The 109958-nt window shown below is 40.4% G+C and overlaps 7 protein-coding genes across 17 annotated transcripts; 4 read left to right on the plus strand and 3 right to left on the minus strand.

Annotated features, from left to right (window-relative positions):
- Positions 1 to 2780: 2780 nt before the first annotated feature.
- Positions 2781 to 5229, plus strand: gja2 (gap junction protein, alpha 2). The gene has a single exon (XM_018692004.2). It carries the CDS (start codon positions 2813 to 2815, stop codon positions 3881 to 3883), a length of 1071 nt encoding a protein of 356 aa, XP_018547520.1. The 5' UTR covers positions 2781 to 2812; the 3' UTR covers positions 3884 to 5229.
- A 3313-nt stretch (positions 5230 to 8542) lies between these two features.
- On the minus strand, positions 8543 to 24364 carry tbc1d8b (TBC1 domain family member 8B). 3 transcript variants are annotated; one of them, XM_018692000.2, is made up of 21 exons: positions 24106 to 24364; positions 21475 to 21585; positions 21152 to 21270; positions 20008 to 20233; positions 19260 to 19500; positions 18633 to 18840; positions 18348 to 18515; positions 18087 to 18248; positions 17695 to 17845; positions 17306 to 17520; positions 16715 to 16832; positions 16307 to 16592; positions 16071 to 16200; positions 15891 to 15989; positions 15737 to 15805; positions 15398 to 15638; positions 15244 to 15309; positions 12416 to 12508; positions 12233 to 12280; positions 12029 to 12126; positions 8543 to 11931 (listed from the first exon to the last, which is right to left on the minus strand). In XM_018692000.2, the coding sequence occupies exons 1-21, from the start codon at positions 24230 to 24232 to the stop codon at positions 11500 to 11502; spliced, it is 3408 nt and encodes a 1135-aa protein (XP_018547516.1). In that variant the 5' UTR covers positions 24233 to 24364; the 3' UTR covers positions 8543 to 11499. The 3 variants fall into 3 exon arrangements, with proteins under 3 accessions (XP_018547516.1, XP_018547517.1, XP_018547518.1); XM_018692001.2 differs by lacking the exon at positions 12416 to 12508; XM_018692002.2 differs by lacking the exons at positions 8543 to 11931; positions 12029 to 12126; positions 12233 to 12280; positions 12416 to 12508 and adding an exon at positions 12515 to 15002.
- A 2255-nt stretch (positions 24365 to 26619) lies between these two features.
- Positions 26620 to 42031, plus strand: radx (RPA1 related single stranded DNA binding protein). Of its 6 annotated transcripts, XR_001962695.2 has the most exons (18): positions 26752 to 27729; positions 28553 to 28695; positions 28777 to 28984; positions 30354 to 30462; positions 30695 to 30795; positions 30906 to 31025; positions 31127 to 31222; positions 31319 to 31486; positions 31950 to 32107; positions 32189 to 32331; positions 32461 to 32508; positions 32587 to 32705; positions 32805 to 33041; positions 33706 to 33888; positions 34033 to 34172; positions 39759 to 39903; positions 40055 to 40171; positions 41905 to 42031. XR_001962695.2 is itself a non-coding variant. In XM_018691701.2 (16 exons), exons 2-16 carry the CDS (start codon positions 27120 to 27122, stop codon positions 34167 to 34169), a joined length of 2580 nt encoding a protein of 859 aa, XP_018547217.1. In that variant the 5' UTR covers positions 26620 to 26738; positions 27093 to 27119; the 3' UTR covers positions 34170 to 34331. The 6 variants fall into 6 exon arrangements, 4 of the variants coding, with proteins under 4 accessions (XP_018547217.1, XP_050934819.1, XP_018547214.1 ...); XR_007815323.1 differs by having other exon boundaries at positions 39759 to 40171; XM_018691701.2 differs by lacking the exons at positions 39759 to 39903; positions 40055 to 40171; positions 41905 to 42031 and adding an exon at positions 26620 to 26738 and having other exon boundaries at positions 27093 to 27729; positions 34033 to 34331.
- Positions 34793 to 77124, minus strand: npas2 (neuronal PAS domain protein 2). Of its 2 annotated transcripts, none has more exons than XM_018691693.2 (22): positions 76786 to 77124; positions 54173 to 54371; positions 52145 to 52201; positions 51137 to 51291; positions 50899 to 50990; positions 50493 to 50582; positions 49948 to 50068; positions 48564 to 48677; positions 48222 to 48340; positions 46840 to 46922; positions 46632 to 46738; positions 46294 to 46441; positions 46025 to 46109; positions 45791 to 45917; positions 44007 to 44104; positions 43777 to 43863; positions 43104 to 43340; positions 42339 to 42539; positions 41846 to 42030; positions 41575 to 41667; positions 41255 to 41465; positions 34793 to 39426 (listed from the first exon to the last, which is right to left on the minus strand). In XM_018691693.2, the coding sequence occupies exons 2-22, from the start codon at positions 54226 to 54228 to the stop codon at positions 39196 to 39198; spliced, it is 2697 nt and encodes an 898-aa protein (XP_018547209.1). In that variant the 5' UTR covers positions 54229 to 54371; positions 76786 to 77124; the 3' UTR covers positions 34793 to 39195. The 2 variants fall into 2 exon arrangements, with proteins under 2 accessions (XP_018547209.1, XP_018547208.1); XM_018691692.2 differs by lacking the exon at positions 76786 to 77124 and adding an exon at positions 61390 to 61868.
- Positions 77125 to 80419: 3295 nt separating this feature from the next.
- brwd3 (bromodomain and WD repeat domain containing 3) lies at positions 80420 to 95735 on the plus strand. Of its 2 annotated transcripts, none has more exons than XM_051078861.1 (40): positions 80420 to 80636; positions 80813 to 80871; positions 80979 to 81008; positions 81200 to 81259; positions 82133 to 82283; positions 82454 to 82552; positions 82687 to 82847; positions 83091 to 83312; positions 83497 to 83597; positions 83686 to 83756; positions 84005 to 84105; positions 84207 to 84247; positions 84338 to 84442; positions 84533 to 84683; positions 84781 to 84915; positions 84999 to 85127; positions 85237 to 85462; positions 85557 to 85697; positions 85848 to 86028; positions 86113 to 86206; positions 86298 to 86468; positions 86628 to 86701; positions 86793 to 86976; positions 87124 to 87234; positions 87316 to 87423; positions 87830 to 87954; positions 88048 to 88130; positions 88231 to 88342; positions 88545 to 88606; positions 89712 to 89867; positions 89964 to 90084; positions 90203 to 90328; positions 90455 to 90530; positions 90674 to 90724; positions 90840 to 90983; positions 91112 to 91264; positions 91470 to 91639; positions 91872 to 91960; positions 92444 to 92578; positions 92684 to 95735. In XM_051078861.1, the coding sequence occupies exons 1-40, from the start codon at positions 80603 to 80605 to the stop codon at positions 93514 to 93516; spliced, it is 5376 nt and encodes a 1791-aa protein (XP_050934818.1). In that variant the 5' UTR covers positions 80420 to 80602; the 3' UTR covers positions 93517 to 95735. The 2 variants fall into 2 exon arrangements, with proteins under 2 accessions (XP_050934818.1, XP_018547207.1); XM_018691691.2 differs by having other exon boundaries at positions 80421 to 80636; positions 86781 to 86976.
- A 1351-nt stretch (positions 95736 to 97086) lies between these two features.
- Positions 97087 to 105270, minus strand: LOC108893702 (uncharacterized). Of its 2 annotated transcripts, none has more exons than XM_018691962.2 (2): positions 104739 to 105270; positions 97087 to 101621 (listed from the first exon to the last, which is right to left on the minus strand). In XM_018691962.2, exon 2 carries the CDS (start codon positions 101613 to 101615, stop codon positions 99300 to 99302), a length of 2316 nt encoding a protein of 771 aa, XP_018547478.1. In that variant the 5' UTR covers positions 101616 to 101621; positions 104739 to 105270; the 3' UTR covers positions 97087 to 99299. The 2 variants fall into 2 exon arrangements, with proteins under 2 accessions (XP_018547478.1, XP_050934399.1); XM_051078442.1 differs by lacking the exon at positions 104739 to 105270 and adding an exon at positions 103911 to 104286.
- A 160-nt stretch (positions 105271 to 105430) lies between these two features.
- LOC108893704 (charged multivesicular body protein 1b) lies at positions 105431 to 109757 on the plus strand. The gene is made up of 8 exons (XM_018691967.2): positions 105431 to 105596; positions 107477 to 107574; positions 107678 to 107824; positions 107923 to 107991; positions 108076 to 108183; positions 108293 to 108336; positions 108516 to 108588; positions 108800 to 109757. The coding sequence occupies exons 1-8, from the start codon at positions 105581 to 105583 to the stop codon at positions 108842 to 108844; spliced, it is 600 nt and encodes a 199-aa protein (XP_018547483.1). The 5' UTR covers positions 105431 to 105580; the 3' UTR covers positions 108845 to 109757.
- Positions 109758 to 109958: the final 201 nt, after the last annotated feature.

Here is a 109958-nt window from a genome sequence, read left to right on the forward strand (position 1 = left end):
TGAAACTTCATCACACACATTCAGTGGCACCGTCACCATCTTTAGACGTGAGATCCCCTGAGCCACGTCGCCACCTGTGAGGAAACGTCACAGGCTTATTGAGTTCTACCTCTGAAGGCCAGAGTGCAGAGTTTTGGGGTTATCAATAGCCTTGCCATGTAAGGGGTCAGTGTGTGGGTGACAATGGTTGACCCAGGGGACAGCTGGACGTACCACAACTGAGCAAGAGGGCATTTCTCTTTATATGGAACGTGTCAACACACAACACCACATCTATAGACCTCAGACTGATGAGAGGCATACTGGCAGCGCTGCACCAAAAACAAATTTCTCCAATCTGTTATTCCTGTCTCTCATCAGTGTTGGTGGTGACTCTGTGTGTGTGTGTGTGTGTGTGTGTGTGTGTGTGTGTGTGTGTGTGTGTGTGTGTGTGTTCAGTTTCATTATGAAGCATTTTAGTCCAGCCTTCACATGTTTTTGTTTTTTTAGGTTTGAACAGTTATCTTTGGTCGGTGGGTTTAGATCTTTTTTATGTAAACAATTTATTTTAATAGTAATAGTAATATATGATACACACTGAGTCATAAATACTCACTCAAAATCATCTTTAAGTAAAAATACATACAAGTATTGGCAGCAAAAAGGTACTGAAGGTATCAAAAGTAAAATGACCAATTATTCAAAATGGCCCCAGCCAGTGTTAACATTTCTGCAGTATATATAACAATGGAGCATTATACTGATTTATTCATTGATTTGATTTATTAATTTTACATGTAAGCAGCATTTTAATTGGGGGAGGGTAGAGCCAAGCTGACTTTGGGCGAGAGGCAGGGTACACCCTGGACAGGTCATCAGTCTGTCACAGGGCTGACATATAGAGACAAAGAACCATTCATGCCCACATTCACTCCTACGAGCAATTTGGAGTCACCAATTAACCTAACCTACATGTCTCTGAACTGTGGGAGGAGGCCAGAGGACCTGGAGAGAAGCCACACAGGGAGAACATGCAAACTCCACACAGAAAAGGCTTGGACTAGTGACTATAGCTGTGCTGTAAATGTAGTGAATTTTCTGAAAGTAAGAGTAGAAGTATAAAGTATTATAGAATGAAAATAGCCAAGTACAAATGTCTCAAAACTGTACTTGAGTGCAAATATTAAGTGAATTTACTTCTGTGTAATCATAAAGTTCTATAGAGTAGAGTGGGGTACTTGTATAAAGCAGCAGAAATTGTCAATACTCAAGTAAAGTACAGAACATATATCTCCAAATCATACTTCAGTACAGTTGAGTAAAAATACTTAATTACTTTCTGCCACTGTTCTGTGGTCAGCACCAGAGCAACACTGTAAATTAAGCGTGTAACTAAATGACACAGGATTAGGTTTGTACATCCTTCTCAACCACCATGCATAATATGTGTCAGTCACTCAACAAGCATTAACCCTGACTGCTGCTCTGAGGGAGGGCTCTACAGTGCCTAACACTGTCAAGGGTCACATCACCATGAGAGTGACAACAAAGCCACTCCCTTCACCATGAATTATATTTAGCTCGCACTGACATGTAAGACTAACCTGCACCCTCACTGGACCTCTCAGCTGCCACTCAGTTGAACAGAAACACCTCTTAACTGAGGGGTTTTTATACTTTTCTACAGACAGGAATGTTTTCAATCTGTGCTCATACTGAGACCAGGCAGGGATCTTAGTCTTGTTGAACGCTGGGCATTGATCAGGTCAGAGTGGAAGGGCAGCAGGCGGGATCACAGAGCCTCTAGTGAAAACTATCTCAGAGAAGTTTATCTTGGTGCTGCAGTTTCCTCGGTGGTTCAGGAGAACATGGCCTCTCTGTGAACTGAAGAGCCTCAGTCACCAAGTGACTCTGGATCTGCACTGCTGTGGGAGATGAGCATTATCAGGTAAGCGTTTCTTAATGAAAATACCCTGGCTTGTCATTCAAAATAGTTTGCAAGTTGTTATAATTTGGTTTCCTTCAAAATATTTTACATTGTATATCTCATAAATGAAATCCAGGCCCAGTTTCAGTGCAGCTACAGCAGCTACTACTGTGAGAGAAGTGTTATTGAGATCCTTTATTTCTTGGCTGACAATCCTGTATTTCAAACAGGTGCTAAGATTCACAGTGGTTCTACGTCTGATCACTTCAGGTCAATTCAGCTCAGATAACTTTATCCATCAAGGGGACAATTGGAGAGCATGAAGAGCAACTATGTTGGGGGTTAATTTTCGCTATGTCATAACCAATACTTAAATTTAAACTAGAAACCAAATTCTAGAGTAGGGGAGCACTGTTTGGGTACTGTGTCACAAGATCTATGCTGACGCTGAGCGTTACCCCAGCCTGCTCCAGGGCTTTCTCTCACACACAGTCTGTTGTGTCCCGGTCCATTTTTTTTTAGCACCCACTGGATATGGCACAACCTTTAAGAATACAAACAGGGAATTCATGATCAATCGTGATCAATCATTTCTGGGTTTTCTGAAGTACAGTAGCCTTTGGTTGTAGGGTGTGTGGAACACTATGCCACTAGCAAAAAGAAAGCCACTATTTATAATGATATGTATACAAGGAATGTCATGTGCAAACTGTTCTGACTTCATTCATTGGATTGATTTAAATGCATAAAACACCAGATATCAGGTTGTTATATAAGATTTTTTCAGAGTAACAATGACCATGTATAATGAAAATAGGTTGTAGTGACTAATTTCCATTCCCCCCCCCCCCACAGGTCAATCTCCTTGTTTTGTCAATAAAGCTGAGTCTTGATCTGTGAGCCAGTATGGGGGACTGGAACTTGTTGGGGAAGCTGCTGGAGAGTGCCCAGGAGCACTCCACAGTTGTGGGGAAAGTCTGGCTGACGGTGCTGTTCATCTTCCGCATCCTGGTGCTGGGAGCGGCCGCTGAGAAGGTGTGGGGCGATGAGCAGTCCGGCTTCACCTGTGATACCAAGCAGCCCGGTTGTCAGAACGTCTGCTATGACAAGACCTTCCCCATTTCTCACATCCGTTTCTGGGTGATGCAAATCATCTTTGTCTCCACGCCAACTCTCATTTACCTGGGCCACATCCTTCATCTGGTCCGCATGGAGGAAAAGGAGAAGCAGAAAGAGAAGGACCTCGCCATCCAGAACGAAAAGCAGCAGCAGTTACTCGGCAACAAGAGCAAGAAGGCCTCAATTAAAGACAACCAGGGCCATGTGCGTTTGCAAGGCGCGTTGCTGCGGACCTATGTCTTCAACATTATTTTCAAGACCCTGTTTGAAGTGGCCTTTATTGTTGCTCAGTACTTCCTGTACGGCTTTGAGCTCAAGCCGATGTACACCTGCGACCGCTGGCCTTGCCCTAACGTGGTGAACTGCTACATCTCCCGACCCACTGAGAAGACAGTCTTCATCCTCTTCATGCTCGCTGTGGCCTGCATCTCACTGCTGCTCAACCTGGTGGAAATGTACCATCTAGGTTTCACAAAGTGCCACCAGGGGCTCCGCTACAGACGAGCACAGGCTGCGAGTGAGGCCCCCAAGCACCTGGCTGAGGCGGTTATGCCCTTTGTGCCGAGCTACAACTACTTTGCTGCTCACCCTGCAGTGCCTGAGCCTTTCCCTACAGACTCCAAGTACAGTATGACCGAGCCAAACCCTGCTTACAGCCCCTACAACAGCAAGGTGGTTTACAAGCAGAACAGAGACAATATGGCCGTGGAGAGGAAAGGCAAATCAGAGGGAGATGACGCGCAGGAGAGGAAAACCTCCAGTCCTGTCTTTGAGATGCCCGTTGGAAATCAGCGCAGAAACAGTCAGTTGAGCAAGCACAGCAACAACAAGAGTAGGCTGGATGACCTGAAGATCTAAGGAACCTTCTGTGTTTCTATCCAAGACTCAGGAACAACATGCGTTAGCCTGTTAAAATGAATATGGAAAACTTTTAGGGACAAAACTATTGAGTGAGCACAGAACAGATTATAGCTGTGTTCAGTTTGCAAGGCAAGATTTGAGAGCACACAGGGAGCGCTTTGTAAATGAAGAACAAGTATTGAGGCCATTTTCGGGAACTTTTTGGCTCACAGGAATTTTATTGTGAAAAGTTATTTACCCACAAGCATTAATAGGAGCTATGTTCACAAATCTGTCTCTGTGTTTTCTAAAGTGTTGACTTGCAGCTTAATTAACTCTCAAATTTGTTTTACACTCGCTCAATAGTTGTGACATTAATTAACTTCCATATTTGTAGGTGATGAAGATGCAGATTACTTGAGGATTTTTCTGTTTACAAGCTATTTACTTAAACTAAAACTGTGAGATGCATGGAAGTGAAAACTAAAGTAAATACATGTTTTTACATTGTGTAAATGTGTTATAGACATGAATTTCTTACTGCTGCTTGAGTATGTCAGATGTTTGGACTCCAGCTTTTATGTACATACTGTACATGTATACATATATACATTACAGAAGAGCCACATGATGGATTTTTCAAGTTTTTTCTTTTCAAGAGCAAGTCCAATGAAAACTGGCTTTTAACAATCCAATATTAGCAATAAATATCAACATGTTTATTCAGCTTTTCTACAAAAGCAGATATCATGACATACACAAACATCCAATTATCATGCTTACTTATTTGTGACTGTAATTTGATTAAACTGATTTGCAGCAAAGGAGTGTTTTCTGAAAATTCCTCTTTTAATTCAGACATCAGATTTACTGCAGTCTTGAACCGGCTAAAAATGACTTCCAGTTCTTCCTCTAGTGATATTTTTCTCTGCTCACATGCAGTTGTTTTTTTTTTTCACAACTTAACCACTGCTGGAGGAAAGCTGATGATGGTGTGATGTAAATAAAAACTGCTGTCGTCAAAATGCATTATTCATCCAGCAGTTTCAGAGCAGAACTACTGCATGTTGGTATTCATGTAAGCCTCTTACTAGATAACTGCTGCTGAAGTATTTATCAAAGCATTAATTCAGTAAATGTAAATTTGATATGTATTTAGATTTCTAGTGTTTGGATCCTGCATGCTTTAATCAGGACAGTTTGGTTTGTCACAGCATTATGAATATCTTAATCATCATGGATGTGGACTTCACCTCCAATTCACTCCATATATCAGACATGAAAAATCTGATTATTTTGAATGCACACTGGTAACTACACCAGTATGTAATTGTTAACTATCAACATTATTAACCACTAGAGGAGAGTTGCTTACTGTAGGGTTTTTCCCAAAAAAGTTTCACTTTATGGAAAAAATGCATCTGAGCTTTTATGAAAAACTTCCTTGTTTGGGTTTAAGTAACTCTAACATAATGTCACATGAACTGAAAAACCGATGCACTGACTATACTATATACTGACTTGTGAACCACACGTACAAATATGTATTGCTCATTGTATGTTTTAAGCTCTTATAGCTCAAGATAATACGATGGGTTTTTATCATGTTTTACAAATAAATGCTTCATAGAAGGTGTAGTTCCTCACAGGCGGAAAAGCTTCCCGCATCTAGCGTCTTTCTAGTGTTCGAAAGTTGCACTCTCACCTGACTGGATGGGAGTTGGTGACTGTGACGTGAGAGAGCCACTCAACAGCCAATCAGGTCTTGTGTTGAGTGAAATAGTTAGTTAGTTCACCTTAACTCAAATTACTCAAACAGTATCAAAACCCAATTGTTACATAAAGAGAGGGTTTGTATCTGATACAAGCATTACTAAAGTATGCCTATACTCAGATGATTTGTGAAGCTGTGTTGTGATATTGTGTGGTCACCACTGTGATATAATCTGCCCAGTGTATCAATGCAGCCCTGTTATTTTTTGCCTGAAGGTGCCGTGTTAACTGCTTGGTTTCCACCAGCTGCAGCACACACACACACAGTCTGAGCGCCGTGCAGATGGATGCATTTCCAAAACACATACCATCATACACTGGTGAGAGCTATGCTTGAAAGGCTGCTTCGCTGCTGCTATAAATAACCCTTCATGCACACTTGGAGGAGCACGGTGGGTGAAATGGGGGTAGGAGGCCAAAACTTTCTTCTCCTACATTGACGACAATAACAAGTTGTTGGCAACAGTTTGGCCCAAATAAAGACAGAGAGGCATGTTGTGCATCAAGTCATGAAGCAGCACTAATATCTGGAAAATGATGCCATCTTAAAATATCCCAAGACTGGCTGGAGGGTTCAGACACAGTCATTAAACAACACAACCTGTCTATGATAGTTTAGAGTATCATCTGTTCTCTGCCCAGCAGCCAGAGAGACAACTGCAATAGTTTCTTTCTTTTAGTCAGATACTGTAACAACTTGTTGCCTGTGTGTGGTGAACTTTGTTTCTTTGTGACTTTAACTTATTTTAATTTAGCAGAGAGGTTTTAAATTTAAAGGCACCTGCATCAGTTTTAAGTTACAATAATTTGTCAAACTGTCATACTTGGTCAACCAAGGCCAGTGACATGCATGATAAAAGACCAACCCTGATGCATAATGGTGGTAGAACAGTTTGTCTGTGAGAGAAGAGAAATGTCTCAGGTCTCCACTGATTTTCATTAAAATTCTGAACCAAGATAAGACTTTCAGAGCAGCCTGATCTCTCGTGACAGGACAAGGCTGTAAACTGAACAGGTGATGGGGGGGTTAAGGTTATGAACTCAGGGGTTACAACCATATGCAACCAAATCTCTGAGCCAGAATAGTATGAGCGATACGCAGAGACCATCCGTCACCAAGTCACACTGCTGCTTGTAAATCAGACAGACAGGGTCCACACTTTAGGATGAGTCAATGAGCGGCGATTTTGCTGTTAATGATGATGAATAGTGGGTACGATACCAAGTTTCTGTCATTCCATAAAGAGGCTATTTTTGTTGCTGCTGTGTGGCCAGTGTCCATCACAGAGGCCTGTTTTTCAATAAAACCTGGCCTTTGGCATACAGTAGCAGCATAATTCATTCATCAAAAAATGAAATTCACATCACTGTAGTTTTAGTGTATAATGACCTTTCAATACCAAGCACAAAGTCTCATTTTCTCATCATGAAACTGTCCTCACAAATATATATAACATTACCACTGTAGCCTATTGTGAGCATTTTTACATCTCCACAAACTGTCAGGTGGAGGCACCATATGAGTGGGATGCCCTGAGGGCTTGAGTGGGCACAGGTCTGAACAGGAAACATGCCAGGAACTGTAGATATTTATTGTTTGTTGTTGGTGGGGCAGCTGTTGTTAAGGAGCTGAGAATTCCCAGACCCGTGGGTGACGTTTGGAGCCTTACTCATGACAAGATACAGTAGGAACAGAGTCATATCTGCCTTGTTCACCTCTTAATCAGAGATTTAAAGCAGTTATAATTTATATTTTTATCAGAAACTACAGAGAGTGATTACCTGAATCTGAAGCTCCCCTATAGGACTTTCTTTTCAGCTCATTGTTTGACTGCTCGGCCTGCAAGTTTACAGTTGTGGTTCTCTCTCACTGCTCTCTGTGTCATTTTCAGCCTCACAGGGAGCTGTTTTCAGCAATGAGCGTTTAGCAGCTAAAAAGCCAGATATTTCCCTCAGACGTTGGTAGAGATGCAAGACAGAGCTAAAAGAGAGTGAATATTGACTTACATTTAGCCAGAAACATGAATTAAAAATGAAAGCTAATGTTGCTTTATAATTTTCTCTTTAAAGTAACTTTTTATTTAGAATATTAAACTAAAGCCAAGATTCCATTATAACAAAAATAATTCAATTTACTTACTGCACAGATTGTGTTACCCTACAGTAGATATCACAGAAAGAAATAAGAAGTGTCTGATTCATGCTGGGCAGCACAGTGGTGCAGTGGTTAGCACTGTTGCCTCACAGCAAGAAGGTTTCTGATTCGAACCTCGACTCCCCAGCTTGTCTGTTTCCCCTGTGGCTCTGCCTGCGTGTGTTTCCACTGGGTACTCAGACTTCCTCCCACAGTCCAAAGACATGCAGGTTAATTGTCTGTGTGTATCGGCCCTGTGATGGACTGGCGATCTGTCCAGGGTGGACATTGTCTCTCACTCAGTGTCAGCTGGGAAAGGCTCCAGCCTCCCTGTGACCCTTAAGGATAAGCGGTATAGATGATGGATGGATGATTCATCCTGGCAGTCTTCTGCAAATATGCCTGGACATCCGGCATTCACTGCATCCAAGAGAGACAACTCTCATGTGGACAGTGGTTCTAAACTTTCCAACACTGTGAGTAAGTTTTTTGTTTGTATTAAAAAGTGTGTTCAGTCCACACTGACTGCTGCTGTTGTGCTGACTGTGTTAATTCAGTGTAGAGAAAGATGAGTCAGCAACTAGACTACATAACTACTCATACAGTATTGTATATGATAAGCTGTTCATAGATAAATATATACATAGAGGCTAAAGCTTTGACCTGTAAAACACAATTAATACATCCTGGTTAACATTTCATGAGTTGTTTAAATTCATGTTGTCATGTGTGGAGGTGCTTCAGATTCAGCTAGAATGACCCAAACCATATTACTCATAGAATCATCACTCTTTATTCTGATACATCTTTATGGAAATAAAAAAAATAATCATAATCAAGCAGGTAAATAGAAATATCTGTGCTCCACATATTTTGCAAAACAAGCTTTCAATCAAAAGCTACAGCCTATAAAAAGCTGTAGACTACACTTGCACATGAAAGGATATAAGGACTTGATTAACCATACACTAATGCAGCAGCCAGAGCATTATCCACGCCTACTGTTTACACTCTGAGGCTTAATGGCAGATCTGACAGTGTGCCAGGGGGCTGAGGGTTTCCAACTCTCTGATTTCCCTTATTCTGTTCCTACACAGTTATCTCCTTAAATTTATTTCCACACCAAGAGGAATCCACAAACTACTTTGGGCTGAAAAAAAAAAAAATCATCTTGAGTGCTGTTTGATCTCTGCTTGAGGAAATACAGTAAGGAAATATTGAGCATCAAAAGGTTTCTCTTAACCACTGTTACGTATTTTTTCCCACAAAAACCAACATATTCTTGAAAGCAAACTTGTCTCTCTTTTTTTGGAAACAGACTAAGCATGCAATTAATTCTAGCAGAAATATCACAACACACTCTTTGATAGGAGGATTTGAAAAGGATTTCTTGAAATTTGGACATGGTACAAATGCACCACGAAACTGCAGGCGAACAGTAGTACTGAAATATTCAGACCATGGTCAGAGATGAACGTTGAAATAAAGTTGCTGTTTGGAAAAGGCTGCAATGTGATCAGCTCTCCTTGAAACTCTGCTGCCTCAGCACTGTTTCATTATGGCTTTAGGTACTGAAATGAAGTCACTGATTGAGCTTTGGATTTAAGGAGTGACAACATATCAAAGATAGAAGGGGTGTATTTGGATTCTTTTTTTCTTACATTAATCATGTAAACAGTAAAAGTGATTTTTTTAAGGTCTCAGTTCCAATGAGAACTGAAATGAGAGCATACATCTCACTTCAACAATCTACTCTATGTTAGTTAACCCTATAATTACACAATGAAATATACTTCAGACTGGTCCTAAAGTCTTAAGTGAAAATAAGTACTTAATTAAGAAAATAACAACAAAATGTGCCTAGCAAATGGCAAAATAATAAAAATACAGTAAACAGAGAATTGCACTTGCACTTAAGAAGCTTCTAACCCGCCCCCCCCCACACACACACACACACAAGCAGAGATAAAGATTTATAAATTTGCAAATTTGGCCCCTGGAGATAACACGCTGCAGCTGAAGCGGTCATGACCTTTTAGAATCTAACACCTCTGAGATCTGGCTGAGATACAGGCATATATCTACAGCTCGTGAATCTCAAACGACTGTGCAAATTATTCGCTGAGGCAGAAGCAAGAAAACAAAGAAAAGAAGCAGAAAATGCACAGATGAGAGGAAAACAACAACTGAGATATTGCAAGTCAAATCTGGCTTTCTGTAGCGAGCAGTAATAGTGGCTGTTTGTTGAAGGCTAGCATAATGTGGCGAATCCTGTTAACTATGCTACACATGCTCTATATTCATGTTACAGACTAGATGTGGGCTATGTATAACTCAGTTATATACTTTATACTGTGTGTCCCAGGTCGAAAAAATATCCCTTTTTTCCCTTTTATTTTACACAAATTGCACCCTGAGATTTGATAAAACAAAATGTCCTTCAAAAGGTTTAAGTTGTGACCACAACAGTCCACTACCTCATATATTACATATTCAATACAAGCCTCATAAATACAATAATCCAACGACTATTGAGCTGACCTTTATGTACAAAATGCTGCACCTATACTAGAGCATGACATCCTACATTTACAGTGAGACCCACAGAGGCAAACATCAATCACACACACTGTGAAGATCAGACATGACATATTTCCTAGACAGTTTCAAGAGGACAAAGGTGGTCTCCCTGCAGCAGCACGGAGGAATTCAAACTAGTTTACCTTTAAATATCATAGTTTCAAGTATGATATACTTGAACTCGTGCTATAATATTGTTACTGCCTGTGCTGCTGTTGGAAGAAGGAGACAGATCAAAGTGCTGCAGCTGTACGGCATTCATTCATGTTATTGCAAATGTGTAATACCATAATTGAATCTTTTATGCTCTCAATAAAATGTATATGACATCTTCGCTCAGATCTCTCTAGATCTCTGAAATCACTTTATGGCTCCCGAGGACAACACTTAACAGCTTGTCCTTGCTCGCTACGCTGCTGTTTATTATGCGCCTGTATCAACTGGAAAGCTGGTGTTTGTCACAATAAGCAGACATTTACAGGACACACTCACCAGGAGACACTGAAGTCACGGGACACATTAGCATTTACAGGATGTTTTGCTTCACAGCAGTGACTAGTCACCTGAAAAATAAAATCTATCAGGACATCCAGCAGGAAAAATCCTCCTGTGGACTCTCAGTCACCTTGTCCAAGTCATTCATTATGGAGGTGTACTTCAGCATAGCATCACAGGCAGCGAGGAGGACAGACTCTTCTGTCATGTTTCTAAATACAGAGGACAGGAATGAATGTCTCTTACACAATATAAAAGTAGTGTTTGTGCTCCATGGCATGTAGGGAAAAATTTCTAGATGACAGATAAAATCTGAGGCTACACGAGAGAGTGAATTTCATCAATGAGGCTGAAAATGCATAATTAGATAAAAGGAGCTACAGCCTATCATATGTCTGCAACGAGGCTAATGTTGGTCAGTGGACTCCTACAGCAGTGTTTGAAATGTCTTAAAGATGTTGCACCTCATCCAAGCGACACACACTCACACACATTGCACCCCAGTCTCCTCTTCATTTATGACACCTCTGCACCAGCCCTCTTACTGTCTGCCTCACCAAAACCCACTGCCCTATTCAAGTGGAGAAAGGAAATTCATGGTGACTTCTAGGTTTGAATCAGAAGCAAAGTATCAATTCACTTATATATCCTGTCACTTATTTGACTTAAGCTTCAGCTGGGCGACCTTAGCTTGTCCCAGTTTGGCCTGAATGTCGACGGGCCTCTCAAAAAAACTGACAATGGCCGGCTCATTGAGCAGAGAAGCCAGGACCTGCTCGAACGAAAAGGACCACTCCACCTCTGCGAGGTCGGGCCCCGCATCCTGACTGTTGTGGGAGCTGGGGGTGTCAGAGCTCTCTGGGGTGCTGCTGGAAGCTTCTTCGGTCGAAGACTCCTCCGCAGCGGAGGCGCCGGTAGGCTTCGCGGACTCGGGCGGGCTGCTCGGCTCCTGCAGCCTCCGTCCCACCTCCTCCATCCTCAGGAGAAGGCTGGTCACGTGAGCTACGGCCCGGTACAGAGCCTCCTCCTCTGGATCGCCGTGAAAAATGTTGTACAGGGTCTTAGAGAACTGGATGAACTGAGTCTGACATAGGAAAGAAAATGTGTTTTAATGCATCAGATCACATTATACCAAAAACATGAAGTCTCTTCGATCACTAACACAACATGGATAAAATTACCTGATTAATCCGGGGAAGGTCTTTGATAGTTTCCTCCTTCTTAAGTATTTCATTTTGCCATTGTTTCAGGTAGGCCTGCAGATCCACCTTTCCTCTACCTGTCAATTTAACACACAAATTGTACATCATCACACAAACTAAGACAATACACTCATTTTGTTGTAGCCCGTGGAGTGTTTATAATAAATGTGGGTGTAATATTACCTCTTTCAGGGCTTTTCCTTATCACGCCATCTTCTGGAAGATCAAATGCTGCAATTTATAAGCAGCATGTGAACAATTTGTGAAGAGAACAATTACCGCAACCAAGACAGAATTATCTCAGAATTTTAGGTAGAAAAGTGAAATTTTGAGTTTTTAGGGAGAGGAAAGAGTAAAGAGGCTAACCAGTGAGTCTACTCAAGTGAGAAGAGTCTTCAGTCACTGGAACAAAGTGCTGGATTCTTTGTTCCTTTAAGTGCAAAGGACTCCCTGTAAAAGCTAGAAGATACTGTCTGTGAGTGCACTGAGAGGAAGGATGAAGAGACAGTGGTGACAGAGGATCCACAGGAGTAATGAAGATGAAATTTGTTATAGAATTTGATTGAAGAAAATGTAGATGTGCATATACACCAAGTTATCAATCTATCAGCTATCAGTTTGATTAGATACAGTCTGATGCAATCTAATGTAATCCCATCTGCCAGTGATGCAATAGATTGTATCTTTGTGAAGCTAATAATGTGAAGTGTTCTTTTTTTCCACCAACACGACCTTAGAGTTTATACTGTAGTTAGTGGTGCACTGTGTTACATTTAAAAGTGTTTCCCTTCATTCATATGCATTAGGAGGGCTGGTAAACTGGTAACTCATTGCTATGCACAGTATTATTACACATGTAGAAAGACACATTCATACATATTGTATGTGAAGAAAATTGAGTATTGATTTGAAAATAAAATGGGACACTCCCTTGGAAAGTCTTTCTGTCTGCAGCATTACAATTTCTCACTCTACTGTTACTGCCATTTGAGATGTGTTATACCTCTGCTCCAACCCCCACCACTGATTGTGTGTGTGCAGGCATGCATGTCAGTTTACATGCCTGGAAAAACAATTACCCTCATGATCCAGCAGTGTCATTACATTTGCTTAGATAGCTTCATGCTACATTAGCAGCACGGCCTGATGAGTGCCATGCACACACAAAAATAATACATAAGTCTGTTTGCCATGAGTTTATGACTGTCAATAGACTCCATCTGAGCTTCTTGTCCTCCTTCCCCTCACAACTTCCCAGTGTCAGACCGAGGGGCGGTCGGTATCCAACCATTTCTGTAACTTTCCAAAACCAAAAGAGCCGCTTCACAACATGATTGACCAGCTGTGCGGAGCTCAGAAAGGAGCCAAAGACTGAACCTCTCCCTCTGGCTCCCTTTTTTAAATTTAGTTACTATTTGTGGCACTTTTCATGTGTACAACAAGTCCAACACAGTTAACATCTTCCTGGAGAGACAGTCTTTTCTTTCCACACCTTTCCCTCTACCTTTGAGTGTAGCAATTTAAATCAGGTATACACACTTTTGTCTTCTAGTACAAGTCATCTTCTGAACTAGTCTGGAAGGAGCAAAAACTGTCCCTTCTGGAACATTAACCTTTTTAGGGCTCCATCCAACATCTCACACTGTGTGGGGTATGCAGAGCACTGCAGCCTATAGCTTTAAGTACAACAAGGCATGTTGTTGTCCCTGTAACCAATCAGTACACAGGTGATGTCAGTGAGTGCTCCCTCCTCTCTGACTGAAGCTGATAAGTGAATGCAGCTGTTGTCCTGCGTGTTTGGACTGAAAAACTTGCAGACTCTCATCTCTAAATAGCACATGATTTCATTTCCTTGATCGATGCAGTTTTTTGCCGAGTTCCAATGCCTCATCTAACACAGTCACAGACTTTGATGTGGGCTCTCACTAAGACCACGAGGGCTCAGGGCTGCCCTACTGTGAAATCGGAAAATGAAAGTGTTTGAGGGCTGTGGTTTACTGTTTCAGCCACTCCTGCACACTTTTCACAAGTCCATAACTCTGCAGACTTTGCTTGAGGGAAAAGCCCACAATGCATAGCGTGGTGATGTCAAAGCAGAAATAACAATGGAATTTCAAAGCATAGAAAAAAGGCAACATAAACTCAAAATGGAATGAGTCAGCAAGATGACATCCTCCTTCTAATTATGAACACACGTGTTGATTTATGATGGCAGGATTTTAATTTTAAAAAAATGTTGATTTGGTTAAACAGTATTCTTTTACTTATTAAGGGGAAGTAAAGAACAAATTCTCAGGGCAAACCTAGAGCCATGTAGCCACTGTAGATACAGCATGGCCTCTCAATGTAAGAAATACAATTCAGGGCACTAGAAGTCGGCATCTAACATCTTGTTTGGAGTGTGACACCCAGATGGGACCTGTCCTTGGTGCTGAAGCGCTCTCCAAGAGACATAAAACAAGCTTTGCCTGCTTGATGTTCACTGGGCCCGCGCATCGCAAACGGTTACTCAGTACTAATCTGCTGCTAAGCTGTCAGTTGTAATTTGAGCAGCTCTTCCTCATCACAGATCCTCTTCGAGGAGAGCCTAGCCCACTGCAAAATGCCCTTACAGCTCCTGACAGCCATCGTTGCCATGGTAAAGTTCTTTCACCCAACATGGACTATTCTTACCCTTGCCCTCAAGTGCGCGCAGCCGTATAATGCAGACGAGAGCCACACATTCAAGGACAGTTTCTTCCTCCAGGCAATGTACTCACTCAACTAACGCTGAGTTATGGACCGGATCATTGAAATGACAACTCATACATTACCAGGCCCTGTAGACAGCCCAGACTGATGTAACTCTATCTGACCTTGTGTTTCACTTCAGGCTGCCTCTGTGTGTCTGCTGCTGTTGTGTTATTGCTGTCATGTGACATCTTTGGGTAGAATCTGGAGACTGCAAAGAATCCTGTATGAAAATATTTGCCGCACTTGAACTTTGAACCTACGGGAGTCTATCACCACTGTTGATATACTGTGAAAGAAATGGGTCAGAGGTTGAAGCTGAGGATACACTAACACAATTCTTCTCTGTAGTTTACAAGAGACAGGTGCCATTGAGACAATGTTAATGTTAATCATTTAAAAACAAATTTAAAAGTTAAATTTAGATTTGCTGCTGCTGGTTTTATCCATTGTATGTCACTCACCTGGTGGCAAGTGCAGCTTGAAGAGGAATTTCAGCTTATTTGTGAAAGATCCACTGTACAAAGTATCTGGGGGAGAAGAAATATATAGCTGTAGAAGCAGGGATCATGAGGTTAACAGCTGCTTTAGTGGAGAGCAGAGAACAAGTGAACTTACCAAGGGCACAGCAGAACTCTTTAAAGTTGACGAGGCCATCCTGGTTCTCGTCTATCAGCCGGAAGACCCAGAGGGAGAGGGTGCTCTTGGTGGTGCAGAAAGCCCAGGGCTCCAGTAGAGAGAAGAGCACAGTGAACTGTTGGAAACCCAACTGATACTGCTCTAAGTAGGCCAGGCTGGGGTCATGATGGAGAAGAGCTGGACTCTGCATTGTCCAGTAACAGCTGAGGAAATGCTGCCTCTGAGCAAAGAAAACAGAGAAACATGACCTGTTTTTTTCTCATAGCCATTGTTATCTATGCATGATGACACTGAAGATATAGCATGTTTTTGACTCACTTTGAACAAATTATACAGCTCATCGAGGTGTGAGGCACTCAGTCGGACTTCTTGGGACACCACCCGAATCTGAAAACAGATTTTAAAATAAATTTTTAATGCTGTAGTTACAATGTAAAATCACTAGTCCCTCTAAAAATCAATGGCCACTTACAACATTTTGCTTTGTTGTATCCTCCAGCGTCTGGATAACATACAGTTTGTTTCTTTTCCGTGAGCTCTCGACTTCCTCTGCACGGAGGTTTCCATATTTCTGTAAAGAAAACCAATTAGTTGAATCAACCACCACATCGTCAACACTGACTGAAACTGACACTGAAGTATCTTGCAGTACCTCGTAGGCCTCTCGGATCAGTTCACTGATATCTACATTCAAGTGGGATGCTTTATCATTATTGCCTACTGAAGCCTGCTGCACTGTTGGAGGCAATGGGCTGTCTTTGTTTGTCACACTGTCGAAGAATCTGAAAAAAAACAAAACAAAACATCACAAGAGATAGAGAGACATTCATTTACAGAGTAATAACGTTTAAAAAATCTCAGTTGTCCTTTGTTTGCTTTCACACAGACTTGTTGAGGATGGTGACGGCTTCCGCGTCATCGTGGCAGCTGATCAGAGCCTCCATGTTGTAGTCCAGCACAGCCAGGCCAAGCTGCAGAATTGCCTTGATGCCGTCATAGAAAAAGCAGTCGACCACGTTCACGGCGCTCTCTATGGGCAGTACGCTGATGAAGAGAGTGAGAAACCAGGACAAGGACACGGACGAGAAGAAGCTTAAGTCTGTCATGTGCTCTACCAACTGGGGGAGGTTTTCTCGAATCAGATCCTCGAACACCGCCTGGTCGACCAAAGCACCTGAAGAAAGGCGGGGAACATTTTGAAAACAGAAATTAATTCCTGAAATTATAAAAAAAATTCTGTCCCCAAATCAACAGCAGAGACAATATCAGAATGGCATGCTTTGCCTCCCCTCTCACCAATAATTCGACGGTTAAAGTAATCGGGCAACATCCTCTCACAGACGGCTACTAAGAGCCAGAAAGCCTCCTCTTCTTTGGCGTAGAGCAGGAGAACTGAGGTGAGAATGTTCATGGCCTGAGCAGGAGAAAAGGACAACCATTCAGAGAGTGTTTCAGTCCTAAGTATAAATCTAACTGTGAAGAGGAGGCTGGTATAAAGATGTGCGTGTCTACAGGGATATTTTTCTGTGCTTTTTTGAAAATGTTTTCAATGATTTTAGATCATCTGTGGCCTTTTCTGAACTCTTTTTTTTCCAAAGTACTTGGCCTTTTTTAAAAATACCCTCTGCTTTTCTGGGCTGCTGCACAATGTCACAAACTGACAAATCAAAGGCAAGGATCTCACCCCCTCTGTTGCTGTTAAAACCACAAAAACAAAGGATAATCTTGTTTTCCTAATAGAAATAAAGAAAGAAAGTATGATTATGAGAGTATGACTTCCTGATAATTGTGTTCAGTGCTTCAGTGCTAACAAGCCTCTAGTGAAAGTAACAGGAATTCGTAACAGGGCATTTCTGCCTGGTAACAAGCCTAAAGAAATCAAAATACCTGGCAGTATCCGATTTTAGGGTTCCTGTAGGCATAGGCAGTGAGGACTCTGCGCAGAGCTGAGATTCCCGTGTCGCTCTGAAAGGCGGGGTGCTCTGGCAAAGAGCGGTGCAAGTCTCTTTCTATCTCATCTGTGGCCAGAGTGCTCGTGCCCAGAGACTGTTCAACCAGCTCAGTGTAATAGCCGGGGTGAGTGGCCATGTCGTTCACAGCTCCTACAGAGGAAAAACTACAGTCAGTCCAAAAAACAGATGCTACAGTGATCCCACGCCAACCATCTTTTACTTAATTATTTATGCTGAGCGAGCACTTGAGCACATAACGCTTTCAATCACTGACACCACATTTCGTTTACGGTACGTAACACCAAAGATTTATGTTTGGTGTACCTGAAAAAAGCATCCACAGCTCTCCCCTCAAGGCCTCAGGAACACCACGAACAATCAGATCTCGTGTCTTCCGGGTGAAGAACATGCTCGTGCCTCGTCCATATTCAGAGAAGTGGATGTTCCAAGACTGCTCCTTCATCTTTTCTTTAAGCTGCCAAAAACGCAGATAGCACACATCACTGTTAATGTAAAGGCTGTGCAATGCATGCATCATTTTTATTCATGTCCACCTCTGAATTGATAAGACACCCACCTGCACACCCCCATCCTGTAGTGCATAGATAGGTTCTAATGCATTACATTTACATTCCCAATCAGATTTTGTCAGGGAATGTGGTGGTTTTGCATGAAAACAGATGTATGCTTGATTTGAACAGAGCTCTGGTATTTACCATTTTGGGGTCAAGGTTTTCAACATCCTGGGGGTGGAAAACAGTCATGAGAGCCTCGGTGCTTACAGCCTTGCTGTTGTCTTTCTGTCCCACCATCAGAGTTACATCCTCTGGATTGTCCTCGAAGTGGTTGATGAGTGACTGGCATTCGCCTCGTATGGCCTTAGAGATAAAGATAAAGCATTTTTCACTGTCAGAAAAAACTGCAGCCTGCAGAGAGAACAGAGAGAAAGTAAGTAAACACATAAAACTGTGTGTTACCTCTGCTGAAGTGGAGTGCTGAGGGCTGGCACTAATGCCACACCTGCTGCGAATTGTGTTGGCAAGCCGCTGGTAGTCCCGCACCTCAGAGAAACGCAGAGCCCTCTTGCCACGCACACACACCGTCAAAGCCCTGCTGCTGGAGTCTGGCTTCTCAACACTGACCACCTGGAGGAGGGCAACGTTGTCAGAGCAGTCAGTCCCTTTTGCTTGGTACAATGTGAGACTGTGCGCTATTAGAAGCGTTTTTATCGATCCAGTAATGTTGCCTCTGTTTGACTTTACCTCTCGCATTGGAATGATGACATGGCACTGGCTGCCGTCCTGACTGGCGAAACATAGGTAGTTCTCAGACAGGCAGATCTTGCCAAGTGTGTTAAAATGGCTGAAGGGCACCCACAGGAAGCTCTCATGCACCTCTAACAGGTTTTCCTCTCTGGGAAGCCTGAAAAACGTCCGGAACTGGGCACTCTTTGCATGAGCTTCTAGGCCTCTGCGGGGGAAGTAAAGCAGAAAATAATGTCTTGAGCAGAACATCACGTTGGAGTTTCCTAAGAGCATCCTTTATATAGTCTCACAAAAACCTCTACATAACAGTCTCTGTATTGTCCTGTTGTATTATTATAACACTTAACTTAAACATTTATTTTCTAAATTACAAAGCATGATTCTAGCACTTCAACGTCAAATCAAAAGCTAAAAAATAACAAATAAAAGTAAACAAAGCACAGTAAGTTGCTTTTAAAATACCTGACACCAGTATTGTCTTCTATGACCTACCTGACACAGGTTAAAACAAACACAAATGCTATTTGACTCAAGTCAGACTGTATGTTTACTCAGGTCCTTCCAGCTGTCAGCCAGCACTAACGGGATCATGTAAAGCCGCTCAGTGCAGCAGACAGACAGTACCTCTTGGTAATTTGCAGGGGATCGGAGAGCGCTGGCTCTCTCTGGAAGGCCTCCTTGTCAAAAAGGCGCTTGATAGAGTAGTCGGCCAGCTGTTCCATGATGACGAAGGTTTCACTGAGGTGCAGCAGCATGGAGAAGTAGTGATCCTCTCCGTGAGCCAGGACGTGGATGCTCTCGGTCAGAATGACGTTAGAGGTTTTCTCCAGCCTCCAGATCTCGTCCCAGGAGATGACCAGTTTCACTACAGAGTCGCCGCGATAAATGAAAATGAAATCAGTGATCAAGACTCACAGGTGCAAGGACAGTGACCTTGAATGAATGGGTAAATTGTGTCATGCTTATTGTGCTATGCGGCTTTCTTTTTGTCCAACAAAGAAAAAATGTCTCATTAATTAAAATACCTGAATTTCACTGCAGTAACAACATAATTAAAGGTACTGTTACAAAGAACTTCTTAGATCAAAAGAAATTTAAAAACTCTTGAAATGTGACTCAATGCTGAGAGTAATTCATTAGCCACACAGTTTTTCCAAGTCTGCCTCCACTATGAGCTCCATTATAATGGCTTTTTCACAATTATGGCAGCTGTCATTACCAAGAGCTATTTCATAATGAGAAAATGTTGCTCTCAGGCCATAAAAGCCCACTATGGTGACTGTTAGGAGCTGCCACAGTCTTTGTTACCACCAGTCAACATTATCAAGACAAATGGCAGCGAATGTTAATAAATGGCACAGAAATGGCTTACCCTCAGCTCCCAGCAGGTATGAATAGAAGCACAGGAAATTAGTGCTGAGGTAGAGCCAGCCCTGGCAGGGCACTTTGCCTTTCCAGTAGCTGCATGAGTAATACGTGACCAGCTTTTCCTTCGGTGGCAGCTCAAACCACTTCTCAAACCTCAAAAGTGCTTCTCTGAACTTCTCTGGATCATCCTCCAGCACCAGGGACGTCTTCCCTTCCTCTGCAATAAGACCCTGACACGTGAAACATGGAGGGTTACTGCTGTAATCAACAACTTCATGTCAACAATGCACAAAATGGACTGTGTTTAATTTGAACAGTGTTGCTCTTGGTGACGAGCCTGTAGAGAATAAACGATCGCCCAGTTCCTCTTAGTTATACAGAGCTTTGTCACATCTATCAGCTCACTGTTTTGGTTTATGGCCCCAAAAACTGTTCAACGGTTCAGTTTCACCACTCTAATCAGAGTGTGTTTTCAGACACAGCACATAAAGCAAAAAAGCTCTGATAAATCATATTTTTGCTACATCCTTATGACCAAACAGCAGACAAACAAAGAGTGACTAGCTGGTGAATATAGTGCAGCATTTAGCAGTTGAAGAACCAGATATTTCTCTCAGCAGCTGGTAAAGGCCATCAGAGCTAAAACAAGAGTAAATATTAGAATTATTCACAGAACTCCAAATAACTCATAATGTTGCTCTGTGTCTGTATAATTTAGAAATAGTCAAGTCGATTTTTATTCATACAAAGACTGCACTCTTTCTACTAGAATATTTACAGAGACCAAACAAATTCACACCATAAGCAAGCTGTAGGCAACAGTGGCAAGGAAAACGTCCTTTTACGAGGCAGAGCCTTTGAGCAGAACAAGACTCAGGGTGGGCGGCCATCTGCAACTATCTGCCAACACAATCACCACGTTCACGATAATATGTCACTGTTGTATTAACAGTTTGTTGTGCTTCCCCCAAGTGGCCAAAAAGTCAATTAACTTCAGCCAAAGTATTAGAAGAATTTAGAGCCCGTTACCATGCAGTAGTGTATTACATTACAACTGCAGCCCTGCAGACAGATTAAGGTGTTAAATACTGAGCTGTGTGGGACATTTTGAGTCCCCATTTAAATATGGATGTTCTTATGGGTCTTACTCTAATCTTTCCCTGTACAAAGCTGGTAATGTCTTCACTGGAGTCAAAGACACAGAGCGTTGTCATGATGTTCTGCTGCAGCCAATCCCAGTGCTGAACGATCTCATCTTTGGTGACACCTGACCCAATATGAAAAATGACAGAAATTACACAGATGTAGGGCAAGACATAAAAAATGCTGAGTAATAAAGTGGAGCATGCTTTTATTTTGAAATTATATTCTGGATGTCATGTTGTTCCTGTTTTCTACACTTCACTACATTAACAGTGAGTGTTTTTTTTGCCAATGTTTGCCAGGATAAGATGAAAACACAGTGACATACCACATGCTATTGACCAGTACACTTGTGAGTCTGGTGTGTGGTGAAGAATTCGGTAGGGAGCAACTTTGGATGTGGAGTCCAACACGGTATCCAGAGTCCCAACAAGGAGGCCTGTAACACACAGTACAATGATATTTTTAACCAATCCTGCTACACAACCTTCAACCCTGTGATGCCTTTGAGAACCAGAGAAACAAGTATCCGATTTATATATGACAGTCACACAACAATCTTTCATTAAACAGGTAATTTTCTGACCAATGACCAATCACTATATTTGTTAACTGATGATTTGACAGCAGAAAATATGAATAACTTCAGCTAATTCAGCTCCTGTCTAGTGTTATTCTGAATATCATAACACATTTAAATCAGTCTTCTGTTTATACTTGGATAACAGACAGTCCCTTTACAGTCTCACTGACAGTAGAAATGAATGATCCCCCCCAGGTCCATGTTGAAGCCACACAACTAAAATTAGCAAAATCAGTTAGGTTTACAACTTCTCTCTGACATGCCCTCCATGAATTATTAACAAGGTCACAGTGAAACCTCCCTCTCATGCGCTGCATCAGCATTATACCGGCCTGTCTGCTGAACATGGATCAGCTCTCCACATGTTATATTCGCTGCCAGATAGTAAAGGCTTCAAAAGGATGAGACACTTGTTGACATAATTTATGTTCTCATCAGCGAAGAACAACATCACACAAAGGATGGGCTTAAGGAAAGATACTCAAGACATAAAAGGCTCTTGTTTTGGAGAGGGCTTCAAGTGCAGCATGCTATGTACCATCAGGTAGTATTTAACCTCCACTATCATTAAACCAGCCAGACAGGACATCGCTCTTTTTGTCTTCAGCTGGAACACCATTCATTATCCATTAATTACCTTACTGCTGTCACACTGTGGCATGTGGTTAGAAACTGTGCATCCATACAATCATTAGTGGTATTATAAGCACTGGTTTATACTGTCAGGTGACGGTGGTTTTCAAAGATCCAAGTCAGTAAAGAACGTCATACAATTAGGTTTTGTCTCAATCGGAAACTAACTGGGGCTTCAGCTGGAGTTGAGGACCTGAGGGTGCTCTTGATGTTTCATAATGTAAAAGGAGAACACCAAGAATTTACCCATTATTCCTGTTCAAAGAAAAAAATAACAATTTATAACAGTTCAGGTAGTTACTTTGAACATGCAACATCGTTTGAGTTCAGTTATTGTCTGTCAGTGGCTTTCAATAAGGAAATAACACAAACAATAAAAACAGCTGTACATAAAAAAAGACATAAAATAATATATATTTTTTATATATAATATAAAACAAATCAAATTTAGAATAATCTATATGGAGAGGGGCAAGCAAAGAATTTCTGTTTCTTCCCAGGGACTTGTCATTTCATATGTTTTGTCACATAAATTTACTCACATTTCCAAAGCAAGAAAACATGGAGGGTTATTCTGCCAGCTCTACAAGAGATCTGTTGAAGAGCTGGAATGATGAGCTAATGAATTGATAAGTTGAAAATGAATCGATGATCACCTTTAGAATTGACAAATCTTTTAAGTAATTTAATAAGGACAAATCCTAAGAATGTATTTGTTTTAGTTTGTTTTGGGTTCTCAAATGTGAGGAGCCTTGCCCTTTGTAAAATCAATGACTTTAGATTTTGGACTGTTGGTTGGACAAAACAAGCAGTTTACAGACCTGACCTCTGGGGAGTTTCTTCCTAATTTTCTCTAATTTTTTTAACATTTTCTTTGGACTTTAGACTATTCCAAAAGATCTACTAATAACTGACAGATTAATCAATAATGGAAACACGCATTTGTTGCAGTAATACACTGTTGACTCAACAGTTTCCTCTCCATGCTAACAATGTTATTTAGAGAGTGACAGCTCAACTAAGCTTCAGTGTCTACACAAAGTCAGTGACACAGTTATTGTCCAGGGAGCAGCCTCTGACAATGCAGTGACATTACAAACTCAAGTGTTTTATTTTCTAGCCTTTGGGAGAAAGCAGTGCAAATTTTCACAAACAGGCTGAACTGTCTTGGGGCAGAGCAGTGAAAGGATGTCCCCACAATGTACAATGCATGATTTTGAGTCTGCTTTTGTCTGTGACTTGAATCTAAATGTGACATATCAATGGCTCAAAGTTTTTTTAGGCCTGTGATATTCATCCTGTAACCTTACCACAGGTACAGGGTGGTACAATCAGCAGGAAACGAGATGAACTGTGTGGTGGACAGGCAGGCCGACTGACAGACTTTTCCCTTTGAGACCTACTTGTCAACAGTAACACATCAAATAAACCATACAAGCCAATACACTGACACGTCCACTTAAGCAGACCTGCAGACTGGCGAGTCAACCAGAGACACCAGCTGTTCAGTATCTAAACCGACTCATGTAGTGCAGACACTTGGTTTCTACCTGTTGCGAAGAGGTTTTTTTTTTTTTAATGAGGACGAGTGGGCTATACAGCAGCACCGCCCTATACACAGCAGACAGCACATTAGCTATGCAAACGTATGGTGAGTTAACCCGTTAATAACTTGTATTTTAAACGTGCTGTGTTAAAGCGGCAGCAGCTGCGAGGGGGTGATAAGATAACCGCTAACGTTACCTGTCAGACCGCCACCACCTTCTCCGTACCCCCGTCTCCTTTGCAGTACGAAATATTCATTATCCTTCTCAGTGACCCATAATTTAAACGCGTTTTTCAGCAGGATCTCTTCCGGTTTGAGCCACATGTTTCAAATGTCATGGAGTTTTCTATCAAATCCGCCTGACATGTCACGGTTATCGGTAACGTATCCTGACATCAAACCCGTGGACATTTGTTTGTGTCCGAATCCCTCCCTTCCCACGTCGACAAGAAATGCTGCCAAAGCTGCAAGGCATTATGGGATTGTAGTTTCTGACGAGAAGGCGGTCCAAGGAGACTCATTCTCTGGGATCAGCTGTTTCATGAATGAAATGGACAGAAAATATTGCTTAAATAATTTTTGTTACATTTGCTGTTCTTTAATTCATAAGAACATTTTCTTAAATTCAAGTAATAATTCTAGTCTACATATGGTCCACATATATATATTGTGTGTAATTTTTTAAACAATACTTTTCAAGAGTATTATTTTTTAATTCATAAAAAGAGGATATATCTATGTAAACCATGAATGTTGTGTTTTTTGTTTGCCTTTTTATTGACATATTTGGTAATTATGCTTTTATTTTGGCCAAAAAAAGTTCTTCAAGTATTTTTCCAATAAACTAAATTATAATCATATTGCCTTCCAATCTTCCAATTATAGTTGTAATGGCACCTAATTTATTAACTTAACATTTTGCCAGAAGAGTGTAATATCCAAACTGTTGTTGTTGTTGTTGTTTGAATAAATACAGTAAAAAGTTTATACTTGGTATCAGTCCAAAGATTTTTTTATTATTAGAGACACAGGGAACTAACAAGGCATACAGTATGTACACTGTAGAGAGAGTTATGGTGGAGAAGATCATTTCCTTACCAGCAGCATCTCTATATCACCAATGTCCATATCTAAATGATTATCAGTTGGCTTGGTCAAGGCTTCTTTAAAAATCAACCATCAAATCTCATTCTGGAAACTGGTTTGACTGGTGAAACTACCCTGCAGGTCCTAAATGCAATGTAAATACTAATAGCATTCTACCAAATATCAGTATGCTTTGCTCTCAGACCCCTAGAATAAATATCTGCTCACTGACACATAAATTATTTGATTAACATATGGAGTGAAAAATAAAAATGTGCCACCACCCTGTTTATATAAAATCAAGCATGCTTTTATTTAAGTGCCTATTGCAGTAAAATGACTGTTGCTTTGCAGAAGGAAATCAGAGTACACTGACAGCTGATTCACTTTGCAGGAAGTTGCAACAGTGATTTTTGAAAGAGTTCAGGAGTATAAATAACTGTAAATCCCCTTTACCACCTAATGTTAATGCTGTGAGTGGCACGGATTAATGCTAACTTCAAACAGATGCATTGTGACTTAATGAGAGAAATGCAGGAATGCAGAAAATAGCTCCAATTCATCTGCAAGAGCATTAGTAAGGCTGGCCACTGATGTTGGGTGAAAAGGCCAAGGTGTCTTACAGTTTGGTGTTTCTGCCCATCCCAAAGTTGCTGGGTGGGGCTGATGTCAGGACTCTGTGTAAGCTAGCACAGTTCTTCCTTACAAAACAAAGAAAACTGTTTTTTTTATGGATGTTGATTTGCGCAAGGCGACACTGTCATGCTGAAACAGGAAAGGGTCTTGCCCAAACTGCAGCCTCAAAGTTGAAAGTGTGATATTAACATATCATTATACGCTGTATCTCTTAACAAAAACTCCAAGGCCAAACAGGGAAAACGTCCAAACAAAACTATTTCTATTATGTGGACATATTTGTGACAATATTATGTTTAATGAGGCTAAAGAGCTCCTTCCTTAACTGTGGATGGATGCAATAACTTCATCTGGACAGCAGAGGACCTGTCTGAGCTCTTAAATCCCTCCTTGATGCTGTTGCAGTGGAGGGGTAAGGTGAACTTGTAAACCAAGCACAAACTGCATATAATACCAACACATTTCATGTGCCAGTGAGTACAAGATAAAAATTAATAAATGAAGACTACAAAATGTAAAATCAGTATGTGATGAATGTATTATTTAAAATCTCTCTTTCTCTCTTTACATCCTGATCTTTTTTGAAAGCAGGTTTGGGATGCTAAATTAAAAATGCAGCATGTTGTATTCAAATTTGAATGTATACTTTTATACTTTATACTATATATTTAAGGAAACGTATATTTTTGTTTCATTAAACTGTCTGTGAGAGGAGCTGATGTGATTGACATTATTAAAGCGTCCATTAGCGCCACCTGCTGCTGTCAGATATGTTTTGTCAATAACAATAAAATAGAATATAATTCTAATTTCTATACATCTGCAAGAGTGAAACCGACAACTAAATAAACTCATACTTCATGTTGGAAAATTATTCTGTTTCGTCATACAACTTATAATTTAATATTTATATGGCTAATATTAATAAATTATAATCATTTACAAAACAAACTACAAACTGGCACTGACCGTACAACGCAACCGTCGCTTTGATGACGTCAAACAAACCCTGCCATCCACAGCTCAGCGCGCAATTTAAAAACAAGGATTTGCTGTGTACATTACCTGGCTAGTTTTTCGGTCAGACTGAAGTATCCGGCGTGGTAACGTAAGATATAGCAATAAAGTTAATATATCAAGTGATTTTCTTTGTCTTTGCGCTGTTTTTTCCGTACAAGGCAGATAGTGACGCAATCAAACAGCACCCGTGTTGTTTGTATTGTTAGCCAGCGGTAACTGTCACTTCGTTAGCGATGTAGCCTCTTTTCCAAATATTTAAAAAAAAAAATAAGGTAGACCAGTTGTTGTAGCAATTCTGCTCTTATTCAGGTACGATAAGTGTATGTGTAGTGTAAGTTTGGACGCGTTGCTAACACAGACAGGAAGAAGTTAGTTGTTTAGCCTACAAGCTAACATGAGTTACTTTGTTGCCAGTAGTAGCGACACACTGTGTGTCTAACAGGTGACTTTGTTCAGTTAACTGTCCGTTATGGAGGATAACTCGTCTTATTCTTCGGTGGCGACTGGTCTGTGTCAAGCGTCTTTCCTCCAGAAGACACTGGAGCGGTTATCCTCTACACAGTGCCTGAAGCTGAGAGATGAGGAAGGGGCTCCCGTCGCTGTCATTGCACTTCAGAGGTACTTATCTGAGCAGACCGAGGGGCAGCAGCAGCAGCAGCAGCAGCAGCAGCTCGACAGCTACACCTACGATGTGACGGTCACCGATGGAGTCTGGCGAGCCAAGTGCTTTCTTCACCCCGATTTAAATCACCAGGTGCACACAAACACCCTAAAGACTGGAGCTGATATCCACATCACGCAGTGTTCTTATGTTTACAACGAGAGGAGACTGGGACACGGTTACATTTGCATTGAAAAGCTCAGATGTGGTGCTGAGAGGTCTGTCCTCCTGCCCCGTGTAAACGATGTCAGCTCTCTGCCTATGCTGGTCAAGCATGGCATGGAGAGAAGTGTAGTGCTGCAGAGCGATGTTCCCCTTCAGGTGAGCCGCAAACACTACCTGTCTCTGTGGAACAACGACGATCCAGAGGGAGACATCTGGACATCAGGCTCTCCCTCAGCTGAAACTGTGCTGGACGGTGAGATGCTGCACTCTGATCGTACTATCACATATACAGTTGCACGGTATTTACAGTAATGAGGTGGAATCTGCTACGTGTCTTTTTGGCTGGTTAGCTGGGCAAACCAAACATCACAATATGATTGACCCAGTACCTTGCCTGCGATTATGGGACAGTATTGCTAGGATGGCAGTTGGTTTAAGCAGAATATGTTTGCACACAATACAACACGGTGAATTAAATAAGCTGGAAATGATGCATAGCTGCAATTAACTATCATTTTCGTTATAAATTAGTCAATTTATTCGCAACAGTAGAAAACCCTCAAATTTGCAAGGCTGAAACCTTGAGAGAATGTTTTCTTAAATGACTGACAATAAGAATCCTTGTCTGTTTTCTATAAACTTTCTGACAATAGATTACTTAACTAGTTGTTTCAGCACATGTTCAAGGACTAATCAGGTAAGTGGTAATACTCTAAACCCAGCTACAGCAATCTTACATAATTAGAAAATAAATGTAACTTAATCAGGTTTTAAGGCCTGGAAAAGACAACTTTTAAGCTGCATTTCAAGACATTAGAATACCCAGAATCCTTGGCAATATGCAGTCTTGCATCATAAAGTAGTTTCATAACTTACAGTCTAAACTGTACATGGTGGGAACGCCATTGTTGATAGTATATTTGAAGGATATTTACTAAAATTGTCTCTGCCCATTCCAGTTAATGCCTCTCGTTTGCAAATATTTATTTTCCATGACAGAACTGAATCTGCATTGGCTGCCAAGTTGCAGTGAAAATCCTGATGATGTGTCATCTGCAATGTCTTCTCTCCAACAGTATCCAAGATCACTCTTCTTAGTAGTCTGGAGTCATCCTTTAGAGGCGCGTGGAAACCGCTCCCTCTCCTTGTGAAGATAATACACAAATCCAGATTAAGATATTATGGGAAGTTTGGGCTCAAGATCGATTACCCCTACCAGGTGAGTTTGAACTTGCAGAGAATCATGAGCCTCAGTAAACAGACATGGACAGGATCTCACTTTCATATTTCTCACTAATAGTATGCTATATTTCAGGCATACTTTGAAGTCGCTGATCAGAGTGGCACAATGTCCCTTGTGCTTTGGAACGAACTTTGTCCAGAGTTTTACCAGAGACTGAACGTGGGCACAGTGTTGTACCTCCAAAATTACACCCTGAAGCAGAGTTATGCAAACCGGTCACGGCCGCAAATGGACCATCACAGACTGAAGACCTTTAACTCTGTAGGTATGTACATAACCACTGATCACAGTCTTAAAATTTAAAGCTTAGTGCCATTGTTTTGTCACTGTTAACATCATCAGTTGAGCTGTATTATGGGAGCAGCAGACGGAGGCAGACACCTGCAGTAAGGGACAGTAGAAGAAAGAGAGAGTGAGAGAGAGAGAGTGAGAGAGAGAGAGAGAGAGAGAGAGAGAGAGAGGGAGGCACAGCCTGGGCATTAATGTGTTTGAGGGAAGAAACACACAGTTACAGTGATGCAGCGATATTAAGACGGTTTACAGTAATCTCGTCGGCAGGACAACATGAACAACATTTACTAACTACTAAGCTTAACTGATGCATTGAGACTGACCCAACCTGCCAAAGGAAAAATGGTAACCTGAAATAAGAATCAGAATAAAATGCTAACTGAAAGTTAAGGCATAAAAATTAGTTTTTAGTTTGGATTTAAAGGCCTCAACTGAGTCAGCCTGTCTAATATCAATAGGGAGGTTGTTCCAGAGGAAGGGGGCCCGATAGGAGAAGGCCCTGCAGCCTGCTGACTTTTTTTTTTTTTTTAACTCTGGGGACAGATAGCAGCCCGGCACTAAAACCAGAGTAATGTGGTCAAACCTTCACGACTTGGTTAGCATTCTAGCTGCAGCATTCTGAACAATTTGTAGACTTTTAGTGCTTGCACGCCGAAAACAAAACATTACAATAGTCCAGTCTAGAGGAAACAAAGGCGTGAACGAGAATTTCAGCATCTGCCATGGAAAGAAAAGACCGAATCCTAGCTGTATTACGTAGGTGAAAAAAGGCGGTCTTTGTAATGTCCTTAATGTGCTGATTGAAGGAAAGAGCAGGATCAAATGTGACACCCAGATTCTTGGCTGTTGTACTTTGAGAAACAGACACACTTGTCAAGGGATATAGTTACTTGTTCAAACTTGTGTCTGTATCGCGCCGGGCCAATAACCAGCATTTCAGTTTTGTCTGAGTTAAGAAGCAGGAAGTTTCGAGACATCCAGCTTTTCACAGAAGACAAGCAGACCTCTAGTTCCCTAACTTGTCCATACAACCCTCACATATTCAAATGATATCTCAAACAACTAACTACAGCTTTTTTTTCAGCTCTGTTGTTTATACAATTCTGATTTGCTTTTACTTCAGGTCAACAGTGAACGTTTGTGTGGCTATCCTTTGACCATTTCACCTGTTCTGGCATTTATCTTTCATTCTACAGGACTTAATATTAGGTTTAGGGTTTAATCAGCATGGAAAATAAAAGTAGATTTGCGTAGTTTCATCTTCTCTTCCACTGATTTATTTTTGGGTTTCTGAAAGGGGCTGGTGAATTACACCTTTAGCTTTCATTCTGTATTTTTCCAAGAAATCTGCCTGAACCCTCGCAACCCAGCTTCAGTCATCACTGTAGTATCACCAAAGAGTGTGCTGCCTCAGTGGGGATTGCCTGAGGTTTCCTATCAGTTCACCACCAGGTAATGAATTAGCATTATTTCATTACTCTACAGTCTTACATTTGTCTGTCCATATGTAGTACTTGAGGTGTGCTAGATATGCTTTTTATTTACTGTTTTGGTTTATACAAACACGAAAAGTATGCTGTTTACTATTATTCTGTCTATGCAGCATGTGCTCCCTGGTCCATGTATTATTATGATTGCTGTTTTGTTCTAAAAAACAGCTTCATGTTATGTATGTTTCTCACAGGTCCGAGTTGGAAAAATTAGCCAACAATTCTGCGTGTGATGTCATTGGTTTGGTAACATTTGTTGGTCGTGTTGAGAGGGTGAAGAGCAAAGGGAACAAGGGTGAGAAATGTTTATATTTTATCTATTAAATGTAAATTATTTATGAAGAGATACATTTCCTTTTTGATTATAACTCAGTTAATGGTGATTGACCATGTTCACCTTTTTAGGTCCAGAAAAATACTGGACGTATCGCTGGGTACACGCAGTTGATGGGACATCTAAGCATCCGTTTATCCTGGAGATATTTTCCTCTTCTCAACCAGAAATCTTCAGCTGTATATGCCCAAGTAAGTCAGCGGTATTAGCTCATATCTTGATATCCATGCTGTCAGACTTGTAAACATTTTCTTTTATACTGATTAACACATCATCACCATCTCCTCCACAGTGACCTACCTGGTTTGCACTCAGATGAGGGTTTGTCAAGTGGAAGGCTCATTGCCCTACCTCACAAGCAGCTGTGAGACAGAGACGTTCATCACGGGTTAGCACAGTCGTAACAATAAGTACCTGATAGTAATTACATATATGTGGTCACTGCAGTTGGAGCTGAACTGTATATTATCTGTGTCCACAACAGGCTATCACAAAGGTCAGCCATATGTGAGTGACCCCAGAGTAAAGAGCTTCATCCAGTGGACCAAAACTCTCAAGGACAACATCATCCTCCAGAGGACTGCTGTTGGCGGCCATTATTGCTACCCTCGTCCCCCAAAGACATTTACACAGTCAATGGCAGATGCCTCAGGTGAGGCAAAAACACAGACTTTCAGAGCATAGTAATATCACAATGCTTTTATTAGACTGAGCGTTCACTCCTGTAATTTCACGACATGAAAGAATGAGCTCTGCGTCAGTGCTGAACAATAATGAGATGCACTCGGTTCTCTTGTGGGTGGCAGAAATCAAATAAAATCTGGGTCAGCATTCTCCTGCAGTTCTGCCACAAGATATGGTGTACTGCTCAGATCACTCAGTTGTACTCTACACCTACTCCTACTCTGTATCTTAAAGCATAATCTTTACACATCGCATTTGAATTTTAAAGAGCTATTCTTTCAAGCCACCCAAAAGAAGACAATGTATAGAAAACAGTTTGGCCTTTGAGTACAGTACACCCTGCATTTAAAACTCATCTCAGAGTAAAGGGAATTGATTTATTTGTCCATGTCAGATTTTGTTATTTTAAAACCTTTATGCTCCATCCTCAGCTCAAGTTCCTCTGGTTGCTGCTGCTGACCTGAAGAGGGAGTTAGAGACCCTGCAATACAGGGAACATAAAAAACTGGCAATTCAGGGACAGATCACAGCTGTGCAGTACCTGAAAAACCCAAAGACCACAGGGTCACAAGGAGCAGAAGAGAAAGAGGTAAAAGACATTATTTCAGTGCCTCTTTCCAGTTAGTAGTGACCATTAAAACGTTATGACGAGACTACTGGTTTCATGCAGGTGCCAGATGTTTCTACTGATGTGCGTATACCAGACACACACAATCATCCCACAGCTGCTGAGCAGACTTCGGTTGACAGTTTAACGTCTCCCTCTGCTGAGAAAATCTCAGCAAGCAGAAGAAAAAGACAAATTCAAACAAGGTATGATTTAACTGCCAGCTCACAGATTGGTGAGCGTGATTTTGAATCACTTATTGTACTTTTATGGCTGAGTTTAAAGCCTGCATTTAATTTATTACATGAAATGTAACGTGGCAACTTGTTCTCCAGAAACACCACACAGTCCTCCTTGAATCATGGTGGCGTGCCGTCAAAAAGGTACTGAACATTCAGCCAGTTGTTTTCATCAGTAAACCATTTTAGCCACTCTGAGCTCATTTATCTCTGCTCCTACAGAAGGGCTGGACACAAACATGCAGCGGAAGGACGAGAGCAGGAGGAAAATGACAGCAACTCTGAATCAGAGCAGGCTCAGGATGTGGAACAGAGTCTACAACCACAAAATCCAAATCGAGGTGAATTACTGGAGCTACACCCTCACTGGGTCTATCACATGTCATCAAACTTTGATTTCACAGTTCCTTTCTGACGCCCGTGCGTCTGTTTTCCACCAGACTCTGATGCTTTATCTTGGGAAAGCAGCAGTTGGCTGAAACAGAGGCAGGAAGTGTCTGAGCATTTGTGTCAAGGTGGTCTGTACCAGGACAGCGTCTCTCAGAGGTTCACGTCCGACACAAAGAACGTCCTCCTGCAGTGGAGTAACCTCCAGCCAATGCGGTGGATGCCAGAGCAACCTGCTGACACCCTCCCACCTGTGGTTTGTCCAGGTTACTACCAACTAACAATATTAGGTAAAGCAGTGTTTCACTTTAAGAATTATTCTTAAAGAAAGTTCCCTTCGTTCTTCTTGTCACTTCTCTGTACAAATCAACATTTCGGCCTCTGTTGTCCGACTTGTGTCAGAACATCCTCTTGTTCCCTAAATAAAGTTCTCCCTGAATCATTCAGGGGATGTGGGCTGCTGCTTTCTCTTTCTTATGAATAGCTGTCTCAAGTGGAGAAAAATTGCTGTCATATTCATTCAGCACTGAATACCCGTAGCTAACTGACCTTTCATGCTTTTATTTTATTACCTTTACATCATCAGTGAGTCACTTTGAGGTTGGGACCTGCTGTCAGTGGAAACCAAGTTGCACAGTCAGAGGTCTGAGTCACATTTAGAAAACACCAAAATTCATATAACTCTGTATTATGAAACCTTTATTCTGTCTTTAAGTCTGTTTTCAACAAGCTGTTTAGTTCAATATGCTGTAGTCTTTGAAAATCAGCTTTTAGAATCATAATTAGCCAGCACACATTGTCAGGTAGAACCATCTTTAAACCCGGCTTTCAATAGATCTTAATACCAACATCTTAAAAAAATGACCTTTGTTTTTATGCTGTTGGATTGTTATGGCAACAACCACTATTATAATCAGTTTTTCAGTCTTTTTTTTTTTTAAATCTTCCTGACAGGCATAAACAAGCAGATAGCTGTTGACGCCGCATATTCTCCCATCGTGAGTGCTGATGAGCCCAGGGCTGTAGGTCTTCCTCAGGATCCCCATGGCAACACGATGATGTCCTGCCTTTCTTCAGGCTTCCTCTGCCCCCTGAGTGTCACAGCTACTCACAGCGATACAGCTCTTCCCGAGCCAGGTAGCCCAGCACACCGGCAGCTCAGGAAGTGGTCACTGTGACACACATTTTCCCAGCATACCTGTCAAGTCTTTTTTTTTTTCTAATACATGGCATCATATTTAGAATCAGCCCGATGTGAATGTGAATTTTCCTGTCTTCCAGAGGAGATCTTAGCGAGTGCTGGTGAGCTGGAGGACACACATGTCGTGTGCATCCTGGACCTTTGTCACCTGGGTGGAGATAAGGTGGAAGTTCTGATCAACAAGATGTACAGAGTGACTGAGGTTTCTCTCGACTAGGAGGTAGAGATATCTTATAATTATTATCAGTAGTGAACAATAATCATGTTATTAGAAAGTTATTTTGGACAGACAGAGCAAAGGAAATGCAATGCTGTTTTAGAGCAAACCTTGATTTGATACGTGTAAATTCCCTGATTAAATTGTGCTTTGATATTTGAAGAGAGTGAAATGTTTTACTGAAATGTATAGAAAATTGCTTATTTTTTTATCAGTAGAATTCAACTCTATAGTCACTGTGACTGACAGATGAAATATCAGTTATCTCTGCTTTGACCCAGAAATCTTCACTGCAGACTTGTAGTCATGAGAGAGGAAATGTATTTTTGCGTGGCTGCAATCACATCAGTCACTGTGAAAATCACATCATGTCAGAGATTACTTTCTTGGTAGCTAGAAGTTCTAATGAAACAATATATATTCCCCTGAGAAGTGTTAAAAACAACATTTCATTCAAGTACTGATGCCTTTTTCCTCCAACGTCTTGCTGCTCCGTCTTTTCCATAGACTGATATTAGCCTGGTCCTCTGAAGTGAAGATAAGTCTTTGTGCATTAAGAACACACAGTTGAGAAACACTCTCGTACATAAATAATTTAACAGTTTGCTCAGAATAACAAAACATATGTTTAAAAATATTTATTTCCAAATATTTCACAATATCCAGGTTGATTTATAAATAATTCAATATAGTATAATTAATATCAAGATATTTTAGAATGTAAACTTAATTTGTTAATTTCTTTTAAAACAATATTAACAATATTTTTAAAGCTTATTTTGATGGTAAATACAGAGAGAAAACAAGCCATACAAGTGACTGTGCAACACCAACTTGAACGCAAAAAAAGCTTCATCTCCTCTAATAAGACACTTCATTATCTGTTACAAAATTACTTTAATTTTAAAATCATGTAACATACATATGTTATCTATTAGACGTATAAAATAAACAACTATATAGTCTAAACTTTTTTTTTTTTACACATTCTATCATACAGTATATTCAATGTTTGTTTCTGCACTGAAACAACAGAAATGGCTGTGTACCAGGGTTTTTTTTTTTGTTCATGTCCTGGCAAATCTTACACAGAAAGCATTGATCTGACCACACACCTCACACTCACAGTGTCAGTCATTGTTTTACAAATCAGAAAAAAGTACAAGTTAAATGTGACTGAAATCACACTCCTTCAAAAACATCAACACTCAGTGAAAAACCCCATGAAGAAGAAAAGCATTCTGAAAGTTGAAGAGAAAAATAAAAGTGCAGCAGTTGCTGCAGTGTGAGCATTTTAACTCAACCACAAAGAAAAACTGTGCTGACTGAGCAGATGGATTATTTACAATAACTGTGAAGCAAGACACACACAAAAAAAGCTCTAAAAATCATAAATATTCTGGTTAAGAATGGCTGATTTGTCCAAAGCAAAAATAATTTAGGTTAAACTCACAACTGGAGCACAATGCATGAAGTATCACTACATGATTCACTCACAGTGGAGTTTAATGAGCAGAATTTCCCTCAACCACCTTTGCAAGGCAAGTCACATGATAAGTTATTTTGTATACAAGCCGAGATCTAAAATCTGACCAAGGTCTTTGTATGGAAAACAACCTTAAGAGAGAATTTCACTACCACTGCTAAATTATGAATTTCCCAGAAATGTCTTCAAATTTTTTTTGTCAGTAGTTGAAAAAAAATCATTAATGACGTAAAATAGAAATATAGTCATCTATGGCACCTCTGAGTCTTTTATGGGCAGTCACTTTACTGTATCTAAACTGAACATGGTGAAATGTGAAGATGCATAAAGAAAGACTGAGACTTCCTCACCTATGTAAAATAATATTTTCATGATGACAATTGCACTTTCTCTTAAAAAAAAAAAAACCTGAAACCCATTAACCAAATTTTTTTTTTTAACTTCAGTCAGTTTTTTAGAGACTCAGCTGTTTTTTTCGCTAGCAGTGCTGCACCCTAATGTGAACTCGAAAAGAGTCTGAAATTCTGCTTGACGTGAACATGAGGATTCAGATTCTTCATTTGATCTTTTTTGTTTTCATTATCATGGTGAATGTGTGACCCTTTCCTGCAGCATTTCAGTGACTCATTTTCATGTTTTGGAGAAGCTAACGCTCTGCAGCACATTCCCATGCAAAGTTCTGTGTAAATCACTGTGATCATAGTCTTCAGTGGACACACACTGTACCTTTTAAAAAAGATACTGCTTATATCAGCGGCTGAAGGAATGTTAGGACGTTTTCATTAAAAAAATACTTCCATATAATTTACATGGTACAATGGCTTAATATACACCTATATACACATCGTACATCAGTATAAATTAACATTCTTCTTTTTCAAATTGACATTGCACATAGGAAAAGTGAAAAACGGCACTGAACATACATGCTGTAAGTGTTCTGATGGTTGAGTCTTATCCAATATGAACAGCACCAGTCTTGAATGGGAGCATAACACAGTTAACTTGAATGTGTACGGCTGAGGTGGCTGAGACCAGACTGTCATACTGAGCATTACGGGCTGATTTCAAGCAAGTGTAGCACAAGTTCCACAGTGGAAACAGGAAACACTCTTCCTCTTCCCTGCTGAACTATCTGGGAACAACTACGTAATGCAGAGACAAGTTTAAAGACAGAAGACTATTGAATTTAAATGACGAAGTCAAGACTCTGGCACAGACAGTTCCTGCACAGTATACTGTTACAAGCAGTGTGTGATTGTCATCACCAAAAGAGAGACGCACGTTTTCTCCCTGGACATCGTTCAACTGCCAATCCGGCTTCACCAATACGCTCCAGACCTCCTTCTGTTACCACTGTCGTCTCAGTTCTTTTATCTTTATATTCAAACTGACTGTTTGAGATAGGAGTGTGGCCACAAGAGCTGATTAGCAGTTGGACAAGATTTCCTTCACCAAACTAACATAAAACTGTGTCTCTCCAAAAATATGATGGAATTAAAAGATTTAAGACTTAAAAAGTCACTTAAATGATTAAAACCAGCACAGTTTGAAAAGAACAGGGTGTTGTGACGTCTTGACATGCTGACAGGACTGACTCTGTAAATCACCTCCAGATAAATGAATGAACCACGTTTGATACTTGGAAAAATTTGGTGTATTTGTTATAACTGCAGCTGTATCATTTTTCACAACATAGCACAATGGAGGTAACTGTGATTTCAAGGTAAATGGAATATCAAGTAAATGTTCCTCAATGAGATCACATTCATCAGCCCTGCTGCTCATGATTGGAGCGTAAATTGTGTGATTTCTCAGATGTTCAAAATAAAACAAATGACCAGACTCGAATAAACAGGGTTAACACTGTTTGTATCCACATAGCGGCCAGAATCTCCTCCAAATCATCTTTCACAGTTTGTCAGATTTTCAAATCACCATGCTTACACTTTGTTGTGTATGGAGAACTACAGTTAGCCACATACAGATCAGAGGTGGTTCACTCTTCTTGTAAAAACATTTTGCACTAAACCATGATGGGGTCAGACATTAAGACCACTGATGACCTTTTAATGTCTGAATGAACACATAAAATCAATTAGAACTTTTGTGTATAAAACTAGTTTTGTATCCCATAGATTTTTAAATGTATATGTAATAAATAAACATAAAATGATTTCATTAGGGTTTCAGTATATAGTTAAATGAATCTTATTATGTACTATCATTAAAGAAAATAGTCAAAAAGAGTTTGGACTTACTGATGTAAAGGTTGCAAAAAGCATCCAATATATATTTGTAATATATCCAATACAAATCTAGATGTCTTTTGTTTTAATCTGATGTGGAAAATAAATTATGACCTATGAAAATATAACTTTGTATTCCAAATAGACCTGAGCTGGATTTTTAAAGCCATAATCAGACAAAACCATCAAACCGCACCGTGGACGTACCACGGTTAAAGGCACAAATTTTTTTTTTCCCCCTCAGGTAACTTGTTTATCACCTAAAGACTCGTGCTGCAGAGCTCACCAGAAGCACCGAAAATCTGGACTTCAGAGCTTAGTTTGTCCTTCTCAGTGAGAAGTGGTGTGACAACTGTGGCACCCCGTCTTCAGATTGAGGCTTTAAAAATCTAGATAGACCTTTTTAGTAATTAGAGAATATCCCACCCTGGTTTCCCAGCGTGGCACGTTACATTTGAATTCTTAACCAAACCTGATTTTAGATATGATAGTCATCTAACCACTGCATGTGCCACAACAATACAGCCCCTCTCAAGTGACTTGTCATGAACATACCTGCAAGTAAATCATTGTATTTGGGACAAAATGGGAGAGAACGTCTGACATCTGCCAACTGAAATACACTCTGATGTTGAGGTCCTATGTTCACACGTCCCTTTATGAGATGAAGAATTCTCATTGGAGCTAAAAATCTGACCAGGGGTGATGATATTGTGTCACTAAGGAGGATTGTCAAGCTATAGGTTTGAAAACTAATCTCACTGTTAAGCCATTATTAGTGAGGAAAACAGAATATTAATTCATGGGCAAAAATAAATATTCTACTCTTGGGGAGTAGGAGAGGATTGGTACCAAAGTGCAAACAGACACTTAGAATGAAACTCTCTGTGTTAGATGAAAGCATCCACATGTAAACATGTGAGAGTGGTGTCTTCTCGAGAGCTCTGATAATCCACCTGTTCCAGCAGCGTCACTGATTGACCGCTGGGTGTGATGTGGGCCGGCGATGTAGGGCCCTGGCCCCTCAGACTCTCCTCAGATCCTGATGCAGGTGACGTCAGGTCAGTGCAGCCTCTGCTTGTGGTTTTTCACTCCGCTTACGTATGGACCGGCTTCTTCTGAACGGGCAGCTTCACATCAAAGGTCAGGTCACTAAAGCGATTTTTCCGCTTTCAAGCGTTTCCGCTGCAGAACTTGACGTCAAGTTGGACTTCCAAATGCCACAGCGTGCTACCGCCTACACGGCGACAACACAGAGAGTGATCTCAGCGCTTTAGCAAAGTCCACAGCGCTACCGAGTCAACATATTTCGGAAGTCTGATACACTGCCAGTCTGGTTTTGGGAATGTTGGTATTGCCTTTGTTGCTGTTGCTGTTGTGCTTGTGGCAGTTGCTGCGGTTGCGGCTGCTGCTGCTGCTGCTGCTGCTGCTGCTGGATGTATCCCACAGTGCCTTGCTGTGGGACATTAGTGGTGTGTAAGAATGCTGGAGTAGACCCACCGTGAACAAGTCCTTGAGTCATCTGTGGACACAAAAGAGAATGTGAACGTGGTCTGGCCAGCTGACACGACCTCCTTCACTAAGTTTTATATGTGAAATCTTTCTTGAACTGTTGCTAGTCTGATCTTTAACTGACTGAGATGCATGATAGTTCTATCTCTGAATGAAGAGGTTCTCTGCAGTACCCAAACAAGGATTGTAAACTCATGCCAGACATAAGGCCTGAATCTTATGATTCTTTAACGCTGTAGTGCAGTCCCTGTATTTCGCAGTATACTGAAATTTAAAATCTGTCTGTGGCGACATTTCCATGCTGGCACACTGGTAGTGATACAGTAATAATTGGTTTGGTAGAGCTGAAGAGGAGAGCAACTACAGTAACTAGGAGTGTGGAGAAGTCCCCATCTAAGAAGTCACCTGGTCGCACCTGAGGCAAGGAGGATAACTGTCTGGAAGGAAACCACCCTCCTCAGGTGCAGCCAGTTCATCAGGATGACAGGTTATATATACCGCCCTCCTCCCTTTGTTCTTTCTTTTCAACCTTGACCATGTTGTGTGTGTCCTGTAAGTTCCCTTACCTATTTGATTTAACTTTATAGTGCATCATTTCTGTTGATTTGATGATAGTAACTTTGTTCTCTTTTTCACAGAGCATAAAACACCAAGAGTATAGCAGAACCTATGGCTGAAAAAAGTAGGAAGCGTCCAATAAAAGTTCCTGATGCTGCAGATGAAGGACTACAGTCTAAAAAAAAAAGTGATCAACAGTAAGGACAAACATGATTTAAACATGCATCGACTGTGTTTGTGTAACTACTCTCACTGCCAGAAGGTGGAGACCAAAGTTCCACACTGCGGGTTTAAAAAAGCAGAAGCCTCTCAAGGGTTAATGATATTTGGTTTGAACCCTCCCTTTGAACTTAGGAAACTTGGGAAGCTACAGATGCAGATGTATTATTGGTTAACTATATAATATTTAACTTAAACCTTAGTTCTGTTACAACGCAGAATAAAGTGAAGGTGACTGCTGGCTATTGAAAAATGGCAAGCTCTTTAGAGAAATAATGTTCACTCCTTACTAACCCTCAATATCCACTTCTTCTGTTTCATAAAACCAACATATTGGTCACACCAAGTACTGAAAAATACAAAATAAAATGAAATACAATAAAGCACCATAAAGAGACAGGATTTTTGTCCTCAGCAGATGGCAAAACACACCTTTACGATTCATGGCGGCAAACCATTCAATAAATATCAGAGGAAAGCAGTTTTGGGAAATATAAAAAAATGGAGAGAGAAATAGACTGTTCCCTGCTGCCCCAAAAATTTCAGACTACCCTCACATCAGCAAAAGGAAAAAAATACATAACCTTCCCCCTTTCCTGATAATGTTTCCGAGGATGTTTTGCTGTGCAAGGGGATTTAGGTAAGCTACTTATGAACTGTGTTTTTCCACCAGACTAACACTATTTATCTACGGCTGGAGCCAAACATGATGAATAAAGTCTGGAGAAAATAATTCATTATGACGTGATTTAATATCTGTCCAACTGAATTTTAGATTACATCACAGCTTTGTTACAAACCTGAGGTTTTAGCCTAACTGAATATAACACTGATTTCTTCATTAACAGCCTGTGGGAATGGCACCGTGGCTTGTTGCTGTGGTAACTAAAGATTCAGATGCAGTGTAATGCCTAAAATTATCATAAATCAGTAAATATAAAGCCTGAGCATCATTATGCTACAACCCCTCACTAAGCCAATAATATGCCCCTAGAAACTACACACCTGTGACACATGTGACTGGTATTGCTTCATCGCTACACAGCAGATGGTTGTCATACCTGAAAGAACTGCTGGGGCTGCTGTAGCTGCAGGGAGTGCTGAGAGGCCTGAGGCTGAGTGTGGTAGGCTGATTGGGACTGGTTTGAGATGAAACTGTTGTGTGGGAACATAATGGGGGACGTGAAGACCGGAGAGGGCACGAGGACAGCGTTGCAGTTGACCTGTTGCATGGAGAATGAGGGGGCCATGATCTGCTGCTCCAAGGTGTATCTGTAGAGAGAGGGTACAATAAAGAGCTCAGGAACAATGTGACAAACAGCCTGCAGTGTGTGTATGCCTGTGTGCGCGCATCTGTGCAGGCTAATCAAACAGTTCTCACATGGTTTGGGAGATGCCCATGTTGCACTGGGAAGGCTGCGAGGTGACACTGCTAGTGGGAACCAGCGTCTGCATCGGCTGGTTGAGAAGCATTCTGTGAGAAATAAAATCTGTTATTGGAAGAACTCAGTCTGTGCAGAGAAAAAAAAATATCTCAGGGTCTCAAAGAGAATGAGGTTTTCACCCTGATAAAATATTATCAAGATAGTAGAAGACTGTTACTAATTTTCCATGATGTCTACAATACTGTCATCAACCCCTAACCCTCTCACCGTAGTTGTCCATCTTGGCTGAACTCGTTGTCTGTGTGTCTTTGGTTTGCGTCCTGCAGAGGCCTCGTGTTGGTCTGAGAGAACATCATGGGGTTGCTGTAGAAGGGCATCGTCAGACTCGTGTTCGTCTGCACGGGCAAACTCACCAACTGTGCCTGCCCGCTCCGTGCAATCCTCTGCTGAACCTATAACAAGATGCCAAGCTAATCAGAGATACTGGACACTTGTTAATAGCGAATAAAAACATTAGAATCCACCACTTAAATTAAATAAATATTATGTTCAGATGTCGTTCCTACATGAAAATCCAGTATAATGAAGCAAAAGGAAGAACAGTTGTGTATTTTTGGTTTTGAGTAAACCAAGGTGAGTATTAAATTTAATCCATGACCTGACAATTTAGGTTTCTATATCTTTTATGTGTCTTTTTACTACAACGCAAACAAGCATTGTTTTAACCTTCCTCCCACTCAAGTAGGATGTAAGTGGTTACCTGCGTTGAGGGTGAGCTGTTCTCTCTCAGAAGTGGGTGAGGGGATGAACTGTGGGCCCCGCAGGCTGGTGGTTTAGGGTGGCCCGTAAGCTGCCTGATCACCCCCGACTGGCTCTGCTGGGCCGGCCTGCCCGGGCCCTGCTGCTGAGGCTGCTGCTGAGCCTGGCCAAAATCACTGTGGATAGGCTGCTGTAACAACATCTAACACATACACGCAAAATCAGAAAATATTAATTTATCCTTCCTTTAGTGTTTATTCTGTTTTCAAAAGTCACAGCAGTGTGTCCACATTGCCTTTATATTTAGGTGAGGTAACACCAGGAAAAAGGAAGTCAGATTAGTTCAGGTTTCATTTTTATTGGCTAACTGTCAAAATGTGTGTTTGTTTTTCAAATTACTGCTCGTCGCATGTCGCCTTCACACCCAGGAGGCACTGACATTAAACAGGGAGACAACTCGACTTTATTAAACAAACATTACACCACTCCCAGAGTCTCTTTGTGCTCGCCATGTGGGTCATGTAGTGGTTCTGGCTGAACTGGTTAGTGCTGGCCTCTTGGTGGGGCCATTCCACTATTACTGTGAGGGGTTAGGTAACATGAGCTTACTCTATGATGTTGACATTCCCAGACAGCTGATACGTACATGTCTGCGGCTACCAGTCTTTTAATGAAAATTTAATGTTTTCCTGATGCAGAAAACAACATGTGATACGTTATACTGCATGGTGTGAGAAGACTTTCTTTTTTCGTTTTTAGCTGTTACCTGGAGGTTAGCCAGGTGAAGTTTCTCCTTAATGTCGTGCAGCTCCTGTTGCTGTGTCTTAATGTCAGCCTGCAGAATGCGCGTCCTCTCCTCCAGCTGTTCCTTCAGCTGGTTCATTACACCGAACTGGGGCTGCTGCAGCGGATACATGGGCGACGACTGCTGCTGCTGCTGTTGCTGCTGCTGCTGCTGCTGCTGCTGCTGTTGCTGCTGCTGCTGCTGCTGTGTTTGCTGTTGCTGGAAAGACACGATCCAAAAAAAATAGTTGGGAACATGCATGAGAAATTGTACTACAGCTGTGTTTTTTCCAGGCAAAGTTACTGTAAATGTGGCAGACTGTATGAGGAGATAATCAGCTGGCATGAGTCATATAAAGGTTTATTCTTGTGACTGTGAAAGCACATCAAGCTTCAATTTTTCCTGTGAAATAGGTCTAAAAATTATACAAATGAGTCATTTATACTGTATATACAAATATACAAGCAATATGTGGAAAGCTACAACAACAAAGAAACTGTCTTTCTCACTTGGTGTTATGACACAATCTTATGGCTGGGCCTGGGGCCACTGTACACAAGCAACGCATATGGCAGCAACAGTCAAAACAGTAAGATACTGTACACAAACAAAGCAAAGGAAGGCAACAGGCAGGAGAGGAAGTCTAAACACTAACCATTGCGGAGTGCTTGCTGCAGGTAGGAGAAAGGGGGATGCTCATTTGGGGAACGAGGTCAAAGGAATTTTGTCTTTGTGCCAAATTCTACAAGGGGAAAATGACAGTGAAAATGAAGTTTAACAATTTAGCACAGTCTCTTCAGACATGATATTGTGTCAACTTGGTGCAGTTGTTTCTATCTAACCATTTTAACTCAAAAGGCAGAGACACACGTTGAATAAACTGACCTTTGAACTACTCGGCTGGAGTCTGGCAGACGTCTTCTCCGTCCCAATGGAAGCAGACTGCCATGACGGTGTGCAGGCCTCTGTGTAGGAGTTAGCCGCTGCAGAAGAGACACCAAGTCACCTCTTAACACACTTGAATCATAGTGGACTGAGGATATGTTCAGTAAAGGATATGATTGTAGTCTTTGTTTTTCTCTGTCAACTGACTCATTTGATGGGAAGGATGCACTTTCTGTACATCTGTCCATCGTTTTCTGGTCAGTGTTTGTGCAAAAACTTCTTATCTTTTAAAGATCTTTGTGGTTGTGAATAAAATTGCTTGCTTCAAACCCTCTAACTATGGATCTTTTCTTAACTACTGTTACAAGGGCATAACATGTCAACTGTTGATATGCTCAACTAGGTTGCTTCCAGTTATTCCTGCTCACACAGCAATTAAACTTTGCCAACAGCACTGACTGCTCTGCAGACTTTATTTGACCTGTGCTACAAAGGGGTGACTGCCTAACCCTCTGATTAGTGGCTGTTTGTACCTGCTGGCTGAGAAGTGGGTTGCAGGCAAGACTCAAAGCTGGAAAAAATGACTGAAACTCCTCTGCATTTTTTTATGGTTAAAATAAATAAATAATATATATATATATTTGTCTGTTCTCCTTCATTGTAAGGCGGTAAAGGACAGCACTATCCTTGTGATATCTGTCATAAAGATGCACTGACAGTATCCGGTCTCTTAACAAAAATCAAATAAGCAAATTAAATTTTAATTGCCATTAGTGTAGTAAAAATACTGCAATTATCATAGCTTTTGTATTTTTCTATGTACTAGACTACACTTATTTTAGAAAGCCAGTTTCATTATAATGTTTATGAGGTAAACTGATACAGATATAAATGCACAAGAGCATTCAGATATTTTCTATGTTGTATGGAAACCATGACTCATATTGTTCCATTGCTAAATGATTTGTATAATGATCAGGAAACAAACACTACACCGTATAATTCTTATCAATATTTAATTCTACAAACTCTCCTGTTTAAGAAACGGGGACTGTCAATACTCATGTGTTTCTTCCTAAACAGACTAAGCACAGAATTTGGCCCCTAACTGAGATAAAGCCAGAACAACTTATGAAATGCATCTCTTTCCTGGTTGTATAACAATACTGCTGATTCACAAGCCCTTGATTGCCACCTCATTCTGCCTCTGACTTAAACCCACAAACTATGATGCATTCAGTGAATGCTTCGTCATGTTACTTTTTTTTTACAACAAATGTGGTTTTGATGAATATGTCTCTCAAAATAATGAAAGTGTTTATTTGCGTAGGTTAAGGGAGGACAGCAGCACAGGAACTGTAATGAATCTGGCACTGTGTATTGTTCATAAATATGCAGACAGGAGTGAAGTGTTTCAGTATATTAGACGGTGGGTGGAAGAGCAGCTGAAGAAACTGGAGGCTCAGTCAAACAGGGCACACTAAAGTAAGCCTTGGAAACATTTCATCATAGATGTATCGTAACCCACACACACATATATGTGTATGTGTGTGCGTGTATATATATATATATATATATATATATATATATATAGAGAGAGAGAGAGAGAGAGAGAGAGAATTTTGTCAGATTAAAAGACAAAGGCTTATTTGAAGGATTATCTCACATTTTCTCAGCTAAATTTAAATAACAACAGCTCCTGTGGCCATGTAGGAGCAGGATTTCTGTACATATTGACCTGCTGTTCAGTGAGTTAGCATTTCTGGAGCAGAAAAATGACTCACATGCAGAGTCTGACAGTGCTGTGTGGGAGGACTTCCGGGAGCTGTGGGAGGATACCGAACGTGCGCCACTGTTTCTGTCCCGTGTAGGGTCCAGTGTGGAGCAGATGTCCAAGTACAGCTCCTGAGCCTGGAACACGGAGCAGTGTTCAACACAGCATGTCAGATATGAAGCCGGCGTAAAGACTTCTCTCATAAACATCACATACTATATGTAGAGGGCCTCGTGGCTTTTACCTTCACAGAGGAGGGTGCTATCTCAGGTGGAGACAGCTCTTCAAGGCCAAATGCTCTCCTCCTTTCAGCTCGCACTTCAGCATAACTGAATAACAGCGGATAGAAACAGTAAGTGTGATGAGGGTCGAACTATCCCAGTGTTAATCCAAACCCACTGCCAAAACAACCTACACTGTATAAACATCTCTAATCCCAGGACAATGACAAAGTGTACATATCCCTCCCTTGGCAGAAAATAGACTACCCCAAGGTACAACAGTTAGTCTTACCTGACAACAGTGTGAGTGCAGACAATGAACTCTGGTTTGGAGTTCCACTGGTGGTACGTGATGTAGTAGTGAGTCTGCAACCAAATCCACTGCTGACCTTTGGTCAGGAAGCGATAGTAACAGGATTTACCCTTACCAAACTGCATTACTGAGAAAGGAAAAAAAGACGGCGTACATCAGTGCCATGTTTGGTTGTCACAGGTCAAAGCCTTTTCTATACACTAGTATAGTAGAAGAATGCATGTAACTGTAAACTATTTGAAAGAGATGGATTCCTGGATCTAGTGGTGAAGGCTGGCAAGAAGAGAGCAACAGACACAGATGACAGAGTTACTCACACTGCTTGTGACACTGAGCTATAAGCTCCAAGTCGTCCACATGATAGTAATCATAGCCAGAAGTTCCAAGAACCTCAAAGGGTAAATAGCCTATGATCGGTGAAGCTCTGAAACAAAAAGATTATCCACATTTAAGAAACACAAATTCTTGCTAAAAACAATCTACATGGCTGATAGACAGGAGACGGACACATTACAAATCTTTTACCTGTGATCTAAAAACAGGAACTTCCATTCAAGGCTGTGTCTGGATGTGAATTCATCACAAGGATCTTCCACATTACACAAATCCTAAACAAAGCCACAGTCACAGAGTGAGAAAGTCATTATTAGGATTCACAGCAAAGCAAGGAATTACCAGTCTTACTTTTTTTTTTTTTTTTGCCTAGGTAGTTGATGCACTAGTCTAGTGTGAAACAGACAGAAATGATGCCTTACATCTTGTTCTCAGTTAATTTTGTTCACACATAACAACGAAAATGAAGACAGTTTCAATGTAATGTGTTCAAAATTTGTGGAGTTATCATCACTTTTGTAGCGTTAAGTAAATTCTTATTGCAGGGTTGGTATAATGTTTCTACTATGAAACATGTCACAATATGTACAGTATAATTTCTGCTCCAAGTCAAGCCTGACATTTTTGTTTACATGTAATCATTTTGTAATCATAAAAAGAAAAACACAACACATAACAGTTTGCATGTTCTGAATATATTTAAACTCTAACATTTAAGTATATTGTGAACAAATGCTTATGATGACTGAAACTAGTCTGTGGGAGAAACTGAAAAATATGTTTTAAAGAAACTGCAGATTAAAACCAGTGCTTGCAGAGAATTTGTCATCTGTCTGAGAATCTGAGGGAAAAAAATATTCCATGTCATATAGTCCAGACATTATTGTTCCATCTGGCAAGTCAGTGCAATCAGTGTCTTTTACATTATGGAATGAGTGGTGGGGGAGAGTTGAAGCCTGTCCAGTAGATCTGCTCTCTGAGCTCCAGCACATTTTAAGGCGGACAAGTAAGAATGAAAAGACCTGTCATGTTTCATTTATAAAAATGTCATCTTATAAAAACTGACCTGACATTACCTTTGTAAGAAAAGTTCACATTTATACCCTGACATAACTGCCCCATCAGAAGTTAATTCTGCCTGAACCACCATAGGAGATGAATGCTTTTTTTATAATTTTCCTTTTATGGAAAGGGTAGAGGGTATGTATAAAATTGTTAATGTGATCTGAATTGATCTCAGGAAGGTTAAAAACATATGACAGTGACTTTAATTGACTTCAATAACCTGACATGTGTCCAGTTTTCAAGTCAAGTCAAGTGGGATCGGATGTATCCTAATGATGTAATCAGTTGGGAGGTACACAGAGTGCCACACTGTGCCAGCGCACAACAAGAAATCTCCAGAGTACTTGACCCTGTGGAGTCAGTATGGACCAAAACGTGTCATGCCTCAAACAAAATTTTAATTATAACTCGTTTCAGTACGACATGTTGCTTGAGGGTAGTGATGCCACACACATGCAAAACAAACTGAGAAACAAAGGCATAAGTTTAAAAATCCCAGCTAGTCTTACCTTGAGAAACTGTGGAGTGACTAATCGTACAGTAGCAATGAGGCAGACCTGCTCCTCCAGCGTTGACTGCAGGCTTCTTGGTAACGTCAGTTCAAGCCCGTTACAAGAAGATGTAGGCACTGTGTGACAGATGACATGGTACATAGGGACACACAATTAGTTGTATCATTTATCTTAATCTTATCTTATATATGAAAAATAACTATTCATGCCTTTTTTCCAATTAGTTTGTTAAATTAATGCTGAATTAAGAGAATTTGTGGACTATACTGTTTACTAAATGCAGAAAAGTTACATATCTTACAGAGTTTTAGGAAGAAAGAGGAAAAAAAAGATCATTACCATTGTTATGAAACTTGAAATCTCCAACAAACTTGACATACTCGTACACAGGCGGCTCTTTTGGGTCGATGTTACCTCTGGCTAGATGACAGCAAAATTCAATATGTGCCTCACCTGAAAAACAGCAGATTTTATTTTCAAGGTTAGCCTATTCATAATACAGTATACCTGCATCTTTATAACAAATTGTCTCAACTCTGAATTAAGTGCCTCTTAACCATGTTTGTGTTTTGTTTGACAGTTGAGGGACAGAAAAGAGTACAATTAATATGAAAAACTGTGTACTCCAAAAGATCTTACAACAGAGTAAGTAATATTCTAATACAGTCATTAATATATTTCTTACTCTGTCTTTTTACAGGTACACTACTAATCTTCAGTCGTGCTCAAATGTGAACTCTCTGAAAAAGAAATTGACTAATGGAACACTTTGTCTTCAACAACATTTTTTTCCCAGCAGTTTTAGTACTGAAGTATGCATATTTTGCTAGCAGTTACAAGCATGTGATTATTCCCCAGATGCTCAAAAATCAAAATATTTTGGAACGACATGCCACATTAGTTTGTGAACCACTTGAAGATGCTTTTTATATTAATTCAGCCTGAAAAAAGGAGGTGAATCTGAAAATCCACCTTTTATGTAACACAATTCGGCATCATTTTGCCTGAAAGCCACACATTCCTTTTTGCACAAGAGAGACCAAAGATTGATGTTTCTTTTGAAATGTACCCAAGAGATGGGGATCACTCTGTGACTGTTTGCTATTTAGGCTTCTAAAGACAGACTCCCGACTCACCATCTCTCTTCCTTGGAAAAGCCCAATAGTAACGCAGGATTAAGGTCAGTGTCTTGAGCCCCAGATACTACATTGCTTTGGATTACTGTGCTAACATAACACTGATTTAGAGTCTTAACTATGATACTAAGCTAGCTCCTATTATTAGCTAAAAGGCTAATCATAGATACACGCTAATCAGCAATCCAATAAAGTACAGACCCCAGTTCAGCAACTTGCTCTATATATAAAGAGCTTCAAGTGGCATTATCAGTGTCAAAGCAGTCTTTTAGAGATGTTCTGAAACACTAAAATGCTTCTAAAAGACCTTGAAAAAACTGATATCAAGAGTCAAGTGTTATTTCTCTGATAGAAACAAAGACCTTAAAACACTGAATTCTGAGCTACAAGTGAAAAATGTTAACATCTAACATTATGTGTACGGTATTTCCCCATACACTGAACGTTTGACCTCCTGATTTGATGGGAGACAGGCTTTAACCATTCAGGTCATGCTGTGCTTCAACATAATGACCCAGACACAGTGCGGTGTTGGAGACACACAAGGGCCAGATGTGTGCAAAGAGGCCGCCCAGTAGGATACTCACTGTCAAGGAAGTCAGCAGCAATGGGGTCAGTCATCAGCATGTGGGATGATAGCAGCTTATACACCTCCCCGTGTTCCCGCTCCGGGAGGAAATTCAAGATATTTTGGTCCACCATATCTGACTGGTGCAAAAGGATACATGAATGACAGTCAGTCTTTTTAGGAGTATATGACATGCAACAGTGTTACAATAGAAATAGCATTACATATGACATAATCATTATGAACTGAATTTTAAGTGTTTTACTTTTGTTTGAGATATACTTAGTCTGGTCATGAACTTAAATGAAGTGCTCAAACTATCACTCATAAATGTGTTTTGGGAATAAAAATCAAATGAACACCAAGGTATAAAATTGTATTCTGACATGTGCTGGATGAAGTGATCATTTACAACAACAAATGTTTTTTATAACAATATGCCTGAGGCTGAACACTGCAAAAATAAATTAAAAATAAATAAATAAATAGCACAAAACAGGAAAACTACAAAAGAAATCTGTTATCGAGAGAGTAAAAGTAACTTAATTAAGCTTTCTAACTTACCGGTAAATGGCCAGTAAGTGAAGACACACTGTCAGATACGTATATGATGTTTCCATCTGTAGTTAATGCTACCAAGAAACCGTCTAGGGCCTGTAAGAAGAGGGAAAAACAATGACACTCCAAGTATGTTGAACAGCTGCACAAAGCCATAGTTAAATGCATTACAAAATTATGTCGACGTGTGTTGTTGATGTGCTGTTATTTACTTTCCATGTGCCCTATTTGCCTCAAAGTGTGTCAGTTAGGGAGTTGTTATATTTCCAACAATGTTTTTGGATAACAAACTTGAAATTAAACAGTGAAAATATAACTGTGGTGCCTCCTTGTTATTTTATTAACAATATTTGTCAGTGTCAGAGCTTAATCGACTTGGGCTGTTCTACAAAAACATCCTCCTGAGCTTTACCTCCAGCATTAGCTGAGTGAACTCCTCATTACTGAGGAACGAAGGCTTCCAGTCCTGTCTCACATCACAGGTTTCATTCTGTGCAGTGATGTCTAAAAAAGATGATGGGTAGAAGAGAAGACAAGAATTAAGTCGACTGAATGATGGAAGCTAAACATTCTGCCTAAGGAGAAGTGTATTAGTTATTATATGGGGAAATGCATAAAGGTGTGCCTGAAAGAAGAAACAATTCGAATACCTTTCTGTTTCTGCAAGAAGTCAATAGTTCTCTGCAATATGGTGGACTTGTCCATCTTACGTGGATGGCCTTGGCCCTGCAGCATGGTGCATAGCTCCTTGATGAGCACATTGAATTGGTCTCTTCTTTTCTTTTCCGATTTGTTACGGGATGCCCTTAGGATGTCAACACATGAAAACAATTATAAATCAGTGGAAATAGAGATGAAAGCCTATCAAGCTGCTATGGTTTAACATGTATTTGTCCTGTTAAGGCTGTAGCTCTACAACTAGAAGACTGAAAGACAATCATTTTCACAATAAACAGAAAGGAAGAAAGAAGTGAAAGAGCTCAGTGCTGAAAATAAGAAGAACATGAGTTTGTTCTAATATGTGGGTAAAGTAATTGTTATCAAGATAGAGCATGACAAAGAAGTAAACACAGTTGAGGTCTTTAGACCAACAATTACAGATAAATTGGGTGATTAACTCTACCGCAAAATACAAGTTCAGGCTCAAAAGCAGAACTGGATTTTCTAAATGAGCCAAGTGATTAAACACAGAATACAGCAGTTTGACTTGGTCCAATTTACACAGTACAAAACAGTTGTTTATTCACACTGTGTTTCCTTACTAATTGTTTCTCTCAGTTTATGTTCTCAGTTTCATTAATATTTGCTCTGTATTTCTGCATTAATATCACATCAAGTGTCAAATGAAAGGGGTCACTTGCAGTTGGATTTACGGCTCACATGTTTACTGTAGGTTCTCATCACTACCATTTTCAGCAGACAAGCTTTGATAGACCTGCTCTGCACAAAACAGCAGACAAAGTTAGCAACTAAGCTGAACATGGCAACTGTGTGTCACCTGATGTTACTCTGTGTCTCCATGTCAGCTTGTTTTGAATTTCCTCTGCCCCTTGTGGTCAAAAGTGAGTACTGCATACACACATGTTCATTACTGCATATTGAGTTAAATACAAGTCCAAACTGACAGACATACAAACATAAACACAAGACAAAAGTACCTTTTTGCCCTGTCTTTCTCATCTTCATCCATTAAATCTTCCACGCAGCTGCTGGTGCTAGAAACAGAAGCGCACAAGTTAAAATGTTGTTTCGGCCCATGTTATCTTTTTTACACATTATCGCCAGCAGATAATTATTATCTGAAGCCAGAACAGTGCACTGGACTTTAATGTACTACAACAGGTTCCTTAATGGCAACAGAGATAATCAGTCATAAAGCATTGGGCTATATGTAAACAGCCGCACCCAAATAAGACTTTAACCTGAATAAGGGCAATAGTAGCAAGCTACTCTGACTGATGAGCAATTTCAAGTAGTGCTACCAGGCTTCTGCTGCCCAAACCCAATACTCTGTCAGGTTCCACTGAAAGAAGAACATGTCAGATTAGCTTGGAGAGCCAAAATGTAGCTTCAGGTTTAGGTTCAAATTTAAGGCCTGTGTAGAACTCTTACTCAGGTACAAGGTTTCTGGATTTTTTTGGTGAGTTTGTCCTTATCTGAATCATGTTTGAGGGTATAATGTGCAGGCAAATCTGTGATTTTGGGGTATGTCAAGAAAAAAAGAATGGAAAAGAATAAGTATCTGTAATGAAGTATGATCATATGATAATGCAACAGTACGGTACCAATGCAAGCATTCCCTTTAACATCATATCTTCACTGATGTGGGTTACCAGTGTGGCCACAGCATACAACAAGCAGGTAATGCAACAGTCATGAATTGTAGTGGTATAAGACACAGTACTACAAATAAAACAAAGAGCAAGCAGTGGAAGTTTAAGTCAGAAATAAGAGTTGTGGTTGTAATCCAAATTCTGTGTGCAAGTATAATTCTTCATTCTCATAAATCAATATTAATATAGCCACACAGTGATGCTTTGATCACATCTGTGTGAAATTTTCTTTTGGTCACTGTGAATTGAACTGTGGTATAGCCTGAAAACTGTAGCACTGTAGCAAATTGCAGCTCAAACTCGGGGTTATGCACTGTGCATGATCTCTTCAGTTATTCAGGGTTAAAATTTACTAAATGACTTCTTGGAATGAGTTTGTACACACATGCTCTTCTGTGCAATGGTTATGTTATACGGACAGTTAAACTTCCAAATTCTTGTAAAAATATGAGTCATCTGAATCCTTCTTAGAAATCACTTTCACATCATCATTATCATTTCATTCCTTAATCCATAGTCAGCCCACATTCTCATCCATTGTTTTTTTTATCTCTTTACCATAGTCTGACTGAAAAACGTCTTTTCAGACTTTCTGACTAGCAGCTCAGCTCCATTTATTTCACAGAAAAAATAATAGATCTGTGCAACACATTGAACTATTGTTCAGCAGCTGAACAATAGTTAGGATGGTGCTCAATCATTATATGCCAACCATTGTGATATAAAATAATGGTGGAGGAAGCGAGGAAGAGGAATAACTGAGGCATTTTTAAGGAGAAAATGACAAAAACTGCATTACCTGAAGTTTTTTTTAACATCTTGTCAGCATTATCAGTTAGCCAAAAGAAGCCAGTGGGCCTGTATGTCTCTTTATATATGTATATCTAACACTTGTCATGCCTCAAATTTCCCCCAAACACTCTAACCCTAACCCTTCCCCCCAAATTTTTTTAATGATACTTGTTTAATGATTAATTATTGACCATTTACCTATGAATGTCGCTGATAATCCATAAATTAGTATCTCAGAGCAAAACTACTTAATAACCCATGTCATGAGTCATCCAGGGTATTACACACCTGTTAAAGCAAAGTTAGGGGGTGGGGGGTGGGGGTGTCCAATGCACTTTGACTGCACTTTGACTACATTTACATGCACCCACAATATATGCCAGCTCAGGTTTCTAGGTTTCTTTCACCCTTCATGTGTGTTAATGCAACATCATAAACACATGTAATTCAATTACAATAATAATTTGCACAATATGAAGTATTGGTATGAAGTGCGGAGTGAAAAATCCACCAAAATCCAGCAGACATCAAAAAATGAAGTCAACTTGAGTTGATACTCACTCCCATTCCCTGCGGGTGGATGGACAGGGGCCACCGAAGTCAGAATGGTTGTCCATACTCACTCCCTTTCCCAACCAGGCCCTTTCTGAAGTCTTATATGTCCCATCCGCGCTGACCTTGTCTGAACACACTTTTGGAAAATTCTACCGTGGACCAGCTGCCCACCACCGCCTCCAGCACACCAAAGAAATACCAAGTCCTGCAAACACAGACAAAACTGATTATAACATCATCCTGAAAATGAGAATTTTGTTGAAGATGAAAAACTGTTATAGAATCATAAACTCAGGTTAACACAATGTAAGCATGTAGAAAAATTCATCAAGATTCATCCGTTAAAAAAAAAATTAATTAAAAAAACATCTATTTTATACTCCTAGGACTCAAGGTGTTTTGCTGAATGACTATAATACAATGTAAAGTGCATTTACCATCTACCGTCTACCTAGATACAGTAGTCCATCACTAAAGAAGTGTTTTTGCACAGGAGGAGCTCCTCTGACCTAGAAAAATATCTGAAGCAGACACGTCTTTTGATAACCCAGCATTATAAAAAAAAAGAGTGTAAAATGTCCACCTTCTCCGAACTAAGACCTCAAAGACTGCAGCCTTGTTCAGCTGCAATGAAACAACATAAGACTATATTCAATTATAGTTATTAATAACATCTCTGCAATTAATCTAAGCTGCAAGGAATGTTTTTTTTTCCTTTATGTGGTTTACAGAACATGCATCATGTTAGTTACCCAAAACTGTGACAAAGAGCCTTTATTTTATTCTGAGCCACCCTCACGTAGGAAAACAACACTCACACACTTTCCTTTAACCTTGATTAAAATAGTTCATGGTTTTGCGGTTTGGAAATATTTTACATTATACATCAATTATAAGTTATAATTACAGTCGCTGGGTAATGAGAATTCAGGCAGTTGTCAGTGTTTGTCTTTATTCCACATGCACACAGAGTGATGTACACAAGTGGCCTTGGGGGAAAGTACCAGTTATTGTATTTTCCATCATTTTCAAGTGAAATGAGACCCACTATCAGAAGAGAAATACTTGGAAAAAAATTGAAATGTAAGTGTGATGCGGTGGGTGCAACCCTGAATGATTAACTGCTAAAAAGGTTATTAGTCTCTATGTATCTATTTAACAAAACCAATTCAAGGTCTGTATCCTGCATGTCCCTTGAAACTAGTTTGAGCTGGAGTACAAACAAGAGTAGTCTAATAAAGAAACAGAGGTATTTCATTATAGGAATAATTTTTCATCTTGGGTTTCAGTATTCCCTTTTAACTGTTCTTTCTCTACTCTCATATCATGTATGAACATAAAACTGCATGTAGCTGTTTAAGCACTATTTTAGTTAATCACAAAAACTACTTCAGCCACAGTAATACACAGTAAATACTGGCTGTGCAGACTTATTGGCAGAAGATACATTTCTAGTGACAAAGCAGGGCACTGCAGCTACACACATTTGTCAAGGCTGCGACAGATGAGAAGAAGAAGAAACAAGCCAGGCAACCGGCAGATTTCAGAAACTCGCTAGTCAGTTTATTATGACAAGACTGACTGATTCACCAGCACAGGATGCATAGGATTTCTCTAAATCGTACTACGATTAAACAGCAATGTCTCGCTAATAAAAACATATTCACCCTGTGACATTTCCCCATGTAACTACCGAGTATGTCTATAATGTTATTCAACAAACATTTGCGTCATCACTGACATTCACAAATTCATGCTCTCATATCAAGTGATTTAATCTGATTTACAATCCATACGTGTGTGATTTGAAAACAGTGAAGAATGCCTCTCACAAATTATACAATCTCTGTATTTACACATATACTGTAGATTAATGTCAAATGTAAAATGTGAATTCTGCTTTTACCTTTAAATCCAGGCACTATTGTTCACAGAGCTGCTATGTTCCTAAGTTCCTGTTCTTACCATTCATCTAACAGATCACAGCATCACTGGTTTCTGATTTGTTCTCCTTTTCCATGCTTTAACTGTCTACTCTCCATGCTCTCTGCTTCAAAGTGATAATCCTTCTAGTTGAAAAGAGCCCTAAATCCTGTTCAGGAGACATTATCAATCATTTTGATCTAATCTGTTTTTGGTTGCGTTATTCAAGTGTATGTATTGATTCATGTTTTCTCTGTCACACACTTAAATCTAATGTGTCATAGTGAGCTAAGAAGCTAGGGAAAATTGACAGAAGGCACAAAGCGAGGAGACATTCCTGTGGTGTTTTTTGCAAATGACATTAACCACGGGGTATAATGCATTAGTCAATAGTGCTTTCAATAAATTATTACAACCATTTTGCACAAGTGATTAACTTTGGACCAACAGCATCTAGTTACAATGCAGGAAGTTGCATGAATGAACTTAAACACAGGGGGCCCAGTTTCACATTCCATTGCCTGCTCCAAGTCAGCGATGTTGAACCATGAATACAGGCTTTAACTCCTTTTAAACAAGTGTTTTGTAATGACTAACATCACACCTTAACTGTTCTGTAGATGTTGTGTCCCAAATCTTTCTAATCTGAACTTTAGTTGCGCTAACCATGTCCTCTACAATCTACGATGTACATGCTGTCATGTGAACGGACAGTTGCACAAACAATTAAACTGAAACACACCTTTCCATCAGAGTCTTAATTAATGTAAACAAACCCATATGTCCTCCTTCTCTCCTGCATCCACACAAACACTTATGAAAAGAAAGTGGTAACAGCAGCAGGGAGAAACTTTGCATTCAGAGCACAAGATGCTCAAAGATGTTGTACAACCACAGACTGAAATTCAAGATTGTTACTGAAAATGATATTACTACTATTATTTAATTGGGCCATTATAATTTTAATGTTTCCCAAACTGACCTTGACTTTCAGTTCATGTACAGCAAATAAATAAATAAATAAATAATGATCACTGAGGGAAACATTAATGCTTAATCAGAAACATAACTTCTGCATTTACTGCAGTGCTGTCCACACTTACTGCCAAACTGTTCAAACAGAGTGTGTTTTAATGTCAGACTGAAACCTCTTTTAAAAAAAGCTCCTGAAATGTTGATACAATAACAAAATGAATGTTTTCTCTGAGGTGCACGCTAACATAATGAGGAAAGCCAAATTTCCTTTCTAAATGACATTAATCATATGAATTAATTCTGGTAATTGGATTTAAACTACTGGTAAAATGTCTATTTGGAAAATTAACTATATATAAATGCAATTTTTGCTGCATCACAAATTGCTTTATGCAGCTATTACTTATACTTCTTCACTCCACAAAGCTGTGTAAAATGAAACCTCACATGTCAGCATGCATTCTTTTAATGTATTGAGGTTAAACCACACCTAGAAAGGTTAACAGCTAAAAAACTCCAGAGTCTGGTTACACTTGTGCCCTCATTTAAAGCCTTTAACCAGCAACCTGAACTCATGGCAGAAGTCAGTGCGTCCAAGTTCAAGTTCATGACCAAACTCTGTATGTAAACAGGCTGTAAAAGAGACGGAGACTATTACTCTGACAGTACATTTCTTGCTTATTGCACATAACCTCCCAAAGTGGAAACTGAATGTCAAGGAGGAGATTGCAGTGTTTTTCTTGAAAGAATGTAGGTTTCAGTTTAAGGTTTAATGGAGAAAAAACAACCTTTGCCACCACTACACCTCACACCCTAACCTCCCTACCCTATAGCTTCTTACTGGATATAATGCTGTCCTGTACCAGCTTTCCTGTGGCAAACAGTAGTTGCTTATTTAACGTTTGCATCAAGTGCTGCATTCCTCAACATCCAACAAATTTTAAAAGTTACTGCCAGTCTTAATTTAATTTCTAACATCAATTTGCAGTCATTAAATAAGGAAAAAAGCATGGCAGCAGACCACTCGCTTGCAGACTGCTGCAAAAAAAAGGGACATCTGCAAAGCCCTTGGTCCCTCTTCACTTCTGTTTCACAGACCGCTGCTGGTCTTTGAACATTAAGAGTTACACGCACGCTTCAGTCACACTCTGTTAGGTAACTATTTTTCATCTTGTGAATGAAAATTAAAACTACCTGAGATACTACAACACTGTCATGTTATCTGACAGATCCTTTATGGATCGTTAACACCTGTGTGTAGCTCTGAATAGTTGATGACAGATAGTACCACTCATGCAAACAGGTTGTTATTGATAGCAGGAGTAACTTTACACTAAGAATGGCTTGTAACTGGCATAGGTACAGGAAGATGATGACAGCAGATATTTGTAGCTGTCAAAGAAAAAAAAACTGTTTCACGTCAGTGATTGTGGTGAGGCTGGCATGTCTGTCAGATTCAACACATAAGGACTGCATACACTTGACACAATGTATAGCTGAAGAAATTATTGTCTTTTGTGCATTAGATAAGAGTAAAAACCCAGACTTTTTACCTCATAATGCTTAGACTTGTTTTAACATACATGGCATTTACTGGGTAAATCATACAACAGTTGCAGTTTATCTTTAACCTAATGCAAGCCCAAAGACCAAATAAAATTTTATTTGTTGATCTCTATGGTGCTGGACAAGAACTGTGTAATTATAATGCCCATAATTTATTATACAACTACCAAAACAGAGTTAGAACTTGCACAATTACCTTGCATCTTGACAGACCCAGTTTATAAATAATTCAACTGGAATTTTCTCTTACTTTGGGTCTTTATTAGGGTGAGACTATAAAATTTGTCAGCTGTCAGGGATTTTACCATACCATTTACATCGTAGCAGCTATTGCTTTAATATCTCTGGGCATAATAGGCGATTATGGGCAATAATCCTGATCAAAGAGCAAACTGGATTTTTTTCATCAATGTGATGATGCAGCTTCATTTGTCTGGTGTTTAAGTTTCTGGATCAGCCAAAAACATGTCATGTCCATAAACAGTTTCTAAATTGGTTTTCCAGAAAACTTTTCAAAATATATATCATATAAAACCATATCTTTATCACCCACTCCTGGTTTTTAATCACCAAAGCAGAAACGGTCAGTATACGTGACTCATTTCACTGATTTATTATTACTGAAAATGTTAAAACCCAGCCAACATCACCACCTCAGACACTGGCTGCAGTTTCCAGTTTCTTGGTATTTCAACACAGAAACTTTAAATGTGAGCTGTGCGTCATGTCTGAGTATCAGAACCATAAAGATGCACAAAACCACTTAGACCACATACAAACTTCATGAGAACAATCTGTACTTCTTTCAAAACAGGTACACTGGGTAAGGTTTACGTAATGTTTTAATTACTGGTTAAGAAATTATTTAGCAAAGCATTTTTGAGTAATAATGAGGAACAAAACATATATATTTTGTAAAACTAAACAAATCAAGTGCTAGACGAGACATGGGAAAAAATCTGGAAATTTAAGTTCCCAGTCTGAGAGGTCACAATAAAATAAGTGTTTGTCATCACCATAATACTTTGTTGTTCACTGTATTATTCCCATGTCCCTCCGAGCTGAATTAAAGAACAAATATTATTAAACCCATTAGAACTTGTAAATGCTTGCTTTCTGAAAATAGTACTGACACATCTTTTCCTGGAAAACTACGATAAACCCACTGAATGAATGCTGCTGACCACTAATGTTACCAAGAAATAACTATTTCACAGGGTTTATGATGCTTATGCTAATGTTTCACTTGCTTGCTCACACACACATGCAAGAAAATGAATCACTTAATAGACTGCTAGTGAGAAAAGACTATGCAACCTTTTCAAAAGCCAACAACATTCTTTAAAAAGTACCACTGCAGTGTTCCAGCCAGAGAGCTCATAGTGTTTTTACTGCTCTTGTGCTGATGGATGAGTTAAGGCCACTTGCTAATCCGACCCTGTAGTCTGGGTGCTACTGTCTGCGTGTCTGAAAGTTTACATTGCCTGACCACCTGCATCTGGTTTTGAGCCAACAGGTCAAGCCGTCAGGTAAACACTAACAGGGCCTGGACAAGCTTAGTTTCAATCAATCTGGAACCTTTTTTTCAGTTTATTTTGAATTCTTCATAACACAGCCTCACTTAACACTGCAATGTCCATAAATACACACACACACACACACACAAAAACATTAGACCAAACGTTACATATTTTATACATAATTTTTGTTTCTGTATGATAATACATTGTATATAATCTAGAATCATATTTGCATGGGATTACAGTAACTAATTTGCTTCATTTCCTCATGAGTTGATTATTATGGTTAATTATTATCCTCACCTAAATGTATATGCTGGTCATATAAACCTATTAGTCCTGATATACAGTACACACATACTGTATGTGCATACACAAAATGTAAGCATAAACAAAAATTCTAAATGCCTTTAAAATCCATTACAATTTCATTTCTAATTACAGTCTCAGTTTTCTGTTGTGATTTCTGGTGTAAGTAAAGTGATAAGGGAACAAGGGCACTTCTATTGGTTACACACCTACAAAAGAAAAACACTGGGGCTGCCAATGAGTGCACTCAATGACCCTCTAACTTCTCAGTATGCACATGGTAAATAAGTAATTCTGCCACAGAATCAAACAGAGGGAAATCTCTCTCTATAGAAACCTGTGTCAGTTGCAAATGAGTGGCCCAAAAAGCCTAAAGAACAAGAAAACAGTAGGTTAGTCAGAGAAATGTGAAATCCAGTGGACTTAAAGCTGCCAGGTTAGGTAACATCAGCCTGACCTAAGCCTGTTGAGAAATTATTTAAGGATTTCTTTTCCCCGTGACATTTAACATTTTGCTATCTGGCGTCTTTGAGGAGCCAGTGACGAAAATCCCTTCAGTGTTTTGCCATGGATGTCATCAGCAATAGCACAACGGAAAAAAATAGGTTATTTCAACCTTGTAACCAGGGCACTTGATGACTGAGCGCTGAAAACATGTAAGCAGCACTCAAGAGCGCTGGGTGTACGTAGCCGCTGATGTAGACTCCTGTGTTATATCTTCATCCTACACAGTCTGGGTCTTGTAGAAAATGATTAACTAGGTCTTGACAGGGGCTAATCATGCGGTCGACCACCTCCACTTTAATTTGGATAGAGGCCACTCATGAACTTTGATGTTACAGTGTAGACGGGCGGCAGCGATATGACAACATTTTGCGCTCCTCTGTCAGAGAGACGCGAAACTGAAAGCTCAGATTAAATCTCACGTACCTTGAAAACGTGTCTCCGGCAGAAATAAAGCTCCACACTCAACTTTAATCAATGCAGTCATTTTTTTTAAACAAGCAAACAAAAAAAACCTACAGCATAGCAGCTGAGCGCGGCTACCAGCGACTGACTGACCGGGCGAAAGCACTGAAAGCGTTAAATTGCATAACAACGCCTAAGTTAATAACGTGTTGTTATTAATCGCCGGTGAGCTGTCTGCGGATTTGGCAGTCCTAATTTATCAACGAAACACGACCAAATTTCCCATTCGTGGTCTTTGTGGGCTGCGTCCGTCTATTTTCCAGGCACTGTACTCCACATCCTCCGCTGACAGTGGCTTGTAAACAGGACTGAGTGGCTGAGAACCGAGAAAGTAGGTCAGCTGGTAGCTCAATACTCGGCTAACGACGGCAGCAGCATAAGCAGTCGGCTGTGCAGCACAACCGAAAGGAACCTTTAGTGACCGGGAGGAGGGGGCAGATTGTAATCTTTAACACGTGCTTAATGCATAATAGCACCACAATAAATGCCACTTAGACTACTGTAATGAAGAGCTGCCTATATGGGTAATATGGATTTGTAACGCAGTTTACACAGGATGTGAAACTGTGAATGGTACGGTCTGAAGTGAAGCCTAATACTCTCGGCCATGGAGGAATGACAAGTAGTGTTTAATCTACTAAGGCTAGGTCCACATTTATCTACGAAGCACAGTCTGGTGTAAACTCACAATAGTGGGCTGACATGATGAGAAATGTACTTTAAATGACCACAAATGGACCTTACAGGTACTGTCTGGCCACAGTGTGGAGGCAAATCTCACGTAGAGGAGGCGAGGGTAAATCTCATAAATTTGTAAACCAGTTATTTAAAACTAAGGGTGGGGTGGGGGGCATAGGGTATACAAACAGATGACTCTCTAATCCATAAGCAAGACAAGAAGCTGAAGATTTGTTTTTCCCCTCAAGTACTTCCCCATGCACTTCCTATGTTTTTTTTTTTTTTTTTTTTTTTTTTTTTTTTACAACTTCCTGGTTGCCTTTTCCCTCAGCTGAAGTCCCAAATGTGGGTCAGCAGCCTGCATGACTAATTTAAAGGGCTCATGATGGACCAGCTTCAAATGCTCTGCTTCTGTCAAATGATCACAGAGATGGCTAAAGATGCAGGCATATATCCTCGTGTTGTGAACTTTGAAAACATTGACACATGTGAAAGTGAGCACTTTAACATTAAATAATTTATTCATCGATTGTGATAATCATCAGTAATAATTCAGTTAGTTAATCTAATCTTGCAGTCTCCACAGAGTCTGCACAGTACCTCAGCAATTGCAAATCCTGAATTTGATTAACACAGCTTTTGTTCTTAGTAACTAATACCAGAAATCCACTACTACTGATTATAGTCCTAATTTATCTGCAATCACTCATAACTCAGGTCCATTGTTACTTTTTATGACAAACCTGAAGCTAATCCTGTCTGAACAGAATCAAATGTGATCCTGGTGAGTTAGCTGTTAAATGTGTGACAAAGTCTAGTGTGCCTCTTAGCAAAACAGAAGGGCATTTTCACACTTGTTTACACTGGCGCACACATGCACACACGCGCACACACGCACACGCAAACATACTGTATATGTATACATGTAGAGCTTGGACCCTCTAGCAGAGGCCTAGGAGTTTTAGTTTAGTTTCTGCACTGTATCTTAGCTGTTCCTCTGCCTGCTGCTGACTAACCAACCAGACCTAGTGGGGCCTGACAAGGAGCAGAACGGAGCAGTTGTGATTGATGTGGCAATCCCAGCTGACAGTAGTACCTTTCTCTGAGAGGCAGCCTCTCTTAATGGGACTCCCCTGATCACATTCATACCTATGCCCAGTACAACCGCAGCCTGACCTCACTTTTCCCACCCAGATTTAATCCTGTTGATGCCGGGACTGAACACATCACAAGCTCACTTCTCTTCACCTTTAGGCCACCGTAGCCCACATTATTAAGTAATGCTTTAAAAAATACATTTATAGCCTCTTTGATTTGTATCAGCTAGCTATTTCACATGTCTCTGTTATCATATGTTTGTTGTATGTTGGAAATGGTTTACAATGAAACAGGACTAAGAGTTTGCAGCCATTCTAGCAGCTCTGTGAGGCAAAGCACAGTAGCGCTTTGAGCTAAATGCTCATAATGACAATGCTAACATGCTGATGTTTACCAGGTATAACATTTACCATGTTCACCATCTTAGTCCATTAGTTTTGTGGGTATTTTGTTCTTAAACTAAAGCACTGGTTAAATAAAAAATGTACTTGATGAAAACTTAAGTTACTACAGTTTATCCTGAGGGAGAGATGAATATCTACACCAGATATTTCAGTCTGGACCAAAGTGGTGGACCAGCCAACACAATGACAGTACCATCCCTAAGCCACACCACCAGCATGGCTAAAACACACCTGCGACGTGCAACACTGGTCCAGAATCTGATTCAGCATTACTAAACTGTACATGGTCTGACTCTTATGACACTGATTCATCAGCTAAACTGTTTGTAGATCATGATAATCAGTAAAGGATTTTCCTGTCTGGCCTGTATTGACTTAGTTATGTCTGACTGACCTCTGACAAGGAATGAGCATTTCTGTTACACTTAGATATTTAGACAAAGCCTAAGAGCTGAGTGTTACACCTCAGTTCTGTAGCTCCTACTTTGAAGCTGCCATCTCTTATATCACCTCACAACCTCCTTTTCAATCCTGGAAGTTTAGATTGCATAGAGGAGTTTCCATCTTGTCTAGACCATCTTGTGATAAAGACCACTTGTCATGTGAGTGAAGAGTGACAACAGAGCAAATGAGGATCAACTGTTTTGACAATTCAGTCCACATCACCAGAGAAGTGCATGTTCCCAGTTAAACAAATGGGGCTTTGCATAATTGCAATGGCGAGCAATGGTCTACAAGTACCAACGCATTCTTTGAACATTTTTAGCAAATCAGTTTCAATCAATAAAGCTGTGAAAGCTGTGAGGTGTAATATAATGAAATATGAAATGGTGGCTACAGCACAATCTGAGCTGCACAAAAATCTCCATCTTGTGTTCTTCTTTTTTTCTTTTTTATAAGATAGCTAAACTGACAAAAGAAATTTTGTTGCAAGAACTTGCAACCCAGACAGAGAACAGTTTATGAACATATGATCTCAAAGTCAAAGCCAAACAAATGGCTACCTCTGTCTCTGCCAGTTCTTTAATCAACATTTCATGATTAAAATTTCTCTCCAGACAGCTATGAGCTTGAGATACACAGTTGAGGCAAGGCTAGATATGCAGACCACTTGTCTCAATGACCATCTTCATGTAATGAGTCACACTTTCCCACAGCTGATTCAGACTGCAGCTGTTGCAGAGGTCCAGATTTTGATGACTGATCTGGCTTATGATATGGCAGCGGTATGATGCCATTTTAACCAGCTTGTGAGACACGGTGACACAGAAGCACAGCCAGTCTCTCTGGTCCTCCAGTGACTTACACCTCATAAACTAAACGACCGCATCTTTGTGCTCAGTGGAATCTTGAATCTCTGGCATTACACCTTTTGCTCTGAGGTCATAACATTTTAATGTTGCGACTGCAGGTACAGTGGCATCTCTTGCACACAGGCTGCAGTGCACTTAGTTATGCACTTAGCATTAAAGTGATGGCTAATCAAGCAATATGTTTGCTGAACTTTCAACCAAACAGACAAAATATGATTCTTATAGGGAAGTAAAAGTAGACAAATCTATGTTCTGCACCTCTGTATTGGTTGAAACTATCAGGCATGTTACAGTTCAGCCAGACTAAACACAGTGAGACCATCAGACACCACAGAGGCCCCCCACTACTCTGGCCAAATTCAATTCCCAATGTTGGCCCTTTCTGTGTGGAGCTTCCCACTGTGTATCACACTGATGTTCCGGTTTCTCTCATCTCCACTAGACATAAAGTGGATGACAGACACTGACTTGCAATATTTTTTTTTGTCACTATGGTAACTTATAGGTGTCACTGAAATGTAGCAGATTAGGTCGCAGCACATTCAGTGCAGCGCAGCTAATCAGACAGCAATTTGCTTGCATACTGAAGCCAGCAATCAGTAAGCACTAGGTAACCACCACAAGTATGTATAACACATTAGAAAGGATGAATATTGTTACTGTACCCTCCCAAATGAGAAAACTGATGATAAAAAGATTCTACAAAATCAACTATATGTTAATGCTTTATATCATAAAAGTGAGTCAACTCAGACAAAGATACTATAAAACTAGAAAGAAAACAAAGATAAAATAAAACTAGACCAGTAACAAAACCATTCAGTTCAATCACCTGGAACCGTATGAAAAGGTATGAAATTACTGCTCATGCACATGTCAGTAACCCTGCAACTACATATTTCTATTATCACTTTTTCAGCAGCAGAAACCCTGGAGCTGAACTAAAGGAACAATAATGCGTGTCCTTGTTTGGGGCCTTGTGTTAAAGCCACGCATACAGAGTTATATAATGATTATAAGTAAGTGACAGTAATCATTTAAACTTCAGTTAAGTTTGATTACTTTCCAAGCTTTTGTGCAGCAGAGCTTTTAGTTTTTACTATTCTATTACATCACTACCAACATGTATTCATACTTGCCCTGATGCTTGCTATCAGACTGGAAAACAACCACAGATTTTTCTTTATTTACGAGCAAATAAAAAAAAAAAAAAAAAAAAAAAAAATTGTAATGGAAACTCATGTTTTCACAGTCAAGATGTTTTCATTTGGTTCAACTTACTTATTTCAATTGAGCCAGGTGCTCTGGTTTCCTCACGCAGCTATACGGATAAGTGGTATAGATGATGTAAGGATGGATATTATATGTGGATTATAAAGGGCCCTAGTAGTTTCTGGAGGCTTTGGTTATCAGAAAATGTCAGAAAATTGGCAACACTACAGCACTTTCCCTCTCAGTTTGATAACCATAAATCCATATCTAAATGCAGCTATAACAAGAACAACCCATAACTCACAGTAAAATTCATTTTAGTGGCCTGGCTGGGTTGGTGGGGGCTGAAACTTGGTTTTGATTGGCCAGTGAGCCTAGTCCCAGAACACGCACACTGTCATGCTCACCCCTGCATGACTGGCACACAGAGAAGGCTGCTAAAGAGAATGACAGAGCCAGTATGGGTTTTTTGATGGTCCACCAACCTACCGATAGAGCAGCCCACCAAGATTTGTCCCAGTATGCCTAATGGCCAGCCCAACTATGGGTCTTGTACAAATTGTACCATCATTTGAATACAGCTTTGATGCATAAGGTTCATGACATGAGAACTGAGATAAAATAAGGTTTATATTGCTATCAAATCTTTAATATCAAAAGTCAGGTTTAGAAGGGCTGGAGATGTAATAATAACCCATTTTATTTATGAAGACCATTTGATTCAGATTGGTGGAATAGACTGTGCTTCACATAAATGAAAAAAGACATAGATGATAAAGGAGTCCAAGACTCTACCTGACTGAAACAACTTGTAATTAGACCACGGAAAGACAGATGAGCAGTAACTGCCTAAAAACTCTGACCTTAAACACACAAAATCATGCAACGTGATGTCAATAAACTGCACTCGGCACATTTGTATTTACCAACCTGTCTAGTCTGTGATTGCTTTACACCAAAGGATACTACAGGGACGAGAAAGGCAAAAGATCTACAGAGCAAAGTGCTAAATTTTTAGTGATTCATTCCTAATAATTCCAGCAAATTGTAACACATCTCTTAATAGTTTCTTTTTTTGCTATCAATTCTTTTCCCCTTGAGCTCCAATAAAGCCTGCATAATGCTCAGCCAGCTACAGAGGAAATTAATGTTTTTCAACAGCCTGATGATTTCTGAAGCTCTTAACCCAGCAATGCACTGCACAAAGACTTTCTACTGTACCTGACAAATAATTTCCTTTTAGCCAAGACTGAGATTTAGCAAGGATTGTACGCTATGTTGTACTGCAGCCACAATTAGTGGTTTGCAGTGAATGCTGTGTCTTAGCCACACTAGCGGCATGGCTGTAGGGATGGCAGCGCTGGTCTGTTGGTTGGTCCATCTGTTTAATTCATAATTGGTTAGGGTTATCAGATGATGTATCCTACTGACTTTGGTGTTGGTGATCCTTTGACCTTTCCTCCAGTACCACCATAAGGTCCCCATTGTGGCTTTGAGTGATATATCAGAACAACTATGCTGGATGGAGTGCCATGAAGTGAGGATCAACTGTAATGGCTATCAATACACAGTGAAATGTTCCTAAATGACTTTTTCTATTATTTTTCTATTATTTTCTTCTTTTTTTAAAAAACTGATTTTTTTATTTGAACACTTTGGTTTACGTATGAACATGCCTGTAAATCTAATGACACTCCCATTAGTCTCATCCCTACTTTGTGCTTAGCCCTAATTAGCAAATGTTAGCATGCTAAAACAGTCAACTAAGATGGTAAACATGGTAAACATTAAACCTTTTAAACGTCGGCCTGTTAGCACTGTCTTTGTGAAGCTGCTAGCATGATGACATTAGAATTTAGCTCAAAGCACTGCTGTGCAAAAAGGGCAGCCTGATGTCCATGGCTGTAAACCTTTAGTCCTGTTACATAAATATCTCACCAAATATGCTAAATATGCTGTGCTGCTGAAGTGGCACGCTGAGGTGATATCTTTGAATAACTCAGAAAGGTTTACTGACATATTAATGCAGGGTCAGCTGCCAGTTGTTATGTAACATAACAAAAGAATTAATGCCAATACACATTACAAAGGCAAAGTGGTACCAAATCAACACTGAGGAAGTGAACAATGCCAGAGTGATGATATAAGATCATTCTGAACTAAGTTGTTGCTATGCCAGCGACCAACAAGTGTGAGACATCTAAGATTCATAAAGATCTCCCACATTTTACTGCATTATTCACCATACGCCTACATAGAGATTAGTTCCGCTCTTTTATGTAGGTCATGCTATTGGATAATGAGATGACATTTAGTGCTCATAAGCAGGCCTCACTACATAATAAATGCTCAGTGTTGGGTTCTTTACATCCTGTACCTTTGTCCGGACAGCTTGCCTTTACATCAGTCAAAAACTGGATTATTTTGATAATCACTCAGACATTAAGCCATATTGCCTGTAGCTACATCTGTGATACTGGTATTGATGATGTCATCATGGCCCTCTGCTGAGGCACTGACTGTCATTAATTAGACTGTGGCACTGCTGTTCGCTCTGTGTTCCCATGGTAACAATGTGTGGTGTCTATTTTCCCCCAGTCAAGGCAGCTATGTCCATTAAGCCACTGGTTTCCATTTTCTTCAGGTCTAGAGTATTTTTCATACACAAACCCATTTGTTAGTCTGAAGAATATTAATAAAGTGGTAGACAACCTTTCTGGCTGTACGCTTTCCTCATTATAACAACCCAAACTCACTCTGTTACTCGGAGACAGGCTAAAGAGATGATTACTGTTGCAGGGCTGAATGAATAACTTAATATATTAGACAATATTTGATATAAAGAATTTCTCAAATGAATATGGACGTTAGTAGAATAAGGACTGGAGGAATGGAAGAATAAGTACTTGTAGGCCCTGTGTTGATGAGGTAGGACTAATGACTAAGGCTTTATGATAATTGTCAATAAATAATACATAAAAAGACTGACAGATAAAAACTGAAGATTTCCCTACTTATGGAAAGATTGATGTTGCTGAATGCTTCAAACCCCTGAGCTTTCTTGTCTCTTAGAAAGATAAGAACATCACATCAGCAGTAAACGCTTGACCTGCAGAAACTGAGGAAAATCACCTCATCACAGCAAATGGTGGCTCATTACTACATAACCACTCTTCTGTCCATTCACACATTTGGCTAGGTTGAAGTTACAAAATGGTCAAATCACACATTGACACATGGACATTTTGTGCCATGTAATTCAGAGTAGATGGAGGACCACTGACTACAACCTCAGACCTTATCCAACAGCAGGGCAAGCAAATTGGAAATAAATAACAGAATGGATTATTTGGGGCATTTCTTACCCCAAACAGCATTTCCTATCATTGAAAGGCCAATGGAAAAAGGCAATGGTCGGTGCAGAAACGAATCATCGCACCACCTCCTTAGCTCTTAGCGCTTTCCCACAAGTGTTGTCCGTCTCAGCCAAACAGCAGCTTCACACTAATCCCCCCTTGGGCAACAGCTGAACCCTTGCACTGACTGAGCTCTACCCATTGGACAATCTTGACACAATAGGGTCTAACACATCCTCACCTGCTGTGCACTAAGGAAAAAACACATGCCCTCTCCGCTCTTCATAACTGCATTTGTGTACACAGCCTGAATGAATCAACTACCCAATCAAAAGATAACTATTTGAATAAATAAAACATTTTAGTAAATTATCAAGTGAAAATTCCTCTGATATAACTATCGAGTATTTTCACATTTCATGTTAACAAACTGCACACTTTGGTATTTTGTGATTAAAACATTTTATACAGTAAATTAATACAGTGTTAGTCTTCATTCCTGTTCTGTCTAACTGTACATTTTATGTAGGATTCTTTCACTGATTCTGTGTTTACTTTTTATGCTTATACAACAACATTTGTCAATGATTTTGGTGATAATTTACCCCCAAGTGCCTTGTAATTACACATTCACCACACAGCAGCACAGCCTCACAGTGGGTGGCCACATCCCTCCAATGAGAAAGCAGACCTATAAAACAAACATCCTTTCACCAGGTAGACCTACTCTCAAATTTTCTTCATAATTATATTCTTTGAGCAATTCCAAATGAATCACCAAATTATTTTGGGCCTTTTATCGTCTGCTGCTGCTCAGGAAAAGATGCAATTACCTAAGGCAGTGTGTGAGCAAATATGTGGGTCACAATTCTAGGGCACGGGTGGAAAGGGCAGTGCAGCTCTTTCTTTGTACCGCTGTCTCAAGCTCAGATTGGAGGTAACATTTTTGATTAAATTCCTGGCTGTGGAAGGGTATTGATTCTTTTACAAATGCTCCCCAAAAGAAACATTTTGATCTTATAGCCAGAATAATATCATCATCATTATGAATTCATCAGTGAGCGTCTGTAAAACTACAAGCAGCCACTCTCTTATGCACAGGCTCTGAACTCAAATAGCCTTTCGCAAGCAGTCCATGGAAAAAATGACCTTATGTCTCCATTCCTATCTATTGCCATTTCATTTTCCTTGTTATGAAACGCTGCCGTCCAGATTTCCAAAGCTTCCTCCTGAAAGCACACAAATCCCTCTCTCTCTTGATTCAGGTTTCTCTTAATAGAAGAAAGCAGCTTGTAATGAAAAGCTTTTATATTTGGAAGGAACAGGTAGACAAATAGCTGAATATTGAATTTCTCTATGACCAAATATCCATTCTTTCTAATTCTGTCAGGACTGTAGACGTTTTCCATTTCCAGAATGAAGGAGCATATAAACTGATATTACTGACGACTACACATTAATTTGTCACATATTTTTGAGGTAATTAACATTGTACTTTAACTACAGGACACAAAATCAGCTGTAGATGACATCTTTTTTTCCACCTGGGGGCCTTTTCACAGAAAATAAATTACCGTGCACATAATCACACACAAGTCTTACAAAGAAAATTGGTTAATAACATCTACATTTTTAATGATAAAAGGCTGGTTCATTAGTCGTCTGGAAAAATAATCACACTAGTTTTCACATTCACTGAGTGTTGACACACTCATGCCTGATTAAAGTACGGTGAAATACAGCTAATTTGGATGCTTAAAAAGACCACAATCTCTCTGAGTGGAATTGTGTGTACATATTATTCAGGATAACAGCTAATACTAACATCAGTGAGTGAGTGTTGAAATCACACTGATTCATGATTCGTTCACCCTGCTGAAGTGTCCTTGAGCAAACCTTTAAATCACTTCCAGCTCTGTAAAAAGACCGTCCTCTGACCTCGCTGTGGATGGAGGAACAGAATCACATGTTTGAGCTCCAGTGAGCTTAAAAGATGCATATTGTATTAACAAAATATTGAAAATACAGCAATAGATCCTGAATGTACATCACAGAAATCCACAGGGAATATATACTCCATACTGGTTGTAGGATCAATATGTCTTAACTGAATGTAACTAATTCTGGTTTTTATTGTTGTTTTCTGGACCCAGCCTGAAAATAAAACTAAATTGTCACAGTGGTGTGTGTGTGAGTGTGAACTCCCCATTTCTGTGTCACTATAATGACCAGGTTTTGCCTCTTGACACCACAGATTACAGATGACCTACTCTCAACATCAAAAGGACAGAGGGATCTGTTTTGGGAGTGCTCTTTTCATTTCAGCATCAAACCTGACATGCCCGTTTACGGTCCTCTGCTGCATTGTGTATTTGACTCCACAAAAACAAACCGCGTTGCAATGCACATGCAGCCAACACCCTGAGCTAAAGATCTGAATCACATCTAGGTCACACACGGAGGCCGGGCCCACACATATTGTGAAACCTTTTCCTTTTTTCTTCATGTGAAACACAAAGTGTAGCCACACCCGATTCGTGACAGTGACCTTTTGTCGTGAAAGAAAAGATAAAAGCTGAACCCTAAGTCATGTGAATGAGCTATACAAAATATCCAGAAAAAAGCATCGACTCATGGACAAGAGAAAAAAACATGACTGTGCAGCAAACAGCACAGCACTCAAATAGTGCTGAATTAATTTCACCTGATGCTTCATGAGCCTCATTTTTAGAAATGAGATATTCATCACGCCTTTGAATGAACAGAACTACCTTAAAAGCCACTCGGAAAATTTCCGTCCACTGCCATAAATTTTGCTGAATGGAGATCCTGATGTATTACAGCAGTGTCTTTGAAAAGGCCTCTCACATAATGTTCAGATGTTTATCTCGTGTAATGCCACTTATTTCATGCCGTGAATGAAAAAGGGGGGTTCACATAACGTGCTAAGCCTTAGAGCAGGAAGAGGGGAACTTTAAAAAAAGCTAGCTAAATGTCTTAATCATGCCCCAGTAGGTCTGAGCCTGAAGCGACTGAGGACAATAAGTGTGTGCTTTGGAGCAAGAGATCAGCAGCAAGGACGATGACGTCTGTAGAGGCAGTTATATAACCAGAGCTGAACATTTTGTCTGTCATAGTTACAAGGTTAAAGAGAGTAACATGAATACCAGTCATAGTCTCAAGAGTCATGTGCAACATAGTTCGACAGGCCAAATGAAACCAATGTCACCAAGGCAGGGATCAGTATAGTGCAATATGGAGTAAAAAGGTCATCCATGTTGCCTCTTCAGACAATCCTCCTCTCTCAAGGCTTCAAAGGTGCCTGAAAAAGCACACTGTCTCCTTAATGGAGATTCACCGCCTATTCACTATTAAAAACAGTCCAGACATATCTAAACATTCAGACACAGTGTAGTGTAGTAACATGTGACTGGCTTTGTAAATTGCACAGGTTTGACTCGACAAAGCTGATCAGTATTTCAGTAAATTACACATGGCGTAAATGCTATGGTTTTCAACACATTCTACCATACAGACAAATATAGAAACAATACATAATAATCTATTCTCTAGAGTGAGTAAAGATCCATATTCTAAACAAAATAATCTAACACCTAATATGGCTAGTACCCCAATTCAGATGGTTTGGGATGAGTTGGACTGCAGAGTGAAGGCAAAGCAGCCAACAAATGCTCAGCACCTCTGGGAACAGAGGTGAACATTGTTCATTACAACTGTCACAAAATGTCTCACCTTCGCTCATGCAGGACGATATATTCTCCAACTTGCTTTCCTTGGAAAAGGTCAAACTGTCTGGTAGGGTTGGACAGAGGGCATACAGTACAAAACACTTGAAACATCAGGAACTATTGTTACAGGCTGTTAAGGAAAATGGAACTCTAGCCTGGCTCTGATGAAAATCACAAATACTTTAAATGCCTGTTTAATATAGTCAGAGCGCCTGTTTATCATCTCTCTCAGCTTTTCCTTTCTCATTACCTGCTATGTAATGTTTTTGCGGTTGCTCTGTCTAACTAAGCGTGCCTCTGATGCCTCTTGTATAAAGGGTGACTGATCTCTCTGGAACGAAACTGGATAAATTAAAAGTTTTCCATTCTAGTTTTCTGTAGAATATAGTTTCAGTTTTGAATTACACTGTATGACACTTGCTTATTAAAACAAAAAAACAAGATCACATTTATTATTCCCAAGAATAGCTATTGTTAAACAAATGTGAAAAACAACAACAACCATAAGGCTGTATGGTACCATACAGGAAGCAAGTACAAAAGCAAGTAGCATGAGAGTTTTGGAGACTTAATTGTTGCACCAAGATTCATTTCTAAAAGAACAAAATCACTGATGGTAACAAGTAAAATGTGAATATTAAGACAATGTAAATGCCAACAACAGGCTGCTCACACACAATGAGATGAGACCACTGATGTTTAAGGTAAACAGGGCTCAGTAATTTGCAGCCAGTGACGTTAGTCAACCTGTTGTCAGATTTCACTCCATTTCATGTGTGTTTGAGATGAATCAACATGGGTTGAACATTCAACATTCATTCTATGTGGAGTGCCGCTCTGTTTTCTTAAAGAGACAGAGGGGGAGAAATGATCCCTTCACAGTTGCACAGACCTGCACCATTTGTGCATGCCCAGTCACACTAAGCAGCTCTAGCAATATTCAGACTAGCATTCAGTTTAAGCTTGCAGGACATGGCCCACTAACCTACTTTCCCCACAACATGCTCTGTAACATCAGAGACGAGGCTGTGTGTCATCAGTTAACTAACCTTCACCACAGCATAGTTTCAGTAAAGAGGCACGAAATCCCAGACACAGCACTGCTTTAGGAAAAACAAGACATAATGGTCAGAGTTGTGTTTCAGTAAAATAAATCTCCATAAGGCCTCTTACTCAGTTTACTCTTAAAGATGTGACACAATGCTGTAAACTGATATTCTTTGCATTTAAATCAGCAGTGGAGTAAAGTTAAAATAAGGACATGAAGAAAGCAAATGTTACAAAGAACAAGGAATAAAGGGAGAAAATTCTGAATTTGTGATACCAGTGAGTGAGAAATTGTAATACTAGTAACATGCTAGTCAAGACATACAGTAGTGATGATAATGTAAACCATAAGTCTTACTTATAAAAAATTACGAAATAAATTCTATTTTTTGACAAAAATCTAAATGAGACAGAGACACTGTATGATTTACAATGTTATACTTGAACTTCTCACTGGAACATTAACCTTTTATATTGCTGAGAGGCACCAGGACTCACATATCCCGCACATCCCATCCCATCACAGTCCATGTACGCGGTAAACCACACTATGAACTCTTTAAACCGACAACCTGATACCCACAAACCATTCTTCTGAGTTTCTAGGTTAACATAAAACACCTACAGCTACTGCACAGGCAGTGCACCACTGATGCAGGTCCCTCAACTCAACAAATCTCATGGTTATGACATGACAGCAAATGACACTGATAGTACGACCTCTTAAGAGACTCTGGACTTCTTGACTGGACTGTGGGCTGACTTACTGGTTGAATTATATGTCACTGGTTGTTGTAGAGATTCTCAAAAATTGTGAGTAAACCTGGATTGGTAAAAGATTGGTAGTGTCTGCAGTTCAGTAAATTTAGCATATTGCCAAGGCAGTGGCAAGTGGGAAAAATAGGCTTCCATACAGTGAGTGAGATAGCTGTCAGTAGGGGGCAGCCATGGTCCAGAAAGGATAAGGATCACACATGACCTCTGACCTCTTTGCATAGATGCAGAAAACAAAATGGAATACACCAACTTATCTAGACCACGATATAAATGCAGATAGTTGAGATTTACTTTAGAGACAGAACTAAAAATTAGCTGAAGGGAGGAGAAGATAGCATGAGTCATGAGGCTGGCCCAAATGTTTAGCAGCATGATATAAAAAGGAGCATATGGTGCAGTGAACACCCCAGTTCAGTCAGTCATGGAACAGCCCTTCCTGTCCCACTCAGCTGTCAGCACACATCCTCATCACTATTCATGTCTGCTGGGCCAACCTCAGCACTGACGCAGCAAGCCAGCAAAATGGCTCAAGCCTCAACATGAGAATACGTAGACGGAGACGCCGGATAATCATTTGGGCACTGACATGAACTTGCAAAACCCTGGCTTTTTATAACGACAACTGTTTTTTTCTTTTTTCTTAGATTTTGGCATCAGGTCCCTGAACCAAGTGGCACAGTTGCAATCAACTTGGCATCAGCCAGCTACAACCTGATTTTAATTTAAGAAGAGCCTTGTCTTTAGTGACTCCTGTGAATTTTGAATCATTGTGTGCAATGCCATTTTCAAATGTGCAATATCTGTATTTAGTTCATTTTGTCTATATATAAAGTCCTGTGATTATTGCTCTTCTGTTTATATTTTTTCTATTACATTCTCATGTTTATACTGTTGTGTATACTTTTTATAGCCTTATCTTGTTTTTATCTTGCCTTTACTTGTATTTATGTCTTTTTCATCTTTCCAACAATGTAAATTTCCCCACTGTGGGACTAATAAAGGATTATCTTATCTTAATTTGGTGTTTTATCCAAAGTCACACATAATCCAGCATCTCTCACTAATTTGGGGAAATACAAGAACACCTTATGCATTATCATACCAAAGTTAGGACAAAGTCATATTTCACTCTCCTCAAATCATACGATATGTTTTTCATTTTAATTTTTAATTGAATCTATAATAATGTGGCTGTATATGCCCCAAAACAACATCTGGTTTCCATGCAGCCATATGTCAATACTTCATTAAAGGGCTCTATAGCTTCATTTACTCACTACACAGCTTCAGACAATAATAACACTAGAGAAAATGCCATCATCTTAAAATACACTAAGTGACACAGTGGTGCTTGCAACTTTGTGTGTACTAAACAGACACTTGTATGTTATTTCAATACTGGCTAATTGGCTAATTGAGGCACAGACTCACTACTTCTCTGCATTAGCTTCTTGGTGTGAAACAGACTGAATGTCATCCACAGACGAAAAAAAATGTTTAATCTGTTTCTGTCCAGCAGCTTGAAATGTTGTGAAGCAAATTAAGACGAGTAAAGATTTCGTGGAGGAGAAAACTGTGAGCAAATGATTTTTCTTTTCATACGCAATAAAGAGTTTCTAATTTCTCAACCGTTAATGTTAGCTAACGTTAATCTAGATTTGGAACAACCGTGCCGCTGGAATGAACCGTTAGCTCCGATAACAACACACACCTGGAAACTTACCTTATTCAGTAGGATAAGGGTCAGACGAATCCAGACGGAAACATGTGGGAAAGGGGCCTTTAACCGGAAAAAAAGAGAAACCGACGTCCTACATTCCTAAAAGTTGCCCGGAGATGAAACTGCACTGTCGACTCAGTCTGCAAATGATTACCACCGGTGTATGTAGGATACAGCCTGTTGAGTGAAGAGGAGATCCTGATCCAGCCCAGCCCGACCCAGCCCACACACACCTCTCACATCTCACGTCTTCATTTGACTGAGCGCTGATCAAAACGCGTCCCGTCCTCCGACACAGACGAAGACTGACTGAACACTGCTCTCTCTGCAGCCAGTGCGCGTCCACACTCACAGTCCCGCCCACTGGACTACATAGGCTACTAAATAAAGTTATGTGAGCTTGTGTGTGTGTGTGTGTGTGTGTGTGTGTGTGTGTGTGTGTGTGTGTGTGTGTGTGTGTGTGTGTGTGATGAGTGGGTGAGTGGATTTAAATAATTCTGCAAAAATACCCTCTACATGAATAGTAGACGAATACTATTTAATGCAAGATCTGGTCATGCAAAGTTCAACAGGTTATGAAAGCAATGAATGTGGCTCCATACATGAACAGTACACTGCTGTGCTGTGATTTGTGTGAGTCATGCCATATGTCTTTTGGTCTGAGTCATGCTTATAGTCATACTGAGGCCAAAACCTAACCGATCATTGGCATACACGGGTTTAGGCTGATCAGAGCAATTCTGAAAATGTAAAGGCAAGTGCAGTGGGTTAGATGCATTAGGCCCCTAAGTTTCACATTATCCAATAATTCCACACACGCTATAGCGCCACCCTTAGGCCAACCAGTGCAAATCGGTGGTGGAAAGTGTTCAGATCCTAGTATGTTGCAATACTACAATGATAAATATTCCATCACAAATCAAAGTCCTGATATACAAATCGATCTTGAAGAAAAAGGCCGTTGTCAGTGTTATATTATCATATATTTTACATTATGGGATTGTTAATGCAGTAATGTGCAAGTAGCATGTTTGTGTTGTGGTGGAGATAGTTTTGTTCACTTTTCTCCTGTTGGGTAGTTTACTTTATAACAATGCATTTATATGTGATGCATTGTTATAAAAAAAATTCACCTGTAAGGAAACCAGTAACCATTAAGTTGCAAAATGTATTTAGTGAATTAAGAAGTATAAATTTGCATAAACACTTTACACAGCATAGTGCTTAAATACAATACTTAAAGATAATAGATGCTTAAAGGTATTTAGTTGCTTTTCAAGATGCAATTAAAGTATGCCAGCTTTCAGCAATGAGCTGCATCATTACAACAGATTTTTCTGTTGTTTTTAGGATATTGTGTGTTCAATACTCACTCATCAGTATTTTGTCTCTTGAGAAAAAAAGTTCAGTACCTGATAAAGAAAAATGCCAAGGCCAAGATGGTATGCAATCCCCAAAAACACTAGATCCTACACCCCCCGAAATGCAGCTTGATAGAATCTTTCAGTAAAAGATGCTATGACTGGTTCATGCCCATGTCTTCACTCCTGGGTGTTGCAGGGAACTGTAGTCCCTAAAACCAACTTGACCAAGCTCCTCCACAGTCACAGAGGACACTATACAATGGTTTTCACAGGCTAATCATGACTAGTTAACTGACTTTGACATGAAAAATCAGCGCTCCTTTAAGATAAAACAAATCCTATCTATTAGTCTGTTGTCATCCCAAAAGAAAAAAAAAGAACATAAAAAGGGCCATTGATAGTCATTCAATGGAAAACGCTTAAGGGACTTTTTCAAACAAAAAAAGATTTTTCATGGCCTGAATGGTTTTAGATCATTCCTTCTCTATGGAGAACAGCCCTCTACAACAGCCTAAAGGGATGATCAGCACTACTGTCACTAAATGTGTGTGAGGGCTTGTGACTTAGCAACCTGTTGCACATAATATTCCTTTAGAGAGAGAAAACAACAAATTCCCTTTCCCTCACTAACATCGATTCATGAGGATACAGAACATATGATATTGTGTGAGTTGAGATTAGTCTGCCACCTGTAGTACATTCACAATTTTAGCAGCTGCCTGGATTGCTGATGAGACTGATCTCTTCTACATTACTCAGACTCATATTTACTATGCTATGTCATAAGATCTACTCACATAACTTCTCAGTGCATGGCAGGCAAGCACAGAGACTCCATTTTAAAACCTGTGCTTGTGAATCAGAAGGCCTTCCAGGAGGTCTGATGCAGTGAAGTTTTCAGTTCTCAGAGTGAATCTTTACTGCCTGAGCTCTCAAGCACAATTAATGAACAGACCACTGTGCATGCTACTCAAGAGCATTTCCTTTTTATGTCCATTGAAGAGAGTGGGTGAACCTTGCTGGGGGTGCATGCATGTGAAACCACAACTCACAAAACCAGTAACAATCTACCTTACAGCTGTAATACCAGGCTGAGTTGGATGTTATGTCATCCATGAACTTCATTTTTTGGACCACAGGAGTACAAGTTTAACATATGTTAAAATATGATAAAATAAAAAAGGTATTTCTTAGTTCTTTTTTGTTCACGTCAGATAAGTTGAAAAAAAGCATGAATCATAGGACATTTATTTTCAGTTTTCCAAATGACTAGTGACATCACCTTGGTTGTTAGTCGAGACATATTCTCAAGATTTCCATGACTGTTCCCGTTAAAGCAAATTAATGTCAATGAAAGAATAGTGAAAGAGGAGCTTATTTAATTGTTTTTACTTGTTTTGTCAGGTTACAATTTTCAAGACCCTGATGGGTTTTGCAGCGTGCAGGCTTCAGTTTCAGCACAGCATCACACTGAGACATTCTGAGACGGTAAGTGGACATATGTGAATCTTTCTTTTATGAATTATATACCATTGGACGTGCCGTTTTAATACATCACTATGGCTGATATGTGTGAACTACATCTGATATTTCTACCTCAGATCTACCATTTGTAGATGCAAGTCTAACAAGACTAAAAATGTTCCTCATGAGTGTTCCACAACATTATTTTTATTAGAGTCATATGGCAAGATCCAATTAATCTGAAATATAGAGGATCAAAATTGTTCAATTCCTCAAATGACATATTACATATAGTCGCATTCTTATTGATAAAGCATCTAGAAATTTTGCAAGGGTGATCTGGTTCCTACTGCTAAGCTTGATAATGTATGATTCACTAATTTACAATATAACTTGCACATTTTCTTTATTACCCCTGGGGTCAAGGAGGCCTCTTTCAGAATTAAACCCAGATGCTACCCCCAGAATGACACTCTCTACTTCCCTGGTATCAAATAGGAATGCAGTTTTTGGTTGTTTGTTTATCTGTAGAAAATTAGTTGACAGACCAGCTTCTTGTAAACTGTCCACGTAAGCAAATATGTAAATATAAGTAAAAAGTAAGTAAAGTAAAAATTTATTTTTCTCTATTCACAAGATGACACTGGTCTCGCATAAAACAAATATAAGTATTTATAAGTATTTCTTATAAATTTGGAAACTTTTAATTTTCTATTATTTTTTCAATTTTCGCTGGACTGAAGACTTTGCAGTTTAATATGTAAATATGTACTTATTAATTTTCGACAAAGAAAACAAACCATTCAGTATTGCACTGCTTCACTGGGGGGCGCTAACACAAAGCACCAGGTGGTCTGGAAACAACTTGAGAAAGGAGGAGGCCATTCACTAGCCTGTTTTAGCTACACACACCTAGCTACTGTTAGCTAGCCGGCGGCTAACGAGCAAGCTAAAACATCAGTTTGTCTTAATGTCGCCTGTCTTATCAAGTGATGGCAAGAGAACAGTGTTCACAGACCGAAGCTGGTGAGTGCTGAGCTTCCCGTCGATTCGCGACAAAATATTTTGCATTTACACAGTTTGCAGTTGTGTCTCAGCTGGCGAGCTAAGTAACCGAGTGTATCCTGAAGCTAACTAACGTTAGCTCGGCTCAATAGTAACAGTAGTTAGTACCAAGCTAATATGCCTCTGTTTCTTTTCAGAACTGTATTACCTCATTGCCAGATTTCTGCAGTCTGGGCCTTGTAAAAAAGCAGCTCAGGTAACACCTGTCAATAAGCAAGATATTAACTAATACCGGTTATAAATCGTCTAAATAAGCAACTGGCGCTAGCAGCTAATGCTCACCGTGTCTCTCTGTGTTGTTAGATTCTGATTGAGGAGCTGGAGGAGTATGAGGTAGGTTCAGTTGCACCTTTCTGTTTTTATTCTCATGTCTGGTTTCCGTAATGCTGCCTATCTGGCTGGTCTATGTTGTTAATTTTTTTTTAGCTGTTTAGGCTGGTATCAGATAAAGGAGCGCGTTACCGAGCCGGGACGAAAGCGGCAGTTTGGTGCCATCTCTTAATAGCTGTTTTTTTAAACTTTAGTTGGTTCCTCAGCGATGGAGTTGGGACGGGCAGAAATACAAACGGACCTTCCAAGACTGGGTGAGTGTAAATTGTCATCATTAACTTTTTAATCAAACGAGGCGTATAACATACATTTTAATCAGCAAGTGCCTTGTTGCCTGTATCCTTATTTTTAACTCCGTTAATTGTGTAGAATGGACGCGGTGGTAGTGTGTTTTCGTTTACTAGAAGATATTTAAACATTTCTATTACAGTAGGCCTGCTGATAAATAACTATAGCCAGGCTTGGCTATTGTGTGGGCTAGTAGGCGGGGAAAAGATACGAGTACATGTAGCGATAGGCTGAACCAGACCAGACAAGCTGTCAGTCTCCTATTGGAGCCAATAAAATCACAGCTATGGTTTCGCCATAACAGCAAGAGAGTATTTTGATTGGCTATGAGCGTCTCTGACCCGCCCTTTGTGTTCTATGTCCCTCCCCTTTCCTCTGGATTGTTTTTCAACTGGGTACATCACAAAACCTTGCTACAAATTATAATTATGAGCAAGTATAAACGACAAAACAATTCATTGGACTATCATGAAAAAAGGTTTCATATTGTAAAGCACGTGAAACCTTTTTGCAGTTAAATCATATTTTGTTTGTTTTCTTATTTTTACACACAAGTTTTGTTGTCTTTGAGAGATGAAATGTGACTTTTATGTAGAGCTAGATCAATAAAATTGTCAGGCCAATGTATGGGACAATAATAGCTTATTGCTGATATGTGTCAGTATGGATGTCGGCCATTAGATAAGAAGAATTTGCAGGACAGAAATGCCAAAAATATGTTAAAGCCTTTCATTTTTTGTTTTTGCAGTTTTTGAGAATGCAACTGAAATTATAATGTTTTGGTGTCCGTTATTAAATGCTGTATTACTTGGTAATAGCTTTGTGTGTGACTCCTGCAGGTGATATTGAACCAGCACATTCCTGCAGACTATCTGCTCCATGTTTGTCAGCGAATAGGCCCACTCATAGAGAAGGAGATCCCACCTAGTGTTCCTGGAGTCCAAACACTCCTGGGGCTGGGAAGACAGTCCTTGCTTCGTACCACCAAAAGTGAGCTATTTCCTCCCAACCACCACAGTTCTTTTCTCTATCTATGCACAGTCCTTACACAGATACTGTTGCAATTTATAGATGTGTTTGTGTGTTTTTTTGGCAATATATCTGTTTCCAGTAATCAGTCATTTTAACAGTATTTTTAACCCACTTCCTGTTCTACTTAGGCTGTAGCCACAAAGTATGTAGTGGTTCAGCTGTTGCTGCACTCCACCGAGGACGTCCACCAGAACCCCCAGTCAGCAATGGAAATGCTCCCAATGTTGGTGCGTGTTGTTTTTTTGTTGTTGTTGTTGTTGTTTTCAATGAATACCAATTAAGAGAGCCAATCCTCCTAGACTAATTGAGTTAAAGCTGCTTTAAAGCTATACTAATAACACCTGTATGTCTTTATATCAAGCATCCATCATGGGTGCTCGGCAGGCCACAGGCACTGCTCGTTTTGGCCAGGTTCTGCCGTCTTCTTCCTACCAACACATGAAGATACACAAACGAATCCTTGGCCACCTTTCCTCAGTCTACTGTGTAGCATTTGACCGCACTGGTCGTCGGATATTTACGGTGAGCAGTGATTACTGAGACACAACTTTAACTAACGTATCTCACTTACTTGTATTTCCATCTATCAAGTCACATCTGTGCAGTGTAATATAGCAAAAGATAAAAATACACATCAGGCATTTTTTCATGAGGGTTGTAGTATGTAAATAAATATTTACAGATCATAGAATGAAGTTCTTCAGTCGAAGGCAGCTCCCAGTGAAACTGTTTCACTTATTTGCTGCTGATGTCTATGCATTTCAGGGTTCAGATGACTGCCTGGTGAAAATCTGGGCCACAGATGACGGCCGGCTCCTGGCGACACTCCGCGGCCACTCAGCAGAGATCTGTGACATGGCCGTCAATCACGAGAATACTCTCATTGCCTCCGCCAGCTGTGACAAAATAATCAGAGTGTGGTGCCTACGTACCTGTGCACCCATCATTGTTCTGCAGGCCCATGCTGCCTCCATCACATCAATACAGGTGAGACTGATGCATTTTTAATGAATAGTTTAAGCAAATTAGAGTTATGTGTTAGTATCCAAGATCAGGAAGTTACTGTCATATAACATAATGCAAGTTTTCGGCAGCAATATAATTTTACGTTAGGTGCCGAAGACTCAGTCCTTGCCTGTGACCAACCAACACTGACTTTCTCTCCCTTCAGTTTTGTCCAGCTGTCAAAGGCACAACACGTTACCTGGCCTCCACGGGTGCAGATGGCATGGTGTGTTTCTGGAAGTGGCACTCACTCAGCATGAAATTCAAGTAAGTGTTTGACACTTCTTCTGGAGCTTATTTAGTTGCTCTTTTTCATCGAATGGTAATAACTACAGCATTTCTCCTCCTCCCTCAGTGATCAACCAGTCAAGTTTGTTGAGCGGTCACGTCCAGGAGTACAAGTCTCCACTTCCTCCTTCAGTAGTGGTAAGTGTATTTCTCTGCCTGGTAACAGCTGACATTTAGATGTACTTTTCCTGAAGTGAAGTCGATTCTACTTTATAACTTACATTATAACTTAAAAAAACCCCTCCAAATTCTCTCTTTGTGAAACAGGAAATGTTTTGATAGTGTAATAAAATTCACTGGACAGATATAATTAACATATGCTGCATGTATAAATAGCATTATTATATCGTATTATGTGTATTTCATTCTGTGTTTACTGTGAATAGGTGGCATGTTCATGGCTACTGGTGGCACTGATCACATGATCAGGGTATACTACCTTGGTGCTGAAACTCCCATGAAGGTCTCGGAGATGGATGCTCACACTGTAAGAAACAAAACATATTAGCTGCATCATTCTGTTTTTTAAACTTAATTTAAACAAGATTTGTGTAACTTGAATACATGTTCTTCTTTTTCCTTTCTCAGGATAAAGTCGTGGTCGTCCAGTTTAGCAATAACAGTGACAGGTGAGTGTGTGTGTGCTGAGATCTACATGGACTTTATTCAGTATTTTGTGTGGTTTTCAATAAGTTAAATGTGTGTTTGTGTGTTTCCAGCCTAAGGTTTGTGAGTGGTAGTCGCGATGGCACAGCCAGGATATGGCATTACCAGCAACAAGAGTGGAAGAGCATCACTTTAGACATGGCTGCCAGGCTGCCAGGGTAAGAGAGTAAAAAGTGTTACAGAGTTTTATCTTTTCTGTCTCTGCTAATTACTCAGTGTGTCATGTCTGATGGAATATTTTCCTCCAGGAGTACTGTAGCCAATGGGGATGATAAAACCAAGCTGGTGGTGACCATGGTGGCCTGGGACCGTGCAGATAACACAGTCATCACAGCAGTGTCAAACTACCTGCTCAAAGTGTGGAGCACAACATCTGGGCAGCTGCTGCATGTTTTATCTGTGAGTTGACATTTCATCTGTGCAGTTCCTTAAGGAAGAAAAATAAATAAATGAAATGAAATAAAACAGCTGATGTTTTGTGCTCTTTCCATTCAAGGGTCATGATGATGAGGTGTTTGTGCTTGAGGCTCACCCATTTGACTCCCGCATCATGCTATCTGCCGGCCACGATGGCAACATTTACATCTGGGACCTGACCAAAGGAGCCAAGATCCGCAACTTCTTCAACATGGTAGTTGATCAGCAACGAGATTCACCCAACAGCACTGTTTCTTTACACTATCACAGAGTTCATATTGAAATATTTGTTTCCAGATTGAAGGGCAAGGCCACGGTGCTATATTTGACTGCAAGTTCTCAGCTGATGGGCAACATTTTGCCTGCACTGACTCACACGGCCATTTGCTGATCTTTGGCTTCGGTTGCAGCAGACCATATGAGAAGGTAACTGTACAAAGCTGTTTGTTGCCACATATTTACCCTTCATATATACTTAATGTGGTTACACATTATTTATTGTAACTTACACTTTTTTACTCTTGATCCCTTCTAGATTCCCGACCAGATGTTCTTCCACACAGACTACCGACCTCTTATTCGGGACTCTAATAACTATGTCCTGGATGAGCAGACACAGCAGGCCCCCCACCTCATGCCCCCACCCTTTCTGGTGGACGTGGATGGGAATCCTCATCCTCCTCGCTACCAGCGGCTGGTGCCAGGAAGAGAGAACTGCAAGGAGGATCAGCTAATACCTCAGCTAGGATACATGGCTAACAGTAAAATCTGCTCCCTCATTAGTCATATCACTGAGAATGCTTCCACAGTTTTAATTTAGGATATGGTCCTGACATCTGCTTTTGTGTGGCTTAGGTGATGGAGAGTTGGTTGAGCAGGTACTTGGCCAGCAGACGGCAGAAAACGGAGAGAGCCTATTGGACAATCTCATCAGACAGTTGCAAAACGAGCAGGATGAGCGTCAGAACGCAGAGCAGCAGGCTGAAGAGGCGGGAGGTACGTTTTTCTTTACATTTTTGTAAGCAAATTCAGTGTGCCTTTGATTATGCCTGTAAAATTCTGAGATTTACTGTAAAACCATGAGCATGGGCATTGCGTGGATGCTAGATATATATTCATAACAAGCAAATTCCTTCTTATCCTTAGATGACAATGCAGCGGAGGTGGTGGCCTCCTCTCCGACTGTAGGACCACGCAGAAGTGGGCAGGTAGACGGGGTGTGGCAGATGCAGCATAACGCCCTGCGTAGTCAAGTGGCTACCGAGAGGGACCTGCTAGCCTGGAGCCGCAGAGTGGTGGTCAATGAAGTGCCGCAAGGGACATACAGGTGAGGCGGATGGAGGGAATTTCATTAGATTTAAGGACACTAAGAGTAGATTAGATGTGATTTGATAATGAGTTTTTTTTCTAGAGTTTTGGAGGAGTGTAGACAAGCCAAAGGCGACATGGAATGTTCTCTCTACAATGCAGAGAGGAGGAAGAAACCAGTAACCTGCACGCCCAAGGTACGCTAATCTTCACTGCATAGTTGCTTTCTCAAATCCAAACTGCTTTTTATGTCACTCCCATTTCCCACTCTCCTTCTGCACTTTATAGAGTGACCCACTGACTTCACGCCTACGCTCCCTGCGGCCGACCAAGAAAAAGCAGCAGCGCCATGCTTATCAGACCCGCTCAGCTCAAGTCCGCCGTCCTGGGAGCAGGAGTCGAAATTCCAGCACCCGACGCAATTCTGACAGCCAGATAGACTCTGACAGCGATGGAGATGTATGTTCCATCATGTTCTGAACTGTGTTGAACACGTGAAGCATCTAGAAAGTTTTAAAAAACAAGTTTGTTTTAATTGGCTGAAAGTCATGAAGCCAGAAACAAGCTTTTAACTGTCATTCATAATCATAAAGGTGTTTTCTCTCTTTGTGTTGACAGGCAGCAGAACAGGTGGAACAAAGCGATGCCTCCTCCAACGGTGAAGCTCAGTGGCAGAGTGAAAGCAGCTCCAGGTAAATATCTTTGACATGGCAGTGTTTTCAAGATGGAGTTACCGTCACCCACGTAACAACACCCCTCTTTCATTCTTAGCGACTCCTCCAGTGAATATTCTGACTGGACAGCTGATGCTGGGATCAACCTCCAGCCGCCAAAGCGATCAACAAGGAGGCCCGTACAGCCCTCAGGTTACAGCAGCTCTGAGGAGGAGGAGGAAGGAGATGACAAGGCGAAGGAGGTCAAGAAGAGGGAAAATGAGAAGAGGAAGAAGCCCAAGGAGACCAAACAGGTGAGCTAACATGACCCACAGTTCCTGTACACACAGAGAACATGTCTTTGTGGAAAGCGCTGCTTGTGCTCCAGGTTTTAAATGCTCTCACTGTAGCCTGGGCACACAATGTACTTAAATGTGTTCTAATAAACTTAAAACACTCAGAAACCCACATCCTCTCTGGCTGGCCTCGATGCGGAGGAGTGGCTGCCACCGTCATGGATAATGGAGACCATTCCACGCCGCTCACCTTTTGTTCCACAAATGGGAGATGAGGTACAGTGTTGCTCTAACATCAAATAGAAAAATACATGATGTTACATGTATTTTAAACACAATTCTCTCGTCCTCCTCTAGCTCATCTACTTCAAACAGGGCCATCAGGCCTACGTCCGGGCTGTCCGCAGGGCCAAGGCCTACAGCATCAACCCTCAGAAACAGCCGTGGAACAGACTCAACCTCAGGGTGAGGCACAGTTTTATTTAAAATACAGCGTTGTGTACAGGCCCTTGCATGCTCTACTAGAGAAGCTGAAGCAGCCAGTTTTAGTAACACTCTGAAACTGGCATTCCAATCCATGCCCACTTTCCACTGCAGTTTGCCACATGTGAAAATTGGCAGAACTCTTAAGCCATCCCCAAAGTCCTTTAACCACAATGCACCACAGGTTATTACCATTCCTGCAAATGAAAATAGCCTGTGGAGCATATGGATGCAAGAATCTCGAATCAACTTAAGTATGCAGAATGTCAACACTAGTCCCATCAGGCTCTGTCTCAAAGGAGCTACATTAACTTCTATTAAACGTGTAGAGGATGTACATCTGTGTGTAGCTATAGCGTCAACTTGTTACCATTTTTCTTCTTCACAGGACCAGGAATCTGTAAAGGTGGTTGGAATCAAGTATGAAGTGGGACCTCCTACCCTCTGCTGCCTAAAACTGGCTTTCTTAGACCCAGTCTCAGGGAAGATGACCAATGAGTCTTTCTCTTTAAAGTGAGCGTTTAAATTCAGCATATATAAAAAAAATACTTTTCTCTTTTCTCTCTTTTTTTACATGTATTTGGCTTTTTTTTTTTCATTCCCAAGGTACCATGACATGCCTGATGTCATAGATTTTCTGGTACTGCAGCAGTTTTACAATGAGGCTAAAGAGCACAACTGGCAACCAGGTTAGTTCCGTGCTCTCTGTTGACGTCAAGTGTCTACCACTTATTGTTGTGGAGAGTGTACACTTAATGTTTGATCCCTTCCCCACTTGGCTTTCTGCAGGTATGAGGTTCCGCAGCATCATTGATGACGCCTGGTGGTTCGGCTCCGTGGAGGACCAGGAGCCTCTGCAGCCAGAGTATCCTGACAGCCTGTTTCAGTGCTATGCAGTAAAGTAAGTCTGTGTGTCTGCAGTGTTTGTGGCTATGTATCAACAGTGCTTTCTGTTAATATCATGTTCTTCTCTGATGACCCAATGTCACTTTTCATTAAAGTGAAATCAGATAAGTGATTTGTAATCTCACACACATTGTGGTTGAGTAACTAATTAATGTTTTTTTTTTCTTTTTTCCTTTTCTTTTTTTCTATTTCATCAGGTGGGATAATGGTGAGCGCGAGAAGATGAGTCCTTGGGACATGGAGCCTATTCCTGAGGAGGGTCAGTAGCACTAATATGAAAAGTCCACCTGGTAAAAAATCGGTCATTATCACTTAATGTGATGGTTTGTTTTATTGCAGAGAAAGGCTGCAGCAAAACTGCAGATGAATATATATAAATATACTGTGTATGTGTGTGTGTATTATATACACAGTACAATATACCCTGTAATAGTATTTGAAGTATTTCAAAAATGGAGCATTGTGTATCCAGCAATGATTGTGAATCCAGAACCATGGCTGTAAAATAAAAAAAAAACAAACACACAACCTTTTCACATCAGCAAGAGTTAAAGGAGAGAAAGTGAAGAGAGATTCCGAGTGAACAATACAAGCTTACATGGAAAATAATGCAAAATATCATCGTAAACTGTGTCAGAACAGAGCAATCAAATATCTTTAAAATACTTTATGTTAAAATATTGAATAGCGATTAAAACAACAGAAAGTCCGAAAAATGTATTCTTCAAAATCAGTTGAACGGCAACAAAAGAAAGATGGTGAAGTAAGGTCATTAAATCACGTATAAAAACACCCCACACTTCAGTTCGGTTCAGATCAGTTTACTTTCCCAACATGACCATGTACTTTCTGAAAAAAAGGGTTTATTGTTTTTAGTATTTAGACACTACAGTCTGTTCGTAATGACGGTCACTTAAATAGTCTCGAACACTTAACAGTTGGAAACAGTTTTTGACCATACCCTAGGATTTGAAACCACTTGCTGCTTTCATTCAACTGACTTTGTTTCCATCTGTGACATAATTATATGGCCAAGTAGGCCATTTATATTTTAAATGTAACAGGCTGTCAATCTGTCAGATGTTCATTTTGCCAGTGCTGGCATATTTACTTCAGTGTAGATTTGTTCTCCCATTTTATTTCAATAAGGAACATTTTGTCACTTCAGCTCTGATATTTTATATTTTTATCACATTTAAATACTTAAATTGAACTGAGAGGTGTCTGTCTTATGGAAATATAACCTGCTAGCTACCTAAAAACTATTTTATCAGAATTGTGCTGCTGACAATTCACAGTAGTTTCTTTTTTCTGTATGTGCTGAGCAATCAGTTAAACACTACTTCATTCTGTGACTCCACCAGCTGCGTTGCCAGAACAGGTTGGAGATGGGGTGGAAGTGGCAGAAGAGGAGCTGAAGGCTCTGCTCTACAGGCCTCAGGAAGGAGAATGGGGGGCTCACACACGGGACGAAGACTGCGAGAGAGTCATCCATGGCATCGATCAGCTTCTTACACTGGGTAGGTCACAAAAAGGGTTGCTAATATTTCGTTTGACAACGGTTTGTGAAGTCGGACCTTGTTCATGTTTGCCATCTCATTTCTGTTTGTCCACAGATGTAGCCAAGGCATTTGCATCACCAGTAAATCTGCGGGACTACCCTCTGTACTGCACTGTGGTGGCTTACCCCACTGACCTCAGCACCATCCGCAAACGACTGGAGAACCGCTTCTACAGGTGGAGCCACGCACATAATAACCTCACCCACGTTTTTCTCTTCAACAATGAATTCACAGCCCAGATTTGAAATCGCTGACATTTGAGTTTCAAGTGCTGATGTTGTTCTCTGCTGCAGGCGGATCTCTGCATTAATGTGGGAGGTGCGTTACATCGAACACAATGCTCGCACTTTCAACGAACCCCAGAGCCCTATTGTAGCAGCTGCCAAGGTGGTGACTGACGTTCTCCTGCACTACATCGGGTAAGACTCTGCTAGATTAATGTTATCCCACCGATGATACAGCCGCCTCACTGATACTTTAACACTGGAAGTTACCCTTTTTTAACAACAGTGACATCCGATTCCTCTGCCCTCTGTCTCCTTTAGGGACCAGAGCTGCACAGACATCTTGGATCTGTATCACAGACTGAGGTGTGAGATCAGCAGTGGAGGAGAAGCAGAGGTGAGAGAGTTGGGCTGTGTAAAGTATACAATTAATTCATTTTTTTAGATTATGGTGCCTGCTTTTTCTTTGTGTTATGTCTTTGTGTTACGTTGTGTTCTGACTGTAAATAATCACTATGGCTTACATTTGTTCCTCTGGAGGTTGAGTTGGATGTGGACTCTGACACTCCAGGGACATCAACAGGACATCGGGTAAGCGGGACCAGAGTCCAGTGTACCACTGCAACAGTCCATCTCAGACTGCCACATACTTAAAATCATCAGCAGTAGCTCCAGTCTTAATTAAGCAATTTTTTTTCTCCGCCAGGGATCCAACCCGAACTCTAAGAAGCGCGGCGTGGCTTTGGATGTGAAAGCGTGGCGTAGTCAATGTCGAGAGCTGCTGCGTCGAATGATCATCTCCCCAGATTCAGAACCGTTCAGACAGCCCGTGGATCTCTTTGAGTATCCGGTAAAGCGGTTTCTCACATTGAAGTCCACTGATGCCATAAAACACATCATACAATTTGAAATATAGAATACGAAGAAATAGTAAAATTAAAATGAGTCATTTGTGACATGAAGTTTGTTTGTGTTCAGGACTATCGGGACATCATTGACACTCCCATGGATCTGGGGACAGTGTCAGAGACGCTGGTTGCGGGGAATTATGAAAATCCGATGGAGTTCGCCAAAGACATTCGCCTTATTTTCAGCAATTCTAAAGCATACACACCTAACAAGAAATCACAGGTGAAGTAGTACAACCTACTGTTGTTGATTTTATGTGCTGTTGATTTTACTCTGTAGCACTTTGAGAATTGTTTTTAATGAAAAGTGCATTTATTATTATTAGTAGTAGTAGTATTCGTTTGATTAAAAAAGGTACTGCAGTATAACTGCGTAAAGTCATCGCAGTAGTCTCGTGGTTTCATCACAACTGTTGTTTTGTGTCTAGATCTATACCATGACCCTCAGCTTGTCGGCCTTCTTTGAAAAAAACATCATCTCTGTCATCTCCGACTACAAGTCTGCCCTTCAGAATGAACGGCGGGCTCGTCAGAGGCTCAGTTACAGGAATAGATTGCACAATGGAGGCAGTTCCCCACCTGTTAGTCCATCCCCCAGGTACTGAGTCTCATTCACAAAGCTGTCACTCCACACATTATCTTTTTCATTCCAGTCTACACAGGGTGCCTGCGGTGCCTGACAATATCTCAAATGTGCTGCATTAAACTCTTTGGAGCACTTGAATGCTTTCTGTAATTTCTCTCTATAAGTATGTCCTAGTCTTGGCCTAAGAAAGGTATTTGAAAGCCTTATATTGTGTTGTTTCTTTTCTCTGTTTCCTTACGTCCAGCCCGAAAGGGAAGCACAAGTCAGGGAAGGTGTCAAAGCCAAAAAAATCCCAGACCTCAACGAAGAATCGTTCTCAGAGACCATATCAGGGTATGACTGTACTGTTGTATCTTACTGTGTTGCATAGGTCTTTTTGTTGTGCAGAATGTTAACTGGTTGTGCTGGGGGGGATAATCTTACTACTCTCTAAAAGTCCTTGCATGTCTTTGGTATAAAAATGTGTGTAACACGACACAGGCAGCGTTTCCACTGAAAACACAGCCTGACACAAGCCTGCTTCTCTTTGTGTTACTGTGTTTAAGCTTTTTGGCAAGGTTGAGTTGTTTTCACCAATGTGAATGAAACATTTGTCTGGTTAGGGACCAATGTTTAATTTGTCTGGTTGGGTTACTGAATGAATTTCCACAGAATTCGGTGCAGGCATTCATTACCTCCCCCTCAAGATGAATTGTAATCTCCTTGGTGATCGCTTGAAAATACTGAGAGTATCTTTACTAATCAAAGCACCCTGTCTCCCCTGAGTGGTAATGTTGTTACAGTTCTGATTGGTAATTTGCATTGTTGTTGCTTTAGCTCAACAAAGCAGCAGTGTAGCAAAGGAAGAGGACAGCCAGCCCTCTTCCCCAAGTTCAGGGACGAGCAGCGAGAGCAGAAACCAAGGGCCGCATCGGGTGACCCGCAGCCAAGCAACTCCAGTGAAGAAGTCAGGTATCACAAGCAATACATTCAAAGAGTATCAGCATCTTTTGATTTTAATGTGACGCTAACAGTTATGATGCAGAAATGAACCACAGTTATCTTGTGTTGCATCAGGGCACCAGCGGAATTTGCATCTGAGCAACGGCTCCAGACAGCGCCCCAGGCGAGAAGCGCCGCAGTCCGACAACGACGAGGAGGCGTCCGGTTCCAACAGCTCCTCATCAGAGTCATCCTCCACCTCATCATCGTCCTCTTCCTCGTCATCGTCGGACAGCGAGAACAGCTCTGATTCTGAGGGGGAGAAGTACGTGGAAGGGGGAGATCACGACTACAGCAAAGCCCCCTGCCTGTCAGTACGCCTGTCAGCTAAGAGTAAGGTGGCGGTCTCAGGGAAAAGGAGACACAAAGGAGAGGACATGGCACAGAGACCTAAAAGAGCACGAGTGCAGCTGCCGGTAGAGGAGGAGGAGGAGGAGGAGGAGGAGGAGGAGGAAGATGAGGAGGATGAAGAAGAGGAGGAGGAGGAGGAGGAGGAGGAAGAGGAGCAGCAGCAGGAGCAGGAGCAGCAGGTCGATGTAAGACACGGGGAGGATGAAGGAGAGGAGGAGGAGGAGGAGGATGAAGAGGAAGAGGAGGAGCCAGAGGAGGAGGAGGAACCTGAGGAGGAGGATGACAATGAGGACAACTCTGAGGAAGTGGGGAGTGGGGCTGCGGCGGCAGCAGCAGCAGTAGTAGCAGCTAGAAGTCCGAGAGGCAACCAGTGCAAGTCTCGGCGGGTCAACACACGTAACCAGGGCCGCAGGACAGTTCTGTACAGGGACGACTCAGAGGATGATGGCCATGGGTCGAAGGAAGACCCCCTTAACCTTGGCATGTCCCGCTCTGGACGGGTACGCCGTATGACTGAGAAAGCCCGTGTCAGCCACCTCATGGGCTGGAGTCACTGACACATCGCCCCTTTTCAAACCTCAATACAAAACATGAGTAATACTTCAGGGATTTTTTTCTTTCTTTTTGTATAAGTGTGTGTGTGTGTGTGTGTGTATATATATATATATATATATATATATATATATATACACACACACACACTTATATACATATATATGATTTCTTTTTATCTGAGACTGCTTATGACTCTCAAACTGATAGCTGGTGCTCATGACATGTTGCCAAGGAGTTTTCATCCCTGGTGGACAGAGCTACTGTTCAACACAAACCCTCTCCAACTGGACTAACTCACCTCAGCCTTACTGTTCACTGGGAGGAGCCTTTAAGACACTGCTCTTCTCCTCTTCCTGCACGTCCAGTACTAAAACACTATATCTACTCCTCTTCATCCCTCCCACAACCTCCCTTGCTCCCAGTCACCAAAGAAGGATGCGGAGATGCCAAAAAATGGTGCTCATATTATATTTCTCTGTCTCTTTGATTTTTTTTTTTTTCTCCTTCCAACAAGAAATTCAGCAAAACTCTCACGCTGGCGGTCACTAGTTCACTCGAGGACCACAGCAAGAGATGTGCGGTATCACTCAAGGTCACTGATGTCAACATTTTTTGGTACTTGGTCTTTCTTCACAACCACAAGCCTTAGTTTTTCAGAGCTCACATCATAGAGATTTTGTTCTGTCTGTGGCTGGAGGCAAGACCAGTGTAGTTTGGGGACTAGCAATACAGGGGAATCAGTGACTTTGGTCAGTAGAATACAGTACCATAGTAATATCCCCCTTCACATCCTCGGCCTGTGAATGTTAAATGTTTTTTCCTGCTTTCTTTTACTGGTCATGGCTGTTTTTTGGCTCGTCAATTCACCTATTTAGTTAGACTTGGGTGCTTTTTTTTTAAAGGTGATTTCTCTTTTCTTTCTTGGGTAAAAAAAAAGCCAATGCATCCTGTTTGTATTTGTACTGTTGTGCTCCCTGATGGATCAGACAGGCATCCATCCATGGTTGCTTCCACAACACCTTCTCCACCCAGCACGTGCAAAAGCAAAAAAAAGGGTCCCTGGCCAGCTTCACTTCCACAGAAATATTTATTTTTCCATTGTATTATACTTGGGTTACTTTAACTATTTCGTACATTAATAGTGATGAGGAAAAAGGAAATATTTGCACATTTTATCTACTCCACTTGGCAGCTGAGTAATAAAGATGTTAGAGAAAATGAGACAAAACCTCATGATTTTTGTGTAGAAAATGTTTTGAACTGTGCCAGCACACTCTCAGTTCATTTTTTTTTTTTTTTTTTTTTTTTTTGGTTTGAATGAGTAAAACAGGATATAACTTGGAATCTCTTTCAGTCTGCGTATGGTGAAGATGAAGGTCTCATCTGATTGGCATTCTTAATCTTGTTTTCTTTCAGCCTAAAGGAGAGGCAGCAACCATAGATCAGCCCTTTGTTAGTGTGTTGTGCCATTTTGTTCTCCCCTTGCTTCCAGCCATCTATGGACTGATGGGTGTCTCGCTTTGGGTGGAACAACTTGCACACATTATTCCATAACATTATACAATCAGGTGTTTTCAGTTGGTGTCAGAATCACTGTGTCTAGTCTTTCTTGTGATCTCCAACTGATCGCTTCATAATCCTGAAATCTCATAGTGGAATCAAATCCCATCAAAATGGATGCATCCCTTTTTGTTGCACCAGTAATGTTTACTTTAAAGCCTGTGCGATTGTCGGGCCTGTAAATGATTTCGAGGAGTAACCAGAAAAGCTGACTCACAAACTCTCATTTCAACACTGGGTGCTCTCTAATCCACACCTCCTCACCACTCTGCCTCTGCGTGGTCACTGGTGGCAGAAAGGGAGGTTAGGGTTTTGGTTTTTTTTTTTTTAATTTTGGGAGGCAGGAGAGTTTGGTTAGTGTCAGGTGCTCAGAGATAAAACACGCAAATCAAATCAGCATCAAGGGTGCTCTGAGTGGCAGCATTAAAAATAATTGAAATGATTCTGGTTCAGTGTGAAGAAGACTATGATTCACATTTTGGGATCTTATTTTCATATAGTAGACGGCTCTTAGTCTTGCCTCAAAGCATCAGAATAGTTGATGACAAATACAACAATAACATTCTACTGTAGGTGGAATAAGCTTATGTGACTGTCTTTTATACACAATGTTTTGATTGTATGTGTTTTTTTTAATAAAAAAATCAAATTTCTCTTCAAATTTCTCTGTTTAAATTTTCCACATCTGACCATGATTTCTGTGCCTGTTAAGCCAGCGTGAGCTTCAGAGGCAGCTCACCAGCACCAGAACTGAGTCATCTGTAGTGTTTATGACAGGTCATAAACATGCACTGAAAGCAAAGAGTAGGGAGTTTCAGAGCACTGGGAACCTGTCTGTCAGTCGTGACAGACAGCTGTAAACCTGATTGTACTGTTTTTGGGTTTTTTCTGCAACTGCATTAATGCACAGGAAGCTGGGGTGAGTCAGACAAGGAACAAACAAGGTTGAGCTGTGACGCACCATGCTCTGCCACACCTAGAGACTGCAGAGACACTGGAGGATCATGGGATTTAAAGTGGGTCAATGCATGAAGAGGGAAAGGTCACTTAAAAGGCAAAGCAAAGTCTGTTACACATGTGCATTCTGATATTTAGAGCAAATTAAGAAGAAAAGAGAGTTTTTTTTCCTGAAATATGTTTTATGTAAATGCTGAAAATCTGCCCTACTTTCTTTGGATTTTCCAGGGTTGATAATATCAAGTGAAAAAAATGTGACACTAAAAAGGCTGAGTCTTAACAGTAGTAAGAATAGCAGTGTGCAGTTGTTTATTTTCTGCAGGTAATATGAGGCAAAGAGTGTGTTAGCCAAATAATTGTGCTTCTTCAGGATTAGACGTCAACGTTGCTGTGCCATTTTTCATAAACAGAGAGGAGAGGCTGAGGCTTAAGATGCATCATAATGTGGAACAAGTCCTCAGCATCTTTTCTTTTTCAGTTTATACAATCATTCAATTGTCCTTTGTATACCTAAACATCAGTGTCAGTATTGAGGGGGACAAACAATTATTTTTTTCACTTGAATGAACATCTTGATATTGATTTTTAACCACACTTGATTGGCTGAAAACAACAGGTCCTCAAATCCATTACTGGCTTGAGTCCACTTGTGATGCATTTTTCAATTTTAATATGAAATCTGAAGAAAGATCTAAACAGTGCCTCATTTATCATCTTAGGTCATAGATGTGTATAAAGAGATTCAGATCAATTCCCAGTTTCTTAAGTATTCATCTCTGACCACTGCTCAGGGACCTGTAAAAAAAAAGTTTGTGTATTTTGTGTACCAATAATGTTGCCATGGCACCAAAAAAAAAAAAAGAAAAAAGAAATTGATCAGGAGATACAATGATGCAATGTAGTAAAGCTGGAAGTTGTTCAAAGTAACACTGAAGATGTGATTATCCTTCATAATGTAATTAAAAATGTGTGCAAAGACAAACAAATGGCAGGCCTCGCAGCTTAATGAAAAGAAACTGGTAACTCATACGCCCAAGACAAGACTCCAGACAAAGAGCAGTTGTGTTAAATTTATTATCACAATAACACAACAATCTGAGCAACTAGTTACTATAACATTATGACACTGTCTACTGGTGAAACAGTTCCTTAACAATAAACAACATACCCAGAGTCTCAAGATAGATACATCACTTTAAAGCTACTACATAGGGCACTACCGCACACAGTAATCTAGATGTCTTCGATATTTAATTAGAGATTAACAAGCATGTCTGAAACACCTTAGTTACTCAACAACAGCTATGTGCATTTACAATTGTGCTTCAGTCTCAGATTTAGTGTGAACAGCCCCACATATCCAAACCTGTGCTTATATTGTCTTTTTTTTTTTTAATACTGAGTACATGTACTGTAGCTATGCATACACAATGAACAAACACATAGGGACTGTAGGGTGCAGTAACTGCTGGCACATTGTAGACTGCTTGGATAACTGAAATGTGCAGTAACATTTTTGCACACAATGGCAGGCAAAATCCTGACAGAACTGACGTTCAATACGTCCACTACAAGAGACAACTGTCACCATGTAATACACACACAGGAAGTCTATTCAGCCTGTTGAAGATGGAAATGGCAACTTTGAGGAGGAAAACAGAATTCAACATGCGTCCTGCATTCACAGCTGTTCACTCTAGATTTGCAAACATATTTTTATTCAAAGTTATAGACAAGACAGCCAAGGCTTTCTTCATAATGCCATCAGGAGGCAAAATCCTTGTGATGTTTCTATGATGAAGAATCTGAGGATTTATTTGACAAAATGCAGGGTGAATTCAGGGCACAGCTCTAAGTTCATGACTTCTAGCACTATGTCGAAATGATTATAGTGCAGATGTATGACTAAACACACGCTAAAACCATAACATCTGTCACTGAGTGGGATCACAACAGTTTGGTTTAATATTCTAAGGGACTGTATGAAAATTATTAGCGATGAGACAGGGTCAGAAAAAGTTTTGTTTTTTTTAACTGATTTTAAATTAATATTTTTCTTTACATTACAGTTAATACTTACACAATATTTCTATGTTAAAAGAAAAGATTAAAGGCTCTGAAAACATAATTTCTAAATTGTCTTTTTATAATGACTGTCCTACATGAACACATATTTTTAAGCCCAAATTTGGACTGTTTTGGTGGTGATGAGAGATTTCTGTATTTCTGTTTGTGTCATTGGTTTTCTCAGTGGAAAAATAAATAAAGTGGTCACGCATTTATGAGAACAAATCAGGATTTAACACTAGCTGAATCAAAATCTGTTGATGGAGGTTTTTTGGGGGGACTAATGTTGCCAGTTAATAAACAATAACATTATACATTATAAACAATAACAATAAACATTAACCCTTAGTGTTGCTTATCATAAATATTTAATGTTTTGAAAAATACTTCCAATAAGCTTTCAGGGACCTTTTTTTTTTTTTTAAACAAAGTGAAAAAATAAGGTTCAACCCTCTACACCATCCCAAAAAATTTGGTACAGTTCCAAATGAAATTAAACCTTGAATCTCTTGTTTCTCCTCTTTTAAAATGAGGTGTTAACATTCACAGATACAGAACTTATGGCATCATGGAAATACCACAGCAAATTTTGCTCACATATGTCTGGTGTCCTATTTCTATTCAGTGTATACACAAGTATAGCCACTTGCTGAATTTTACTCATTTTACAGAGAATGATGATTCACAAAACAGCTATAAGAGGTTTTAACCCCTCAGAAACATTAACAGTTTATCATTCAAAATGTATCCAAACTAAGATTTTTGTTGCCAACAAGTGTTTCAGAGATTATGTATTATATAAGTTTATCTTGTAACCATAGAGAATTATCACACTTCACATTTCTCCTCAACAGGGGAGTGTGACCAGTACAGAGCCCTGCCAAAACTGAGCTGAAATGGCAGTAAACAAAGTCCCTCCACTTCAATGAAATCCTCTCTCCAAGCTCTCTGAAAAGTGAGTTCTCAGCATTTCTTTCCTTTTCAAAAGTCTTCATCTTGAAAGGGTGACATGCTTTACCTCCAGACCCCTTTCGGTTCTGACCTTTCATGATCTTTCATGTCATAAGCAGGAGGGATTTCAAAGCATTAAACAACACTATGCCAGTGGTTGCCTGTTGTTGTTAAAACTTTCATTTGTGCCTCTGCTTGCAGAGCACCATGTTGAAAGCCTACATGCCTCCCTGTGGGCATGTTACTCTAGCTACACCAGGCCGGTCTGCATGTGGACATGTAGAGGGTAAGGGTGGTAGACAAGCGGGGGCTGGGCCTGGGTGATGAAGTAGCTGCTGTAAATCGGCTCTGTCATGTATGGAGCCGGCTGGTAGAAGCAGGTGACGTTGGCCGTGTTGGGGATAGCGTTCTGCTCGCCCAGCACCCTCAGAGCCAGGACCGTGATCATGTTGAGCGTCTGTCTCCTCTCGTGTCCCATCAGACACACCGTGCTTTCGTCTATCACGCGTCGCAGGGTCATCAGGTAGTCGTACTTGCTCGTCTCCTCATTGCCAATGAAATGGCACTGCAGGTAGGCCTCGATCTTCCGCTGCTGCTCGCTTACGTCAGGGAAGTCGATGAAGAAGCGGGAGCACATGTATCGCTCCAAGGACTTGATCTCTGTCTCGCTAGCTGGCCTGAAGTTCCTCACCAGGAGGTCACTGTATTTTAGCAGCCCCCCTCCTCGGATCTCCTCTGGGTTGTGGGTGGCGATGAGGCGGTGGCGAAGGTGGTCGATCGCCTGTTCGAAGTCTCCGTACATGCACTCTGCTTCAACAGTGATGGTGGGCTCCCCTGCTGCCCCAGCCCATGAGCTTGACCCGCAGCTGTTTGGAACACTGTCCATCAGCTCGGGTTTTTGCTCATCAACCTGAGGCTGTGTGACTACGTCTGCTGCACATGTGTGGCTTTGAGCCTCTGAATCAGGGGGCTTCTTTGACTGTTTGGGCTTAACAGTTTGTTCTACAGTTTCATTTGGGCCCATCACATCCTGCAGCGTGCTGGCTGGACTGCATGTGGGAACTGTAAGTGCATCTGCACTCTCTAAGTCCTCCGACTTTGAGCCTGGTACATCTGAGCAATGAACTTGAGCGCTGTCTTTTAAAGGAGGTTTTGGTTGAAGTGGTTTGGGTATTTCTATGGGTGGAAACAGCTGTGTTGTAAGATCTGACAAATCAGTCAGCAGAGACCATTTTTCAGGCTTACTGATCAGTTTCCGTGACATTTTTCTTTGTAATTTCGGTGAGGGGCAATAGTCCGGTACAATGCCCTGTGATGTGCTGCAAGTTTTCTTCGCTGGAGGAGGGAAGGAGAATTCAAGATGTGAATCTTGTAGGTCTGGAGTATTTTCAGTCTTGCAGGTTACAGAGTCTGCTTTGAACTGAATGATGTCTTCACAATGGACTGTTTCCTGTGGAGCCAAGTTTTCTGTATCCGTTACAGATGCTGGCTGGGAAGCTTGTGACTCACGTAGCTCTTCGTTACTCTGTAGCTTTAAACATGCATGTGTCATCAGCGGATCCCTGACTTCTGTAAATAAAGTTTTAGGTGATGAAACTAAAGGATAATCACTGTGAAACTGCCCTTTCTCTTCTCCCGTTTCTTCACATAGGTCAAACACAATGTCCTCCTCTGAATGAACATCCTCAATGCCATCCACTTCTTCTTCCTCCTGCTGTAAGTTACTGCTCTCAGGTTCTAACACCTGTTGTGCCTCATGCCCTCCATCTACAGGCTCAGCCTTTGCATGTGGAAGCTCTTTCTCTGCTTCATCCAGACACTGACTTTCTCCACCGGCTGCCATTGCAGAGTCTTTTGCAATATCCTCTTCAGCATCTCGAGGAAGGCTCGATTGCTCTTGCTCTTGCTCTTTGTTTTCATCTTTGTGGTCTCTTTTGGCCAAGTCCCCAGCATTCAATGCCAACTTTCCTATTTGTTTCCTTTCAGTTTCCCAGTAGGACTCCAGCATACGATCTAATATAATCTGGAAGGAGTCCACGCTGAACTCAAACTGTCTTCGAAGGGAACTAACAAACCTGAGCCCTACGGTTTTAGCTCTGTTGTTAGACAGCGAGATAAGGCTCCATCTGTCATGCTCATTGAAAACTTTCACCATCTTTTGCACATACGCTTCCTTCATTGTCAGGCAAGTAATCTTGCGTCTGTTAACTCCACAAGGGAGAAGGTCTCGCAGGCTGCCCAGCACCACCTCCTTAATAACCTGGAAGTCTTCCTGCCTGGGCAGCTCCACTCCAAAAATGATGTCTAAGTCCCTATATCCCAGGCCGTTATCGCTCACCAGGACATGGCTGGCAGTCGCGCCGTTAAGGCGAATATCTTTCACCTGAATGTCTCTCTCGACCAGCCGATCCTTCACCACACGAATGATGTCTTTTGCTCTCACCTGCAATGTGGGAAAATTTCCTCGTCCATGGATGGGGATTACCTCCGTCAAGATCTTGTCCAGAGCTTGGACTTGCTCAAGGGTCAAATTGTGGAACCTCTTCTCCGTATGAAGCTCCATCATCCTCACCTGCAAAATAGAGGTCTGACATGTGCATCACATTATGGCTATTGTCGGTTGTTATCTAAAAAACTGCTTTTTCTTTAGAATAACATCAACTATTGGCCTTGCCCTTTTGTCTTCTGTACAAGATGCCCTTTACAAATGGCAATGTGTACAGAAAACACATTTTTTCTCTTAACACATTGACTGCATCGTCCCAGCACCTCGTCCACAACCTTATCCTTAAGAATATTTCTCACTCATTTGTTTACTTGAAAGTCTAGCCCTTCAAAGAGTTGGCATTTGCCCTTTCATTTTCCTCTGCTCCCGAAAGTCTCAAATGCACAAATGCATTCAAACAAATATGAATAACTGTGCGGAAGTCTTTTGTCAGAGATGTTTTCACCCTTGTTCCTCTCTGATTGCAGTATGTCGTTAGCTATGTGACACATCGGCTTGATTTGAAATAAAGGGCAGCAACTCAAAGTGAGCTGTAAGGACTGAGAATGTCTGAGTGATTAACTCGTCCAGCATGCTGCCACTAGGTGGCAACAGCATCATAACATATGGTGAAGTCAAATAAATAGCATAGTAGTGGCTCAAACATCGGCCACTGACGAAGCATGGGACCTAATTTAATTTTCACATGTGTAACTTGCATAGGAAAATCCATCAAGGCATAAGTTCATCTGCAACATGCGAATACAAATGTGCTCCCAATTGTATTTCTTAAACAAATCACGACTGAATATATGACTATTACAATGTCAACACGGTTGTTCTAACAATAATATTTTTGTTTCAACTAATCTAATGCAGAGAACAAATTTGTAATCTGTGGCTAGTTGGGCTGTGAATGAGATGAATGCACCTGCTTTGCAACTCCTCCCAGAATGCTTTGTGAGTTTTGAAAGGAACTTATTGTTTTTCTCCTGACAGTGATACAATACATTCCAGTCTCATTGTAAACGTCAAAAGCTGCCTCTCACGCCATTTTACTTGATGGTCAAACTAGATAGACATTCAACAGTCGCCATGTTGAATTCCTTCCATGATCACGCACCCATCTGCTACTTACAGGTGACTCACCTGTGTGTCATTCACTGGCTGTCAGCTACAGGGACAACCTGGCTAATAAATATATAAGCAGCAAGCTGGACGTGTCTGTTTATACTGGACCTCTGTGTGTGAGCACTCTTCCTCTGAATAAGGGGCACTGAAGCCTGTCTTACCAAACTAGGCATATAATGCTGTCATTATACCCATGACTGCATTATGTTGATAATAAACAGCATGCAGCTGATTAATAATGTGTTTGTTCCCGCTGTTCTAATGTGACGACACTGTATTTGTAAGAGGGAGAAGAGTACGTCATCATTAACGTACACTGACTCACTGACTACTGAGGAAAATGTCAGAGTTTTAGCCTGTTGCAAGTCGGTTTTAAAGGACCCTCATACTCTCATACAGGTTTATGACAGTAGGGATGAGGGATCAGTTAAGGATCCTCAGGGTGTTTTGAAAGCTGAGTGCTGTCATCATCCCTCAACTCATTACAAAGTCCTTTTAATTATCTTCTTTCTTTTTTCTTTTTTTTTTACTTTAGGCTTTAGTCAACGCTAGATGAGCATGCTAAATTATTCAGTATATGCATTTCAAAAAGGGAGAGGGAGATTAAATTTTGCTTATCTCTCACTGGATGTTTCTGTTGAGACAAATAATTCAGAGAGAAGAATCTCACAACCAAAAACACTTAAGAGAGGAGCTTTAGTGCACACTTTTAAGTATAAATGATATAAATTGGAGAGTTACGTTACTTTTTTGCAACTGGCTGCACTGCTACTTCTTTTCTTGCTGCTCCACCATACATATACTCACAAATATTTCTTCCAAAGGTTTGTGAATTAGTGTCATTTCCTAAAGCTTGAAAGTTAACACGAAGATCCACTAACTATCAGGTCATCAGATCTATGGTGCTTTTACATGAGCATCATCTAAGATTATCATCACCATTAGTATTCTTATTATTCTCACAAATTTTTCTACAAAGTCAGAGTACCGTTGACATTCCTATTATACACCTAAGCAAAATTTTAGTCAATATCATTACTTAAAAATTAATGATTAGAAATGATCAGAGTGATCTATATAATATATAGTTGTATTTATTTATTTATTTTTATAATTATTCTTATACTATTTTATTAGAATTTTAATTAATTCAATCAAACGAAGCCAGTGACAATAGCTTAATGTAAATGCTATGTGTTATGTCAGCTGCCGTGTTGATTTTATCTGTATTGTTTTCAAACTGACCTGGCCATGTGATGTACTGTAAACAGTACTTCACAGATCATCTGTTGAGTGCTCAGTACGTGAACAGCCTACTGCTTCCACAGCCCTGTGTAGTATTTGGCGGTCATTCAGTGGCAGCAACTCGGGGCACAGGGAAGCGTGGCCCACAGCAGCCTCTAGTGAATCTCACGGGTTACATCAGCTCGGTCCTGCAGCAGGACTGCTCCTCTGCCTCTTGGCTTCTTTATAGATAAGACTATATGAGTCATACAGCCACTGAATGAAGCATCACTCGTTGGCTCTCCTGGATTCTTTCCCTGTGCGCAAAAACGACACAAAATGCACCACTTCAGGTGCCGTTTAGGGTTGTGACATTCACCAAATGTTTTATCTGAAAGCCTGGTGAATAGAATATTGCATTACAGATTATATTATTCAGCCTATAGATGGTCGTGATCTGGAGACATGCATATGTTGATGAGCTTTTTTTAAAAAAAAAAAAAAAAAAACTGCTGTAACCAGCAACACCTTGCACAGGCCATTTGTTGTTAAATGTTTCACTATAGCAATTATATGTTGTCCTCTGAACTCAAAATGTTGCCCATGTAGCAACTAACTAAATCACCAATTAGTTCAAAATGAGCCCAGAAATTGTATTTTATGGTATATTTATAGTCGATGCAATACATGAATGCAGCTCACAAGTTGACAGGCAGCCTAAGTAAATGAACAGACTAATATATTTTGGCTGAAACTGTCTAATATACTGGAGGGGGGGAAGCAGAAGGTTAACTGCGTTTTGCTAGAATGAGACACAATAACACAACAGTCACAATTAAAAAAACTCACCTGGTTTGTGGCCAAATTAAAATGGAAAGTAAAGCCAGGGCAGCAACGCAAGAAAAGAAATAAACACTGAGATACCCAACAGGTTTATCCGACCCCGTTGGAGAGGTTGATGTTGAAGTTAACACGGACAGTTTCCTCTCAGCGCAGGAGCACTGTTTCCATGGCAATCAGGCGTCACGAAATTTACGGTAAATCACGACGCTCGGTCTCTCTCTAACTACCGAGTGACGGCTACTCAAGTTTGAAACAAACAATGTATCTCAGGGCCGTCCAAACAGTTTCATAAAGTTTGACTTTTATTGGTGGAGCACACCGATATGTCAGGCTGAACTACACCGGCGTGCCACCGCACTGCCGAGGAGCCGTTGCGGGGTGAACATCACATCAGACGGAGTGAGTCATCCTCTCTCCCCGCCGTGATCCACACCGTAAATCTAATCATCAATCAGCCGCTTTCACCGCCCACCACTCCGCCGCTACAACACCACATCCACTTTTATCCGACTGTATTCACTCACACATTATCCACAACTCGGGCGCACGGATAAAATCGTTAAAAGTGTCGTGTTTAAATGTTAACGGTTAGTTTTTTTCTTTTCATTCACGTTTTAGGATGGGGAGGGGGCAGCTCCCTCGTGACGTCGAATGGAACACCGCCACCACGTGACAGTGACGTCGTTCATATTTTGGTAAGACATCAGGAAGTGCTGGAGAAGGCGAAGACCGAAACCCGAAAGGCTGAAGTTTGACTGACAAGTATTTACTTTATTTAACTACTTTTTGTGGATTGTCCGCAAGTATTCGACCGAGTAACTGTTGGATTCGCGAAGAGCCGCCTCAAGATGCCGAACATGGAAAGTATCCTTTGTAAAACAGTGGTGAAAGAGAGAGGTGAGACTGTGGTGTAACGTCAGTACGAGGGCTCAGAAAGCGACCACAACATAGTTTATGGCGAGACTGGTGAGATTTATGTGTGACAGACATCTGAAATACTGCTAATTAGGTCACATATCCACCAAAGCCACAAGTGCTGCTTTACTGAATAGGCTGGACATTTCCTAGTTAATTCGAGGCGTCGTAAAATGGGAGGGAACCGGGCTGAAGGCCTGGAAAGCTAATGGCTGGAAATACCCAACAACTGATACCTGATTTACAGTTTAACCATTTGTCAGGGTGTTAGTTAATACTGAAGGTAAGAGCTTATAGGTGTTTTACCTGGTAATCGTATCATGGCTGTCTTTAATGTACCACAGCACCATGAAGGTTTCATAGGAATTACGCAAACCTAGGCAAATTAAAGGGAAACTCCAATAATAGAGTTACATAAGCTATTTGTTTGCAAAGCTACAAAGTGAAGAGGTATTTCGGACTGTTAACTTTAGCTTGACAGATGCTGGATTTTTGAGGCTGACATTGAGGCTGAAATTGATTTAATATTTATTAATTTTGGGAGTTGAAAAAAAATCAATAACAAGATTTTTTTTTTTTAACATAATCAATATTCTTGATATTGATATTAGTTTTAGGTTTTTTATAGTTTGTTTTTATCCTTTAAACAAAAGATGTTTAGATTTGATTTGATTTGATGAATTCTGACGCATACTGAGCAGGTTGTGTTACAGTTGACAAGTTAACTTGTTACTGCTCTCTGGTGGACAAACTCTGTAATGAAGACACAGTTTGTAAATTACCTCAAACCTGACATGTCTTGTCACCTATCGGCTGACATACACTGTTGCCAGTATATCAGTCTAGCTCTACCTTAAAGCGGTTAAGGTAAGAAAATAAGAACATACACATACACATACACATAAGGTTGAATTACTAACTGAGCAACACAAGCAATTGTCACTAGACTAAATTCCTACTATGTGGCAGATATTTTGCAGTAATTTGATAAATTGCAAATTTACAGAAAAGTACCAAATTGACAAGTAGCAGAAACATGGATATTAATAGTGACATTTAGCATTTTTCCTAGCATTTTTCCCATCATATACATGCAAGACTTACATGCATGTATATGATGGGGGGTTTAAGGGTCTCCTCCCAAGAAAATTAAAAAAATTTCAGTTAAAATTAAGAAATTTAATATAATTATTTTTACCATTATTATTACCATGTATGTGTACAAAAATTTAGAAACATTAGAGGAGATAATATTAAACACCCAAAAAGCAGAACTTACTTTACTACAACCATTAGATTTGGGAAAAGTCTTAAAGTTATTTTTGCTCTCCACATCACATTAATTTGGCTTAGATGGAGCCCAGAATGGTTTGGATGCTGCACCCATGCTTTATAATGGTTGGGAAAACCCTGACATTGCTGGAAAAGCTGTTTTTAAATTTGATTGGTCACATCAGGTCTGACAACTCATCCACCTAATTAGATCAGCATCACTGCCAAAATCAGTCTGGTGGATTGGATTGGTGCATCCCCGCAAATTTGATTGGGAATACTGTATGCACTGTTCAAATACAGTCTAAAGTGAAACCAGAGGGAGTTGGGGCCACTTAATACTATAATACATTGCTGTGTAAACAAGGTAACACAAACTAATATGGACCTCAACACGAGCCCACAGCTTAGTGACAAATGAGGACCACCACCATCTCCTCATGCAACACTCACACAAAACACTGAGTTTTAAAGTTATCCCCAGTAATAGAAGTGGTCATTTGAGGTGTCTTGTTATTTTTGTTTGGACTTTGTTCTTCCTTAACCTCCTATTTCAGAACATCTCTTCAATTTAAAGTTTGCTGCCAAAGACCTCCAAAGAAACTCCAAGAAATGTGACAAAGAGGAAAAAGTAGAGAAGGCTAAAGTCAAGAAAGTAAGTTGCACCTCTGAAGCCTGTGACACATTATGGAAGGCTGCTGATTGGTGTCAGTTGCATAAGATTTTACCAAATGCCTTCACTTTTGTGTCGTCGTTAGGCCATCCAGAAGGGGAACATGGAAGTGGCAAGGATCCACGCAGAGAACGCCATCAGACAGAAGAACCAGTCGGTGAACTTCCTGAGGATGAGCGCTCGGGTAGATGCTGTGGCAGCCAGGGTCCAAACTGCAGTCACAATGAATCAGGTATGCTGAAAACTTAGGCTAAGAAAATCTTTCAGACCAAGGAAAGTTTGTTTCTGTCATTTTGGTTTCTATGTTAGTGATGGTGTTTCTTTTCACAGGTCACAAAATCTATGGCTGGAGTGGTGAAAGGCATGGATGCCACTCTTAAGTCTATGAATCTGGAAAAGGTAAGAGTGTCATTTACGCATGAAAATGACATTATCTTTTGTCTTTGAGTCATCAGATAATTCATCAACCTCCTTCTTTTTCAGATTTCAGCTCTCATGGACAAATTCGAACACCAGTTTGAAACTCTGGATGTTCAGACGGCCCAGATGGAGGACACCATGAGCAGCACAACAACACTCACAACACCACAGGCATATTTCTCTGCTCTGTTCTTATGATATTTGTTGTTTTCTGACAGTGTCTTAAAGACAAACTCATTCACCGTTATCTAATGTGTCTAATGTCTGATGTGTGTTTCAGAATCAAGTGGAGTCATTGCTGCATGAAATGGCTGATGAAGCAGGGTAACGTTTTCATTTTTTGTGCCAATATTCTAAAATTATACTGGTTCACATATATAGATGTATATTGGAGTGTAACTAGTGGTCATTATTTCAAAGAATTTGTTTGACATTGGAGGAATGTTTTACATGACAAGACATTAAAGGTAAGTTTAAAATGTTGGTGTGCACATCATTTTTAGATTGGACCTGAACATGGAGCTCCCTCAGGGACAGACAGGATCAGTAGGCACCAGCGTGGCCTCTGCAGAACAGGTACATTTTCTTTTCACGGTGTCCTTGTTTTACAGTCTGGTTACATCTGGCACAGATAACATTCAACTTCATCATACATAAAAACCTCTCTGCTGTTATCTACATGAACCTGATAACGTGTTAAAGTAATGTATTCTCCACTTGACCCTGATTCTTCCGTCATCTTCATCTTCCTCACTTAACGCCTGTCTTTGCTCCCTCTTGTCCAAAGGATGAACTCTCTCAAAGGCTCGCCAAACTCAGAGATCAAATGTGAGAGAGGACTTAACTGGACTGGCAGCAATATAGAGAGCTCTAGACACGCCGTACACTACCTGAATATTACTCCCAAACACCTTTTATTTACATCATGCCTTTACTCCTCTTTACATCTCATGTGTCTCTCTCTCTCTGAAGGAGCTACTGTATCATTGTTTTGTTTTTTCCTCAGATAATGGCCCTCGTTGGCTCTGTGTTGATCATAACCTCACAGCGATTAAAATGATTCTTTGGATTAAACTAACTGCGGAGCCACAGAGTGGTCAGATCAAAATTATTTTCTAAACTTGTGAATGAAATCGTAAAACATGCAACCAAATTAATCAAAGCATGCGCACGAAATACAGTTTGTTTCCACATGCGCACAAGGGAGCCATGACAACAGACTACAAACTGTATTTCGTGTGCATTATTTGACTAATTTATTTGCACATTTAGAAAAGAAAAAAAAAAGTGATATTACCATTCTGGGGCTCTGTACCTAACAGAACTGCTGGGTATGGAAATGTATAAAGAGGATCTAATTCAACTTCACTTCTGAAATCCATACAAAATAATATGGAGCGCAGCAGTTATTACCCTGTATATTATTTATAGGCCAATTCCATATACTTATGGTGTGTAAGTTGAAAGTTTTGGATGATAGAATACAGCTTTTCGTTCATATGAGCATGACTGCAGAAAACGTGACATATATGCATTTTCTCTTCTTTCTATCAGAGTGAAAAGACTTTCCCCTTTACTGGTCCCTGTGTTGATTAGTTGTATTTTATGTCTGACAAATATTTTAAGAGGATACCGGATGATTCGCCCGTGTGTTCGTCTGGTCATCTTCAGCGTTTTCACTGATTGTTCAGGAAGGGGTTACAGTTTGGAGACTAAGGAAACAATAAAATTTTATAATACTTTTACCTCTTTTGCCTTTTCTCAATAAATTTACAATTTTCAGTAATTCCTTTTAGATCTCTCTTCTATCCGTTTTGAAAAACACAAACACACTATATATCCTTGGCTCTGTGACATCTCAGAAAGTGAAGTGTGTTTTTCTGTTGAAGTTATGGGCATTTAAAACTGTTGGGGATTAACAAGAGATGAGAGGTGTCATTTATCAA

This window comes from Lates calcarifer, linkage group LG20 (assembly GCF_001640805.2).
Source record: "Lates calcarifer isolate ASB-BC8 linkage group LG20, TLL_Latcal_v3, whole genome shotgun sequence".
In the NCBI taxonomy this organism is placed as follows: Eukaryota; Metazoa; Chordata; class Actinopteri; family Centropomidae; genus Lates; species Lates calcarifer.

Bases quoted from the DNA above. Each gene is read 5' to 3' on its own strand.
- LOC108893702 (XM_018691962.2), bottom strand. From the start codon at position 101,615: ATGATGGAGCTTCATACGGAGAAGAGGTTCCACAATTTGACCCTTGAG.
- radx (XM_018691701.2), top strand. From the start codon at position 27,120: ATGGAGGATAACTCGTCTTATTCTTCGGTGGCGACTGGTCTGTGTCAA. The intron at 28,696-28,776 runs GTGAGTTTGAAC...TCTCACTAATAG, and splicing joins AGATCGATTACCCCTACCAG to TATGCTATATTTCAGGCATA. The intron at 32,509-32,586 runs GTACTGAACATT...CTGCTCCTACAG, and splicing joins GGTGGCGTGCCGTCAAAAAG to AAGGGCTGGACACAAACATG.
- npas2 (XM_018691693.2), bottom strand. From the start codon at position 54,228: ATGGACAACCATTCTGACTTCGGTGGCCCCTGTCCATCCACCCGCAGG. The intron at 50,991-51,136 runs GTATTCGAATTG...CATCTTTTTTAG, and splicing joins CTTCTTGCAGAAACAGAAAG to ACATCACTGCACAGAATGAA. The intron at 43,341-43,776 runs GTTAGTGTTTAG...GTGTCTTTCCAG, and splicing joins GCAGCAAGCACTCCGCAATG to CAACAGCAAACACAGCAGCA.
- LOC108893704 (XM_018691967.2), top strand. The intron at 108,184-108,292 runs GCATATTTCTCT...TGTGTGTTTCAG, and splicing joins CAACACTCACAACACCACAG to AATCAAGTGGAGTCATTGCT. The intron at 108,589-108,799 runs GTACATTTTCTT...TCTTGTCCAAAG, and splicing joins GCGTGGCCTCTGCAGAACAG to GATGAACTCTCTCAAAGGCT.
- gja2 (XM_018692004.2), top strand. From the start codon at position 2,813: ATGGGGGACTGGAACTTGTTGGGGAAGCTGCTGGAGAGTGCCCAGGAG.
- brwd3 (XM_018691691.2), top strand. From the start codon at position 80,603: ATGGCAAGAGAACAGTGTTCACAGACCGAAGCTG. The intron at 86,207-86,297 runs GTACGCTAATCT...TGCACTTTATAG, and splicing joins CAGTAACCTGCACGCCCAAG to AGTGACCCACTGACTTCACG. The intron at 91,265-91,469 runs GTGAAGTAGTAC...TTTTGTGTCTAG, and splicing joins CACCTAACAAGAAATCACAG to ATCTATACCATGACCCTCAG.
- tbc1d8b (XM_018692000.2), bottom strand. From the start codon at position 24,232: ATGTGGCTCAAACCGGAAGAGATCCTGCTGAAAAACGCGTTTAAATTA. The intron at 18,516-18,632 runs GTAAAGTCAAAC...GCCCTCCTCCAG, and splicing joins TCATCATTCCAATGCGAGAG to GTGGTCAGTGTTGAGAAGCC. The intron at 16,201-16,306 runs GTCTGTGTGAAA...GTTTTTTTTCAG, and splicing joins GCCGTCACCATCCTCAACAA to ATTCTTCGACAGTGTGACAA.